Source organism: Periplaneta americana, chromosome 4, assembly GCF_040183065.1.
Source record: "Periplaneta americana isolate PAMFEO1 chromosome 4, P.americana_PAMFEO1_priV1, whole genome shotgun sequence".
Taxonomy (NCBI): domain Eukaryota; kingdom Metazoa; phylum Arthropoda; class Insecta; order Blattodea; family Blattidae; genus Periplaneta; species Periplaneta americana.
The window spans coordinates 176707418-176851596 of NC_091120.1; the positions used below are offsets into that span (position 1 = coordinate 176707418).

General features: G+C 35.1%; 5 protein-coding genes across 6 annotated transcripts; 4 read left to right on the top strand and 1 right to left on the bottom strand.

Moving 5' to 3' along the window:
• Positions 1–6112: 6112 nt before the first annotated feature.
• Positions 6113–44836, top strand: v (Tryptophan 2,3-dioxygenase vermilion). The gene is made up of 9 exons (XM_069824417.1): positions 6113–6297; positions 12149–12309; positions 16831–16898; positions 17039–17110; positions 33301–33438; positions 33555–33776; positions 36004–36253; positions 41160–41253; positions 44171–44836. The coding sequence occupies exons 1-9, from the start codon at positions 6272–6274 to the stop codon at positions 44364–44366; spliced, it is 1227 nt and encodes a 408-aa protein (XP_069680518.1). The 5' UTR covers positions 6113–6271; the 3' UTR covers positions 44367–44836.
• Positions 44837–51603: 6767 nt separating this feature from the next.
• On the bottom strand, positions 51604–66026 carry LOC138698467 (cathepsin O-like). The gene is made up of 7 exons (XM_069824411.1): positions 65828–66026; positions 64023–64273; positions 62631–62766; positions 58015–58163; positions 57289–57330; positions 55673–55941; positions 51604–52178 (listed from the first exon to the last, which is right to left on the bottom strand). Exons 1-7 carry the CDS (start codon positions 66017–66019, stop codon positions 52141–52143), a joined length of 1077 nt encoding a protein of 358 aa, XP_069680512.1. The 5' UTR covers positions 66020–66026; the 3' UTR covers positions 51604–52140.
• Positions 65980–73340, top strand: RpS3 (ribosomal protein S3). The gene is made up of 4 exons (XM_069824414.1): positions 65980–66138; positions 66533–66852; positions 68346–68533; positions 73103–73340. Exons 1-4 carry the CDS (start codon positions 66109–66111, stop codon positions 73291–73293), a joined length of 729 nt encoding a protein of 242 aa, XP_069680515.1. The 5' UTR covers positions 65980–66108; the 3' UTR covers positions 73294–73340.
• A 3229-nt stretch (positions 73341–76569) lies between these two features.
• On the top strand, positions 76570–98451 carry Kr-h2 (Krueppel homolog 2). 2 transcript variants are annotated; one of them, XM_069824413.1, is made up of 6 exons: positions 76570–76705; positions 76948–77140; positions 83244–83425; positions 91964–92031; positions 92116–92249; positions 95911–98451. In XM_069824413.1, the coding sequence occupies exons 2-6, from the start codon at positions 76980–76982 to the stop codon at positions 96131–96133; spliced, it is 768 nt and encodes a 255-aa protein (XP_069680514.1). In that variant the 5' UTR covers positions 76570–76705; positions 76948–76979; the 3' UTR covers positions 96134–98451. The 2 variants fall into 2 exon arrangements, with proteins under 2 accessions (XP_069680514.1, XP_069680513.1); XM_069824412.1 differs by having other exon boundaries at positions 76603–76760.
• A 16056-nt stretch (positions 98452–114507) lies between these two features.
• LOC138698470 (polyprenol dehydrogenase-like) lies at positions 114508–122000 on the top strand. Its single transcript, XM_069824415.1, has 6 exons — positions 114508–114895; positions 116497–116604; positions 118970–119143; positions 119347–119557; positions 119678–119879; positions 121525–122000. Exons 1-6 carry the CDS (start codon positions 114718–114720, stop codon positions 121720–121722), a joined length of 1071 nt encoding a protein of 356 aa, XP_069680516.1. The 5' UTR covers positions 114508–114717; the 3' UTR covers positions 121723–122000.
• Positions 122001–144179: the final 22179 nt, after the last annotated feature.

Sequence of the window (144179 nt, forward strand, 5' to 3'; positions counted from 1 at the left end):
TAAGAAGAAACTGCATAGCCTACTAAACGATACACTGGAAGGAATGATGAACGTGAGAAAAGTTCAGGGCAGAAGAAAATATCGGATGGTAGACAACATTAAGATATATGGATCGTATGCGCAGACTAAGAGGAAGGCAGAAAAAAGGAAAGATTAGATAATGCTGGATTTACAGTGAAGTTATGAATGAATGAAAAAAAAAATATATGGTTTATTTAACTACGCTCGCCACTGCCGAGGTTATATCAGCGTCGCCGGTGTGCCGGAATTTTGTCCCGCAGGAGTTCTTTTACATGCCAGTAAATCTACTGACATGAGCCTGTCGCATTTAAGCACACTTAAATGCCATCGGCCTGGGCCGGGATCGAACTCGCAACCTCGAGCTCAGAAGGCCAGCGTTATACCAACTGAATGAATGAATGAATTACTTAATTAATTAATGTTACTATTTCCACAGTTAGTTGCTGTTGGAACTTTGGAGTTGACGAAAATTGAAAGAGGAAGGAAGATTATTCGAAGATAGGTTGGAAACATGATTTTTTTCGTATTAGCAAAAAAAAAAAATGTATTATGCTTATTGTGTTGTGATATAATAATGGATTACAATAGGGATGGGAGATCATTCGAAAATAATCTGTAATTTGTTAATCTGTTATTTTAAAATTAATTTAACCCGAAGAACGTTAACTTATCAAAAATAGCCGGTTATTCTTTTTATGAAAGAAAACACTTTTACGAAGTATTTTTACAGTAGGACTTATACAAGCATATAACACGAAATTACCAACAAATTTTTCCTAGAACTCTCTATTAGTGACAGAGTTCTTTTGCGTGTCGTATATCTACGAAATTGAACCCGCAATTTTACTTCTCTCCCGGAGAAGCCATGCTAAGAATTTTATCGCCCTGTCAACGGGCATCATGATAGCTGCAAAGATGTTAAAATCAGAAGCAAGAGAAAGTGATGCTGTGATATATCAGTTCATTTCGAGTACTGTTATTACGATACCGAAATATAGGTAGAGAAATAAATAATCACGAAGTTGTTATATCGGATGGTGGCAATATTCCTACTTGATCTGTGTTACAGGTTTGCCCTTGACACATCGTAATACATTATGTGTGCATGAGTAGCTACAGGGAGCAAAAAACAGAAGAATCGAGGAATACGATACTGGCATGAAGCAGTGTTGCCAATACGGTGGTTTATCCACTAAACCTAGATTTTTTAACCCTCTGTCAGCTGCTAAAAATGTATTCAATGGTGGGCAGTGGGAAATGTAGTTATTTCATATTTATGACAGTGGAAATTTTAGTGCCTTTCATATAATTAAACTGATTTGTAAGGCAGACTGTATATAAAACACTAATTAAGCTATTAATGTTAATCGTGAGTGTTATGAGCTTTTAAAATGTATGTCTTGCAATACTAGATGGCTATCATTGTATTCTGTAATTGATCGCATAACAAATCAATGAATTGAAAACGAAACAGGGTTTTAATATACTTAGTAAGAAATTAGAGGACGTTATTTTTTTTTCCGTTGTTTCTCCGATCAAGCACCTACAGAAAATACTTCCTGAATATATGAAAATACTCAAAAATGTTGCCATACAAATTAGTCCTCACTATGTTTTTTAAAAAAATCAAGAATTTCTTAATTCAATTCATGGAGAAATTTAACATAACCCAAAAGGTTGCTAGGTATGTTGAATTACAGTGTCGCGCAATGCACTTAAGTGGAAAAATTTCAGCTGTCCCGGTGATTTTTTTGTACGGTACGAAATATTCACAAAATATATGAACCCCTTCAAATAATTGATGAGTTCACGCTATCAATGTTATATCTTTCAGACGTGGATTCAAATTAATATAATTGAAACAAAATTAGAAATTGACTGGGAATGAAGCTATTACAGTCAATTTTAAAATCAGGGCTGCATTTGTATGTTGTCATAATTTTGAATTGCCTTAGCACATATTAAAAAAATCTGTGCTGTATCAGAGATAGCACGTAGAATACGTCACGCTGTATCGGGAATGAAGTTAAAGTAAAGCTGTGTTGGTTTGAATATTTTATTTTTGTGTCGGTTTATAAATGAAGAGTATGGGTCTGTGATAAGAGAAGAAGTTAATGAAGGACGTGCAATATATTTTCTCTTCATATTAGGCGACACTCCAAAATTAATTCCAGCTCACAGCAAATGTTCCATTATGGTTCACTTAAAGTGTATCGTTCCAATCTTGTTGATAAATTCGCGAACGCGTAGCATGAATGAATTATCCAAATAAATGAGAACTCGTGTGATATTTGAATAAGAATATTTCGCGAATTAATAAATAAATAATAAAAGGAAAATAACATGAACTGTAGGTGTAATTAAATAACATATTCAATTTACTAAATTAATATTTCGTACTTAATTCACCGGCATGGTCTTGGCTTACTGTAATATGAAATTCATAGCAAAACATTTCTCAGTAGATAGTTGTCGCAATTATATTGAACGAAACATCGAAGCTAGACAAATATTTGTGGTTATAACATTTTATTCTGAATTAGTTCGCGGTAGTATAAGCAGTCATTTCATGTCTTGATATTTCTTGAATCTTGTAATGTCTTTCAACAGAGAATTCTAAATATTGATTGCAAATCATCGCTTTATTTATTTTCTGTATTTGTTGGTATTAAATTATTAATAGCATGACCGCCATGGCCTTCTAAATTGTCTATCTGGAAATAAACATAGACATTAGGTGTAACAAGATGCTAAACAAATGCGCATCAGATGCGACATGAATTTTTCGGCAATATTACAGTTCATATAGCCGGAAAACACAATAAAGTAAAAGAAAAGTTATTTATGTATTAAGAGAGGTAAGTAGTTTTTTACTAGTCGAGGACGAGTTAGCGCCCAAGTAATAGAGAACTGCAATTAAGTAGTCCAGAGTAACAAATACTACTTAACTCACGAATTGCATAGACTATAATGCTTTTTCCGCTTCCACATTTTACGTAATAAAAATATATTTCTTAATTTTGCAGCTCATGCATTATGTCCAGACACTCCCGTACTCTTCCTACAGAGCTGCGCACGAGCTCGGATGAGTCTACTTACGAATTATAGGAGATAGCATTTGCCTTGAACTACCTTCCCTTCTACTCCTACCCCCTCCAAAGAAACGTTGTTCCCCTACTGCGCATAGCGAGTGTCTTGACAAAATGTTTTTTTTTTCTATGTTACTGTTGAATGAAACATATTTTCACTTACTTCTCTAGAGAAGTCTACGGCACGAATCGGAGTCACGTGGTTATCTCGGTCTAGTCATGGCCATCGTGACAGTCTCCTAATATAAAATACATGTTCAAAGTTCCTAAAACAAAAACAAAAAACAAACGAATTTCTATATTAGACCTAAACTAATGTTGAATGTGTTCATTGTTTGCCATGTCGAGACTAAAGGCTGGTTCACAATAAACCTGGAACGGTAACGAGAATGAGAACGGAAATTTAAAAAATAAATGTATTTAAATGTGAGCATTCACAATTAACGAGAAGCTTGCCGGAGCCCGGGAACGATAACGGAGAGTTGGCCAAATTTTAACTTTGCATTTCTCGTTTCCGATCACAGTCTACTAGATTCATTCTATTATCATCATAAAACTGTATTTTGGTCTTCATATATTTTGTAACAAAGAGACCATTGCTTGTAACTAAAGCAGAAAATCAGAAGAATCACTTCTAATATTATATGTTACGTGTATAATTAAGTGACCAGAGTACCACTTGAATTGATTTCTTAAATATTCCGTGTCTTAAATTTCGAAGTTGCTTAGCCTGTGTTTATGTTGGCTGACTTGTACTCATGAGAGAATGCCATTGGTCAAATGTACACAAATAACATCAGATTGCGTAATATCGACTTTACATATCGTTATTGACATACATATCGATATGCATATCCGTTTCGTTCTCGGTTTATTGCGAATAAAAAATCTTCACGTTTCACGTTCTTCGCTTCCCATTCTCGTTCTGCCTCTCGTTCCCGGTTTATTGTGGACCAGCCTTTAGAATGTGACGTCGCGACGTAGCCTGCCTTAGCCTGACTTACGTCCCGTCGTCAATAGCAACGAACTTTATCACGCTAAAAATCATTTATTTCTAAAAACAAGCTAATAACAGCATACTTGCGGCAGTGGGAGTGGAAAAAAAATGCAGTTGATAGTTGGCTTTGATTGGTTAAAACTCATAGATTCTTACATTCCATTGTGCATTGATACATGAGCGAAATAGTCACTTTAATATTGCAGAAATCGCAATTACAAATCAAACAAGCGGTCACACTGGTCTGTAGCTGCTGCCGATGCCCAGATATTACTGAGAGAGGCTGTTAACAGAATAAGAAAAGTAACAAACAAAAATAAAAAATGAAAGTTAATAAGAAGAAAAATGATAATGGTGCATCAGTTTTCTTAATTTTATAAGGAATTTCGACGCCCTCGTGCCTGTACCGAGAGGAAGTGGCGTCATTGAGCGTGGTCACACAAGTTACACTAGTTTATGGCCTAACTAATAATAACAGTATTATTACAGTAAGCGTTCAAAATTCTGACTTTTTTTTTGCACTACGGATATCGGAACGGATGTCCATACTCGGTGCGGGGAAAGACGTATTCCACGTCAAAAATTAGGACAGTGGAAGCCTACAAGCCACCAATAGCAGGTGTTTAAACTTCAATTTCTATAGCTGTACCTGAAACTGAAGAAAAAGATGAAGAATCACTATGTTCTATTGTTGGTTAATTTTTAGTCATTATTTCTGCTATGATAAATTAAATTATCTTAGGTGTATTATTTAACACTGAAGTAAAATAATAATAATAATAATAATAATAATAATAATAATAATAATAATAATAATAATAATAATAATACTTACTTACTTACTTACTTACTTACTTACTTACTTACTTACTTACTTACTTACTGGCTTTTAAGGAACCCGGAGGTTCATTGCCGCCCTCACATAAGCCCACCATTGGTCCTTAGCCTGAGCAAGATTAATCCATTCTCTATCATCATATCCCACCTCTCTCAAATCCATTTTAATATTATCTTCCCATCTACGTCTCGGCCTCCCTAAAGGTCTTTTTTCCCTCCGGCCTCCCAACTAACACTCTATATGCATTTCTGGATTCGCCCATACGTGTTACATGCCCTGCCCATCTCAAACGTCTGGATTTAATGTTCCTAATTATGTCGGGTGAAGAATACAATGCGTACAGTTCTGTGTTGTGTAACTTCCTCCATTCTCCTGTAACTTCATCCCTCTGAGCCCCAAACATTTTTCTAAGCACCTTATTCTTAAACACCCTTAACCTATGTTCCTCACTCAAAGGGAGAGTCCAAGTTTCACAACCATAAAGAACAACCGGTAATATAACTGTTTTATAAATTCTAACTTTCAAATTTTTTGACAGCAGACTGGATGATAAAAGCTTCTCAACCGAATAATAACAGGCATTTCCCATATTTATTCTGTGTTTAATTTCCTCCCGAGTATCATTTATATTTGTTACTGTTGCTCCAAGATATTTGAACTTCTCCACCTCTTCAAAAGATAAATTTCCAATTTTTATATTTCCATTTCGTACAATATTCCCGTCACGAGACATAATCATATACTTTGTCTTTTCGGGATTGACTTCCAAACCTATCTCTTTACTTGCTTCCAGTGAATTCCCGTGTTTTCCCTAATCGTTTGTGGATTTTCTCCTAACATATTCACGTCATCCGCATAGATAAGCAGCTGATGTAACCCGTTCAATTCCAAGCCCTCTCTGTTATAATAATAATAATAATAATAATAATAATAATAATAATAATAATAATAACAATGATGATGATGATGATGATGATGATGATGATGATGATGATGATGATGATGATGATTTTATAGGAACGAATTTCTGGATAGAGGTTTTGTGTTATATTTGGTGAGATGTTTTTAAAGCGTTTAATGTTTTTATCGCAAATTGAAGTTGACAACACTGGCGCCAAGTCTGAAAAAAGGTGAGCTTACTCGAACTACAGTTGTATAACAGAAGTCGATGATGCAACTTAAAGTAGTTATCGACGCATGGCAAGTTATTGGCTGTTCAGACAGGAGGGCAGTTCAGTCAACACCACATTAGCCGTAGAGAGAGACGGACCTCGGGCGAGCCTCCGTACGTACACACGATCCCGCCAAGTATAAAGTTTCGCGGACATGAATTCCTGCGTTTTCAACAATGGGTAAGTTGATCTTCTCTGGAAGGACAGAAAACTGTATCTTTATGTAGAATATGGGGGATAGTGGGACTGCATATTATAAATAAATAAATCAATCAAACTCTTCTGAAGTTAAAGATGTTATAATATAGAAATATTTCTTCAATTTTAGTGGAAGTTATGTATTATTATTGTCTAACTCTAATCTCAGTTAATACATAATAATTAAATTTATAAATGAGTATTCGTACTATATAACATATTTCCTTATATCAGCTTTACTAAAATAACAATCATCTCTAATGAAAAATATAAACAAGTCTACAGAATTTAAGAGCCGGATAGAGTAAAGCAATAACTTCCACATCGAATTTAGTACAGTACTTACGTTTCTTAATATAGAGGACATAATTTTAAAGCGAGGTAAATAATTAAATTTGCTGCAATACAGAAATGACTCAAAAACTCTGTATATTAAGTACAGCTATCTTCTGACGCATATATGATAATATTCATCCGTTATTATTGCGTTTATTTGAAGCAGGGGTAAGTGATAAGCACAGGAACGCCATTTCATAGTGCTTTAGTAATAACATCTTTAGCAAGACTTCTGGCTTGTTGCATTCAAACAATTTATAAAATACGATAATTTGGTCCAGGGAGCATCCGTTCTTGGTGTAAAGATAATTCGTTTGGAGTGTTTCTTAATAGAAATTACGAAATGGCGTTCCTGTGCTTAACATTTAATGAAGCAGGCAGTGATTTGAAGTCTTTGTCACCCAAAGTTTTGCAACTGATTTAATCGATTAATCGAAGATGCTTCTAAATTGTTTTGTCCAAGTAAATCCATTTAATTCAATGAAGAGAAGCTATTTCTTGAATTTTTGCCGCAAATATTATATTATTGACTGATTCACAGCAAAGAATGCATGTGCCCTAGACCAATTAACAAAAAACAGATGCTTCCGAAGTGTTTGGTCTAAGGTAATTAATTTCAATACAATGGAGATGAGATAATCTTGTTGACTGATTCTCAATAAAGAATACATGCGGTCTAGAACAAAGAATCGAAAACGATTTTTCATAAGGTTTATTCCAGCACGGTTCAGAATCGATTTAATTATCTGTGGCTCAACAACACTTCTTTACTCTACCTCTTAAGACTTAATTCTTTGCCTGTTATCCATAGCATATTTCATTCCGTTCATTAAATACACTTAGCTAATTAACTGTATTTATTTATCCTATTTCCGTTACCCCAATTCATATACAGACACACGCAATCATAGGGATTTCCTCAAATCACCTGTCACTCTTTTTGCATTAAGAAAGTGAATCGCAGCACGAACTTTACAGCTGGTAAGACTCTCTGTCATTTAATTAACTTACCCCTTCTATGTGGAAATATTCTAAAATCATCAATGAAACAAACCATCGAAAAGCAATGAAACCACATACCTACAGTAAAATCTTGTTAATCCGGACTAATTGGAGGGATAAGTTGACCGGTTTAACGAAAGTCCGGATTAACTAAAATAACCTAAAATAACAGTATAAAGTGCATTATGACTTCGTTTATAGCAACAAAACACTTTGCATTCTCGTTTTGTATCTTACTTATACTTTAAACCTTTGTTTGTGTAATCGATAATAATATTTTTTTCAATCAATCAACTTCTTATTTATATTAAAAATATACATTAAGAAACTATTATATACAGAAAACAGAAATACAAATTAAGGAATTTACCCCCGTATGAGCAAACGCTCATAGCATAGTTTAATTACTTTAATGCAAACTTGATGGATTTTTTTTATTTTTAATACTACAGGTGTAATATTGCAATTTCATAGTTATAAAGTACTATAAAAGTAAGTCTTAAATCGAGGTCCTTTAATTTTTGCAAACTCATCGTTTTTTTACTGTCCGGATTAAGCGAAGTCCGTCTTATCGGAGTCCGGATTAACGAGGATTCACCGTAATATGTAATATAAAGTGAAAACTGGTAGCTAGATCTTGACATTATTGTTCATTACGACATTTTAAGGAAAACGCCAATTAGATTGTCATCAGGCTTTTAATTCAAATGCTACAACGAGGAATAAGATTGTGTATGGTCTTGAAGTTAAGGCATGAAAGTTTATTACGTTTTAACTAATGTTTCAGTGTAACAGATATAATCAATAAAGAAACAATAAAAAGAAAAAAAATTTAAGGGTAAGTTATGTAATAATAAATTCTGAGAATTAATTTATACTTTTTATATGATTGAATTTTCTGACTCCCTGCCCAAAAATGTGAAGTCTTGAGGTTGGTTTCTTCTAGCTTTTGTCATTCCCAGCACCTGCCTGAAGAAGTGCTTGGGAAATGATTTGCAATTTTTTACAACGTCACGCCTTCTCTGAATCGGACTTCTCTCTGCCCAATAATTGGAACCAAGTAATTGCTGTTTTCATTGAATACTACGCAAGACTCGTTAGCTCCTGAAGGCATACTACGCAGATGAAACCGGTTTGCATGTGGACCGAAGACTGAAATTCCTGTACACGTAACCTAACAAATAATAATTTTATCGTATTATGTTTTTTTACAGACTTCGCGTTCACCGTATGCTAACCTCACAAACTTACTTTCAATATCTTATCTAAAGAGCTCAAATTTTGGCTGTTGATAGACCCTGATATGTGTGTGAAATTCATTGACAGAAAGAGCAAATTTACAAACTTTTTTCTTCTCATTTGACAGACTTCACGTTCACCGTATGCTGAGGATATACAGGGTGTTTTCGGGCTGGTGTTACAAACTTTCAGGGTTGATGGCGAAGGGCACATGTATCAATATTTGAGATAAGGAACCCTGGTCCGGAAATGACTGAGTCGAAAGTTATAAGCAAAAATAGTTGTGTGGAAATGGAATTGTAATTTCGCACCACGTGCCCTCTTTCCCTTAACCTTTGGAACAGTCGTGGAAAGATGATATGGGCCGGATGTCTCCTACGTCGGCACTTGTCCCGAAACAATCTGTGAGCTTGTCTATTGTTCCCATTGGCTCATCTGTATTCGAAAATCAGGTCTGCTTATTCCGCTCTCGTGTACTCCTCCATTTCACTAGGACTGATCGACTGGACACTGCAACTTGTACACACACACTGCTGTCTACAGACGTGTATATCAGGACGGACCATGTCCGTTACACATTACGCCATCTGCATTGCTTTAGTGTAGTTTCCTGTCCCCACCCCTCAGACAGTGCACTGAACGGAATACTGTAGGCAGACAACGTAAACAACGTCAGATGAATACAGTACGGTATGTGTAAGATGTACAGATAAATAGACATAAATAAGGTGTACAGAGGAATAAAATTATATCATTTCCACACAACTACTTTTGCTTATAACTTTCGACTCAGTCATTTCCGGACCAGGGTTCCTTATCTCAAATTGATACATGTTTCCTTCCCCATCATCCATGAAAGTTTGTAACACTAGCCCGGAAACACCCTGTATAAGAAAGTCATCTTCTATCAGATTAAATTTTGGCTGCTGATAGACTCTGATAAATGTATAGAATTCATTAACAGACAGCAAGAGCAGATTTACAAACATTTATTCTTATCATTATACAGATATCGCGTTCATCGTATTCTGGGAGGGAGGCTCCCGCAATCCCTCCATAAGAAAGAAAACGTTAACCCTATTATCTTCTATTGTAGATGGTTTCTTGTCTTGTGCCCACAATAATGTTCTTTCCGCATGAAACAGGTAACAACATATTGATGGGTGTGCAGTTTAAATTAAAAATCCTGCCGACAATCGCACGATTTACTAGGAAACTCCCTGTTGATTGTTCAAAGTTATCGCGCCCGTTCGGTTAGCTCTAATAAAGTCTTTGGCTCTATGCATTTGCTTCCCTTTCGTCGTGTTGTGGCGGTTCCCCTCAAAGCATTTCCAAGAACCGACAAACCCGTTGTTATGAAATCGCAGCCAACTTATCATGTGCCGATTGACGATACAGAAGAGAAATGGCGATATTTATTTGAAGAATATAAGGAAAATGCACAGGAAATTATCTAAACAAAAGAGTATCCTCAAGAATGTGTAGGCCTAATCCAGCGAATGAAAAATGTTAGCATTAATTCTCTAGATTTCTAGATTGAATGTTATTCAATAATGCCAATTGAGAAAAGCGAAATACAGATTTTAAAATGTTAATTACTGCGCTTTTCTCTTGTTATTATAACAACAACAAATTCCACAATTTGCGAAATCTGGCCGAAATCCACGGCTGACCACTAGGATCCAGAATACAAAGCAGAGGTTAAATGAAAAATACAATATGATTGCGGAGAGAATACGGAACAATGATAAATTTAAAAATAAAGTAGAATTTGAGTTCGGAGAAACATGAGATGAAAATACATTGAAGAGTAATGAGATGAAGTGAAAAAAAAATACATACTATTATACAAGTGATGGATAAAATGGATAATGAATCTCTCAATACCATTAAACAAATTTTGTTAATGTCCTCATTAGAAAATTTAAGAGAAAGGAGAATGGTTTTGGTTAACTTAAATGAAGTTACCCTAGCGCCAAAAAGAAGTCCTTTCACTTCCCATGTATTAATATTCATTTTGTATCTCTCACTGAAGTGAGTGAGTTTTTATTATCTGCTGAAATCATATTTTAATTTAAACATTTTATAGTATAATTACAAATAACCTGATTAATACATTAATTAAATGGACAATTGTCATGAAGGAGTGTCAGTTTCTTTAGATACAATGGACATGGAATTACAAGATGAAGGTATAGATGTGGAAGTAGGATTTCGCACTTTATTTAGTACAGTGGATTCATGCTCATCGATTTACGTGGAAACAGTTGGAGACACTGACTAAACAAAAGAATGACCATGCGATAAATTGATAGTGATAAATCGAGCAGCAGAAATTATCGCGATGTATGACTGTGATTGGTTGGAATTCAAAATTTCATTACACTTCATTGGCCGAAAATGGAATGACGTCATATAAACGAAATAGTCATAGTTTTCCTTTACCTAAACGTGTTCTCGATCAACTTCAGTTTACTGAACTCACGTTCACCAGATATTATGCTAACAGGAAGAGGGATGAAAACATAATTACTGTTTTAATTATATGTGATTTAACAGAATTCTTCTTTCGTATAGAAAAGTTTTGTGAATATTTTGTCTTGTCTCTAAAAAATAAAAATAAAAAATCAGGTCCCCCACTCGAGTGGTGTCCGTCACCCTATTATGGGCGGTCCTGATCAATTGTTATTAAGTTGCACGTCGATTGCCACCACTATTCACAATGCAGAGTTTATCGGCTTAGTTTCCGAAATCGTTATGCTAGATGCGCACGCACGAGAATTTAATGAATATTCCAATCATCAACTGGGTTGCAGAGCAATCGTCGCATCTTGCTGAACTGAATGGAAATTAATGAATGTTATGGTTTATTTAACGACGCTCGCAACTGCAGAGGTTATATCAGCGTCGCCGGATGTGCCGGAATTTTGTTCTTTTACATGCCAGTAAATCTACTAACATGAGCCTGTCGCATTTAAGCACACTTAAATGCCATCGACCTGACCCGGGATCGAACCCGCAACCTTGGGCATAGAAGGCCAGCGCTATACCAACTCGTCAACCAGGTCGACAATGGAAATTAATTTTGTGTTGCCGTTAAACGAATCGCTGGTCAGAAAGAATTGAAATGCTATTGACAGAAATAATTCAATTTCCATTCAATTAAAATAAAATAAGAAGTTAGTGGGTGCGCAAACCGCCACGGGAAGGAATATAATTACTCGTACTAGCAGTTTATATCGCTTTGTCTTGACAGCCTGGACCCAGCACAGGAAGGCGAGCAGCTCGACAGTCAGGCAGGTATGATGTATGGAGAGTACCTACAATTGGACAAGATTCTGAACGCACAGCGCATGCTCAGTGCGCGCAGTAGCCAACCAGTTCATGATGAACACCTGTTCATTGTTACTCATCAAGGTAAGTAACTATACGCTGAATATGAACAGTGTCATCAAAAGTAGTTTAGGAGAAACCGCTCCTTAGATATCAGAAAATTTGAAGAATTTTTCCATGAAAATTCCTAACTCAATTTTATTTATTCAAGGATGAGCCTTATTTTTAGAGCCCGGATGTTAAGGCATTTATTTTGGTTAAAATAGGCAGGCATAAAGGCACTAAAATAGTAAAAATAGGTAGTGAAATATGCATTTGTTATTCATGGAAACAGACAAAAATTAGAGAAATACTTAATATACTATCCTATGCGGTACTCACTTTCCTTGGTTACATGTCACAGTAAGATGCTTTTTTTAAGTTGTCAACTGTCAGAGAGAACGTTTTTCATGGTGGAAAAGATCTTTCTAATTCTACTGAAGTGATTGGCGCAAACTTAAAACAACTTATTTCAGAAGACTGTCTCTACTTTCTTTCAGAGATCGGGAAAACCGACTGTATATTGTCTCAAAAAGAGGGGTGTAAGAAGGGATTAGAGACTTCAAAGTACGCGTGACTTGTGCGTACAAGCGACAACAGTAACGGGATCTGGAAACTTGCTTTTAATGCTTCCCTCATCCCCTTTCTTTCGCTGGTAAACCTCGAAGTGACCTGAGCACGAGGGTTATACTGTTCAGACATTTTTGTTAAGTGACAAAGATGGAATCGGTTGGGGAGAAAAGTTTACGACTTCTTGGAAACATATGTATTGTTGGAGAATAAGATTCTTAGCAAATATTTGTGTGAGGTGAATATATATTTTTAATTTGTACAACCGTTCTTTTTTGTTTTTTTATATAATTTGTTTGCGGTTTATTTTAAATGCATTAAAATATAAAAAATGTGCAATAACGACGTAAAAAAGCTAAAAAAAGGCATTTAACCTTAAAATATGCAACGGGGGCTAAAATAGGCAAAAAAAGGCAAAATAAAAATTGAGCCTGTCGTCCCCAAATGTGTGGCAACGTGTTTATCTCTAATAGATCGTTCATACAAGGCCTACACTAAGTTTAAAAAAGGAATTTTGCGTAACATCCGGGCTCTACTTATTATAATAACTTTTACTTTTTCTAGATCCAAACTTAATTCTATTCACAAAATGCTATAGTAACCAGAAATTAATTTTTCTTTTGTTCCTTACCTTCTGAAATGTATCAGAACTTGTTAACTGAATGCAATTAGTGTTCCTAAATATTGAAAATTCATAATGTTTTGTTTTTGTTTCAATTCACATTATGAAACGCCATTTTCAACACTGGCGCTATAGTCAAACTAATGCCAGCATGCTAATATATTAATTTGATTATAATTCAGAGACTAAGCTTTCACTTTTGACTCCTAGTTAAATTATGAGTCTTTTTTAATACGACATTCTTATAGTATAAGATATAGTATCGGATTAAAAAATCCGTGACTATACATTGTTCTTTTTTCATAAATTAATACATTATTCGCCTAACAGGAGATCAAAATCTCAAAGACACTGAAAACACGATACAATGAGGACAAGATACAAAAGGGTAATAATAAATACAATAGGCTACATAAATTAACACATAAAACATTTACACAAAATAAAAATACAGATACATTCCGCAATAATTAAAACACACAAACCTACACGCACGCGCGTGAACGCGCTCACACACACATACACACACACACACACACACACGCTCAAAACAATGATAAACTTCAGGGATTTATAGTCATTTTTAGAGCCCTGTATTTTACAAATTGATTTATCTTAAATTGTCCAATTTACCGCACTGTGGGATTGAAACTCTTGTCAAGGCATGAATAGAATTTCTGTGTAAGATTTTTCAAAATCACAGACAAATATTCAACTTCTAGGTCCTTGTGAATCAGTGTAGTCTTGGTATATCAATTAGAGCCATGAATAATCCTCAAAGCATTATTTTGGGCAACTTTTAAAGGCTTCAGCTTATTTTCTAAGACAAATGCCCATGCTGGAGCAGCATATGTTAAAACTGGAAGAATCAAGGATCTACAAAGCAACAATTTGCGATTTATAGATATTGCTTCAGATTTGGAGAGGGGGAAATGTTGTACTTTTCGACCCATGACTTTGCCTTTCGAATACTCGCAATGTTTCTGCCAGTCTAACTTTCTGTATAAGATTACACCTAGGTATTTGGTGTTGTTTCTGTAGGCTACTCCAACACATGATCATAAATACATAACTGAGGAACTCTTCTTAGCGACTGCTTTCGTCTTTTCAACATTAAGATATATTTTCCATTTTTTAAACTCATCTTCTATTAAGTTGAAATGTTCTTGTAATCGACTTGTAGTATACAACGGATTTACATGAGAAAATAATCCAGTATCGTCAGCATATTGAGTCACGTTAGTTTCAGGTGTTATGGATAGATTTGCTATGCAAATATTGTACAGAAGCGGACCAAGTACAGAGCCTTGTGGGACGCCGGATTTTATGTCATGGGTTTCGAGCAAAGATAATTTATTCTTTTGCATAATATGTTCTGCCTGATAAATAAGCAGCAGTAATTTTTACAATGATGTTTGGAAGTCCAATAATTGTCAGCTTATAAACCAATCCCATGTAAAAACAGAATCATAAGCTATGAGCCCTGAGATTATTTATTTTATTTTTTTTTAAAGACAAATCATTTCTTTCTTCAGCGTTGATGTTAAAGATGAGGCTGGTTAGATGTGATCATGAAGGTAAAAATATTTCATTGACGAATTTTGTTAAATAGTCTGCGCCTGTTAGACTATACTGCAAGGACTGATCTTTGAACATCCCGAAGGCTGAAAAATAGCGATTTGTTTACAGTCGGCCATGTCAGAATTAACACAATTATGGAATGTCGAGCGCTGATCTAGTGTAATGCCTGATTATGTAGTTGTTGACTTTCTTTGTACGATTTCATAGAAAATTTAAGTGAAAAATATTCCTGTGGACGCCTTCTTGAGAATATAATTGTGGCACTTCTACTTGCATTAATTGTTCGAGCCGACCGCCTGCAATCTACTTATCAACTACGTAACTACCTGACGAGTAACCAGGGGCGTAGCTCAGACGGTAGCGCGTTTGCCTGCTGTTCTGGAACTTCGCTCGAGAGTGGGTTCAGTTTCCCTTTAAGATGATTACTTGGTTTGTTTTTTTTCCGAGGTTTTACACAACTGTAAGTTTTACACAACTGTCAGATAATCCCATGGCGAGATCTCGGCCCCCCCCAATCTCATAAGAAACTATTTTACTGTCATAAATTGGCCACCGGCGTAGCTCAATTGACTAAGGCGCTTGTCTGCTGATCCGGAATTGTGCTCGGGCGTCGGTTCGATCTCCGCTTGGGCTAATTACCTACTTTAGTTTTTCCAAGGTTTTCCCCAATCGTAAGGCGAATGTCAGATAATCTGTGGCCTGTCCTCTGCCTCATCTCGCTTTCATCAATCCCATCGACTCTAAATAACCTAGTAGTTGATACAGCGTCGTTAAATAAATAACCGAGTAGAAAAACTATCATAAATTCCATCGGTTATAAATAACCTAATCCCGTAGTTGATACAGCATTGTTAAATAACCAACTAAAAATTAAGAAGCCCTACTGATGTTACTGATCTGCGTTCGTCATTAATCATGGATCCTATGGGATTGGATGGATCCCGTTCCCGACCCTACACCTTAAAAAATTATTGGATATTATTGGGGTTCGAACCCGAAAGCTCTTCGTTTAAAGTCAGGCAAGCTAATTGCTTCAGCAAGTATGCGATGTGTGAAAGATCATTAACTTATTGATTTTGGTTGACTTGTAAATTTATACATACTGAATGAACCGTAAGTATTGTCATTAATTTCAGGAGGTTATTCTTTGAGATATTTCAAACAAAAAAGTTTAATACAATTTTGCTCGTTTTTGTTTTCTTTTCGAGATAAAAATTGTTTTATATAAAACATTTTATAGCGTGTTTAGGGAAAGCCATTTATTTCATTCCTAATAGTCTATGCTCAGTCAATTTAAGAGAGCAGTGCATTATGGTAATAAATCATTATTGAAAGAATTTTAGCTATGTCCATTAAATGTATAGAAATTTGGTCCGAACAAATGTAACTTTTCTTTCTGCAAAGGAATTGTACAGTGTTATATTTGTTTGGATCAAATTTCTGCACATTTAAAGGACAAAACTGAAATTCTTTCAATAATTTTACACTGCTGTCTTAAATTAACTGAACATATTGGGAATTAAATCAATGGCTTTCCCAAAAAACACTATGAAATGTTTCATATAAAACAATTTTGATCACGAAAAGGAAGCAAAAATGAGCAAAATTGTATTAAACTTTTTTGTTTGAAAAATCTCAAAGAATAACCCCTTGAAACAAATGGCTTTACTTACCGTTCTCTCTGTGTATTAGTGCATATTCATGGTAGATAAATAATACAGGCCCTGTAAGTGGACGAGCTAAAAATTGGTCATATTATAAGAGTATAATGTTCATGCTTTGCTTGCTTTCAGCATATGAACTCTGGTTTAAGCAGATTCTATTTGAGCTAGATTCTGTAAGAGCAAAATTCAACACTGAGGTGAGAACTACATATAATTTGGAGTTCTATACATAATAACCTAATAAGTGATAATGTCAGTAGACATTATATAGGCCAAACCTTGAATGTTCATATATTTTAAGTATTGATTTGCTGTTTACATGCACATTTTGTTGCAGGATCTTGTTTTGGATGAATCTCAGTCACTGGAAATATTGAAACGCATGAATAGAATCGTCTTAATTTTGAAGGTAAAAAACTATCTTGTTATTCATTTGTTACTTGCGATTATTTATTTGTGTCGTTTACGATTATGTCCACACTGTTTCTCTCTGTTGCTAACTTTAATAGTTCAAGCTAGACTTACAGTAAAGTCCCATACAAGCTGGCTTTCCGTTTTGGAGATTACGCTGAATCGAGTGGAATTAGTATGCATGACCATGTTGAGGCTGAATTACCTAATAGGTTTCCGCTACTACATTTCTGCTAGTACTATATTACCTCTTCCGCTATACTGGAGAATTAGCACGGTCGCTTTGAACCGTGCCGTTACGTTTACCACCAAATTTAAGTAAATACACAATGTCACCAACATAAGAACATGACGTTGGTGTGTGGCGTAGTTGGCGGGAGGAATTTTTTCTTTCTCTGTCTACCTCCTTCGTTCTGAACATTATTGAGAGATAGCACCACTGTTAGCGACAATGTGTATTTGCGTAAATATTGCGAGTAAATTATGACGAGTGCCTTAGATGAGAGGCTCGGGACAGAAACAGTTTTGCTGTAGCGCATGCGCGAACCTCTCATGCAGTGGGAGCGTGATCCTTACTTGAATTTATTTTTGCGTGTACTTGCAGATTAAATGATTGAGATCCCTTCTTGCTCCGGTTACAGGCCTTGCATTTACGAAGGTTATGTTAGGTTAGCTTAGATTAGCTTAGCTTAGGTTAGGTTAGGTTAGGTTAGGTTAGGTTAGGTTAGGTTAGCTTTGGTTAGGTTAGATTAGCTTTGGTTAGGTTAGGTTAGTTTTGGTTAGGTTAGCTTAGCTTTGGTTAGGTTAGCTTAGCTTTGGTTAGGTTAGCTTAGCTTTGGTTAGGTTAGCTTAGCTTTGGTTAGGTTAGGTTAGGTTAGGTTAGGTTAGGTTAGGTTAGGTTAGCTTTGGTTAGGTTAGGTTAGGTTAGGTTAGCTTTGGTTAGGTTAGGTTAGCTTTGGTTAGGTTAGGTTAGCTTTGGTTAGGTTAGCTTGATTTCATTCGTCCATGTAGTAGTTAAAATTATATAATATGACAGTTTTTGATTCGTAATATTGTTAATAAATAATAGGCCTATAATGTAAGCGGTGAATAATTTCATGGTCCCTAATTTTTTTTTCGTAAAAGGCTAGGTATTTTTCTATAGGCCAGAAATAAAACAGCAACGCTGTCATAATTACGTACTTTACGCTTTGGCGAACATTAACCGGAAATTTACTTTCCGTCATTTTAATGGTATTCTGTGAAACACACCTTTTTTCCTGTTAATTTCCTTGTGATAACCTAGTTTATTATCTTATTACATCTTCATGTTCTCTTAATGAATTCAAAAAACCGCCGTTGTACTACATAAAACCTTGAACTTGACTAATGGAGTGAATTATTTAAGAATATAGTCGCGAATTTGACTACCACCATTTCGATTATATTTTGTTTGATGCGGCTCGGTACGGCCCGGTGACTAGTGGCCAGCGAGTAGAGTCGACTATCGATGTTGGTCTGCCGTGCGTATTATCCAGTTGTTCCACCTCTTCATTATTTCCAAAGGCCACGAACAAAACATAAGAAGAAGGCTTTGCTTCTCTACATTCTGCCAGTGGGCATTTGGGTCAATTTTGTGTGGTTATGAATTGCGATCCCGTACTCTAGACACATACGCTTTCATCACTCGACCACTGCGCTTGCTTTCAAGCATTCGATGTTTTTATAACAGGTTAGAATCTTGCGGCTCTTCTGCATGTTACAGGTTTGTTTTTCTAAAAAAACTACAACATTTTATGTTTGTATATTATTTTGTATACGTATGTTAAATAGTAATCCCCTCTATGTTTTAATGTCTTCTCGGCAGAGATACGTAATATTTAAACAGGAAACAAAATTCCGGCACACCGGCGACGCTGATATAATCTCTGCAGTTGCGAGCGTCGTCAATTTTTTTTTAATCCAATGCCACCAGGTTGTCTTTTCGACATTTCTGGTCTTCTCTCCTGGCCGTGGCTTAGTTGTAACCCACTTCTGAGGTTGGGGCGCCTGGAAGGCGGAGTAAGCGTCGTTAAATAAAACATAACATTTTTAAACAGGAAAGAGACACGAATAGCCTCTTCATGGTATGAAGCAGGCTTTGGGCCCGGAGCATGAGCAGTGTGGCATCCTTTGACCACAGTCTGGTATATACAGTCACGAAGGTTAAGTTGTGAGGGCGCTAGGAACAATAGACTGTGCCGGTACTATTTCGCATTGTCTTTAATGAGGCGATATTAGCGATCCTAATGGTTAGCAACTATCTATGGATGCATATTTACTACGTATTGAGCTTCGTGACTGTATATAGGCCTGCTAGACTGTGCTTTGACTTAGAAAATACTCAAGCCGCTCAACATTTCTGTCCTCACTGTACAGTACGTTACACTATGGACAGCTGACTGATGTTAGCAGTTTGGCCAACGTACAAACTTCACCCTCAACTCAATGTGAAGAAGTAAAAATGATTCAGGTAGCCTACTTGTAATATTGTTCAGTTGTACTTCTTTTTGTTGAATGAAGTTTTAATTGTTTAAATTAAGTTCAGTACAATTTGTTTCCCATAATGTATATTTTTGCGTATGAATTTTACATGCATTGTAGCATACATAGAAGGTTGTGGCTTTCGTTACAACACTAGTGTAGTTATTTATAATATTTCAACATACTTATCTAGGTTGGCAACTCTTAATTCAGTAAAATCAATTTTCAATCGTTCTCCTTCCACTCTTTCTAACACAGCTTCATTTCTTATTCTGGCTGTCCACTTCACACGTTCCATTCTTCTCCATATCCACAATTCAAATGCTTCTATTCGCTTCTTTTCACTTCGTCGTAATGTCCATGTTTCTGACCCATACAATGCCACACTCCATACAAAGCACTTCACTACAGACGTGTGCAAATTATTAGACTCAAACGATAATATATATGATTTAATTAACATTTATTCTACCAAACTCATTTATTACACACTGTTTGCAACAGTTAATATTTAGTATGAAACCCTTTGTTCTTTATCATCAATTTTATGCGGTTTGGCATGCTGTTCATGAGATTTTCACATTGTTTCTTAATGTCTTCATATCCCTGTGCCATATTTGGATAAAGTGCTTCTATGAGGTCCACCTTGTTGGTAATCGTCGTTTCTCTCTCTCTCTCTCTCTCTCTCTCTTTACGATAGATCAAAGATTTTCAATTGGATTTGCATCTGGGCTGTTACCCGGCCAGGAAGGAACTTCTACATTATTTTCATCCAGAAAATTAGTTACTGATCTGGCTTTGTGAAAGGATGCTCCATCCTGCATGAAGTCACATTCACTACCAGGAATCCAGTCCCTCATTTGTGAAAAAATTCGGGTTTCAAGGACTTTTTTGTACTGATCCTGTCGCATAGAGTCCTACAGAATTATTTTGTGGCCAGTAATTCATGATAATTATGAAAATGTAAAAAATGTTATGCTGAGTCTAATAATTTTCACACGTCTGTAGTCTCTTCCTTAGTCCTCTTTCCACAGGTCCGTAGAAAATGCTCCTTTCTCTATTAAAAGCCTCCTTTTGACTTCCTGGCTACGAGCTCATGTTACTGCATATACAGTAGTACACCCCAAGTTTTGAAGCTATCCACTTGCTCTACTGCCTCATTTAGAATTCTCAAATTTATTATTATCATTATTATTATTATTATTATTATTATTATTATTATTATTATTATTATTATTATTATTATTATTATTATTATTACTGAATTAATTACGATATTGGGTTTAGTAAATTTGGTAACATTTTATACACAAATCTTTCTCACATTATTTGAATGTGTCACTATGTTGTCTTTTATAATAGCTTCTACAGATCAAGCTCTTCGATTTTCAGTGTGAATCAACAGTGATAACAACTTCGATATATTTTCTTGTGCGTCTTGCATTGTGAAAATATTTACTTTGGTGTCATGAGCTTGCAAATTATAAGGCGTAAATTAGGACACATTTGCAAGATATTTGCATCGTTTCTTCGCATATATGACGCGTGCATTAGGCAACGCAAATTCTGTAGCATTATATCACAGGCCATTTCGTTACTATAGAGGGTCAACAATGTCACGATAAGACGTCAAAGCCGAGCCTGAAGGGCATTGTGTCATTCACATACGTCGAATAAGCGAATGCCCACAGCCACGCTTCGCTGTGATTGGACCGTTAGCGTGACCGACCCTTTTTATAGGGTCTGTGGCTCTCGGTTGCTATCTCCAGTCTAATTACGGAGCGTTATCTTGCTAGGATTTAAAGCATGTTGCGGAAAGAATGACGAAAAATAGGACGACACTCTTTCCATTGTTAACCTACAATTGTCAGTGAGAGAAACAACAAACGTAATTCGGGATTTGGGCGGAGAGGGCATAATTGTGTAGAAAAAAGGACCTTCCATTAAGAGTGTCACACTTTTAAAATGAAATAAATGAATGAAAATGAAATACAACCACACAGGCGTATACAAACTCAAATGTAACACCTGCAACAACTCCTACATAGGACAGACAGGCAGATCGTTTCAAACAAGTTACAAAGAACAGATCACAGCCATAACAAAATTATAAAACACCTCCACATATGCAGAACACATCACAAACGCTAACCACACCTTCAGAGACATCAACACAGACATGGAAATACTACACATCCAACCAAAGAGCCAGAAACTAAACATACTAGAACAATATGAAATATACAGACACACAAAAACACACCCCAATGAAATTCTCAACACACAACTCAATTTCAGAACACACACACTCTTTGACTCCACATTACACCACACGAACGCACCCTCACAGGAAACAAAACAAGAGCGCCAAGACCAACAACGACCAGTTCTGAGGATGACCCATAATATGTCGAAACATGTAAACTAGTTACGATAGAATTTAACACAAGAAAGTCACATAATACATATTCCGAGGATGAAATAAAATATTGTATAAACGAAAGAGGTTTATGTACTTAATATTAATTACTACTATTTTGAAGCACACTTAATGCCATTACGTATGGAAAAGAACGTCAGTTAAATGGCCGCCGCGGCTTCGTTGGGTTGAGACATCGTACCATGGAATCAACAGAGAGGTGCAGACGGCTGTCACACACTACTGCTTCCGATTCCAGGCGGCAGACTTCTACGACAAAGGGTTATGGACGTTGAACCCACTGTATGACAAATGTCCCATTTCCGGTGAAGAATATGTTGAAAAGTAGCTCAACAATACTTGTATTATTCCAATAAATCTTTCCATGAAATTGTGTTTTCTTTCTGTAAACGGCTCCAGCGAAACTTACTTTCTGGGGGGGGGGCTCGTAATTGCGCTCGCGTGGCCAAAATTTGTATAAGCACTTTTTTACATTAACATGGTTACTTACTTACTTACTTACTTACTTACTTACTTACTTACTTACTTACTTACTTACTTACTTACTTACTTACTTACTTACTTACTGGCTTTTAAGCAACCCGCAGATTCATTGCTGCCCTCACATAGGCCCGCCATCGGTCCCTATCCTGTGCAGGATTAATCCAGTCTATCATTATATCCCACATCCCTCAAATCCATTTTAATATTATCCTCCCATCTACGTCTCGGCCTCTTCAAAGGTCTTTTTCCCTCCGGTCTCCCAACTAACACTCTATATGCATTTCTGGATTCACCCATACGTGCTACATGCTCTACCCATCTCAAACGTCTAGATTTAATGTTCCTAATTATGTCTGGTGAAGAATACAATGCGTGCAGTTCTGCGTTGGAAGAAAAAAATAACTTTTCTATCTGCCCCCATGAGAATGTTGTGTTTACAACACAACCCCCGGCTTGGCTTCACTTCTTACGAAAACATAGCCTACTATATATGTTTATCTCTTGGAGTATCCACTGAACTTGCCTCTGATGTAATGGCAAGCATGATGAACAAGCAATCAACGACCATAACTGCAAGCAATCAACGACCATAACTGTAATTCGTTATTAATGTTTCACGCCTTAGATGTAGCCCACACACATTTTGCGTAGAAGCTTAGAAGGGTTCAATACACGATAACCTATCAAGTTCCATATTCATTTTTGTCAATGAGATTATTTCGTGAAATTGCCCTCAGTCACGCAGATGATCCCTGACTGACAAGATTCGTCTGATGAAACTTTCTTTACATAAGAAATAATTGACGCTAATATTGAATTTTAATCTTACATTACAACAACTGTCGTCTGGTAAACAAATGCGTCTAAATGTTCTCTAAACACTGGTATACGTATATTAAGAAATAAAGATCAAGTGTAATTAGTTAAAAGTTACCATTATTGCTTTAATTATCGTAACAGTATTCAATCACACAGAGATTTATCTATTATAGGCATGTAAATATACCCTACCTGCTAACTGAAATTCTTTTAACATGGAATAACGTTTATATATAAACCAGATCTAGGCATAAGATGTAATTCTCGAAACGCGTAAAGCTGTTTTCAAACTATCAAATTTTCGTCAAATTCAACGCTTCACAAGACTTTTCAAAACTTGTCAGTACTTTACAAGTTTTGTTGCCAAATCACTTACAGTACTTTAAAAGTCTTTTATTGTCTTGAAAGAATGCGTTCTAATTGATCAGGGATTTGACAATTCTTTGAAGGAATTGACCAATTGAATTGGAAAATATTATGGTGCCAAGAAATACAAAAGCATGGCATCCTCGCGGAGAAAATATGTTTGAGATGATTCAGTCGTATTACAGTATTTAGCACAGGTCTGTACGCCACGAGTTCTGTGGAATACCACAATAAAATGGAGAAAATAATGTATATGAGGAAATTGCAAGGCAGATATCTCGAGATAAATAAGTTCGTTTCAATAATACTACTAGCCTGGTTGAGTTTTACAAGATTAAACATTAGCAATGATATCCACGACTACACAGGCTGGCTGTGAAAATGATTTCTATGTTTGGCTCAACATTTATATTTGTGAGCAACTGTTTTCTATAATCAACTTTAATAAAGGCAGACATCGAACATCTGTAACTGATGTTTCATTATGATCAGTAGGCTACTGTTCCTTTCAGCTGCCAACAGCATAAAACCTCGTTCTGATGTACTGATAAATAAAAATATAACAAAATGATATTGTACATTTAAGTAGCTATAGAATTTCTATTACTTCTGTAAAATAAATATTTCTTTATTAATTAATAATAGTCCAAGATAGTTTTGCAAACACCGAACGGGAATTCATTTCATAAGCACTCGTAATAGTACCTTTTGTGTACATTTTGTACGAGATCCATTCCTTCTTCCAGTCCACCCTTATACAGAGTGCAGCTAATATTTGCATTCCGCTCGTGAGCTGTTAGCCGGCTCGGAGAGCGCAAACCTTGTGCAGGCCTGTCCTAAGACATTAGGCAAACGCTAATCATAAATATTTTGTTTTAAAACAATATGAAATCGTAATATTCTTGGTTTTATGGTAGCGTACAATTAAGTAGTACAAGCACAGTCTAGTATATAGCCTACAGTCACGAAGTTCAATACGTAGGGAATATGCATTCATAGATAGTTGCTAACCGCTAGGATCGCTACTATCGCCTCATTACAGACAATGAGAAACAGTACCGGCACAGTCTATTGATCCTAGTACTCTCAACAACTCAAGCTTCGTGACTGATACTAGACTGTGGTACAAGTATTGTTTTATATAGCGTAGTTATTCTCCAAGGGATTTACAAAATCATTTTGTAATATCCTATTTGGTACTTAGGCCTACATACGTTACAATGAACTTGAAGCACATCTTTCATAATCTTGTCAAATCTTTAGCAATATGAAACAGTCTTTCATAAACATTTTTGAAAATTGATCAATATTTAACATATTTTCTAGTAAAGTATTGAATTGGAAGAAAAACTGTATCGTGAACAAACAGCGTAACTTCGTTAAAGTGTCAATAATTCAGGAGCTATGGAAGTTAGACAACACAAACCTATCTGTAAACTAAAAAGTAAACAAATAGCTTCATATCTATGTAATTTATTTTATTCCATAATGAATATTTTACATATTTTTTCCTTAAAGGGGATTATTTCTGTGTTCGTCCATGGTCTGGAATTTAGGTTAAGTTTAGATTTAAGACCTCTCCTGGCACCACATTATCATAATCATCCTATCACACCATCGGGGTAATGTAACTCCGCCTTCCAGGCGCCCCAACTCAGAAGTGGGTTACAACTAAGCCACGGCCAGGAGAGAAGACCAGAAATGTCGAAAAGACAACCGGGTGGCATTGAATTAAGAAAAATATATATTTTACATATTGTTACAATCCTGAAAACATGCAACAATTTTTGCTCATTCCCCATTTTCAATCCCTTGACACGCACAAAGTACAAGAGTTGGATCTGTACATAATGCGAGTAAAGTACGTAAATAAACACTAGATTTCAGATTTTAGGTAGCTTTTATGGTTTAGGAATTTTGGTACGATCTGTTAATAAAGTTTTGTTATATTTAAGAACAGTCTTTGTTACGTAGTCCGCTTGTGATGCACTCTGGATAGTCTCTGATGAACCAAGAGGTGTAGGCTTGTCGCGGCATCTGTGAGCAATCTCGTAGATTCGAAATGAATAACGAATGTCAATTGGGATGAGGGTTTGGTGGGAGGTTTCACATATCAAACCTCGGCTACTGATTTTTTTCTTTAAATATCACGACTTTCGTCGTCGTCTGATATTTTCCTCAGGGCTGCAAGTGACAAATTCATATCATGAAATTGACTTTGTTATAAATTAAAACGAATTTTATTCTGGAAAGTAACAAATCGTTACTTTTTGACCATGTTATTCCGCTGACGGTTTGTGAACCGCATTTAGGACATCTCTACAATAAATCATGTTACGGTGCATGTTCACGTGTGCTGAAACACAACTCCCTTGCTGTAACTTTTTGTTCCGTCGCCCTCTTACGAGGCGTAAGCTTGTACGGTTTCATTCCCAGTCAATAATGGAAACACGAGACAAGGTCTGCTTGTGGTCGCTAGAGGCTATTGACATCGCGGCAGAGGCCTAGGGCCTTCTAGACAAATGGGAGAGTCTACCGAATTACGAAATCATTTCGCACCCCAGTGTTTACACGAATCTTAAAAGAAACAGTCTAACTAAAATTGTGCGTATTTTCTCATGATAGGCTATTGGCCAGAACTATTAAAATATTTACGATAAACTGTGTGAAACAATGTCTGTAATTTATGTCTAAACACACCAGAAATTGAATATATATTTAATGAAATTTCTTTTAATATCCTGTCTTTACACCCTACTGTCCACAAGTCCTGTTCATGTTTTAACTGAACTAATTCAATAAAGAAAAGTAAGAGAGAGAGAGCATTGCGGTTTTTCGGAGACTATTATACAGGGACATCATTTTATTTTTACTAACATTTTTAATATTAAGCTGTCTATACCTTTAGAGAACCGGAAACACCGTTCGCTAACCCCTTCCACGACTGGAGTTCGATGATACTGACGTAAAACACAAACACATCGCTTTACTAGGTATAGGAGGGAAGAAAAGTAGTTCATCCATTTACGTAAACTAGGAAATATCGCAATTTTGAGTTCGATAATTTTCATTAGGTTTTTATTTAATCAAAATGCAGTACTGCATTAAGAATAAGTGTTTTTACTCACGAACTGAGTTATCCATGCGAACGTATTCATTATGCAGTGTATATTATACTGTCTACAGCACATTAGCGTACAATATAGAGAATGAAGTTCAATTGAAAAATAATCATAATATGGATATTCAAACACATTTTTGAAAATGGTGGCCGTTCATTTCGATACAGGATTCAGTTCTTTTGTGCATATCATTGCACTATAGACTATTGCATCTAATTCTAATTGCCAGTTTCGTCCTTCGTACTAGTAACTCATGTGAAATAATTCTGTACCTACTCTATAAAAGAGTACCTTACGTACTGTAAATTCAATCTTCACTTCTGCCCGACCCGCAGAGATAAAATTACTCAGACATGCTATCTACTGTCTGTCCAAGTGGTTATGCCGCAGGATCGTAGAAAGGGGGGAAATCACGTGACAGTTAATTACTTAACGAGGCCCTTTTATTTAAGTTATTTTAAACAGTTGTATAATATTAACTTACGTAAACGTCCAATTCCTAACAGAAATTAATCTTTTCAGAAAAGAGCTAAGACAGCCCAGCTTTTACAGAGGGGCGTTCAGAAGCAGGAAATCGGGATGCGACGTAGGCAAACGAACAGTACCTGTGCGAAAATATGGTTCAATATTGAAAGCTCTTTCGTCACTGGAAAACGCGAACATATTTCTGGAACGTACTATACTCACTAACTCAGCGCTGTTTACTATATGCAGCCTTAATTCTGTCTGGAGGACAGTTGGAACTTCATTAGTAGAAGGGGTGGGAGTGAAGTACATTCAAAAACTCAGGTACAATAAAAATTGAAGTAAAAATAAAATGATGTCCCTGTACTTTTACTACGTTATACTACTTTTGACCAATAAAATGGTACGAAAGGACATCTTTCAACCAATCATGGCTGCTTATCGCACAATTTTATCACTTCCCTAGCATTTGTTTAATTTTATCGCTTCCCTATCATTTGTTTGTTTTTATCACTATCCTATCATTTGTTTCTTTGCCAACATTTCAAACTGCAAATTCTTTACGGCACGGTATTATAAAACATGCTTTACGATCGTAATTTGTTTCCCGCATAGACAGTCGACTGAAAATGGCGGCTCCGTTCAAACATTTTGGTGAATGTAACATTAGTGAAATAGAATTTTAGTAAGTTAATTAATATCTATTTTATTGTATTAGAGTACCTTATTTATTCTAATCTTTATATACTTCCTCCTGTTTTATCACCTTCCTACCATTTGTTTCTTTGCCAACATTTCAAACTGCAAATTCCTTACGGTACTATAAAACATGCTTTACGGTCATAATTTGTTTACAGCATAGACAGTGAACTGAAAATGGCGGCTCCGTTCAAACGTTTTGGTAAAGCTAACATTAGTGAAATAGGATTTCAGTAAGTCAATTAATATTTTATTGTTTTAGAGTACTTTATTTCTTCTAATCTTTATATACTTTCTTCTAATTGTGTAATAGTCAATTAAATCCCACTCGAGTTTTAATTTTCTCTAGATAAATCTAAATCTCTAGTGAGATTACTGTTGATAAATTTTCTGAACTCGAAAAGGTTGTGTTGGTCAAAGAGTAGCCCTACATATTATGTGATAAATTCATCAATGTGAACATGTAAACGAGTCCATAACTATGCACAAGGGAACTTCACATACTGTAGATATAATTATAGTCCCGTCGCTCTAATTTCCGGCAGCCAATCACGTTGCAGGTCGGCTACATTTAAACATGTGCGTTTTGTGATTCGCTTATGATGACGTTATGCATTTCCTAAGGCTAGATAAATACTTAATATAATCGCCCGCCATTCTGGCTCTTTCGTTGGCGTTCGCAGAAAGCACACGAGGACGTTATTTGCGGCTCAGTTATTTGCTAAATTACAATGCAGTTTGATTTATTATCATAGGAGCTACGACATGATAATGTTTAACGGTATGGCAAATAGATTCCTCGTCTGGTAGCTCGGCAACGAAAGAACAAAAATGGCGAACGATACTACCTACCTAGACTTTATAGAGCCTTCACGTCCTAAGACGTAAGCAAAGAGGAGGAGTCACGCCGGGAATAACAGCGTCGCGACTATAGAACTTATACATACATAGTGTTCTGCCCAAGGGCAGGTCTTTCATTGCAAATCCAGCATTCTCCAGTCTTTCCTTTTTCTGCTTTCCTCGTAGTCTCCGCATATGAGTCATATATATTAACGTCTTATGTCTTCTTCTGCTCCGAACTCTTCTCCCGTTCACCATTCCTTCCAGTGCAGTTTTTTCGGCAGGCAGTTTTTTCTCGGCCAGTGACCCAAACAACTCCTTTTTTTCTTCCTTTCAGCATGATTCTTTCTTCACCCACTCTTTCCAACACAGCTTCATTTCTTATCTTGTCTGTCCATTTCACACGCTCCATCCTTCTCCATATCCACATCTCAAACGCTCTTACACTTGCAGTATCAATTATAGCCATCTACAAACCATGGAATATAGGTCGAATTGCCTGCAGATTTGGTTCGGTTTAGAGTGTGCATTCTTGAGGTTTCGGTATTGTATGTCTCAATGGGTGTCAAAACATAACACCACTATCCCATTAATGTTGAAACACTAGTACAGAAATTTGTATCTCCCCTGTCCTCATTTACTTAAATTTGTTATTCGCAGTTCTTCTTCTATTAGATTACTGAAGCGGAGATTGGTTCCAATACGTCACTTCAAGTCTGAGTCAGGGTTAGTTACCAGTCTTGGGTCGTTAAACAGTGACAGAAATAAAGAGCTCTCACTATAGAAATAACTTCCCGTTACTATTAATAAAGTGTATTGTGCTGTACACTTGAAACAACACAATATTAAGCTTACCATATTACATTCCTTAAAAACGCTACTGTCCCTTCTTTTGGTCAAGGTGTCCGACATTCCTAAAATATGTGTTGGGACGAACAGATATGTCGTATTCTGTTACTTTATAAAAAGTGTTAATCATTTTAAATTTGTACTACATAAAATTTAAACAAGTTGTCGTGAAAAAAAAAACCAGGATATTATGCCGTTGGGTCCACACCTGTGGAGTAACGGTCAGCGCGTCTGGTCGCGAAACCAGGTGGCCCGGGTTCGAATCCCGGTCGGGGCAAGTTACCTGGTTGAGGTTTTTTCCGGGGTTTTCCCTCAACCCAATACGAGCAAATGCTGGGTAACTTTCGGTGCTGGACCCCGGACTCTTTTCACCGGCATTATCACCTTCATTTCATTCAGACGCTAAATAACCTAGATGTTGATACAGCGTCGTAAAATAACCCAAAAAAATTATGCCGTTGGGATATCCTAGCTAGTTATGTTATGAATTACTTTTAACGAAGATAAATAAAGGAAAAATTAATTCTAGAGTCTCCAAATTTCATCCATCTTGGACTTAAACTAGGATTCCCATTTTATTTTATTTGAAAACCGGGGCATTTTAAAAATATCTCACTAAAAACATGGAACATTTTGTAAACAAGCGGGACACACAAATAAGGGGGGAAAATTTCAACATTATTAGGTAATTAAAGTTTAATTATTAAAGTATTAAACTGAAGTACCTACTATTGAACTACTTGTATTTTATTTTCATCACAGCATAGTAATTTTACGCACTTTTCTTTACATACAGATATTTAATTATGTTGAACGTTCTGCTGAAGTATATCTTACAGTTATTTTTTCTGCTGAAGTAGATTCACAGTGAATATTATATTTACACGAACTGTGTATTTGTTCAAGAAGTTTGGGCTCTTTCAACATTATATTGAAACATTCAACACACACGTTAACTGTACTAAAATTGTTTTTTACCATTATTAATGCTTTTACAATTTGAATAGTGAGTTTGTTTCTTTCATCTGTCCACATTGCATTGAGTGAAACAATCGCTACGGCTGTATTTGAACCTGATAATGCTGAACAAAGGAACATCGGAATATTCATAACACTCATGTCTTCCTTCTTAAAATATTCAAACATTTCACATCACTTTTCACTTACAGTTTGATTTCTGGTATTTCAATCTTCAGATTTATTGTCACAATATTTTTGCACACATATAGAAACTTACCAAATAATTCATCTTCGTCGAGTTTAAAACTTGCTACATCAGTTTCAATATATTCATTCGGTAGGATACTCACAAATAAAGCCCTTTTTTGAGATATAGAAAAAGCGGGACATTTTCCTGTCCCGAAAAATGTTTTTGGAACGGTGGGACTTTCTGTAAAAAAAGGGACGAATGGGATCCCTAACTTAAACGAATGTGACAAAGTTATCAGCAGGAAACAGATTTATATGGAATAAAATGTATGAAATATGTAAATATATTATTTACTTATTTTTATCAAAATATGGAATGAAATATGGACTTAAAATGATAAAAATAAAATGACTATCTACGTTAAAACAAAGAATATAATGGACGTAACTTAACTTTCATTGTACTACACTATCTACCAAAAAGTAATTGGGCACTGTTTTTGTTCCTTTACAACCTCGTGGTACCACTTCTTGTTGCTATAACAGCAGCCACCCTGTCAGGCATGCTCTCCACTAGTTTGTGTAGGATATCCACTGGAATGCGTCGCCATTTCTCTTGCAATATGGCACTCAGTTGGACAATGGAAGTTGGCCCCATGTTTCAGCGGCTACTATGCAGTGGTATGCAGACAATAATGTTCAACGGTTGGACTGGCCTGCACAGTCCTGATCTCAATCCCATTGAGCACCTTTGGGACGAATTGGACCGGCGATTGAGGACTCGGGAGATGCGGCCAACTTCCATTTTCCAACTGAGTGCCATGTTGCAAGAGAAATGGCGACGCATTCCAGTGGATATCCTACACAAACTAGTGGAGAGCATGCCTGACAGGGTGGCTGCTGTTATAGCAACAAGAGGTGGTACCACGAGGTTCTAAAGGGGCAAAAACAGTGCCCAATTACTTTTTGGTAGATAGTGTATTTTGTTGTGTGAACTTCAGAATATAATTCACAATATAAAAGAATTCGTTTAGAATAGTGTTCATTTAACAAACCAATAACTACATTGCCAACAAGCCTACCTTCTTTGTCAGTAGTCTCATTGTTGGAAACCCACATTAGACCATTTTTAATTTCATCTTTTATCTTCTGTACTGTCTCATAGTAGACGTCTTCTAAAGTGTTGACTCATCCGGAATTGTAAGTTGAGTGTATTTCTCAAGGAATTTCCTGAAGTACTTATTCTTCAGTTTATAGAGAGGAATGTCAGCAGAAATGAGAGAACGGCACAGGTCGATGTTGAACTCGGACCTTACATTGTTGGTTCTGTTAAAAACAATTGTCTCTGTTTGGAATTTCGTTATTTGTTAGCCTGATGTTTACTGGTTTTAGTATGTTGTTGCACCAGGAGGAACTTTTGTATAGACGATACTGCACATTGACACAAATTACAAAATAATATTTTATTGTCAGTTGATAAATCAGCTTTAAATTCTGAAATGTAACTTCTTAATTTTAAAGTGGTTGAATGTGGTACTTTTGGCATATTTACCGTCTTTATAGAATGATTAACAGAACTGAACCAACGTGTATTCTGACTAGCATGTAGCTGTGGAGCTGCACAGCTGTTTTCTGTTACAAACTTCAAAAGGACTCAGACGGTTTTGGAGAGGACGCCCCTCCCCTCCTGTAAGCGGACGAGGACATACTTCATGACCTGAATGCCTATGGAATGAGATGATGAAGATGAATGATATAAAATCTAAATTATTTTTTTCTATAGGGAAGAGGAAGAGAAATGAACTGTGGCAACGAAAATTCCACCTCTGCATTTGCCTAAGTAATTATGGAAAACCACGGAAAAACCACAGTCAGGTTGGTCGGTTCGGGGATTTGAACCGCGGACCTCTCGCATTCGGGAACCCATGAGCCAACTCGCTCGGTTTCCATCGTTTAAGGCACCGGTGTAGCTTGGTCGGTTAAGGCTTGCCTCCCGATCCGGAGTTGCGCTCGCGAGCGGGTTCGATTCCCGCTTGGGCTGCTAACCTGGTTGGGTTTTTTCCGAGGTTTTTCCCAACCGTAAGGCAAATGTCAGGTAATCAATGGCGAAATCTCGGCATCATCTCGCTTCCACCAATTCCATCGACGCTAAATAACCTCGTGGACTGTACCCGAGCACGAGCATATGCTCATTTCGGGTATCTATTCATATGTATTCATTTCAAATGTAAATTGTAAATAAATTTGAAATTTGAAAAATTTGAATTTGAGTTGATACAACGTCGTTAAATAACCAAGTAAAAAGAAAATAAAAAATCCATCGTTTAAATTATGTGTTACTGGCTTGTGGAAGATTTTTGCCAGAGTTGCACATTTTATGTCGTACCTTGAGATATCTTTAAGTTTAAATTATGTAATCGAGGTTTTATAACTTACCTTTGTGTCCTCTTTTAGTTGTTGGTGGACCAGGTGATGATTTTAGAAACTATGACACCTTTGGATTTTATGGACTTTCGAAATTATTTATCCCCAGCATCGGGATTTCAAAGTCTGCAGTTCCGATTACTGGAGAACAAACTAGGTGTAAAGCAGGTAAGGAAATTCCCTTTTAACAGTTAAAAATTATTAACCCTCCTCTCTCGTACAAATTATAAAACCGAATTCTGTGTATAACATTGCATATCACACTCTTTGTTCTGGTTATTCAGGAGCATCGTGTGAAATACAACCAAAAGTATTCCAATGTCTTCGGCGATGACCAAGAAGCAATAAAAGCTATTGAGAAGTCAGAAATGGAACCAGCATTGGCACAGCTGGTGCAGCGATGGCTTGAGAGAACTCCAGGTCTGGAGGCAGATGGGTTCAACTTCTGGGGGAAGTACAGACAAGCCGTTGAAACACTGCTGTTGAAGCAGCGTCAGGCTGCAGAGGTGAGAACGGGGGCCCTTCACATTTTGTGTCTGAATTTATTGTAGTTAATGTCACATACAAATTGCGGGGCGATTTCTCAGGGCATGCTATGCTTGCTGGGCAAGCCCAATATTTTCGTAGAATGTGTGTTTCTCAAAATGGCGTTACGTACATTAAAATTTATTTTGATTTTTGGAATATTGTATAGATGTAATACCATCCGCAGATTGCACAACGCAAGTATCGCAACGCTTGCTCGTTTCTCGGAGCTACAGGGAAGACGTAGAAATAGCGAGAATATGATGCGCGCGCAAGTGCCTTCCTCCTTAGTCCGTCCTAGGCGCACATGCTTCTGTTATGTGTTGTTTGAAGCTCTGGTCCGAGGGCTACACCAACGACTATTTAACGTTACACAGACCGGTATTGACAGAGGGAATGTGCTGTGATTTGCGAGTGCAATGTAATTGTATGAGCGGAATGCATGTGTTAGCTGCTGCATGTATTATTAATTCTTAAACATTAATTTGAAGTATTGCAATGAGTTCGGAATTGTGTTACTGAAACCTTATTATTAAATCCATTTTCCCGAAGGACTATTCAAGAGAAGACAGACATTATAGAGAATATGTGCGCTCGTTCAGTGCAGCTCAATACAACAATATGCATTGGTTGGCAGGGTCGAAAACTAAATAAACTGTTTTGTTGGCCATGTTTGTTACTTTTTTTTTTTTTTTTGAAAGACATGTTGGTTCATAAAAGTGTGAATACAATTAATAATTTTATATAATAATAAATTTTCAGTCAAATACACTTTTCAATTTGTGAGGTCAGATAATCTGCTACATCACAATATTTAGTACGAAGTCACTAATATTTTCGACTTTAAAAAGTCATCTTCAGGTGCATGAGATGCAAACAATATTTAAAAATAGGTGATAAGTTGATCTAGCAATTAATAACATGGTAAGTAATGCACGTACTGGCATTTACAATTATATAAATTTCGTGCCTCTTGAGGTAAACTGTATATGGTAAAGCTGAACACTGATGCTAGATTCTCGTATGTATATAAGAGACAAGGAGAAGGCACGGCATGATATTAACCTTATACAATTAAAGGCTAAGTATTCTCATTAGATCGTACCATTAAAATTAAATTTGTACAGTTTGATATTAACTATGTTAAAATGTTAAATATAATGTATAAATTTAAAAGAGATGGAGAAGCTGTGATGCAAATGCTGTTGGTGGGAGAGCACGCAGTCTAATTCGTCGTGGTGAATGCCATAGTTGTATAGTTGTTCAGTTGTTTGCTTCCAGACAAGGGGGCGTGTTTTAGACTAAAACATGTAACGTCGGGTGAAACACGCCCCCTTGTCTGGATGCAAACAACTGAACAACTATACAACTATGGCATTCACCACGACGAATTAGACTGCGTGCTCTCCCACCAACAGCATTTGCATCACAGCTTCTCCATCTCTTTTAAATTTATACATTACATTTAACATTTTAACATAGTTAATATCAAACTGTACAAATTTAATTTTAATGATACGATCTAATGAGAATACTTAGCCTTTAATTGTATAAGATTAATATCATGCCGTGCCTTCTCCTTGTCTTATATACACACGAAAATCTAGCCTCAGTGTTCAGCTTTACCATGTACAGTTTACCTCAAGAGGCACGAAATTTATATAATTGTAAATGCCAGTACGTGCATTACTTACCATGTTATTAATTTCTAGATCAACTTATCACCTATTTTTAAATATTATTTTCATCTCATGCACCTGAAGATGACTTTTTAAAGTCGAAAATATTAGTGACTTCGTACTAAATATTGTGATGTAACAGATTATCTGACCTCACAAATTGAAAAGTGTATTTGACTGAAAATTTATTATTATATATAATTATTAACATGTTTGTTACGTTATATCGAACTTCTACATCTGATAAGCGAATATGATCCATGACTCATAATGATTTCATAATTATAAAATAAATTATTTATGTGGGTCTGATTATTTTTATTAATTATGAATTATTATATCCTCCCATCTTCCCCAATGAATAAAAGAGCAAGTCTAACTTTCGTGACTAGCATTCGCCCCTGTAGGCATACATTAGATATTCTTCATTTCATAATTAATTTCAATTTATGTATTCGCAGTAGGATCTCCGCAATGATAGCTACCCCTGACATAGTGACAATGACTAATCTTGCATTTACTTTCGCAGGCAGAACCTAATGAAACAGTTCGCCAACATAGATTTATGGATTATGAGAAGCGGAAAGAAATATTTGACTCCATTTTCGACCCGACAATTCATGCAGCGTTAGTATCACGTGGAGAGAGGAGATTCTCTCACAAAGCAATGCAGGGTGCTATAATGATCACATTTTACAGAGATGAGCCCAGGTTCAGCCAACCGCATCAATTGTTAATGCTGCTTATGGATATCGACTCTCTTATCACAAAATGGAGGTGTAAGTATATGTAGGCCTAATATTTACGGAAGTTCCCGCATTATTATGATACCGGTAGTTATTAAGTTATTATGACTATTACACCTTTACTACGTCATACTACTTTTGACCAATAAAATGGTACGGAATGACGTGTTTCAACCAATAATGGCTGCTTATCCTACAATTTTTATCACCTTCCTAGCATTTGTTTTTTTTAATAACTTCCGTAGCATTTGTTTCTTTGTTTGCCAAGATTGTACCACAGTCTAGTATAGTCATGTCAACTGATGCCCATACGGGCAAGCGCGCGCTTTAGAGCTCAGGAGAGCCTGAGCGCTTTACAGCAGAAAGGAAAGAGACAGACGAGAGAGGTAGATATATTGCTTGGTCGAGCTATATAAAGGGATGGCCAGTCCTGATTCAATGGATAAAGGAAAGAGAACTTATTAAAACTGTATCCATGTTAATTTTTAGATTTGTCTGAGAAGTATAAGTGCATTAAAGAATTTAAGTTTCAATTTTAATGCTCATTATTCACGAGTTTCCTTTTCATTCAAAAGCAGTATTTTCTCAACTTTTTACAGAAAGGTGAAATTTTCAGATAAGTATGATTATTTAGTAGCCTTACAGGTACTAAAACAATGTTTTCGTAAATTTAATATATCGTAAATATGTATTACTGAAGATACGTATTGAAAATTTTGAAAATATTCGCATGGAAAATGTTTGTAAGGAAATGAATTAATAAAGGAACTACTTTTACAGCATAAGCAAAGATATGTGGCCATGTGTTGTAAAAAGTCAGCTCTATAGCTTCAGCAAATTTCGAGAAAATAATTTAATATTGTGATGATAGAAAGTTGCTCACCAATATCACCTTAAAAGCGTAATGCGATAAGGGTTTTGTTATGTAATATTAGTTACAGTTGAAACACATACCTAGGTAACTTTGCTTTGTATTATAACATTGTTTTGATTAGTTTAATGATTACTTTTATAAGGTTAAAGATACCAACTTACCATGTCATACTTAATCTCTTTCTTGTGATACTACTTTCTTTATGAATGATGTTTCATTCACTTAATATAGTATAGTTTTATTACTATGAAATTTATGTGAATATTGCTTCTTAACTCTTTATTAAGTTATTAACTGCAACATTAAGAAATCAGTGTTAGTACTTTTTTTACGGACAATCTAGATAATATCAAACAGCAAATAGCCATATAAAATAACGACATAAAATTTCACGTTCCGTTTGAAGTTTGTACACCACTGTTTTCTTAATCCAACAGGCTGCTTATTCCTATACACAATCCTCCTCCTTCCATACGAGCGCTTGATGCCCGCGCACGATGTCAAGGTCAGAAAAATGTGCTTGCTTTGACGTCACTGGTCTAGTATATAGTCACGAGGGTACTAGGAACAATAGACTGTGCCGGTACTATTTCGCATTGTCTGTGATGAGGCGATAGTAGCGATGCTAGTGGTTAGCAGCTATCTACGGATGCATATTCCCTACGTATTGAGCTTCGTGACTGTATATAATAGACTGTGATTGTCCTTTCAATAATTAGGCTATATCTTTTAAAATGATTCATATCTATTTCATCATCCTTAATAAAACTTTTCTATCATTTATCTTGTTTATATTACTTAGATAGTCACGTATCAGAGATTGTTTAATTTATATTGATAGTTGAAGTGGAATGCAACTGTTTTAATAAAAATGAAACTGCATCAACAAATTTTATAGTCATGTTTGTAGGATTTCCGATAAGCTGAATTGTTAAAGGTTAAATATGTTAAGATTATGTGTTCGCGTAGGCTTCCGCGGCTGGTGTACATGGTGTGTGGATAAGCTTCAGGGCTTCTACCGCGTTGTCTTGGTGTTATTGGCTGACGTTTCGACCGCTGTGTTGTGGCCATCTTCAGAGCAGTTGTTGGATAAGGAAATCGAAAAATCGAAGGAGAATTGGGAGGAAAATTTAAAAGGTACGCAAAACGCGTCCTTGCAAGTGGGTTGGGGGCTGTACAAAACTAAATATGTGAGCTCCAAGCCTGTTGGCCACTAGTCTCACTCCGGGTTACGCTGCTCCCCTGAAGGAGCTCTAGAAAATGTTGAAGGGGAAGCCGAAATTGGACGTAACCTCTTAGGTACCACATACGCGAGGGGGGCTGACATTGATCAACTGATCACGGAACGGGGCGAGGAGGAGTTGGCTGGTGTTTGCCGTTAGAATGGCAAGACGCCGTCATCTGTTGTTCGATGACAAAGCATGTGAAGGCCGTCGGAAGAAGCGCCGTGAAATCTAATCTGCAATTTGAGAGGTCCCTGTCCTTTCAATTTGCGACTTATTAAGTGATCTCGTATATTTAATAGACTATTTATATTATCTGAACTAGGGCATACATCGTTTATAATAAGGGTGGAATATATATGGGGAAGGGCATATAGGTCCGTGGCCCATTTCTTATAGGGCTCATCCCGACATTTGTCTTACGCCTGAGGAAAACCACGGAATACCTTAGGCAAGATGAGTTGTCTCATGTATAAGAGACTAGCCAATTTGGCTATTATGTAGGAGGTGATTGTTGTCATGAGCCTTGTTGAATCGTCTCAATTTTGAGACAAGCCATTTGGCTATATGATGGCTCAATTACGAAGAGGGGGAGAGATGTAATTAGTTGATTAATTTAAAGTAATTAGGGAGATTAATGGGGATATGGGTGCAGGTCAGGAAATAGTCTGCCAGCACTTATATATATATAGTAGTCTCGATGGTGGGAGTACTTGCTGTGATATCGTAGGTTCTCCTTCTGGCATCTGATTGGGCCTACGTTGTCCAATCCGGTTGAAGTCTGTATGAAGGGGAGTATTCATATTAAATACTGGCCCTCATAAGGTCCGAAAGAGTGACCTTGATACCAATCCGGTTGGAGTCTGTGTGAAGGGGAGTGCAGACTATTTCCTTATCCAACAACTGCTCTGAAGATGGCCACAACACAGCGGTCGAAACGTCAGCCAATCACACCAAGACAACGCAGTAGAAGCCCTGAAGCTTATCCACACACCATGTTAAGATTATGTTTGCCGTCTTATTTAGCTTATCAAAATTAACATGTGATTTATTTATTCACATACATCACAACCTTTTTAACTTATTTTAATCATCATACGGCGATTGTTTACAACTACGGTATTTTATTCATAACAATTGTAAAGTGTTCATATCTTGTTATTAATGGATCTTACGATCTGATGATGGCATACCATGCCGAAAACGTTCATCTGTTATTACTTTCTATATGTTGTGATGTATGTGAATAAATAAATCACATGTTAATTTTGATAAGCTAAATACGACGGCAAACACAATCTTAACATATTTAACCTTTGAATCATCAAAGCTTCTTGACTAGTAATCGTCCATAGAGTTCAATGAAGATTATATAGTTGGCACAAACTGGTAACAAGAGAACAGCTAATCGTAACACACTACTACCATCTAGCGGAATATTTGTAATGATGAGATGGTACAATAATACATTTTCAAGACAGTTTAGTATCTGAGTAAGTCAATTAATGTTCTATTGTATTAGAGTACTTTATTTCTTCTAATCTTTATATTATACTTTCTTCTAATCGTGTAATAATCAATTAAATTCAACTCCAGTTTTGATTTTCTCTAGATAAATCAAAACCTCTAGTGAGATTACTGTTGATAAAAATACCAGTTGTGTAGGTCAATATAAAATACTGCATTATAAAAACTAATTATAAGATATCTAGTTAGACTATATATTTACTTTACGTCAACAGATATCGAGTCTTTTCTCGATTGATTTATTTATGGGTACTTCGTATGCACAGAGTGAATGAATAATTATTTTTACGCGTATTATTATTTAGTCGTGACGTAAATTCTAACCCAACGTAAGGCCGTTCTGCTACCGCTACCTCAGTTGGCACTTGGCAGGGCAACAACACGCTCATACAATAAGATTGTGCACAAATATGCCTTGGTTAAATCCGAAATCTCTCCGATTCGTCCGTCGGCCCCTTGGTGATATTCAACAGGAGTAGGCTACGTGCCGGCACCGGGTTTCTCATCTCCTTTCTTCATCTTAACCATCATCCTCACCTATTGCCTACACTACACTTACACTCATTCTAGTATACGACATAACCCTCCACAGATACACATCATGCATAGCGTGGCTCGACCAAGTAGTGTGCAACTTGAAAATGGGTCGCAGTCCTGCCATCTATCCACAATATGTGGAACCCGAATCACGCAAGTGAAGTGGATGGCATTAGATATACTCATATGACTGCGAACACTTCGTACTTTCAAGTCATTATACCTTCTAATACAGAAATGGATTATTAAGACTTGTTTTTTTATTAATTACATTATTTTAATTGACAGGCTTGAAGAACTGTATATTCCAAATGTTTCTTTTATTTTTATGGGAAGCATGCATGGGTTTTATTTACCGTCGAAAGTGAGATCTTTTAATGCCATAATATTTTCGTAAATGTAACTCTTCATTGGTAAATATACCAAAAAATCGTACACTCCGTTAGGCCTAATCTATCAAACGTACTCTGAAGCAAAACTTGAGTACGTAAAAATATCGTAGAATACTAAACCTAATCTAAAGAGAAATCATATAGGATAAATAAATTAAATCTATCCTCTGAAAAGCGAATTTAGCTTAAAACGAAATTCAGGTTATTAAAATTAGAGCATGACGGAAATATGGAAAAAGAAATATGTATTATAGATATATTTGTAATTTATTTCATACATAAACATTACGCGTGCAATTTTTGTCGTTCAAGTTTCTTAATAAAATTATTATTTATGAATCAAAATCTGAACTTCAGATACTTAAAGATATTATTATTTATTGCAGACAATCACGTGCTGATGGTGCAACGTATGATTGGCTCAGCACAGCTGGGAACTGGTGGATCCTCGGGATACCAATATTTACGATCCACGCTCAGGTAAAGCTTTTACCGAACCGATGAACCGATCTCGTTTTAATAACTGATTCAGTAAGCTAAAAATAATGATACAACTACATCCTACGTTTCGTTTATGGAAGTATTAAGGAAAGACAGAAATCTAATTTTAACACAGCCTACTTACACCTTAGAATAGAACTGTTAATGACCTTAGATCGAAACCTTCCATTAAACTGCGCACATTACTGGATCTCAACAAGATATAGACAGATATAATAAATAAGTTCATTCTTTTATAGGTTTCGCCGCAGCAATCCATTCTTTTATAGGTTTCGCCACAACTTTGCTTTACAGTCCGTGCGGCAACTCCGAATATCGCTGTAGGAAGTTTGCTGCACGGTACATCATGGCGAAATGCGTATTTGGTCTTTTACAACGTTTATTGTTGTTAAAATCTTCTAGTAACAGTAATTCCATATATTATCATGGTAGTCGAAACTACTGTATTTAACATGTTCGGTTCTGTTAAGATTAAATAATACTGCAGTATGAGCAGCAAGTATTAATTCTCCACATTTTGCAGATTGTTTTGTTTTTTTTTTTTTTTTTGCAACAATGTTTTACCACGTCCGACTTGATGCTCGCTTCGCTTCTCCTTTACCGAGCATCAAGCCGACCGTGGTTTTACAAAACAACTTTAAAAAAGAACGCTCGGCTACTATCTTAAAGTGTCATGGCAGATATATATATATATATATATTTTTTTTTTTTTTGTTTACTATCTGCTGTAAAAATCTGTAAGCTCAGTTGGAGAGGAGGTTTCGACATGAGTTCGTAAACAATACCCTTGTTAATACACATCCTGTATTTTATCGCCACATTAATTGAACAAATAGGAAATGTTTTAAATTTTTATTGTATATTTAATTAATTTTATTCTTTAAATTTTATGTAATTATGTATTCATTTAGTTATTTACTTATATACATATTTATTTACATATTTACTTTCATATACAGTCTTCTTATTTATTTATTTATTTATTTATTTATTTATTTATTTATTTATTTATTTATTTATTTATTTATTTATTTATTTATTTATTTATTTATTTATTTATTTATTTATTTAGTCTCGTTTGTTTCTTTGTTTTATTTATTTATTCATTCATTTATTTATTTAGTTTCGTTTGTTTCTTTGTTTGATTTATTGATTGATTTATTTATTTACTTATTACTATCTTCAAGTGTCATGGCAGATATATATATATATATATATATATATATATATATATTTTTTTTGTGTTTACTCTCTGCTGTGAAAATCTGTAAGATCAGTTGGAGAGGAGGTTTCGACATGAGTTCATAAACAATACCCTTGCTAGTACACATCCTGTATTTTATCGCCACATTAATTGAACAAATAAGAAATGTTTTAAATTTTGTATTGTATATTTAATTACTTTTGATGAAAGAGATGAAAGAGAGATGGAACGGAGAAAAATTCTCTCCGGCGCCGGGATTTGAACCCGGGTTTTCAGCTCTACGTGCTGATGCTTTATCCACTAAGCCACGCCGGATACAATCCCGACGCCGTTTAGAATCGTCTCAGATTAAGCTCCATCTCTTGGGTTCCCTCTGGTGGCCGCCCTCTGCACTACGTCATAGATATCTATGAACGCAGGACCGAAGTCCATACATGTGTAGAGGTGCACTCAGATGAGTGACTGATTGGCCGGGATCCGACGGTATGGGCGCCGTCTTAAATCACAAAGTGATTTATTACGCATATCATATTTTTTTTTTATTTTTTTTTTTTGATGTACCGAAGTACATATGATATTTTCCAAATAAATAAAATAAATAAAATAAAAATAAAAGTAAAAATAAAAATAAAATAAATAAATAAAAAATAAATATAAAATAAAAAAATAAATAAAATAAATATAAAATAAAAAATAAATAAATAAAAATAAATAAATAAAATAAATAAAATAAATAAAATAAATAAAATAAATTAATTACTTTTATTCTTTAAATTTTATGTAATTATGTATTCATTTAGTTATTTACTTATATACATATTTATTTACATATTTACTTACATATATAGTCTTATTATTTATTTATTTATTTAGTTTCGTTTGTTTCTTTGTTTGTTTTATTTATTTATTTATTCATTCATTTATTTATTTAGTTTCGTTTGTTTCTTTGTTTCATTGATTTATTTATTTATTTATTTATTTATTTATTTATTTATTTATTTATTTATTTATTTATTTATTTATTTATTTATTTATTTATTTATTTATTTATTCATTCATTCATTCGTTCGTTTTCTTTCGTTCATTTACTTATTTATATGTATGTATTTACTTATTAAAATAACTTTTCTATTACTGTATCTTTATATTATTATATTATTTAAAGATTTATCTAGAGCTAATTGATTTATTATACTGACGTCATGGTAAGGAATGGAACAAAAATCACATGAAATACTATATAAAGTTCTCTCATGAATGTGTTGAAAGAATTATAATGAGGAATTTCAATATTAATTATTCTACAGAAATAGTGCACGAGAATAAAAATTCAAAATGAAAAATTATTCCTGGTTACCACGCAAATCTACTGTTTCTATTTTGTAAACTTACTAGCCATGACTGCCCGGCCAGTCACCTTCATAAACTTAGTTTACACCATCACAACGATCTTTGTTATGTTATGAAGAGGAAACTGTGGGCATAGAACACATCAGATCCTGTCGAGCCTTGAAGACGTATCCAGATATAGTTATTAAATATTGAAAAACGAGGAAGACAATAACTTTGTTATTAAGTCCTCAGTATTACTTACCGTACATATATAGGCCTACGTAAATTCTGATGAAAAACTGTATGTTAATATCTATATATAACTTGTGTCTTCAATGTGCATTTCCCGTTCTGTTACAGTGACCGCTATAAAGTGTTTCTGGATTTATTTAATCTCTCAACCTTTCTAATTCCTCGAGGATACATACCGCCTCTAACAAAACACATGAAAACGAAGTTAGCGATGTCAAGAGACCTAATAGCAGCTTGGGAGGATCCGGAAGGAAATGATGATGGTGACAAACCTCTTGAGAGATCCGTAGAAGCATCCATATGACGTAACTGGACTTTTGGATTTAAAAAGATAATTTTACTCCCTTTCCATTACCAAAAGATAGTCTAAGTTTGAAATGAAATTGGTTTGCATGTATCGGAATACACATTAACAGACATCCAATTCATAACTTAATTGATTGATTTCCTGTCTGTTACAGTGGGAATATGAATAAGATGTAAAGAACATAATTTCAAAGGGACAAGACTTCTCTTGAATAACTTATCAATTTAGCAAATTCTGCTGTTAATTGTAATTTTCACAGTTTAATATTTCATGACAAGTTGTTTGTTTATATGGGCCTATAAGTGGAAAAGAGAACATCTCATAAAATACATCATTGTTTAAACGAATATGTTTTCTTCTCGAAAATAACTGGTTTGCAGCACAGTTTACGATTGCAATTATATTAAGAGTTCCAGCATGTCAAAATGGCTTCTTTCATATGCAAAATGGCAATAGACATAGACTCAACGAGTTTAAAAGAGAATACTTTCTAACTAGTTGCATAGACCTAACATTTTCTATGTTTTCATAGAGTATTCAAAACGATTTTAATACGTTTGGCGTGCTGAATACGATCCCCCCTATCCCTGTTTTCATGCAATTTTCGATACGTGTTCAAAAAGATTTGAATACAGTCTGAAGTTTCGAAAGTGGATATGTTGGTTAACATTGTTCTTGGTTCCATAGAATGTAACCAGTTGTTTTCAAGCATTGAACGTAAAAATCATCAGTGTTATCTTTTTAACGTAATGTTGGCTATGATACAAAGATAAATATTATTTTGTTTTCTAATATTTAGAATCCCATATACAGTTGCATAGATTTTCTTTTATCATAAAACAAAACTTTTAACTGAAGTTCATTTTGTTACCTTCATATTAAGAAAGTTTATTCATATTTCGATAATGTATAAATCTATAAACTTTTTATGTATTGAATGTGTCTGTAAGTCACGCATGTGTAAATTTATAAGTTCACTATTTTGAAAAAAGAGGTGGTGAAATGCTATATAAATATTAGCGAAACTTGGATTTCGTTGACTATTACACTTTTACTACGTCATATTACTTTTGACCAATAAAACGGTACGAAAGAACGTATTTCAACCAATCATGTCTGTTTATCGCAACAATTTTATCACTTCTCTAGCATTTGTTTATTTTTTATCACTTCCTTAGCATTTGTCTGTTTTTATCACTTCCCTAGCATTTGTTTCTTTGTTTGCCAACATTTCAAACTGCAAATTCTTTACGGTACTATAAAACATATTTTGGGTCGGCCTTGATAGCGTAGTTGATGTAGCGCTGGTCTTCTATGCTCGAGGTTGCGGGTTCGATTTCGGCCCAGATCGATGGCATTTAAGTGTGTCAGTAGATTCACTGGCATGTAACAGAACTCCTGCGGGACAAAATTCCGGAACACAGGCGACGCTGATATAACCTCTGCAGTTACGAGCGTTGTTAAATAAAACCCTAGATCACACATAGATTGCTCATTCCTATGTTAAAATCGGTTTGAACTTGGAAGAGAACAACCGCAAGGATCGCTACCCATCCGCCGTAAACGAACACGAGATGCCAATACAGTCGCTAATGCAATTCAAATGGGAGTTATGACGTGACTCCTTATGTAACAACTAGATGGCAGCATAGTAAACCTGACAAAAACTGTTACCATCAAAACCTATAACGCCGAGCAATCTGGGTATATAATTATGATCTGGGATAAAACATAATTTAAAAAAAAAAACATGCTTTGCAATCGTCATTTGTTTCTCGCATAGATAGTCGACTGAAAATGGCGGCTCCGTTCAAACGTTTTGTTGAAGCTAACTTTAGTGAAACAGAATTTTAGTAAGTCAATGAACACCGGTATCTATTTTATTGTATTAGAGTAGGTACTTTATTTCTTCTAATCTTTATATACTTTCTTTTGTTTCGATCACCTCTCTACTATTTGTTTCTTTGTTTTCCAACATTTCGAACTGCAAATTCTTTACGGTACTATAAAACATGCTTTGCGATCGTCATTTGTTTACCGCATAGATAGTCGACTGAAAATGGCGGCTCCGTTCAAACGTTTTGGTGAAGCTAACATTAGTGAAATAGAATTTTAGTAAGTCAATTAATATTTTTTTGTATTAGAGTATACTTAATTTCTTCTAATCTTTATATACTTCCTTCTAATCGTGTAATAGTTAATTAAATCCTACTCGAGTTTTGATTTTTCTAGATAAATCAAAACCTCTCGTGAGATTACTGTTGATAATTATATTTATGGTGCGCAGTAAAAAGGGAATACCAGTACTGGTTAAGTCACAAATTGCAAGTTTTGAGTAGAGCAAAAGCAAACATTGAACTGAGGTCTAAAATCATTATCACTATGACGAGCTGGAAATCTAGCTAAAGCTCTATAACATTATAAAAGAAGATAGGGTTATGTCCTTTATACCACTAGAAGAAGTACAGCATAGTTTTTGTATTCACAAAGAGGTCACAACTCAAAGCCAACCATTTCTGACTTATGCCCTTTTTCCGCGCACCATAAATATATTCGTGGGTGTCTAGTGGTTACCGGTTTCCATGTTTGCCATTGGATTCAAAGTGCGTATGTTCAAACTCGTTCAATAGCAAAAAGCTCTTAAAGTACTATAAAGATCTGCAGTGTAGTATGGCTTCGAAAGTGAAGAAAAGCTACGATATCGTGTTGTAAAAGAACCTTAACCGATCAAAGAGGCTTAGTAGTAAAGCAGTAAACTCGCGTTCGAGAGGTTCCGTGACTGGTCAGTATGACTGAGGTGTTTCATAATTTTCCTCAATCACAAAGGCAAATTTGTATATCATGTTTAATTGCTTCATAATAAAATTGAAATCAGTTAAAATTAACAATATCAACACAACCATAACAATAGTCCACAGGGCCTACTTATACAGAATGTCCCAGAAGAAATGTAAAATACTTCAGGATAATATAGTTCGGGTTAATCTACATTGATTTAACTTGATATGCCTATCTCCGAAGTCTAACAGTTGGGGAGAAGTTAAATAAAAGAAATGCTGAATTATTAGCTTCGTCAACAATTTTGTTGCGTGAACCGAATCATTTCATCAGATTATCTGAACTGACAACATATCATGGTGTTTCTCACAATATTTTCAAGATTAGTTTACATGACAAATGATCGATACACCAAGACATCAAAAGAATGTATTCCACTAAATTGTTTATTCTTTCATACGAGCACCTCTTTTAAACAATAAGTACTTTCCAGTTTACTAAATGCCACTATAAAGGCCCATTCACAATGAAAATTAAACATAAACATAACGTAAGCATAAAATCTTGTGTCCATGTTATTTAATGAAAGCATTCACAATGAATTACATAAGCATAAACTTAATCTTAATCATAAGACGTTAACATGAAAGTTTGCAAACTCCAAACTTTCATGCTTATGTTTATGTGATTTGGAAACAGTACACAAGCGGAAAGCGTGTTTTCACTTTTTGTTTAACATCTCATGGGCTTTGCCTACAGGCAATATTTTGATCTATTGGCCGTGATGATAGCTAGGCGCGCAACATGGAATCATATGACGAAAAGTTGATTATTTTACATCTCCGTTTCTTTGATTTCAAGTATTGAAAGCAATATACTGATGCCATTGTAGTTATTAGAAACATAAATTGAATAGCTACATCGTCAGTCATTGTGCAATTCTCCATTTTTATGTAATAGATTCTGTAGTTTTGTTGATTCGGTATGTTTGTTTCCACACACGTGTTATGTTTACGTTATGTTTAATTTTCATTGTGAATGGGCCTTGGCTACTTAAGCTTGTGGCATATGTTTATGTGCTTATGTTAATGTTTACGTTATGTTTAATTTTCATTGTGAATGGGCCTTATGCCAACACTGCCAAAACATGTGTAACTTTATACGTAATATATATAGTCTAATGAAATAGAGTCCGATATCTGAAGCATAGTGTGTTCTGCTCAAAGTATTTCTATTTTATTGTTACTGTTAGTTTTTATGCCATAGCTTTTCTTCAGGGATTTATTATTATTGTCTGAATTCCACTACTCACTTTATACTATGTTATTAATATTAGTCTGGTGTAAATTGGTCAAGTTTAAGAGTAGAACTGCAAGAAGTGCAGGAAATGACATTGCTGGGGTACGTTAAAATTGACCATTGCTTTAAAATTATGTTGTATCGGATATAGTAGTAAGACTTTTAAGAAATTTTCAATAATAAAAGTGGATTATTTGTTATATATTCTTTGTTTCTTTCCTAGTTCCCCAGTGAGGTTTGTGTTCCTTCTTCCCCTTCCATTTACAAATCCTGAAGAAGTCCTTTGGTTTAAATGTAGTTAATTTTTTTGATTAGATGCATAATTTATCCAGAAATCCATAGCATTGATTCCTATACAAATGTGTAATATTTCAGATTCAGGCGAACACGAGGATAGATGCTTACAAACTTATTTTGAATTCCTTAACTTTCACCATTGCTCCTCTCTTCATTGTGCAGCAGTCACACAAGGATCAGGGCCAAGCAGAGTACATACCTGCCATCTAGTAGTCAAACTATCAGATGGGATAAGGGCGCTGCATGGTCATTGCTACAAGTCTTCACAGATTCAGTTAATTGGCTTTTCTTTAATCAGAGTTCGCCACATATTGTGGCTTTCCAATTTTATGACCACATTCCAGATTCTACACCTTTGATATTCAAATTATATAATATATTACCATTGTTCCAATCAACAGACCAACTTAGTTAATACTCTAAATATTTTTCCAATTGAATGGTATATTTACAGTAAATAATGTTACTCACCAAGGTTCGCGCATTATTTTTTCGACTGGGCAGTATTAGAAATGGGATAAAGTGTTCTTTTTATGAAACAGTTTCGACTGTAACTGTTTAATGAACGAAGCTGTTCCAAAATAACAGTTCCATAAGAATATGTTTATAACGTCAGTGCCAACTGTTTCAACTTCTCATCTGCTTCGGGAACATGTTTCAAAGCCCTTGAATCGTCTTTAAATCAGCTGTTCAGTGTATTATGACAACGAAAGTCATTTTTCGTAGATCACTGTTAAAGAGTGCAGTAAATAACTACAATTCAAAATGAATCGATTTTAGTAAAAATAACGCATATAACCCTAGCAGAGTCTAATAGCGATAAGACATTAGCCAATATTTTCGCGGTATATTAATAATTAACATTATGTTTGGGCACCATGAACATATTCTCCATCAATGGGTGGCTGATAATAATAAAATTAATATCAGATTTATTAGGGAATTTGTTTCGTACAATTAAATTGCGCTATCCTCCATAGGCTGCTGTTGCACGAAGGCAATGTGCAACATCGATATTATATCTTCTTTCGATTGGAGGTGGATGATAGTGCTACACGTGGTCTTAGCAGACAGCAAAGTAACAGGGAAGCTGTTTAGAAATTGAACTGTTTATCTCTTGGAAACATGTGGGACGTTGAAGTGATCACTGGACCAGTGTAACACTCTTGGAACAGTTGGAACAGGTTATTTCACGAAACTATTTCGAATCAGTTTCAAAAAAACTGTTCCAGCTTATTTTTACCCATCTCTAGGCAGTATACATCAGTATTATTTTACCACAGTCTAGTATATACAGTCGCGAAGCTCAATACGTAGTAAATATGCAAACATTAGATAGTTGCTCACCACTAGGATCGCTAATATCGCCTCATTACAGGCAATGCAAAATAGAACCGTCACAGTCTATTGTTTCTAGCACCATCAAAACTCAAGCTTCGTGACTGTATATAGTAGACTGTGATTTTATTTTACTTTAAAACTTAACATTGAAAGAAGTATACTGTGGCAATACACAGTGGAAGTGAAATAACCCTGCAGATTTTCAGAGTGAAGAGCTCATGTTGTACGTAACAAAAAAGTATAACCACCATATCGGTGTAAAGTCCATAGTTTTCTCAGAAAAAAAAAAATTCTTTCCAAATGTTTAACACCCTCTTATTCGGCAACTGTTGCGAGTAGGATCGAGATTTTTGTCCATATTGATAGGAAAACTAATAAAAAATAATTTATCCCTCAAGCGTATTTCATTAGCATGGACGGTTTTCGTGTAAATGTAGCTTAAAAACCACCAATTTGAAGCCACTGACAGATGCGACCTGCTTACAATGTTGTGGCCAAAAAGGGATATGGGAGGTAGTTCACTAAGGCAGACAGACCTGAGTTCGTTGACTTCTTACATCTGTATTACGAGAAGAAATAGAAGTGTCTTAGCGGTGATGTTGTCAGACTGCTGAAACTTCCAACTCAGTTTTCTAATTAACCGTGCATTTAATCACAAAACGTAATATAGGTTTTTCTATTCATTTAAGTGTACCCTATCGTCCTTTTCAATCCGCAGGGTTATTTCACTTCCACCCTGTATAATGATAATAGGACCTCAGTAGATAAGAACGAGTGAGAATGCAAGACTAACAGCGCCCACAAAGCCGAAAACCCACATGACAGTATTGCCTGTCGTTGACTGCTTGCAAGCAAACGTTCCAAGACATCGGGACTTCGGGAGTGATCAGCTCTTGAACGTAAAGCAGCCTTCAATTGTCACAGTTGTTTATACCAGACTGAACTTTTATCTGTTTTGGCAACTGTCATATATGTATAAACAATCAAGTAGCCTATTTGAAACATCATCTCTACCTTTCAGTGTAGTACTTCGTTCCCCAATCTTTATTTAATTACTAGGCCCTTATTAAAAGACTAGGAATTTTTTTTTTTTTTTTTTGTATATTTGAGTTCAAGTATAAAATCTCAAGTAAAAAAAAATAGCATTATTTAACGCTATGTTTTATGTTTCTCAGAAATTCAAATTTATTTGATAATTTTTTTTTATTTATATAACCATAGGTAATATCTGATAGTAGAACCAGAACATTGTCTTTTTGTATCATTTAAACATCTCTAATGTTATTTCTTTCAATTATGTATGTTATTCAAAGTTACGAAATCTTTCCATGTCAACCAAATGCTACTTCGAGAATGATGAGCGAGACTCGAAGCGCACGAGAGTTACAAGACTAGACTCTAAAGACAAATGCAACGAACACGGTGAGCGAGAATGGCAGTTAGTTTTTTCATCTCTAGACCACAGACTAAGCAAATTATCCTTGTATTTGTGTAATCGGAATATATCGAATAAAAATAATTTTACTGTAACTGCAATATGTAAAATTTATTATTCAATATAAAGCTGTACAAACATAACAGGTACAAAGCTCTAAGTACAAAATATAGCACCTTTGATCACAAATCTTGTACACTTGTCAGAAAGTTAATATTTTACAAGTAATAGGTCATTTTATTCATTTTAGAAAAATATTCCCTGCATCAATTCCACGTGTGGAAGACTTAAGTTTATCTCATCTAATGACTTGCGAGACAGAATACGGAACAAACAATACTTAATAGCTAAGTAATTATACTTTACATTTAGCTATACACTTATACATACAAATTTGATTACATTTCCTAAGTAACTAATATATTTCACTTTTTGATCATTGTGGTTTTGTAAATTATGTACATTACACATTAAATTATAGGAACAGATCCAGTTATGCACAACAATAAACAATTGTAAAAACTACGTACTTACAACAAAATGTAAATAACATAGATTACGTACTCAAATACAACAATAAACATTCAATGACTCAATATTTTTTAAGTAATGTCATTTCACTCACTGGACATCAACTGTAGATACTTCTGTAGCCAACCCTGAAAAAAAAAGAAACATTTCGTGTATCATTAGTTAAACAATCCCAATAAGTTTTATAACTATATTTACTGTAAGTCTTACAGATATTTGCTTTACATCACGGAAAAATAAGATGAATAACCGAGCAAGATCTCTCAGTGGGAAGACACTGGACTCACATTCAGGAGGTCCTGGGTTCAAATCACGGGGTGAGCCAATCTGATCTCAATTATATTTTATCCAATAGAAGGTACTTGACTTGAAGTCAAGGCTCTCTCTCACTTAACGGAATCGAATTGAACAGTTTCTCTTCACAATGTATTTAAATGGAAGATAACAGAAACCAGCACATCGAATCAAACCAATAGAATTCATGAGCTAGAATATGTATTCCACTGCAGGAACAGAATTCCTTGTTTTGATATAAAAACAAATATTTTTGGTAGCGTAATTTCTTCATGGAAATTTATTGTTAAAATAATACGTACACATAAAATTACAATTTAATAATGTGAACGAAAAAAATATAAATTATGTTCAGAATTATCCTCTGTTGTATGGCAAAACATGAAAGTACTGCTGTATTAATAAAGCCTTGGGGCGAAATAAGTGAATTAACGGAAACATTGGGTAAAAATTACAATTCAAATAAACGTGCAAGAACGATTTTTTTTTCTCATCTCTCAGAAGATAGTCAAATAAAATCGAAAATTCTCCATGTGTATCCCTAGTAAAAAATATAATAATATTTTCACTTGGTGAGGTTATCAAAGACAAAGAATGCTAAAATTAAGATGACATTAAAAATGCCTTACAAGAAATTTGTTTACAATAAACTAAAATTTACAGTAGATAATATTTCACATAATGAAAATTTGCACTAAAATAAAAAATACAGATCAAAAATAGAATGAGAAAATTCAACTGTAATTTGAATTGAAGTACAAGTGTCACCGTAAAATCTGCAGAGAACCCTTCCTTAATTGTTGTTGTTGGGACTCCAAATTTACGACAGAATGACACGAATTGTTTTGTTATGGTCCCTCTAGCACCCACCATTAATCCGATGACTTCTATATCCCTGAGCTTATATGATGTTTTGTAATAAGGGATAATTGGTTCATAAACTGTCTTTTTCTCTAACCTCCTTGGGATGATTCTGATGCGTCTCGAATCTGATGGTCGGATCCAGAATACAACTTTTTGTCTCTCCAGGTTTAAATGTTATAATATCAATACGCCAATGACTTCCGGTATACGCTATTCCATGGACTTCTTCATAGATAGTGTAGCCATTGGACTTGAGGCATGTTCCTTTTCTTGTTTTGGATATTTATTCTTTTATCACCTCATCATATACCCAATTGTGCTATACATTTTAAATTGCAACATGCTTCGGTTTGCTTCGATTCCACTAGATGACAGTGGAGGCAGAAGCTTCCATTCGATTCTGCTAAGTGGGAATGGGCCTTTATTCACCCAAGCATCCTCATCTATGAGCTATAGGTTTTTCCTCTCAGTGCACCATGGGAAACTAACTACATAGCACCACATTATGATTATTATTATTATTACAATTCCAGTTGAACCTGTCGGGATTTGAACTCAGTTTACCAGCATGGAATGCTAATGCTCTAGCAGTTCTGCTAACCTTTGAATAATCGTGCTGTGTAATTAACGCCATTATGCTCTGAATTGCATTCATATTATAGTTAGTCCTTAAATTTTAGTTGTAAACAACAGTACAAAAGTAAATCATGAAAGGTCTATAAAAAAAAAAATGCTTAGAAGTTGACTATTTTCCTGCCATTCTTACTATAAAGTGTAGTAAACAAAAGCACGTGATAACTAATGTACTCCTCCACAAGATACCATTTTCTATTGGCCTTTACATTCACGTGCTACCAACATAAGCATTATTAAAAAAGAAGTTATGTACTTTCCAATGCACTGCACTTTTTACACGCTTGTCACAGACAGGGTTTTCCCTATGTCGTTTTTACCTGACATGGTTAATTTCCCTGTTTCTTGGAACTCTTTTCGAGTCTTACAAATTGCTGAAATGGAAACACCAATAAATTCATTTGTAATTCCGTAATAGGATCGTCAATCGTGACTTCATGGTATTTCTCAGCGAACTTATAATAGTAATATGCATTACAAGAGCGGTATGTTGATGTTTTCATGTTCGAGGAAAAGAATGAAAAAGCGAAACGTAGTTGAGCTTTTTTAATTTCCGAGAACATGAAAACAAACATACCGCTCGTGTATTGTACATTATTTTGTGCGAAGATCGTTTATTACATACCTGAAAGAGGAATTTCTAATTAGTTGCAATGAAATCTCCATCTTGGTTCCTGTTCAATAACGGCAACTTTTAAAAACTAAAATATCTAATCTTCAACATTGTTGCTATAAAATGTTTTCTGTGTTTACTATATTCCAGCAGCCGTGTTATATGTCTCTTTTTTTTTTTCCCCCAGTCTATAAATGCGAACTTAAAACAAACGGTAAGGTTATGTAATGATTTATTTTTCATTTTAATATTTTAACAATATTATTTATATAACATATTGCAGTAATAACATCGGCATCTGGAATCTTGTTGATTTTTTCACGGCTTCCTTAATGTTACTTGCATTACAAATGCAGTAACTTTTGTGGTGTTGTAGAGTTTACTTAATTTTTGCAAATATTTAAAAATAATAATTAACAGTGAAATTGCAGTGGTAAGTTTCCAATTTATAATTATTACTATGTTAAGCGTCTCTAAAAATAATATGTTAAAAGCCTAAAGCAATAAAATGAATATGGCGCTTAAGCGGTAAGAAGAGGGAAATTGTTATGTTTGTTACGTTGGGAATACTGAATGTGGTATTTCACACTTACCGCGTATTGGTTTTGTGCGGAAAGCAAGCAAATACACACGATCTCGCACAAAATATCGTTCAGTATAATTATCTTCTCATCACATGTTAAAGGCTTTCTTTGATGATGTTTCTCATAACACACAATACATCAATTTACAACTACCTGATTATATTTTTATACGAAACTAATGTTTCAGGGAATTATACGAATGCTTACTCATTGCAAGGTGATGATGGCGAGTTTGGATTACATTTTCTATGTTACAATTAGTGAACATTTTATCTGTTTTCCGTAAAGTGTTCAATATCTGGCTATTGAAATTCATCATAAATTTCACAATGTCGTAGAAACTTCAAACAACAAATCTGTGTTTTAATGGCAACTGAAAACAAATCAGAAATATAGACAGAATATTAACAGCAGGGCATTCACTGTTTGAAAACAGATACTAAAATCCAATTTTAACCATGAACCATATAGCATTAAATTACTTCCAGTAGCCAATGGGAAACTTTCATACTTGTTACTTTTCTTTACCTCATTGTTTTAGTAAGAATGGCAGGAGAATAGATGTATAAACAGAATTAAATAATTATTATACTGCTCTAATTTACACATATCTTAGTCATCACATAATACCCACCACACAGATTTTCTCCTACAGCAATGTAGAGATATCCATCGTCTCCGAATTCAGGACCCCATGAGTTTCGAACAATATAATAAGGCACTTCTGTATTTAACTCATAGCCGACAATCTGGACTGCATGATTGATATGCTGGGGGCTAGCATCACAATGAAACTGAATTATTCCTCCCAAATAATTCTGCCAGTTAAGTGCGTTAATAGCAACTGAAACTGGACCATGATGATACAAGTACGACAGGATCTCTTCTTCTGAACCCACCAAGCTGTCAAATGTAAGACAATATAAATAACAACTGCCTCTTAACAAGCATCACATGCAAAATTATAAATTTTATATCAGGAACATGGAATAAAGACAAACCATAAATACAGTCAAACTTCCATAACTCGATTTTTCGATACCTCGAAGTAATTTTAATTTCCCAGCAGAATTGTATATAATTTACATGTAATATGTTTTTATGTATCTCGAAGTTCTATTACTCGATCTTTTCGATATCTTGATGAATATTTCTCTTTTCAGTAGGAAATACTTATTCTTTAACTATATTTTAAAGTGAAAATGAAAGTTATGTACACATGTGTAAGTAAAATTGAAGGAATGTGATGAAATACAATTATTTTAACAAGCATTGTAGGGCCTACATAAGTATTTTTCTTCTTTTGAAAGTGTCTTCTCTTGAATCAACACATTAGTACTAATGCTATCCGTCAATCACTAGCAAAATGAGTACAACTGTGAGGACATAATGGCATGTCTTTTAACATTATTCTTCTCAAACTTTGTTATGGATTTACGTAAAGTTTAATTTTTTGGTCCTACGAATTTATCTGTTATGGTAACAATGGTTACACTGTGCTGTGGATTGAACTTTGGCATAGCTCAGTGATTAGAGCGCTTGGTACATAGAACCAAGGACCCAAGGTTCGATCCCCGGCACCAAAGCAAATTTTTCTTCTCTAATAACCTTTATTATGGATTGCTAAAATCATTGTCCTGAGCCACTGGCATGGCTCAGTTGGTTAAGGCACTTGCCTGCTGGTCTGAAGTTGCGCTCTGGCGCAGGTTCGATCCCCGCTTGTGCTGATTACCTGCTTGGGTTATTCCGAGGTTTTCCCCAATCGTAAGATGAATGCCAGGTAATCTATGGCAAATCCTCGGCCTCATCTCGCCAAGTACCATCTCGCTATCACCACTAAATAACCTAGTTGTTGATACAGCATCATTAAATAACTAACTTAAAAAAAAAATCATTGTCCTGAAAAGCAAAGCAAGAGTCTATGGATAACATCGACTTCTCTTTGTTGAAAGTTAAGCGGTAATACTTGTCATCAATAATAATAGGTCTATAATGATATTAGAAATTTTTTTCATACTTTCTATATCTCGAATTTTCAGTAACTCGAAATATTAGTACCAGTTGACGGAAGCATTTCGAGATATCGAAGTTCAACTGTATGTTCTACAGATATAAATGGCAACAGAACTATACCTACAAGAAAAAGCAACATTGATATTTCTTAAGAACGTCCTCATTAGACAATGAGATGAAGAACTGTGAATGATATCATGTTATGTTAATGAAATTAAATAATAAACTAATACTTACTATTGACATGTGAAATTTGTTATTTGAATACCCTGTTCCGTCCTGCAAGAAGTAGAAAAAAAGCAACCTCAATAAAAAATGTTACATGACTAAATGAATAAAAAAACTTGTTATCTATAGTAAACAAGTTGCAGTTACATGATTTTTAAGTGCTGTGCACCCTTTTACATTACACATTAATAGAATACCTGATTGGAAGAAAGTTGCATGTAGCAATTTGCCAACTTTTCAGGAAACAAAAATTAAGACATTTCACAATTGAAGACCTAACATTCTAAATGTGCTAAGGGCCAATTTTTCTAATTTCATTTTATTCAATCTAAGGGAGCAACATCCATATTAGAATATCATACTAAATTGTCTTTGTCGTAACTCAACTGTAAGTGACTCATTTGTATGCCAAAAGACTGTGTTGTTGTAGGCATCTCAACATGCATTTCGTAGTTCCCCCCCCCCCCATCAATATCTCAGAAAGTTGTTTTTGGCATATAGCATATTTAGAATGTTAGGTCCTCAATTGACGAACATATTATTTTTATTCCAGCTATAGTCATTAGTTACAGACTAGAAGCCTAAAACTTACTGAATAGCAATATTTGAAAACAAATTTTATTTTATAAACTAAAAATGCAATAAATGCTCTTCATTTATTGTTACGCAGTTTGTTGCATAGAACGTTCTTCTAGGCAGGTAATTAATTCTTGTGTGTATGCTAAAAAATCTTACCCTTTTAGCTTGCAAGTCTGAGTCGTCCATGTAAGAGGATATTTACCATCTGTTTCAATTCTAGTCTTATTGTCAATCAACCACTCAAGTAGACTGCATGTGTCTCCACCTTCACAGCCCAAATTACCATATCCAGCACAATCAATCAGCTGCAAGCAAACGACAATATGTTTACAGTCTATTACTGGTTACTGGATATACAGTACAGAATCTTGATAACTTTAATCAGAATAGTTATGTCTAATTCTTCTTGCTGAACAGTTTTCTGCGTACTTTTATCATCATCATTTTTTTACTTAGTTATTTAAAGACGCTGTATCAACTACTAGGTTATTTAGCGTCAATGGGATTGATAATAGTGAGATGGTATTTGACAAGATGAGGCCACAGATTATCTGACACTTGCCTTACAGTTGGAGAAAACTTAAAAAAAAAAAAAAAAAACAACCAGGTAATCATCTTAAGCGGGAATCGAACCCACGCCCGAGCGCAACTCCGAATCAGCAGGCAAGAACCTTAGCTGACTGAACTACCCTAGTAGCACTTTTATTATTATTATTATTAATTTTTTATACCTATAAGCCTAAATCTCTCTCTCCAGTTGTCAGATGCATGAAAGTTGCCAATTTACATTATATTAATTCAGATCCGTTTAATGTATAGTTTGTTGTTTGGCTATTCTTATATTAAGCACATTCATTTTTAACTTCATTTGTGTTGTTTTTAGCTTTTCTGTGTCATGTATTTTTTGTAATTATCTATTCAATTTGTCATTATTGTTTATTTGTATTTGTCTGTAATTTTAATAATTATTTGTATGCACTGTTTTTGATATCTATTCATTATGTCATTCATTATATTTAATTGCCATTATTTTAATTATCTCACTGTACTAGTTTTAATAATTATTTGTGCTATTTTGCTTTGTTGCATTTTGTCAATGATTGATGTGGACTATTATATTGTTTTATTTTCATCTCATTGCCATTTTCTGTCATTCATTCTCATCATCATTTGTTGTTTTGTTCTGTTCTGTATCGTGCTAAACTGTAATTGGCCTTGTGCTGTTGTTTTGCACATTAATATTATAAATGAATGAATGAATGAATAAATGAATGAATGAATAAATGAATAAATAAATAAATAAAATAAATTATTATTATTGGATATTTTTACATTTATGACATAGTTAAAAAAATGAACCAAAACACCGTTACAGAAATGACTACATTGAAAAGTTGCTAGCTTTTTATTGCTCATTCATGTTGAGGATATACAGTGTGTTAACTATATGTGGGAAACTTTTGGGGAATGGACAGAGGACCTAAAAATAAGCAAAATTTCAAGTAAACATATAGTTAAATGCGCTTTGTTTTTCAATTATAGGTACTTTTTATTTCATATGCTTCAGTTCTTACATTAGTGTATCACATTTATTAAATCAGTAAGCCTTGTAAAAAAAAAAAGGCAGAGATAATCTATTCTTTATTGCAACTTGACAACTGAAAACAAGAAATAGTGGAAGCTTTGAGATAGTTATGTTATTTGCTATTGAGGTTTGCTATTGTATTTGTGCTCAGAATGTTTCTAACCAGGAAATGGCAGATATGCACTCATGTATGGACGTGCTAATTGCAATGCAAATGAACTAGAGCTGAACAGTTTCCTAATAGATGTTCACCAAACAACATGACCTTCCAGAGAATACATGAATGTCTTGTGGAAACAGGTTCTTTTGAAAAAAGAATTTCAGATTGTGGAAGACCAATGAGCACCACAACACCTGATATAGAAGAACGAGTCCTTAATCATACTGGGGACAATAGCAGTAGCAGCATCAGAAGCATAGCAGAAACTGAGAATATGATTCATGTGACAGTGTGGAAAAAAAATAATAAAGCTGTAATATGCAAAACTGATTATATATTTACACACGAATTTTTTACTTGATTTTAGATCCTCTATCCATTTCCCAAAGGTTTCCCACATATCAGCACCCTGTAATGGACTACTGCACACATTGATCAGAATGGTGGACTTTATAGAGTTAGATGTAGATGTTTGGTGGAAGTACAATTTTCTTCAGATACGACAATGTCAATTAGGTAAGTTATCCATTAATATCCTGCCTTGGCAACAATCGAGGTATATTGTTCTATCCGCAAAGATACTCCTGTTGAAGTAGTTTGATTATTTTTGTTTTCCTAAATGTTAGTAGTTTTATATCTGTATAGTGAAAGCTGCTTTTGTAAGTTCGTGGCAACATTTTTGTTATTATTATTATATCACCACAGTCTACTATATACAGTCACGAGGCTTGAGTTTTGAGGGTGCTAGAAACAATAGACCGTGACTGTTCTATTTTGCATTGCCTGTAATGAGGTGATATTAGCGATCCTAGTGGTGAGCAACTATCTAATGTTTGCATATTTACTACGTATTGAGCTTCGCAACTGTATATACTAGACTGTGATATCACCATCATCTTCCTTTTCAGTTATAAGCTTTATGGGCTGTTACAGTCTTCTGCCATCTTTCTGGTGGTCATCCAAGTGATCTTTCTCCTCTGGGTGTGTAATGAAGAGTATTTTAGCTAGGCCGTGTCTCAAAGCTCAAGTCCATACTATACACTAGTGACTAGCAACTAGGTGACTTGTAAACTACACACTAGGGAGCTTTGGAAATGTATGCTTGAAACATGGCCTTCTTCATAGATTATTTTTCTAAAAACCATGACATCATGGTGCAGCACTGAATTAGAAGGCAGTGTCCTAATGCGGTTTCATTACGAATTATGTGGAAAAGATGAGGGCTTAATAATATTACAATAATGTTTAAAACATTGTACAGAAAGTACTAACAATGTCAGTGTTCATAGTTAACGTGTTATTCTACATCAGGCTCCGCCAGGTCGAGTCAAGATCGCGAGAGGGCATACAGGCCTGCTTACGGCTTCCACTGCGGGCAGTACACTTGTACACTGCAGTCTATCAGTGGTGGAACCTATCGACGTCGCTTGGGGGCACCGGTGCACTGCATTTTGCACCAGGAAAATTGATGTGCTAAAAACATTAATCTTAGCAATGTAATGGTTGTTGTTGTGCGAACAATTAATTTCATAAAGTCTAAAGGACTTAATCACATGGAGTTCAGGGCACTGCTTGATGATATTAACAGTGAGTATGGGGATTTATTCTACCATACCGAGCTAAGGTGGTTAAGTCGAGGAAAAGTTCTGGAGCGTTTTCTCGCACTTAGAAATGAAATTGCCTTATTTATGGATGTACATGGGAAACTTGATAGAGGCCTTGAAAGAATATAAGGGTATAAGAATAATGCAACAATTGTGCCAAGGCTTCGAACGTAGATTTCAGGATACGAGAGAACTTGAACAACAATTTAAGATATTTTCAACACCTTTTTCAGAGAGTGTCCTGGATATTCCTGCTGGACCACAATTAGAAATACTTGATTTACAAAGTGATATTGAGCTAACTTAAAGGATAAGTATCAAAACAGAAAAAGTATTAAACATTTCTGAACTTGTTTTCCACGAGAAAGGTTTCCTAAACTGCACAATCTTGTGCATGTTCGGGACAACCTACGTATGCGAAACACTGTTTTCTTTAATGAAGTTTACAAAGTCACGTCACAGAAGCCAATTAAGTGATGAACACTTGAAAGCATGTTTGCGATTGGCTGGTACTAAAACAAAACCTCCGCGAATTGAAAAGTTGCTTACTAAAAAAAAAAAAAAAAAAAAAAACTGCAAAAATCGCCGCGGATCTCTGATGTATAAGAAAAAGTACTATTATTAGAGAATTGTATTTGAATAATAACGTTTGTACTGTTGTTTTATTTTGTTAATTGAATTGTATAGCAATGAGAAGAAGACAAACGGTGAACAGTTTTATTTCGTAGTATATTGAGCTGTATAAAAGTGTATGTTTTGTTTTGTTTCATTATTGTGCAAACATGCAAAAATTTATTTCGTATATAGAGTTAACTGTACCAAATTATGTAGAGTAATGTTTTGAACAGTGAAAGTGTACTTCAGTTAAAAGTTGAAATTAATTTATATTCTTATCACAAATTTAGTTCACATACAAGTTCTTAGTTCCGCCACTGTGGAAGCAGCTACCCTTGCTCTCAGCCGTACGTCAGGGCTTGAGGGTTTGTACGTACGCACGAGAGTGTAGTCACTTGACGTTCCCTGTTCTACATTATATTTACATTATTTCACTTCCAAATCATTTTCAGATTTCATAACCCCAATTGCTGATGAGGTATCCATGTTTGTTTAGCGAACAAGTCAACAATCAAGCAAGTATTTTCGTTTACTAGCTACTACGGACTTGATTGCTATACACTATGTAGCTTTGGATCATAACTTCTGACTTCACATCCGACTATTTAGTCAACAATCTAGTTCACTTCAGCTGAAAATGTAGCTTTGAGACACAGCCTTACTGTTATTAAGCTTATCTAACTTTTTACAGGAAACAAAATCTCTCTAAAAACATTCCATTTATCAAAAATGAAAAATTTACTTTATTTTGTATATTGCCAGATTCAATGTATTATGACCAGAAAGGAAAGAACATTTGAACAATTACCTCTTGGACACTAAGTGTTTGCAACGTTCCTTTACGTATTGCATACATAGATTCAATTGTTTCTACAGTACTGAAAGCCCAGCATGCTCCACATGTTTTCTGATTTCGAACTTTCGTTATAACGTTCTTCTTTCTCCTGCAATTGAAATGTTAAAACATTTATTATATCAATAGAAATTCTCAAAGAAAATTACAATACATAATATAAATTTCAGTCTGTATTAAGATTACACAGATCTGATTAATGATATTTATCATTACGAATTTACAAACAAAATTAAATCATTATACTGTCTTGTGTAGGTTTGATAGAGATTTTGATAGAAATCCGTCATGTTCATATATCAAATTTAATGGACAAATTATAAGGCCATACTATTAAGTGTCATACATAAATACTGTTACAGAAGGTGGAACATAATTTCAATTTTCGTCTTGCAATCAGCCCTAGTCAATAAAATAATCCTGCAAGACTTCACATTTCCACAGTTATGAAGTTGCGGTACATTTGTTTCTCTGCATAAGTAAATGGACATGACGCAACCCTCTTAACTCTTATTTTTATAAGTTAATTTGTAATTCTTGTAATACAGATCTCTATTGAGAATTTATGACATATGTACATCACCGTGTAAACTGCAGCCTTTGAGATAGTGTAAATGAATATACTTATTATGATATATGTAGGTAGTCTAGTTAAAATTTTGTTGGGGTACCGGTGCATTGCACCAGAATACAATGCATATAGAAAATATTTTCATAGCACAATAAAAATTATTACTCTGAGTTTTGGAGTACTCTTCTTTCTCCTTCTGCTTATTTTAAGGACGGAGCCCAATGGCCCATTTCATCCCCTAACCTGAAAGAATTGAGTCTCAACCAGCACGAGATTTAACTTCTAGAAGCATTCATGGTCAAGTTATCTGTATGACACGGTGTTTGCTTATGACAACACAGAACAAACATAAAACACATATTCAGTCCCTAAAGATGAAAGATAAATCCTTACTTCTTTCCGGAAATTAAACCCCAATCCACTGATTTGCAATTGGAAATGCTGTCACTCAATCACCATGGAGGATTCTCTTCTGGTATGAAAGCTTATCTTTAAACAACTAGACCTATTAAGTACCCCTATTACAATTATTATTACCACAGTCTAGTATATAGTCACGAAGCTTGAGTTGTTGAGGGTACTAGGAACAATAGACTGTGCTGGTACTATTTTGCATTGTCTGTAATGAGGCGATAGTAGCGATCCTAGTGGTTAGCAACTACCGATGGCTGCATATTCCCTACGTATTGAGCTTCGTGACTGTATATACTAGACTGTGATGTTACTGCATTAAAGTAACTAATAAAAAACGATACGATAATATTAAATAAAATTACCAATCAACGCTCGAAGGAAGATGATCTGCCAGTGCCCTCTTGTAAATGCTGTTAACATGTTTAGGCCTATATGCATGAGTATTCTGATTACCCTTCAGTCTTGACAAATTCATATGCATTGGAAGAGAAGGCTGCAAATGAAGCTCTGCAAACTCTTCTGGTGATAAGTCTGAATATCTTGTTACTCCGTAAAGCGCACTTTGATTTGTAGGCCTGTTTTTATTCATTTCTTCAATTAACTTTAGCGACTCCTGCCAAAAAGACACAGTAAATAATTTTTTTTAGTTCTGCCTTATAGAAGTGTATAAGTAGTTTTATACTGATGTAAACGAATTTAATTTATTACGATAAAAATCCAAAATTACGTGCAAACGTAGTAAATAAAGTTTATAACTGTATTTACTTTGGTTATTGAATGTTCTCTTCAAGACTTATACGGTGTTCGATACGGTGCGAAATATTCCATTGATATAGAAACATCTAACGTTTCGGTGTTATATATTTATCAGCTTGTCTGTTAGTGAATCATGGGCAAGCGATCTAAGAGATAGATTCTCCTAATCCTGAAGAAACGTTTAATGTTCCTAAATCTATAACACGAAAAAAAAATGCACCATATTTTCTCATTTCACCAAGGAACTGCTCTAGTTTAATAGTGTGTAGAATATTCTACGCATCCTGTTGGGAAACAACATAGCTACAACCCAATCCTTATTTGCCGTACCGTAGATTATTATTATTATTATTATTATTATTATTATTATTATTATTATTATTATTATTATTTTGTAGGGTTATATGGGATCTACCTCCCATTTTATAGAATGATGAACATTCAAAAAGAAACTTTATACGACAGTGTAAACGTACCTAAAGAAATAGCTATAGGCCTAATAGCTATAGGCCTATCATAGTAGGATTTACATTGTAAGGGTAATTATTTTCTTGAAATGATAGCTTGCGTAGCATATACAGTGAACTAGAGGCACAGCATGTAGCCTATATTTTATTAGGCTTCACATATGTGGATGTTAATGGAAAGGTGAGAAAAATCTTTTATTCATTTTTTATTTATTTATAAGCCAAAAAAATAAATAGGCCCAAAGTTTATATCACACATCAAGCTAGAGGCAGTCACGCTTTATAAACCAATAAGAACAAAGATTGGAATTGGTGAAGTGATTGACAAATCAAAAGTGAGCACAGTAGAAGACCTGAACACGGCACAATAATTTCAGTTCGCCTGGACCAGAAGTCGAACTTGAAACGTCAAAGTACCTGTGATGGCTACTTCGAACATAAAATACTTTAATGCTCGAAGGATGACTATGTCTTATAGCGTTTTAATACAATATCTTTACAAAGAATGAGACTAGACTGGAAGCTTGGGCAACATCGTGAGAAGAAAGATATAGAATAATGCTTTAAATAAAGAAATACAGGAATAACAATAAAACGATTCCTTCATTTAAATGAAAAACTGATTGTATAATATGTGAAGGAATTTTCAAATGTATTGCATACAGTACGATCGACTGGTCGATCTATAGTTTTATAGTTCACCTGTCAAAATATTTAACGGAATCAACTTCACACGATATTTTGACGTATTGCGAACACATGTTCGTTTTTAGAGTGCTACTTTGGACGTTACAAATTCCCATACCTTGAAATAATTATACAGCCTAGAATACTCAGTTTCATTTGTTGCATACAATTTATTATATTTTTGTAAGATATTTTGACGTATTGCGAACACATGTTCGTTTTTAGAGTGCTACTTTGGACGTTACAAATTCCCATACCTTGAAATAATTATACCGCCTAGAATACTCAGTTTCATTTGTTGCATACAATTTATTATATTTTTGTAAGAAGTCCTTGAACATTTCTTCTATATTAAGTTCATCACTTTTATGTACTCTTATAGGAATTCCAAAAAAACACAACCCTACAATACAAACTCCCCACACAACTCTTCTCCACACCACCGCCATGACGAATGTTCACAGACCTCTTCTTCCGGCCTTTAGTGGAGTGTAAATTTTTCATACGTTTGTAGGTCTTTCGTGTGCATGCAGGCATCATGGCTAACCCCATAAGCAAGAAAAGGAAGGTTTGTAGAATAAATATGTAATGAAATATATAAAACTACTGTATATAACTCTTCATTAATATTAGAAAAATATGTTTAGTATTTGTATCAGTAAATAATTTCATATTTCCACTTCTGTGAAATGTAGATGGTATGGATTTAAGATCATGGTGCTTGATGTATCTTTCTAGTGCAACGTGTTGATGTTGAAAAGGTTATGTAGATTTGAATAATTAGAACGAATAATAAAAGTGTTATAAACTGTCTTATGTATAATGTGGTTAGTAAGTGATACAGTAACACAATGTAAGCTTATGTAGAATTGCTTGCGTTACAACAGAAAGCAATCCTTTCAAAGGATGTCTTAATCGGCCTTAAATAGGGATGATGCTAATTATCCTTTCTGTTTATACAGTTCGTTGGCGATGGTGTATTTAAAGCTGAGTTAAACGAGTTCTTAACTCGTGAATTGGCAGAAGATGGTTACTCGGGAGTGGAAGTTCGGGTAACCCCAACTCGTACCGAAATTATCATTATGGCGACTCGTACACAGAATGTACTGGGGGAAAAGGGCCGTCGTATTAGAGAATTGACATCAGTAGTTCAGAAGAGATTCAGCTTCCCAGAACACTCCGTTGAACTGTATGCCGAGAAGGTAGCGACGAGAGGTCTGTGTGCTATTGCTCAGGCCGAATCCTTACGTTACAAGCTAATTGGCGGCCTTGCTGTCAGGAGGTGAGTATGGATTTAATGCATTGTAACACAATGATACGGTATAGTAATTGTCATTAATTTCTTTGAGTTGAGACTACTTGTTTTACAAGTGAATGTAAATTCCATGAATGCATCTTCGAGCTTAGACCATTTTTCGTGAAGATATCGTTACCTTGTTGGAATTAATTGCATGAACTTAGGAGATTCTCAAGCTTATCTTCCTTCTGTTTTAATAAAAACTTTTCTGAAATCTGTAAATACATGTTCACATACTGACTGTCAGGGACAGACTACAGACTGATGTATCTAATTTCGTGGGGACAGGGATTCACAACCATGCAATTTTAACGTGATGATCTCGGGAAATTTCAGTATACGGATTCCTCGCTGACAATTATATCTTAAAATACTAAAGAGAGCAGATTTGTCTGCGTTTGTCGAATGAACATTATCATGCTTACGAAAAGGCACTTTTCAGTGCCAATAATTTATTTTGTGTGCACAAGGTTGGAATTTTGAAGTAAGAGGAATCCATGTTCTGAAATTTATCCGCCAGTTTTGAAAATGTCAATACGAAAAAATGAAATAGTTTCGCAGAACAAGGGAAAATTTCAGACGTAAATTTTTTGGCCGCCCAGTTCCGTGTAGAAAAACAATAGGTACTAAATTTAGTGAATAGGTTTATTGAAACAGCCTTTGAATGATGTGATATGTATTATGTATTGAATGTTATTAAACGTAGCCTACCTAGTCCGTAAGTTTTAATCTGGCGAAGCGCCATCAGTTCGCGAATGCAAGCAGCAGAAATGGCGGGAAAATTCACTGGGACTCTTTGTAAATATATATTCGCAACTCTCGATAAATGGTATTGTACCAGAAGCCTAAACTAACCTGACCTAATCTCTCACTGATTCGACCTTACGAATACCCGCATTTTCTCTGTGATTAATAAGGTAATGCACGGAATTGAGATGTATGTGCTACCCCTCCCTGCCAGCCACCACTTTCACAGCAATTTTCGTGTGATATTGGTATCGGCACTCAATTTTTTTTTTTCGTATACAGTTTGTATGGCTCAACTAAAACCCAAGGATATAAATACATTTGTACTTCAACGTGGTAATGCAGTAGTACGGAAATATCCTTTCCAAAAATAACTAATTGCAGCACTTTTTTTCGTTCACATTAGTGATGTGCCAATTTACAAAATCACCGATATATGAGAAATTAATGGTGGATCCATACCTTCGTATAAAAACATATTTCTGTAGAACACCGCAGAAGAGTAAGATTTTACGTGATTTTTTTTTTTATTATCTTCACATATGTCCCTATTTATTAGAGTTCTGTCATTAACTTCATTTCCTCCTTTATTTTTTAATTTGTAATACAATATTTGTAAAATGTAGATTCATGTTTGAAGTACTGTAGTATGAAGGTAAAAGTGGAATTAACATGTTATTCAATATTTATAGTGTTGTATGATTATATAAGTGTTTATGTGTTCTTTACAGAGCATGTTATGGTGTTCTGCGTTTCATCATGGAGAGTGGAGCTAAGGGGTGTGAGGTTGTGGTCTCTGGGAAGCTTAGAGGACAGAGAGCCAAGTCCATGAAGTTCGTGGATGGGCTGATGATTCACAGTGGGGAACCAACAAATGATTATGTAGACACTGCTACACGCCACGTTCTACTTAGACAGGGTAATGACACTGAATTTTGAGACATTTCTTCCGGTTTTATAATATATAAAGATAATACACAATAGTGAAATTTACTTGCCTAATAACGGTTATAATTAGGGAGTGGATGTTGATAACCTAAAAATCTACTTAAAATGCTCATTAAAATACCCTTAAAATAATGAAAAAATGACGTAAAATTAAAAGAAAATGACATTTAAATATTATTCACTGTATTCGCACCACAACTTCTTAAAAATTAATCACCTTGTTTCAATAACTGCCCTGCAAATGTGGGAGAGAGGAGGCAACTTCCCAGAATTTGACTAAGATAAAGGAAAAGAGCATGCAACAGAATGAAAGTTTTAAGGGAAAATTATAGATTTTAATGAGGGTTTACAGTGTGTTTCAATCGGGTGGTCCATGACAGTGCTTCATTCTGTCTCCTCTTCTTTCCATTCTTCATTTTTGTTACCAGACCTCCCAGATGGGGAGGTAAATAAAAAACAGATTGTAGGCACAGCGTGTATTCTTGCAATATTTGTGTTAAGAATACTGTCTTATGTAGTACATCCCTTCTGAACCAATTTGGGGACACAACGTTCTATTGTCCAGGAAACAGTGAAAGTTTTCCCCCCTTTCAAACATACATAAATTCTAAGACACCCTCGTACCAACAAAAGAACAGTAGCTTTGACGCCCTCACTTAAACTATTCTGTTGTCAAGCATTTTATATTACTAATGTTGTGTGAGGTGAAGCCTTCAGTGGAATGAGAGATGGATTTTAGAATTTGTTTCAAACTATAAAACTGAAACTTCATTGTTATTCACTTATTCAGTAGTTAATTACTAGCAGGGCCTACTACTCATCTATTTGCTTAGAAAAAGATTTAACAGGCCTATATGTAAAAAAAAAAAAAAAAAAAAAAAAAAAAAAAAAAAAAAAAAAAAAAAAAGGAAGTAAAACGTATTCAAAATGATCTAAAATTCGTCAGTATATTAAAAATTACCAAAAAATGCCGAAAAAATGTAAAAAGGACCTATTAGTTCAAAAACGACAAAAAATGGAAAATTAATTTTTTACGTTGATATTAACATAAAAAGGATTTCTATATTAATAGGCATTGTCCTAATGTGAAAAATAAGATGACTTTTCATCAGCATCTGCTCCCTAGTTATAATAATTCAACAATTTTGTGTGCATGCATATGAGAGGGAAGAGACAGACATTGGTATCTTCTCTATTTATTTAAAACAGAATTTGAAAATATGTTGTTGTTTTCTAATGCCAGGCGTTTGACAATAAAGTCATTTGACCTCTTGCACTCCAATATTTTTCAAAGATATAAAATATATAACAGTATGTAATGGTACTTTGTTTACATTAGCTAGATAATAATTCAGATAGGACCCAAAACTATTCTTGAAGTTGTGGGGAAAATAAAAATTCCCTTTATAATTTTAGTGCCAAAACATCGCATCTGGATGCCAGTTGATGTGCGAAAAAGTCAGTCATTTGAATGTCCACTGCTGTGGGGTAACAATTAGCATGTCTGTCCATGAAACTAGCTGGCCCGGGTTCAAATCCTGGTTGGAGTTTTCCCTCAACCAATTGAAGCAGAATTGCTGGGTAACTTTCGGCATTGGATCTCGGACCCATTTCGCCATCATTAATTCACATATCATCGTCCATACCATAGCCTAGATTGTTCATGGTGCAGCGTGCTGTACTTGTACAAGAGTGCAGCTGTTCGGCTACCCAATCATTCTCAGAATAGGAGTGGTAAGCACAATAAGCCTCAAGCTGCAATGTAAGCCTTTGGGTCTTTCCTCCATACAAGAGAAAGAAAAGAAATCATTTAAATAGAAATGTTTTGAATGACTTCAAATCTGATCTGGTTTCTACTAATTTAGCAGCTTCATGGTCAATCTTTTAGTGGCACCTGGAAGTCAGTGTTCATCTCCATTATAGAGTGGTAGGCAGAAGTGATTACTATTCTGGTATTCATTCCAGTAAATTAATGTTGGTATTATACATATAAAGTTAGATTGATGATAGGGGGTTCATTGTAGTTCTTTTCTACCATGTTGGTGTCCTTATAAACTACAATGCGTGTTTAATTTCGTTTATCATTGACTGCATTTTCAAAGCATGCTTGTATACTTAGTGAGAAAGGACCACATTACTGATTTTTTGGTAACAGTAAACGCGAAAATATTTCAAATGCCATTTTTAGTGGTATTCCACTGTTTAAATTCTTACGTGTATCATAATTAAACCAAGTAAGGCCAAGTAATTTTTTTGGTTTATGCGAAATATGTCGGTTTCTGCAAAATGAGATCTCTTTATCATGAAAATTACGAAAAAAACCCTTCCATCAATGTAAGGAGGTGGCAGACCATAAACAGGAAATGGAGGAGTGTACTTTACGTACAGACTATTAGAAAACTGAATGCTGTAGCTGAATCAATAAGATGGCACCAAGCAGAAAATCATGTACTCATGGTAATGCGGTCCTAAGGATTTCAAAAGTCATCCTGTAATATAAGGAGATTGCACAGTAAGTCTCAAACTCTTTGAGCCTCCTCCAAGAAAAAAAAAATATATATATATATATATATATATATATATACTCTGTGTTTCAGACCACCCGTATCAGCCTTTTTTCTCGAAACCTATATGATATTGGTTGTTCATAAACAAATTTTGATAACGAAAATCTATGTAACGAATCAATTTTACTCATATGAAATTTTGATGTTATTCTCATTTCTTATCTCCGACGATTTTTTTTTTAACTTTCTGTAGTTACCTTTCTTTGGAGGTGTCCCTCAACAGTCTGTCTAGAATCCAATAGATTATGTCGAACTATTGATAGAAATGTTTGTTACAAAAGGAAGTGAGAGAAAACTGTAAAATATTCGTATTTGTAGGAATATAACATCATGACTGTACCAACGTTGCCCTAAGAATGTAATAACTTGGTGCCAATACAAAGTGAATACAGTAAAATAAGGGCATTTGGAATGGAATTCATGCATAAAGTACTAGGCGCTACAAAACTGAATAAAATAGTGCATGTATTCAAAATAAATGCGTTCCGAGAAATGGATGCAAAATTTACCTGGAATGAAAAACAGCAGGTTAATTGGAGTAGTTTACTTTTAAGACAGAAAAATTAATTCATGTCAGAGCAGACCCTTGAAGCTATAGGAAGGCCTTTGAAGATGAAACAGTGTAAATGCGTGCTTCCTAGAGTGCAGATTAAAAAATAACAAGAAGCGTTTGGTTTTGTATTTCAATTTCTTATGTATGTACTATGGGAAATGAGTGTTATTATTCGGTTGAGAAGCTTTTGTCATCTAGTCTTCTGTCAAAAAATCTGAAAGTTAGAATTTATAAAACAGTTATATTACCGGTTGTTCTGTATGGTTGTGAAACTTGGACTCTCACTTTGAGAGAGGAATAGAGATTAAGGGTGTTTGAGAATAAGGTTCTTAGGAAAATATTTGGGGTTAGTAGGGTTGAAGTTACAGGAGAATGGAGAAAGTTACACAACGCAGAGCTGCATGCATTGTATTCTTCACCTGACATAATTAGGAACATAAAATCCAGACATTTGAGATGGGCAGGACATGTAGCACGTATGGCCGAATCCAGAAATGCATATAGAGTGTTAGTTGGGAGGCCAGAGGGAAAAATACCTTTGGGGAGGCCGAGACGTAGGTGGGAAGATAATATTAAAATGGATCTGAGGGAGGTGGGATATGATGGTAGAGACTGGATTAATCTTGCTCAGGATAGGGACCGATGGCGGGCTTATGTGAGGGCGGCAATGAACCTCCGGGTTCCTTAAAAGCCAGTAAGTAAGTATGTACAAAAGTATACTTTAAAATTTGTGATGTAAATTATATTATGGCAAAAAAAAAAAATATGGTGATAGTACTATTTCCTGTAACAAACCGGAAGTAGCACTACCTGTGGTCATCTTCGAAATTTCAAATGAGAACATGGGTCATTAAAGATACCATTGGAAACTATTTTTAAAAAGAAACAACTTTTACTGAAACTTTCCATCTCTAACTTTTATTGTTTACTCACAAAGCAACAAAAATGGTATCTTCTGAGAAATGCTGTATGTTGTTTGTGTACGTACACTCTTCATAGTAAGTGTTCAAAATATACGCCACCCTGTGCTAAACAATGTTTTTCTTGGGTTCCTTCTAGTGGCCTACCCTCATGCACTGCGTCATAGATGTATGACAGTGGGACAATGTCCACATGTGTGCAGAGGTGCACTCGTTATGAGTGACTAACTTAATCTGAGAGGATTCGATCTGACATTGGGATGGGAATCCGGTGTGGCTTAGTGGATAGAGTGTCAGCATGTAGAGCTGAAAACCCAGGTTCAAATCCTGGTGCCGGAGAGAATTTTTCTCCATTCCACTCATCTTTCATCATATGATGATGCAGAATATCTGTATGGAAATATATGTACTTCGGTACATCATAACAATAAATGAGTTATGTTTGGTTTGTGAATTATGTCTGCATTTTTCTATACTACTGTCATTGTTAATTGTTTCAGGAGTGTTGGGAATCAAGGTCAAGATTATGTTGCCATGGGATCCCAATGGCAAGACTGGCCCTAAGAAGCCTCTTCCAGATAATGTATCAGTCGTTGAACCAAAGGAAGAGATCTTGCCGACAGTGCCCATGAGTGATGTAAAGGCATCTAAACCTGATGCCCCTCCCATTGCTGTTGCTGCCCCAATGTGAATGCATCGTGTATATAAGAGCATGGCATTTAATAAATAAAAGCTATATTCAAGACTTTTTATTCACGAGTTTCCAGTATCCCAGCTTAACCTTTTCATTGCCTGTAATCCTTTCACCGCAATACCTGATTGTGTCTTGTGCGTGATGAACGTGTGAATGCTGGACTTGAATGTGATTCTGCATTTTATGATGAAACAAATTATGAATTCTAGCAGGTTAGTGATATGAAATATAGCATATACTGTACAGTATTGGTTAAAATAAGACATCTCCCCAATAAATTAATATTTTGATTTTTCTCAAAAGTAATTTCATCATCTGATTGAGGTTCTGGGTGACACATGTATTATCAGGCTGTACATTTCACTTGACGATACCTGTCCGAGGAAGAACAATTGTTTGTATGCATCTGAAGTCTGATTAGTGGAATATGTAGCTAATCAGTGATGTATGCATTGGAGGGGGAAAGGAACTGGCCACTCTACTATATTATCTCCTGGCCTAGTTGCCTCATGAGTGATGCCTCATTGGTGTTATTTATGAGGTTCAAACCTGTCTTCGACAGTTGACTAAACATCATCCATTCTTCTGTCCCCAATTATGACAGTCAAATGTGAGATATCAGCCTCCAGTTTTCTGATTATTTCACATATTCTCGTCCATTACTTCCGTTTCCATCCATTATTCTCCTCTTCATTCCACATCCTGTTCCACCAGATCTTTCCATTTTCTTCTACAGTAGTGTGCAAATTAATCCGAACAACGTAATTACTTATGCAAAAGCACTCAAACGGGATAAAAAAAAGGATCTAAGACACCTCAGTAATCTATGTGGCCTCCCTTGTTCCTAATAACAGCTCTGAGATGATTTGGCATGGATTCCACTAATTTCCCACAAATATTCATTTCTTCATTGCGAAACCATACACCAATGAGGGCAGAAATCATCTTCTCCTTTGTAGAACAATCCATTTTTTGCATTCTTGCAAATTGACCACAAGTTCTCAATGGGGTTGATGTCGGGTGAGTTGTCTGGCCAGGGGAGTACCTGAATATTCTTCTTGTTGAAGAATTCTGTAGTTTTTCGAGACGTATGGCATGGTGCCAGGTCTTGTTGGAACACACCTCTGCCATCCGGAAATGATTTTTGCAGCTGGGGTACGATTCTGGTTTCCAATAAGTGAATATATTTGTCAGAATTCATCATTCCCTTGATAGGTATTAATGCTCCAGGCCCTTCATGTGTAAAATAACCCCAAAACATTACTTTAGGGGGGTATTTGGGTGCTTGTTGGAGATGAGCTGCTGTTACTTTTTTCGGATCCTTTCCGTACGTAAAAAACACGGTGGCCGTGGACCTCGAAATGAGACTCATCGGAAAAAAGTACATTCTTCCAGTCATTCACTGTCCAGTGTTGATGTAATTTTGCCCACATTAAGCGTTTTTTGCACATAACAGGGGTTAGCAGTTGCTTCTTAATAGGCTTACGAGCCCTTCATCCAGCTTCCAAAAGCCTACGCCGCACTGTTGTGACGTGAATATTCTCCCCAGTGGTAGCCATTAACTTGCAGGTTAAGTCGACAGCAGTTAGTCTAGGATTTAATTTACTTTTCCTGACAAACGATCATCTGCAGGTGAAGTCTTCCTTTTCCGGCCACAGTTTCCTTTTTTCTGGGGTGTGATGGATCCAATCTCCCTGTATCGTTTTATGATCGAATTAACAGTAGCCAAACCGATGTGACATTCTGCAGCAATTTGCCTCTGTGTCATAGAAGAATGCTCTGCTAATGTTATAATTTTAGACCGTTTTCGTGGAGTTGTATCCATTTGTGAAGACTACAGAATGTACACAGGATTGCAGTATTAAGTCTTCAACACAACTGAAATGCTTATAAGTACAAAACAACAGGCAAAAGTCACATATTATAAAAAAAAAATAATGACAGACCTTCAACAATGGAATTACACGTATTACAGATGTCAATTAAAGCGGTATGAGCAGCTGTGAGGCCAACAATGACAGAAAATGTAAAAATACGTCGTGTTCGGATTAGTTTGCACGCTACTGTAGATCGTCTAAGAAGTTTGATCACAAACTTCTAATGTCATTGTCTTTTGTGGTAATCTTCCATCACTCATCCTCATAACATGTCCGAACTATCTTATAGTATAACTCTTTTATCTTAGAGTTATTCCCAAAATGTTCGTTATTCCTTCATTCTTTCTTTATTCTATTTCTTCTCTTTTTTGTGCTGTGCTGCAAAGAAATTATCTCTGTTGCCTGAATTTTGCTTCGATCTTTCCTTGTCTTTGTCCATATGTCTGAAGCATTTGCAATCTCAAAAGTAAGTTATTGCAAAAAAAAGAATACCCAAATATTTAGTTTTCTGTACATACGCTATTCTAAATTTATGGAACATTAGTAGTGGTGGTGGCATTGATCGACATTTAGTGGAGGTAATAGCATTTGACTTTTGTTTATTTTAATCCTCCAGTTTTGCCCACTTATCTATTAACTGAAGATGTTGCATTAGAACTCTATTCAAACCTAGGCTATAGGCATTTTTTATTTTATCAAATTCTGATATTTTATTGTTATTGCCGTTATTTCTATTTTGAAGTATAAGTCAACAATGTAAAATTGACTTCATTTAGAAGTTGGCAACATATTTTATATCGATTGTAACAACAATACATATCAATATCATACCATTCAACCAATAAGGAAGTTGTTCCCTATACTGCATCTGTTATCTTGTTTTATTGTTCTTTTCTTCGTTTACCTCTGGTGATAAAGCTTTTCATATTAATTCACTAAAATATCGAGAAAAGCAGTGCTGATCTAACGTTCTGTTCCTACTTCACTTATTAGATTACATTCAAACAGAATCTGGGTTAATGTATTGCTTGAAGGTGGAAATGGTATTTCTCTTTCTCTGCATTTCTCTTTAAAATAATGGTGCTTGATCATAGGCCGACATTGTTAAAAATGTTCAGACCGAATTTGTTATAATTTTAACAAGTTACCCACAAAAGAAATAAACGTTTATAATTATTTAATTGTTTGTAGTGACATTAATAAATAAAAGAACAAAATTAATTTAGGAAAATAAAAACAATAATTATGGTAAAACCATAAGATGCGATCCAGCAGCCAGTGGGTAAAAATCAATAAAATCTAAAACTTTCACAATTTCAGTTCGAATTTCGCGGTTGTCAACAATGAGCTTCGAACTGCAGAGCGCGTTAGTTTCGTCATATGTTTCATAGAACTTCCTGTAGGTGGGACAGTGCATGTTCATTTTAGTGCCATCTATTGATTGCAGTTTGTATCTCAAAAATGAAATTCAGAATTCATTAAAGACATTGGCGAAGGTGAAGGAAGACCGAAGAGTTGGATAAGTTAAACACGTAAGGTGGTGTGAAAGTATTACCTTCTGTCGAAAATATTTGCATGACGGTTGAGGTAATAAGATATTTATAGCTGTTCAAAGAATACAGTTGTGATGAACAATGTACGCTGAAATTACATCATATTCTGAATGATTGAAATAATGTAACCTACATACTAGATTTTCTGGGTTATATTTGTGTCAATTCATTCGATAACATTTGTGTTCATTTTTGTGCAAATAAGATCTCTCAAATTTCAGAACTGTCATTTAAAGGACATTGAACCAACAACATGAGTGACCAGAGTGAACCACAAAGTTCGGAACAGCCTCAGCCAAAAGGCTGGGAAGCTCTAAAACAACATGTAATCGATCATAAAGTTGAGGTAGCCCTTTGGGCTACAAGAGTTTTCACAATCCTTTTCACATTTGGATATTTCATACCTCTTCTAGGGTAAGTGCTCATATTACTTCGTAATATTTATATTATGTCATTGTATTACTGACACATGCATTGGCACGTCAATAAACGGTATTGCAGTTGCAATGTTGAATAAACTGATGCTTTAGAGAGCGTTAAACTTCTGAAAATATTAATAAAAATACGTGCAATTTATAATAAAAACAATTAAATGTAGGCCTATGTCAGAAATATTACATCAATGACAACCCCCTTGTTTTCTCAATGTTGACCTTAAAACTTAATAGATGTAGAACCTATCTATATGCATATTGAATGATATACTCTGAGAGTAAATAAATGTAATGATGTTTTTTTTAAATGACAGACTTGTATTATGGTATTTGTGAAACCTGTTGCTCGTGATACTAAGCATCTAGTTAGCCTTGACAGTTGCCTGTCCTTGTTTAACAACATGATTATGTAATCCTTAATTATGTTTTTTCAGAACTGTGAGTATATTGGATTCAATTAAATTATTTGAATAATGTAAAACGTTGGAAAATATGATTACAGTACGATTATAATGAAAGATTTAAAGATAGTTGTTTGTTTTTAGCTGTTTATTAGCAAATTAAGGTTAAATATAGGCTATACTACATAGCCTGTCTTATGAGAAAACTTAACTAAAGAATCTAACTATATGTTTATTACTCACAGGTAAATGCTAGGCAAATTGGTAGACCAATTAGGGGGAAGAAAAAATAATTTTATGAAGACAACACGAAAATTTGTTAACAAGAGAATACCGGTGACTTTTTTGCATAGAAATCGTATATTCAGTTTTGTATGTAAAATTGTAGTGTACTTTGTAAATTTGTAGTGTTTTTTGTAACGCAGTTTTACTCCTGGTTGAGTGTTAGAGAAGGCTGTATGGCCTTAACTCTGCCAGGTTAAATAAATCATTATTATTACTTCTGGAGGGTGTGAGTTGAGAGGTAGTTGCGTATGCAGTTTCCAATTTAGTAGTGAACAGAAATTTACGAAAAATAAATTAGGTATAATATGGTACAAAGTCACCAGCATACTCAGTCGGCTGAGGTGCTTGCCTGCCGATCCAGGGTTGCGCTCGGGCGTGAGTTCGATTCCCGATCGGACTAATTACCTGATTGGGATTTTTCCGAGGTTTTCCCCAACCGTAAGTCGAATGTCAGGTAATCTATGGCGAATCCTAGGCCTCATTTCACTAAATACCATCTCACTATCACCAATTTCATCAACGCTAAATAACTCAGTAGTTTATACAGCGTCGTTAAATAGCCAAGTAAAAAAAAATACGGTACAATTAGAGATTATAAACAAAATTTGGGTTAAATTTGACACTTTTATACTCAATACTCGTCAGAATTTATAAATGAAGCACATAAAATCAAATTGATTCTATATTAATTGTTTTACAAATAACTTAGGCTATTTGATTTGTTTTATTTATTTGGTTTCAAGTCTAAGATTTAATTTTAGATCACTCATACCAGTTGGAGCTGGCATTGCATTCATTGATTGTTCCTTTTGTCCACACCTGTGGAGATAACGGTCAGCGCGTCTGGCTGCGAAACCAGGTGGCCCGGGTTCGAATCCCGGTCGGGGCAAGTTACCTGGTTGAGGTTTTTTCCGGGGTTTTCCCTCAACCCAATACGAGCAAATGCTGGGTAACTTTCGGTGCTGAACCCTGGACTCATTTCACCGGCATTATCATCTTCATATCATTCAGACGCTAAATAACCTAGATGTTGATACAGCATCGTAAAATAACCCAATAAAATAAAAAAATAAAACAACCCCTTGATTGTTAGCAATGTAAGAACATTCACTAAATCATTCTCACTATGTAGCTGAACTGCAGAAAATTATTTGTATTTTTCCTTGCCCTGCATTTTCGGTCTCATTCCAGATTACTCTTTTTCGTTTTTGGCTCAATTATTGGTGGTTCATTTGCACACTTTCTTTGAAGTCACATTTTCGTTCTCTCAGCCTCCGACTTCTACATATTTATTATCAGAAACTTCTCACCACTGTAATTTTATTCACTCATTTCGACTGCGTAAGAAATGTTACAACACTGCACAGAAGTTGCACTGCCTTGCATCAGCCTCACTCTCATTAATTTATGCATTAATTTGCGTATATTAGTGGAAAACTGCAAACATTAATAATTTTATTTATGCGATAAAATAACAACGCACGCAATCCTGTAGCAACAATACGCAAAGCCTTCCTAAAACGTCCTTCACAGAATTTTGTTTCACAGTGTTTGACTCATACTCTCCCTAAAGAAGTTTCACTTGATAAAGGTTTGTCATAAAATACTGTAGATAACATTTTAACGTGAAATGGGTTTATGAGAACTTAAGATATGTCAATTTGGGAATAGCTGGATCATTCGACTGGCGAAGAGGGAAGGTAGAGAATGAAATATAAATTTTTCTTGGTTGAGTGCAAGAACGGCGCATAGGCCTATAAATCGATGGCTGAGAACCAGACTGCTCTAAATCCAACTTTTTGTAAGAAAGAAATCTGTGTTTCATTGTGTTCCAGTTCATGCCTGTATATATGAATCGAACAAAATTGTAAATACTCCTCTCCATAAGTTTGCTATGAAGCTATTCCAAGTTGTTTCATGAAGATTTGAATGTCATCAGCTTAAAATAGCTATCCTGAAAAAAAAAAAAAAAAAATAGCAAAATGGACTTTGATCAGTCTGGTTCTGAAAAAAAAAAATAGCAAAATGGACTTGGAACAGTCTGGTTCTGGGCCATTGAAATGTCAATTCAGTGTTATCCAGATTAGCGTTAATTTGTATCCGTATCTTTTATAATGCTTTATGATATGTTTAAGGGTGTACTCTTTCTAATGATACTATTAAAACTTAAAAAAGAGTATTAACGTATTATTAATAGTCGAAAGAATGGATCGCACTAAGTGGCCTAGACAAATTCTTGGCTATGTACCAAGAGGAAGGAGAAATTTGGGAAGACCACGAAAACACTGGCATGAGACCATAACAGATCCACTAGGGACTAACACGTGAAGGACATTATTATTATTATTATTATTATTATTATTATTATTATTATTATTATTATTATTATTATTATTATTATTATTATTATTTTATAATGAAGATTTTACAAGCCTTGAGGCTTTTTGCTGCTAAATGAACAATATTTTACCACTAATTCTGCCCTGACAAATCACTCTCCAGTCACTCACTTCTGGAATTTCGTTGTCCTTTTCCAAATTGTACATAGGCTTATATCTGAAGTGTGGTCTTCCTGATGGCCATGTCCTCTTGGAAGTCCATTTAGCACGTCATTAATTTTCTAATAAGTGGCTTTGTTGGCATGTTCTATTCATTTTAACCTTCTTGCTGTGAGGTTCTTTATAAAGAGTGTAAATTTCATTAGTTGCAATTCTCCAAATGTAATTATTAGCTAATTAAGACCTTGTTTTGCACCAAAAATTTTCCTCAAGATTCTACTTTCAATTTAATTTCTTGTTTGGTGAATGTCCAATTTTCACTTTCATATGTTAGTGTTGGTAAGATAATGGACTTGTAAACATGTAATTTTGTTTTCTAGAATGTATTTAATTCTTAAAATACTGAGTAATGCAAAATAGCAGCTTGAATCTTTGTACTCGTATTAACATATTCGTATTTATTTCGTTAATGAAAGCATCTTGGAAAACTTATATGCAACACATAAATATCGGTAATACTCTTCATGTTGATGACTGCCATCTCCGCATTGTTAGGAACCTTGTAAGTGAAAAAGTTTCTGCTCTGTCAAAATTGAATATCACCACTATTGATGCTATCAACTAGTGCTGCTTATGATTAGGTTTTCTCTGGAGCGATTGTTTGTGCGCTTTCAATCGGAGACCTCCGGTTACCTCCGATTGATGCTGCGTAGGTTGTATATGTGCTGTGGCGCAGACATACACTTTCCGCTGAGCATTCCTTTAATCGGATCAGGTAGTGATTCGAGTCTGCTGACGTCCGCGTATCTTTTAAAATAAGTTCTAATTTGTTGTTGTTTAATCTCTCTTTTATGTTAATATATCTCTCTTTCTTCGGCTCTTTTTTTTGTGTTGCTTAAGGTGCTACATTAGCTGACAGATTTTTTTCTAGTTTTGAAATTCATAATATATGTGGAAAGCCGTATTAGTTTTATGTCATTGATCAAATTAACAACATTCAATCTAACTGCAAAATTAACGCAGAAGTAAAGCTTTTCAGTAGCTAAAGTAAACATTTATACTTTAATTCTCCTTGGAACTCTCGTTTAATCGCAAACAGGATTTGTCAGTTATTATTCTAATTGGTGTAGTTAACGTAAAATATATTAAGGGAGCTTCAGAATGAAACAAAAGAAACGTGGGCTATCCATGGGATAAAGTTTACTGTCCAACATAATTTATTCAGATTCTTCACCGGACAGGATTGTGATTATTGTGTTAAAGGGTGTCAGTATTTGAACTGCCTCTTCTAAAACGCGCCACTCTTGCTCTGTAATAAAAATATAAGTGGATATCAACTTAAGGATAATTGTAATTATATTATTACCAGATATTTCTTTAGTTTCATTCAGAAATATTTTAATCCAAACAGTAAAATATAACTCAAGTTGTCTAAACAGTAAAATATAACTCAAGTTGTCTTGTAAATATTTCATTTGTTTTTTATTGCCTCGAAAGTTACGTTTTAGAGAAATTTCAAGACTTTTTCATAGACTGTGAGCGTTTGGGAACAATAGCACTAAAACAATTTAAAAATAAATCGTATCAAATGTTTTGCGTAATTGTTTTCATCAAGTTCGCGATTGTGCAATCACTTCAAATGGTCTAATAAATTCGAAGTTCCACCACCCTTAGAGTAAATTCGCCCACAAAGTTTACAGTGTGCGACTTTATTATTACCTTCAACTAAATTAAAGAATTTCCATGCGACGGATATCCGATTTGGTGCCATTTTATTCCACTCACAACTATCGTCAGTCCGTGCGCGCCGGTCGTCCTTGAGCTCAAGGCGCTTCTCTCCGAACCCCCGCACCCCTCCGTATGTCCCCTGTTCCACCTACGGTAGTATTGGAGATCACCGGTGGAGAGCTTTATTCATAATCTCCGATTTCTCCGCGGTAGTAGTCATTCCGATGAGCAGCACTGCTATCAACTGGTCAGGTCGTAAAATTCGTAAACACTTAAGAAATGACGCATTCCACACTTGGACAAACCATACCTTGCGTGGTAAAGGGGTTGTCGTATATAGTGATCTCCCCAAGGCTAACTCATGGGTAAGCAATCGAAAGGGCCTATCTTCCTCAGAATGGACCAATGCTTTAAAAATGTCAAGCAATATTTCTGCGGTTCGCGCAATACTGGGCACAACTCTAAGCACAACCCGCTGCCGTCATCCAGACTGTAGCGAGCTTGAAACACTTGGACACGTGCTTGGACAATGGCCTAAAAGCGAGCTGCTGATCAATGCTAGACATCATCGTGTATGACATGCTTTGGCGACATTGTTAAAAACTTTAAATTGGGAGATTCATGTGGAAGTACATTGTGTATCATCAGATAGTTCTTTCAGATGGGCAGACATTATTGCTATTAACGGACGCTTGAAATGGGCTCTTGTTCTTGACCCTACTATCCGTTTCGAAAGGAACCTAAATCAGGCCACCGAAGTTGATATTGAGAAAAAGTCTATATATGAACCTTGTCTGCCTTATCTTTCTCAAAAGTACAACGACCCTCTTAAACAGTGGTCTGTCATTGGTTTGCTGTTTGGCAGTAGAGGTTCTATTACAAAATTCACATGGAATTATCTTAAGGAACTTCACATTCCTTTTGATTATGTAATGTCTATTCTTATAAATATTATCGAGGATTCTCTTCAAATATTACATCATCATCTCTATTTCAATTAATCCATTTATATATTTGCCTTCAACAATTAACTTTCTTTTTTCTTTAATGTTTCAAATATCACATTATATTATACATGTTTATTGTATTCAGGACTCTTGTGGTCACTCAAATTCTTTGAGCTGATGTCTTTAATGAATAAATAAAATAAAATACATATTTATGTTTTCAGAAATCCTTACAATGCTTACTACAAGGCATTGATGTCAAATGCAGCTACAAGTGCACTCCGCCTGCATCAGCGTATTCCAAGAGTGACGTTGAGCCGGGAGTTCCTCTCACTTCTACTTCTGGAAGACAGTTGCCATTATCTCTTTTACTCTCTTATCTTTCTCTACGTAACACCTGTGACTTGTATCCTTTTTGCGCCCTCACTGTTATGAGGCTATATATTATTATAACAAAGTTACTTCTCTATTTTAGTTCTTTATTTATTTAGTTATTTAACGATGCTGTATCAACTACAGTACTACGTTATTTAGGGTCGATGAGGTTGGTGATAGATGGTAATTGGCGGGATTAGGCCGAGGATTTGTTATAGATTAGCTGACCATCTTTACCAAGCAACAACACAAAGCAAATCAGCAGTGAAATTTTAAGATCAATGAAACGTATTGCAGACATCTCCACATATATACAGCTCACTATCTGAAGAAGGCAAGTCCAGTGCAAATTACTACATTCCATCAACAATGGAAACATATTGTAAATTTTTGATACTGAACAACAATGTAATTTTATTATCTCAACAATAACTCTTCACTTTCTACAATTTAATTTCACTCCCTTCAACAATGGGATTTGCCCTCCGCACAGCAACACAGCGTTCGTTATTGCACTCCACTGACGACAATGACAATTTACTTGGACTATTACGAACAACAATGAACTGTTAATCTTAACTAATATTCACAAAGCACTATTTACAACACAGAACTGTCAGTTGTCAGTTCACAGCTCGTTTGTATTGGCTAGTTCTTCTAGCTCAGTCACTCGCGTTCACAGAATCTCGAACCCCAGACCTTCAGAGACGATCCGCTGAACTTCGAACTCAGGTCCCTCAACTGCGGTCCACTGCACTCGAACTCCGGGCTTCAGGCTCCACAGTTACGGACGCACACTCAAGTCGAACTCCGGTACACAAGACTGGCTGGCTTGCTCTGTTCACTGACTGTAACAACGCTGGCTTACTGACTGGCTGAATCAAACTGCTCAAGTTCACTCGCGTTTCTTCTTTTATAACTAAACCATAGTTACGCGAAATTTCTACGGTTGTCCAGAGATAGCTCTCTCGAATTATCTGGATATCTCCACTTCGCTGCCGCAGTCGCTCTTTCCCCTTTCTGCCTCGGAACAGTGTGTCGCAACCTCCTCTCACGCCGCGCGCCGTCCCCAGTGCTCCGTGGAGCCCATGGCGACTCACGCGCGACCTGCTCTCTTGCGGGACGCTGGTCGTGAGTTCGAATCTCACGTCGCTGTCACAATATTTCATCTCGCACATATTTCATATCAAGCTTCAACACAACATAGGCTTAACTAGAGAATTTCATTAGGAGATGCCTCTCGTGCAGAAACTTTTGTGACTAACTATAGGCTGACCACATTTGTTTATGGTCCAACTGGGGACATCGGCAATCTCAAGAAAAACCACAAACCCTTATCTAGTCACTATCCGTTGAAATGTTGCAGAAATTAAATGTAACAGTAGATACAATTATAGAACTTTGCACACTAAATTTGTAGAGTATCTTAACTTTCTGAATTAAATGAATAAACACACGTAACTCCTATACATAAGTATGGCCACTAAGAATTCAATTTCACTACTGACACTTGTATCGAAGTCTTTCACATGATATTGTACACACTGAATTCTAACACACACATTTTACAAGTATCGGTCTGAAGAATATATCTTTTTTAAGGATATGTTCATTCCCATACAGCTCATACTAAGTTCTTCACATGAGAAATAAAAATTTGTTTTCACTTGCAACAAAGCTGTTTCAATTTTCATTCATGACTTTTCATCAATCCAGATTGAGTTCATTGTAAAAGTCTTTCAGCTGACGAATTACTGACTGAAAGACACATGATTAATGACACTATTTTGAGAAGATTTTCAAATGGAATAGAATTTTTTTTTTAAATGTTGAAAAACATCACTCCAATTTTCACCTGTTGGTTTGTCACAAAACTTTTCATTTTTTGAACTACTAAAGTTAAAAATTGACACTGCGGCAGTTCTAATGCTTCTGCGCAACACGAATAAAGACAAAGATAGTATATCGTATGTTCTCAGAGAGTGCAGAATATCTCATACTGTGCTTGCTGGTTCTTCTGTCTCATACTGTGAACCATGAGAAATGTGCATGAATCACAGCAGTTTCATCACGATACTTAAATATTCATGTGTAAAATATCATTGAAACAAAATCAAAATTTATGGGGACAAAAAGGAGACATTTGCTTCCAGGGGACAGTAACTCAAAACCGGGGACTATTCCCAGAAATTGGGGACGTCTGGTCAGCCTAACTACACCTGGGCTACAAATGTCCAGTACAGTAACATATTGTATATTGTATTTGTTCATTTTTATATCTAGCATACCGGTAGTAAGCAAAAAGAAGTTACAGTTAAATGCCAGTATAACGAACTTGAGGGGGTACTGTAATTATTTTCGTTATAGTGAAATTTCGTTACACCGAAAATTGATTAAGTTTATAGTCCTGTCGCTCTAATTTCCGGCAGCCAATCATGTTGCAGGTCGGCTACATTTAAACGTATGTGATTTGCTGATGAAGACATTATGCATTTCGTAAGGCTCGATAAATACTTAATATAATCGCCCGCCATTTTGGCTCTTTCGTTTGCATTCACAGAAAGCACACAAGGACGTTATTTGCCACTCAATTATTTGCTGAATTACAGTGCATTTGATTTATTATCATAGGAACTGCAACATGATAATGTTTAACGGTGTGGCAAATAGATCCCTCGTGGTCTGGTAGCTCGGCAACGAAAGAACAAAAATGGCGAACGATACTACATACCTAGACTTTATAGAGCCTTGACTTCCTAAGACGTAAGCAAAGAGGAGGAGTCACGCCAGGAATAACAGCGTCACGACTATACCTATAAATTTTGTCCCATATTACGGAATAAGAGATACTGTACCTGAGTTAGGTTATACTGTATATCCATATTATATTGCAACTTCAATAAAAATTCGACAACTGAATAATTATTCTTGGATATTTTACAATATTTTTCATGCATCATGGCCTTGTTAGGACCACGAAGATGCAACATCAATAGGAGCATCACGATCTTCATCTGCTTCTTTACTTCTTCCCTCAACAACATTTAGAAACAAACTGCCTTTGAAAGTTAGATTTTATTAAACTGCTTCATTTAAATATAAATTCAAACCACAACAATCGCGTCTATAAAAGTGCATTCAGAAAACTCACTGAAACTAAGGGTGATCAATGCCTAGCGATAACTCATTTATTTATTTTATTTAAGTAATTTTTACCTGCTTATTAGGCTTAATTTCGTTAAAATAACTTTTTTTTTGTAGCGGGATAAATTATTATTATGTTACACTGAATAGTTTGTTACTTAGCGTTCTTAAAACTGAACATTTTTAACATGTAAATTAATTATAAAATGGCTGGGACTATAGTCGCGACGCTGTTATTCCCAGCGTGACTCCTCCTCTTTGCTTACATCTTAGGAAGTGAAGGCTCTATAAAGTCTAGGTAGGTAGTATCGTTCGCCATTTTTGTTCTTTCGTTGTTGAGCTACCATATGAGGAATCTATTTTCCACACTGTTAAACATTATCATGTCGTAGCTCCTATGATAATAAATCAAACGCCCTGTAATTCAGCAAATAATTGAGCGGCAAATAACGTCTTTGTGTGCTTTCTGCGAACGCCAACGAAAGAGCCAAAATGGCGGGTGATTATATTAAGTATTTATCGAGCCTTAAGAAATGAATAACATCTTCATCAGCGAATCACAAGACGCACATGTTTAAATGTAGCCGACCTGCAACGCAATTGGCTGCCGGAAATTAGAGCGACAGGATTATAAAAAATTATTTCGTTATTCGTAATAGCGACATTTCATTGTATATTAGTACCAGGCCTATATAGTAGCATTCAAAGAAAATATACCTAAACATTTGTTGTTAGAGTTCATTTATTATTGTCTGGGTTATTTGAAACATGGCATCACTAGTGCTTTTTTATTTTGTTACAAGGTCCTTTCTCTTAGACTGCCTCCATGGTCTGTTGGTCAGCATGCTGGCTTGCAGATCCAGAGGTCCTGGGTTCGATTCCCAGGCTCGGCTCTCGGTGAATTTTTCTTGAAAAAGAAAAATTACGTGGGTGTCTAGAGTCTGGAAAGTTGTATGATTATGAGTGTGATTGTGAGTGTGGGGGTTAATATTAATTAACCAATCATCAAAATATAAAATACGTCAGGACTGTCGCTGGGCTATAACTTGAACACACGTTTCAGTGTCACATTGTTGAAAAGTAACTCAGTCTGTTAGCACAACCATAAAGCATATAATAGATGCTATAGAGTTACCAACAACGAAAGAAAAATAAAAAAGGTCCTTTCTCAGAATTTATGAATATTAAAATGAACAGGGATCAGTTTTAGGTTCTTTATTGTTTCTAGTTTATATTAATTTATCTATATTACTGGTATATTATTTTACGATGCTTTATCAACTGCCATGGTTATCTAGCTTCTGAATTAAATGAAGGTGATAATGCCAGCGAAATGAGTCTGGGGTCCAGCACCGAAAGTTACCCAGTATTTGCTCTTGATGGGTTGGGGGGAAAACCCGAGAAAAACCTTAACCAGATAACTTGTCCCAACCAGGATTTGAACCCATGCACACTCGTTTTATAGTGAGGCATGCTAACCATTACTCCACAGCAGTGGACTTTCACGTAATCTTATTTGCAGATGATATAAGAGTGATTATCTCAAGGAATGAATACTATCACTTGATAAACACTTCTAACACAGTATTAAATCTAATGGATGTTTGGCTTAGTGCAAACAAACTAGAACTTGATAAAACCAGTGTAATCAAAATCAGATAATAGTAGCCTACTCAGTTTTCTTAGAGTACATATAGATTAAATGGAAATTATGTCAGAGAATCTACAAGCACAAAGTTCCTTGGTGTGTAGTTAGATAATCACTTGAATTGGAAACACACATAGAATATATATTACTCCCAACTTGAGTTCTGCCTGTTGTACATTAACGGTCTTACTAATAAACCGTGTGTAGTTTTTATACGAGATTTATGCAGAATTGGGACAGAAAACTTTACTAATAAATAATGCATAAGCGATAGATGTATAAACAGCGTGTAACAATACATGGGAATTGCTTTGCAGTAGTTATATACACGAAAGCCCTTTGTTGAAGCGTTGTATAGAGAGAAAAAAAAATGGCTGCCCTGTAACAGCTATTTATATCGATTGTCATTTTATAATGATAGTTGCCTGGTAACAACAGAAGAACAAACCAAAGAGCACAGAATAATTAGAATAATATTGCTGTAACTTAGGGTTGCCAGGTCTCCCATATCTTACCCATATTTTCGCCAGTCTCTCGTCTCATGTATTTGATAATAGTTTCTCCCGTAATTTATTTATTTATCTATTTAAATGGTAAATATGAATAGTGCTATGATGCTATGAAAGTTATTCTAATTACTGGTACCGGTACATATTTTAAATGTAATCTACAATGACAAATTTTCATTAATTTTCAACTTGTTTTGTTAAAGGAAATTTCAATTTTAAAAGTTTCTGAATGAAAATTGGTGTGCTTTGCAACAAAAGGGTAAAAGAGTGATTCTTAATAAAGAGTTTCCCCCAGCAAACAGCTGGATAAGAAATCACAAAGGTCTAACCCTCTCGGAATGGATAGATGCCTTTAAAATGGTAGGCTTTGTTGCTCTGGTCTGAGCTGTACCGGGTAGAAGTCGGGATGGTACCCGCTGTAGGTGCTGTCTCAGCGAGATTGAAACTCTTTCCCATATCCTTGGCTTCTGCACCTATAATGAGGCCCTTCGCAACATCTGTCACCATGCTGTCCGTTCTATGCTGGCCGAGGCATTGAAAGAAGTAGGGTTTACAGTCCATCAAGAGGTGCAGGGACTAGCCACACAAGGAAGTGTTCAGCGAATTGATATCATTGCCATTAAGAACAACTCGGCATACATTCTTGATCCCACCATCAGATTTGAGACACATGCAGATCAACCGCATGAGGTGGAGAGTGAAAAGAAACGGATCTATGAACCAACAATCCCGTTCTATAAAGATAAATATAGCCTGTCCCACATTGATGTAATAGGTCTGATGGTGGGAGCACGAGGTACCATACCCTCCTTCTTTGCCAACAAATGTAAAAACCTGGGGCTAACACACAGCAATGTGATGGAAATAGCCATTAGTGCCCTCAAAGGATCGGTTCAGATATTGAGAAATCACTTGTATGGGTGTGATAATGGAAATTTGAAGTTATCTTAACCGATGGCTGTTGATTGGTTTAGATATCAATGCCAAGAAATCGGTACTATTATTTTTCTTGTGGTATATGGCATTCAAATCATTCTAACCTACCTGATGATAAATTTTTTTTCCCCTTGAGTGTAAATGAGCACAAACACTACTTAGGTGTAAATTTTTCTGATATTTTGTATATTCGATTCCTTAACCGTTTCAAATGTATATCATTTTACCTTTTAGGTGTATTTCCAAATTATGTAATACGCTTTGCCAAATCTGGCAACCTTTTCATAAGGGAAGCTAAATTTATTATTATTATTATTATTATTATTATTATTATTATTATTATAGTGCTATGAGATTAATTTTAAATTACTTTTGCGTACAGTTATACTGTATATAACATGCTCCTAAAGGTAAGACATGTCAATAATGTCTTAAGGGACAATTTTGGCATTGTTGCATTGTCCTGTATGTAACACCTGTTTGCAAATTGAATGTCAGTATACAACTTGGCCTGCTGATGTTTTTTTAAAGGGTTGTTTCCATGTTAGAAGGAAGAGTTTGACCTACTCTATGATCCACTCTCTCTTCTTAGAATTCCAATTCTTAGCTTGTCAAATACTTTTGTCACAGTAACTGAAAACAGTATTTGTCACTAATGACATTAACGCCTACCTGCGAATTTCTCAACAACATTCTGGATTTAATGTAACTAGAACATGACTTCTTAGAAAATTTACACTGTTGCTAAATGTCTCTATAAATGAGTTGTTTATGAAAAATTTGTCGTTATAAAAATAATGAATCACATTTGTTTAATACAGATAAAAACCATACTTCATAATGATTCTCACTGTAGGTGAGGTGTCACAGTAACCATGTTTGCTATAACAAAGTTCAACTGTATTATATATTTTTATATAACTTTTTACTTGTTCCACATCTCAAAGCTACATTGCTGATATAAGATCTATGGAATACAATAATAAATTGAAATGAAAATCTAACGGTTAAACAGTGAACACAACATTGGCTGGAAGGACAAACCATAGAAAACTTAGACAAATTTTGAAACAACCTAACATTAAAATGTATAACAATATTATCTAGATATACATATTTTCTGCATAATCTAAATTTAACACAAGAAATACTGAAATCAGAAGTAAACACTGAAATAATGAAACAATTGTCTTTAGAGACAATTAATATTAGGTACCCTCCACAAAACTGGCTTCATTTTTATACACCGATGGATCCTTGATCTCCAGAGAACAAGGTGCCGGTGCAGATGTTACGTGCTGTATCTTCTCACTTTATAGATCTCTTGGATATGGAACAACAAGTTTTGGTGGAGAAATCATTGCAATAAGTGAAAGTCTCAGGAATCTTCTCTGCCACATCAATAAATTTAAAAATGCAGTTATATTGTCAGACTCCAAAGCAGCTATTCTATCAATAGTCTCTAGACACACACCTTCATCTCAAATAGCAGAAATAAATAAAATGCTCTCTCAACTAATAACACTCAATAAAAGAATTGTATTCCAATGGATACCATCCCATTGTGGAATCCTGGAAAACGAGAATGGGGATGCTTTAGCAAAGAAGGGCAGCACTGCTATTTACAGACCTGTTACTAAATCTACGTATTACTCTGTGAAAAGATTTATTAAATCTACATACTTAGACTTCAAGAAACAAAATTTGATAACACAATCTCAAGGGAAAAAATGGAACTCTCTGTATCATAATCCACAGTTGATTCCCGATTTACCATGCTGCATTTAGATTGGCAACAGGCCATGACTGTTTGGCCAAACATCTGCATAGAATTGGAATATATCAGTCTTCTAACTCAACTCAAATCAAGAAATGGATTCAGAACATCTCAAAATCTGTGCATCAGTGGTTAACCATGACAATATCTTTGAAAAATATTGGAGTGCAAGAGGTCAAATGACTTTATTGTCAAATGCCTGGCATTAGAAAACAACAACAACAACATTTTCTGCATATGCTAGAAGTGGACATCTTGTCACAAAACCATACCTACATAGCTTTGAATTATCAGTCATTACTATGTAAAAGTTGCTGAACAGAGAACGAAACAATAGACACATTCTCATCAAATGCGAAAACACAAACCATTGATTGCGGGAAAAAATAAAAAGAAACAGTCACTGCAAAAAGTTCTCGAAGTAAGTGAATTTGAGATATATTTTAAAAGTTTTCGTAATTTTAACTTGTACAACCTTCGTTTCACATAAGTAATTTTAATGATTGTTCTCATGAAGGTGAACATGTGTGCATCTTTCCTTAACCTTGCTTCCAGTGGTCTTGTTGCCGGTGTTTCTGTTTGCAGTGTTGCATTCAGCAAGTTACTCTCTGACACTTTTGGACGTATGTATGAATTTTTTCTGCAGTGATATACATAATGTAATTCTTCTGCACTTCATGGTTCTAATTACTTTCGTTTCATTTCAGACTCTGGGCCAAAATTCGTGGTGGGGAGCCAGATTACTGATATCACTGGTTGAATTCCAGTCTCGCAATATTCTTCGCCTTGTGGCCTTTACCGAAATATTTCTCATGCCCTTCACAATTGTGCTGATATTTCTGTAAGTGCTTTAAACCTATGGATTTATTATCTACCAGCTCAAATTGTTGTGATTTCATTTCTTAATTTTATTTTTATTTATTTAATGATTTGATAGCATGTGGATGAAAGAATTAGAAGTAGCATATATACCTCTCTTCATTGTGCCTACAATGCAACATTGATTAATTATCTGTTTGGAAGCATACTGTTATATATATGCGAAGTATTATTAATGATATACTTGCTATTTTTCTAAACACGAGAAGGAAATACAGTGAAACCTGTTCAAGACGGAAGTGATATGGTCCTAATTTTTTTTCCGTTGTGGACAGGTTTCTGTATTATTCAGGTGTTACATTAAAGTGGAATATTTTATCAGTTGTATACATGAAAAACAAAATGGCATGCCACAAACTACAAGGAGTACAAAATATTCCATTTAACACTACTCACATTAAATCAGCCTTCTGTCTCTTATTCCGTTGGTGAATCATTCTTGATTAAAATAGTATCGTAACTCACTCATTAATCATTAAACACTACTAAAGTTTAATAATCTCATTCAATTTAATATCCAAAACTATACTATAATACTGTGTTGTATATGACTGCACATTATTAATTAATTGGACTAGGAGCCATCCATTAGAAGCTTTGAATTCTGCTTTATGTAATTTCTTTCCCAGTACAATGGCTTGCTTTGCAGAATAGATTTAGAGATTGACATGTTCTTTGAAAGGTCATGAAGAACCCACTCCCACAACTGTTTATTTATTTCTACATAAACAGTTGTTTTCTGGTTTCTTTTATGGCAGCAATATTGGCTGCAAGCCACTCACTCATTATGATCTTTATCTTTAAAGTGTCACACCTGAGTTTTCCACAATTGAACTTCAACATTATTTCACATATACTTCGTTTCTAATTTTCCTTTACCTCGATAACTTTTACTTCATCACTTAATATTAATGCTACATTTTACGAAACTTTTTTTACCAGGAAATCACTACACTTGTCTAGCTACGACAGTGTACGGGTGTTGAAGCATTGAAAATCTTTGAAGGGACTCGTCTGCCTAGTCAACAGAGTAATAAAATTTATGACCGATAGGCCAACACACCCTCGTACCCTCTAAAATTTTCCAAAGAAAGCTTGTTTTTATCTCAGTGACCTACATATTTCGAATATTCCTTGAAATTACACACTGTTTCAAAATATAGTTACAAAATATAGCATGCTCCAAAAATTATTTTCGTTTTGAATAGTAGTAGGCAGTTTCCGTTTCCGCATTGGACAGTTTCCGTTTTATTCAGGAAAAATTGCACATAATACATATGAATTTCGCTGGGACCAATAAATTGTTCTGAAATAGACAGGATTCCGGTTTATTCAGGTTCCGATTTGAACAGGTTTCGCTGTACAATATTTGAAGCAGTTGGAAAACTTAATTCAGGCTGTCAGGAAAAAAAATGTGATTAATAGGCATGGGTGATACTTGAGGCATGATAACAAGGAGGTTGTGTAATGGTATGTCACCACTCGAAATACCCAAACAAAGAGATTGAAATGGTAATCGGTCACTCAGTTTCTGTTACTGCTTGCTCCTCGTGCTTTATTATAATACTGTGTTCATGCTGTGCTGTGTTAAATTGCGTGTAATTAACATCCTGCGACATACGAGTTGGAACAAAATGTAGCTATGATGCCAAAAGAATAAATTATAGAAGAATGTTTGCATACCTAGAAATGCACTTTATTTGCAAACAGTGTACACATTTTTCCAACTTTAATGCCAACAGATGTTTATTTTTTTTAATTACATCCAGTAAATGCCCTCCTTCATACACTTCACAAGTTTGTAGTCAACTCAGGAAACTATCCATCACATGTGGCAGCATGTTGCACGGAATGGCTGCAGTTTCATCATGGATGAAGCCTGTAACTCCTTGTGAGTGGAATAGACCTTTCCCTTGAGTTAGCCCCAAAGAAAGAAATCTGGAACTTTTAAGTCCGGGGATCTGGAGGGCCACTGGATGTCACCAAAGCGAGAAATGAGTCGACGTGGAAACAGCTGTCACAATCTTTTCATGCTGATATTGGCTGTGTGGGCAGTAGCCCCGTCTTGCTGGAACCATGTTTCAAGATGTCCTATCCTTCTTAATTCAGGTACCAGGAAGGTGTTGAGCATTTGAAGATATTGTTCAGAGTTAACAGCTAATGTTTCTGCCCTGGGGATCCTTGAAAAAGTATGGGCCAATAATTCCAAATCTGGCTATACCACACCGCACTATAACTTTAGGGCTGTGCAGTGGAGTTTCATGAAGCAACTGAAGGTTGGTGTCTGATCAGTACCGGAAATTTTGCTTCTTGATAATCTGGTTAAATGGACATAAGCAAATTAGGCAGAATATTGTTGTTCTCAGCAATGATTTCTTGAAGTTGTGCACAGAATGCTATTCTCATCTCCCAGTCAATTGGATGTAACTCATGAACAACTTTCAGCTTATAACGATTGAATTTCAAATCTGCTTTCAATTTCCAGTGAAGCAATCGCTGGCTGATTTGCACTGTCAGCAAATATCAACGGGCTGAGCACTGTGGACTTTGCTGCATTTCTGCTCAAAACATGATTAACATTCTCAGGTGTTCGGACTGTTCTTGGCCTGCCTGACGATTTCTTGTTTTCTATATTCCCTCCAAGACTGGACCCATCACACAATCTTCTGTCTGTCAGGAACATGATAATGATGATGTCCTTGGCGAAAGAAATGCTAAACTGCAATTACACTATTTAAACCTATAAAACCTTCCACAGCCTAAATGCGTATTTGTATGGACTACTGATTTATTGCAAATGAAATGGCAGACGTCATGGAATAAACAAACAATTCCAAAGTCGCCGTTGCTATGTACTATTATGCAGCGTTGTATTATGTAAATATACCAAATATACCATACATTTTGCTCCACCCTGTATGTCCAGGAACAGTGCAAGCTATAATAGTCACCAGTAATTCAGATGTAAAACATCACAAGGTCATAAGTGGAAAGAAAACCTTTAAAAACACTTCGTTACTGGCACTCTATAATGTAAGTATATTCTTGTAAAACTTCCGTATGTATTCAATGCTTTATATTAGGTTGTTATCTTAAAATAGTTATCTGTTATGTCACATCATCTGTCATTGCCCCAGACGTATCTATGCATGCCTCATTTTCCAGTGCGAACATACAGTAAAACCAATCAGCAGTTGGGGCACAGAAGAATTTTGTGGTATGTCTATTCATATATGCGAAGTTTTCTTGTATGGGATGAGGATTATAACTCTTGTATTTGTTTACATTATGGGTGACAATTATTTTGCATTGACCATAGCAGTTGATTGGTGAATTTTCTACTGAGTCCTCTGATTCAGGGACATCATTCTTATGCATTGTAAATGACACAAGCCTTCAAACTGTACTTGCCTTCTAAAAGAAGTCATATTAGAAATTTTTAAGATGTAGTCTATATATGCTGTAAGGCATTCCCTCAGCAGAGTTTGAACTCACGAACCTTGGTTCTAAATCACAAGACCACTGGGAACAGCTTCAATATTGACTACCTTTTTAATTAAAAAATAAATATTGAGTGTTGATGTGTGTGCCATGTTGACATTGTCATTTGTTACAACTTTCAGAGGAAGAGCTGGTTTGCTGACTCCATTCATCTACTATCATTTCCTGACGTTGCGGTACTCATCCCGACGCAATCCATATACTCGCAACATGTTCTCCGAACTTCGCATGCTCTTGGAAGGCACTGCCAGTAAGCCAGGAACACCTTCATTTCTTCGAAACATCCTACTGTCTATTGTTGCCTTTGCATCACGATTGGCCCCAATGCAGCAGGCCCGACAATAGTGCAGCATATCATGATTATGATAATAAAAAGAGACTATATAAATTAATTAAAAACGATTAATTTTGGTGGAGGCCTTCACATTTCATGCCCGTAATGTTGGGATGGGAATCTATGATTTTTTTAAAAGAAGGAATTGGTTAAGAAGATGAACAGCTTGAATGGGAGAACTTATATAATAAAAAAAACTTTCTTATGAAATTATAGGTTTATGCAAAAGTAAGGCTGCATTTTTCTTGCACCTTTGAGGACAGTTGAAATCATCTCGGGTTTACACATTTCAAATAAATGTGTTCACAGAGGAATGGTATGGTTTCAAAACCGTGTGTTTGCTGTATTTTTTATGCCAAATGACGTCTGAAGTGTAACTGTCCAAGTTTGGTGTACATCACTCCAATTACCTAAATGTGCGCATCTCTGGTCATCTGACACACATCTAAATGGTAGCCGTATTTCCAGCATTCCCAATTGAGCACGGCCAGTGTAATAGTCTCCACAGCATGATTGATCCATTCCAGATGAATCCAGAGGGAATGGACATTTGAGGGTACGTACATTCTGGCTTTCTCATCCTACAGAAATAAATCACATGGTGTTAGGTCCGGGGAATGTGGTGGCCACCAGTGCTGTGGCGGAACACAATTGAGGTGGCGTCATGATGGAAATGGGGGAGCCCTAGCCTGTAGGAAAATGTAGTCATCATAATCACTATTCCCCAGTTATGGACGTTGTACGTATTGACTTTTTCATTCAGATGTAAAGTGACTTCGTCGATGAAAATAGACATTCGAGAAAACTGCCTTCCCCTGCATTCCCTCAACAAACAGTTCTCTTTATCTGGTCTTCTGCTTTCAGTGCTTACAGTAATGGCAACTTGAACACATTATTATTATTAACTGCTTAATCAACACTTTTTCTGCAGTCATTTTTGGTATTTCTAACTTTCTACTTACTCTAGCCAGTGATTTCTTTGGACTCTGTTGAAAAGTCTCCTCCATTCTATGAACATTGGCATTGGACACATTTGGATGGCCTGTACTCTCGTCTTCACACAGGCTTCCCATTTCCACAAACTTTGAATGTTGTTCTCAATGTGATATATCCTTCTGAAGACGTAAATGTAATTCCCGTTGCACTGTTGTGACATATTTAGAAACCTCATTTCTCAGAATGCAAATGATTTTTCGTGCCTAGTCGCCATTTTTAAGTCTGAATCAAATAACGAGAAACAATAACAGCACAGCCAATTAGATATAAAATGAAACTTGGACAGATGAGCTTGCATTCCATTTTGCCATAGCAAAGAAACCACACCATTCTTTTGTGAACATTGTGTATGTATATTGTATATCTCGCTGATGCAAAGTGACTTATGCAACGTTTTTGAAAGAATGGGTTGTTCACACAAGCAGTGTATTCAGGATTCCCATTCCGTTGTTTTGTAATTATTTTAACGTTTGCCTCCAAGATGACAACTGAATCCCTTCCTTATCCCTTTCATACTTTGACCTGTTCTCGATTTATTTCTTTATAACTCAGAGCCTTTACTCGTGGTGACATTAATGCTACAGAAAATTAAAGATAGTAATCTGTAATGTGTGAATGGCCAAAATTTTGAAGGAATTTAGGGATCAATTTCCAGGATAGATTTTCCACTTTTTTAATATTGGAAGTCGTACTTTTTATGTTAATTTACACGGTTGTTGACAGTACTGGTTATAATTTACTGTCGTTTTGTGCTCATAAAAGTGGTGTTATTACAAAAGGTGTAATTTTTATTCTTGAGTTATGAGTTGTAATAGCACTAATGGCATGTTAACTACTCACAAACAGTGTTTACATATGTCGGTGATGAACTACTTAGCTCGTGATGTACCAATCTTCTTTGGTAACCAGAGTTGGCCATATAATATATGACTGTGTACAACATACAAATAACTTTTTGTTTTCTAATATCACTGAATGTCATTGGCAATGAATTTGTGCTGCGCATATTACGTAATGTGATGAAAGCAATTAATATGTGGCTGTTCAGGACCAATATAAAGATTGTTTAATGTATTTAGTTTTCAAATGTTGTAACGGAGCACTCGATGTGCAGTTTGTCTTGAATGATGTCTGAATTCAACTCAGCATGCATTTTGTTTGATAAAGCATTTATAACAAATTGTTGGTCAGGTTCACGTAATTATAAGAATTGGTAATTTTGTTTAATTAAACACTCAGTTTTTGCATTTTATATTGTTAAATGTTCAGTTTTGTTGTAGTGAAAGTTTGAATTTTTGTCAATAAAGCATACAAAATTTCAAGTATAAATATATTTTTGTTGTAACACGTTCATTTGAAGAATTTCAAACCAGATATGACTGATCCACATGAAATACTTTCTGAGATCTCCCAGCTAGGTCCAATGGACCCGTCGACCAACAGCAGGTGTGGTCCTCCAGACATTCTGGGGATTGTGTGTGAATGAAGTAACCACCAAAACGTTAAAATATAGTGTTCACTTAAATCGGCTACAACTTGCCATTTAACTCCAATATGAAATGAGTACCATTAAGATAAAATTATCCGGAGGTAAAATAGTCCCCCAATCGGATCTCCGGGCAGGGACTACTTTAATGGTACAGAATCAACTCAACATCTTACAATGGAATGCTGGCAGTATAACAGTTAATTCCCGATTTACCACGAAAATCGTCTGTAGCTGCATTTAGATTGGCAACAGGCCATGATTGTTTGGCCAAACACCTGCATAGAATTGGAATATATCAGTCCCCTAACTGCCCATTGTGCAACTCAAACCAAGAAATGGATTCGGAACACCTCAAAATCTGTGCTTCAGTGACTAGTCATGATAATATCTTTGAAAAATATTTGAGTGCAAGAGGTCAAATGACTTTATTGTCAAACGCCTGGCATTAGAAAACAACAATAACTTTCAGAGACACTGAAGGTAAACTGTTAAATCCATAATTATGGTACCAAACTTAATTTTACAGTTGCAGGCTTCAGCATTTAAGCAACCAGTCATGCATGTTACCATAAGCTAGATTAAGATAAGGATGTGTGATTGAGATGAGACACTTAATTTTTGTAATATTGTGGGATAGTCACGTCTGGCTTTAAATCCCTCCATATTTGTATTTTATTTTTGTAATATTGTGGGATAGTCACGTCTGGCTTTAAATCCCTCCATTATTTGTATTTTATTTGTATACATTATGAGCATTTTGGTGCTGAAACATTGCAATTGAATTATTATTAAAGGAATTCATTTTTATCATCAACATCCAGCCAGAACAGGTCACATTGTCACACAATTGTACCTACATCGATTTCACATTTCTGATAATCCTACTTATCCATGGTGTAATAATCATGATGAAGATCTGGAACACATTCTTCTATACCACAGATGGGCATCGTGCCTCACTGACCTTCACAGAGCTTATCACTCTGAGTGACATCATCTTCACAGTCCCCATTCCTCCCTCACGTAGCTCCTAGGCGTGGGCAGGTTCTATATCAGTTTCATAAGCAATATCAGTGGTGGCATAATGGCATTATCAAAGCAGTGTGTACGTGTTAGAAAACGATTATTTAATGAGAAATGGGAGGAAGAGTTTTTTTTGCTGTTTAGAAGGTGAGAACATACGATGTATGTTATGCTCGAAAATCCTATTAGGCATTAATAAATTTAATATACAACGACATTACTCCTTATGTCATAAAGAACATGCTGAATTAGAAGGTAAGACAAATTAAATGTTATTTTTCGTACTATTCCGAAGAAAATTTATGATCTTAACATTTGCATAATATACTAAATACGACATTATACCTTAAACACGCTGCATTAAAAGGTACGAGGAATTAAATGTTGTTTGTACGTATTATTTCCTAAAGAAATTTATAAAAATAAATATCAAATGTGCGTAGAAAACGAAATATGATTTTCTGAAATTATTTAAGTCGAGAACGTGGAAATCTATTAAGTAATCTTGAGAAATGCCAGAATATTCAAGAAAATAAACGTAGACAACATGATGGAATATTATTGGCTAGTTACGCAATTTCTTGCCTGTAGTTTAAATCAATTCAATGATGGAGAAATAGTAAAGAGGTTTATGATTAACGCTGCCGAATTAATTTGCCAAATTGAATAAAAGTTTTCGAGTATCTCATGTTAACCAAGCGCTTTCCTAATAATTGGCCACAGACCGCCTTAGCGATTACGATAAGGTGACGCAGGTCACAGCAGTTTATATTTCCCATCCTACTCTGCAGTCTCCTCTCTTAGTAAACAAACTATTTCAAATCGAGTGCCTCACGTAACCGAAAGTTGTGCTCATGTATGTTCTATACTGTCCATCCATAAACCACAAAAGAAGTAAATTAAAATCATCAGTACCAGTTGCAGAAGACAGCCCTGCAGTATATATTGACTACACCCAAACTCTGGCTACTAGCAACAGGCATCTATAATGAACACCGATCAAAATACCCCTCATTTCTCGAGAAAAACAACAACTGAATAGACTACAGAGGACTTTAATGGACTTTATGTTGTCAGCAAACAGCTGGATACATTAAGAAGATTGATCAACATCCAACACTTGCAGTTGGGCTGTGTGATCTGTTTTGGCCTTAGTCATCCAGAAGTTTCTTCATAGGACGTGATTGATTTCTTCTGCCCTGTGGTCTATATTTGAGAATTAATTATGAAATTCTGTCTCTGTTCATTCTTCGTACATGTTGGATCTAATATGGGTTCAATTTTAGTTTCTTGTGAATGTCCTGCCAGGTGGCCATGTGGTTGGACCCCCTCACCCGATCCATCACCCTGGGAAATGTTGATCTAGATAATGTCTAACATCCAAAGATCAAGTCGACCTGGTTGGCAAGTTGGTATAGCGCTGGCCTTCTATGCCCAAGGTTGCAGGTTCAATCCCGGGCCAGGTCGATGGCATTAAATGCGACAGGCTCATGTCAGTAGATTTACTGGCATGTAAAAGAACTCCTGTGGGACAAAATTCCGGCACATCCGGCGATGCTGATATAACCTCTGCAGTTGCGAGCGTCGTTAAATAAAACATAACATTTAACATTCCAAAGATCAATGGGGAGATGCACCATCCTGCTGGAATATGATGTTGGGAATATCCCCAATCTGTCGAATTACAAATTGTTCTACCATGTCAAGGTATGTAAAAGGGTCCCACCACTTTGTCAATTAGACTGCAAAATGGTATTTGTCGAATACAGGGGGGAGAGCCATTAATCCTTCCCATTGAAGGCTTTAAGGAACCAACCTGGACAAATGCCCAATGTCCCATCCCTACCTTCCCGTGGTGCAGCTGTTAGTAAGTATAATTTTACAAACTGAACTAAAGGGAGGGGCTACTCATCAATTAGCACTGGTTAGCTTGATGAGTGAATGACTGAATTTGATATAATTTTTCTGTATTCAATACCACTAATTCCCTCTTTACCCTTTCCTATCCAGTCCTCTGACTGAACTCTTACTTTCTTCGACCCCGACAGTATTAGAGCATTCGAGGCCTAGGGGTTCATTTCCCTTTCCTTCCTCCTCTTTCTACTTTTCTGTTCCTAGTGCTGACCTGCTATGGCACTAAAATTGTCCTCCAGTGGCTTAAGGAGGGAAAGCTGGTGATCAACAAGATCTCCCAACTAGGTCCAGTGGACCCATCAACCAACAGCAGATGTGGTCCTCCAGACATTCTGGGGGTTGTGTGTGAATGAAGTAGCCACCAAAACGTTAAAATAAGGTGTTCACTTAAATCGGCTACAACTTGCCATTTTCACTCCAATATCTTTGGAAAATATTGGAGTGCAAGAGGTCAAATGACTTTATTGTCAAATGCCTGGCATTAGAAAACAACAACAACTTTGTCTATCATCACGTCAAACCAGACATTAACCTTTGGGCTATCTCGTTTCATTTCAGTGGTGGTATGAGGATTCTCTGAGCCCCTTATTCTGCAGTTACGTTTATTAACTTTTCAAGAAATATGAAAAGTTTATTCATCACTGAAACAGATTCGGAAAAGATATTCGGGATCTGCGTTAATGTATAAAGGCAGAAACGTTTGCGAAGAATGCCATTTTTTTTTTTGTTTTTCTGTTTACTAAGCCTCCTAGCAATGCTGAAGTCCACAATTAGTACAACTTAAACTTTTGACAGTTGCAAGTTGGCTTTCCTGTGACAAAGAAGATATAAATATGTGGTTTTCATTTGTATATATAATTTATAGACACGGTGTATAATGTACAGCTCGATTCAATGATTGCTTGTTTGGCTAATGAGCGAGCTGTGTTTTGCATCATAAGAAAGAAATTTAATCACAAACGTGCACAGAAGGTAAAGAAGAGAAGAGAAAAATGAAAATAGAGTCTATGCTCGTAGCTGAGGGACCTCGCAAAAATTTTGACAGTGTTGATGTTATTACCGTTCTCTGTTTCATAAGATAATGTCACAGTCTACTATATACAGTCGCGAAGCTCAATATGTAGTAAAAATGCAAACATGGGTAGTTGCCCACCACTAGGATCGCTACTATCACCTAATCATCACAGATCTCTCCTAGCAATGACAAAATATGTTACACTTTCGTTGTCGTGTTCTTTTGGAAAAATTAACACCTTCCTTCCATTATTGAAATATTAAATGGATAAAGTTAATTTATTATTTTAATGAAGTATATTAAATTCTACCATAAACTCGAAGATACCTGCAAGAAATTGGTTAATATTATTTTTGTTTGTGCAAAACGAACTGAAATTTATTATAATCGCTTCACTCATTCAAGATTATAGCGATAATGAACTATGAAACCAATAAATATTAATTTGCATTTCCCTTTACAACAATAATATAATAACAATAATAATGGAAATATGAATTAATGGGAGTAACTTACGTGTACCGGTACTTGTAGTGTAGGCTTACATAGTTAACAAAGTGGGATGAGGTTAAGCAATAATAATAATCACACCAGAATTGGAAATAAAACGTGATCAATAAGTTTTATTGTAACAGACTTACTTTTTCTACGTCTCTAGTAAAGTAACAAATAAAAATAACAACAAAATTAACAGCTGTAATTAAAAACATATCCTTTGAAAAAAAAAAGTAGGCCTAAGTTGTCTGAAAATGTACAATTATTCAAGGAATCGGCTGATACAGACGTAGAATTAGTGCAAAGCTTTTGTTTCTCAGCTGCAGGTAATAACAGAACAGGTTTATTTGAAACATCAAATAAAGTTGGAACTGCATTCCAGATTAATTTAATTTTGTTTTCATTCATAAATTGTGTATTTTCGAAATGAAGAGAGCAAAACTTTATATTATTATAAAGATATGCTTCATTCTTTGTCATTAGATCTTCCCTCCTGCTGTTTATTAACCACTTTTTGCATCTAGAAGTAAAATAAGAAATAGATGTTAGGATTTTTCTTCATGAGCATCAATGCGAAATACGCAACGGCCTAGCACTCAATAGAAATACGACTCAGTCCACTCTAAATCCAAAGTCGACCGTGGACAGTCTATTGTTTCTAGTTGCTAACCGCTTGGAGCGCTTTATCGCGAGATTTGCAAAAAATCACCTCAAGCTTCACGACTGTATATAGTAGACTGTGATAATGTACTGTACACCTGAGGTGATTGAAAGTATTTATGTGAAGAAAATATGTCATCATGACATTGTTTAGTCGACAGACGTCGTGGTTAGTAACGGGACGTGTGGAAGATAGAGTGTACCGCAACATGATAAGAAGGAAGTGTTAGATGTTATGACTAAGGCCTGACCTGTGTACCCAGCCCACCAGTAGTGATGAGGAACTCGCTCTTGGTCTATCTACTTTTTGCAAGAGCCAATCCCTGAATGAAGCTGTATAATGTTTGTGTATAAACTTAGAATTGGAAAATAAAATACACAGGAAGAGAAATAACTTGCTAAAAAATAATATTTTGAGGATTTAGTTTTGTCAACAACATTCAAACACCTTTTTTTTAGAAGTAATATTTTTTACTTAACCCTTGAGAGCTCGTGCACGGTCTTTTCGACCGGGTGTGGTAAACGTTTAGCTTCTGCTTCAAGGTCACTTGAGTTCTGCCGCTCACCCCTTCAGTACCTTTCATTCGACTCTTCCAGAATAAGATGTGATTGTTGTCATGCACTTTGCTATTGGTCAATTTGATTTGAAACTGTTGTTATACAGACCTGGTCGTTTCAACCGTGTGCGAGTCATTACGCAACTTCGTATTGTTTCACTTGGTGTATAAGTATAATGTAGTTTTTTCTTGTATTTATAACTTTTCACATATACGTATGTTTTTGTCAGTGTAATACTTTATTTTCACTACTGATCCCCGTACATTGCCGTGTAGAAATATGGATGAAGAGGGAGAAAGGATAAGGAACCTTATTGATAGTGTAGAAAAGGAAATGGCCCAGGAAGAAGAAACAAGAAGGGAAGCTGGTGCAGCCAGAAGACAATTGTTCCGTGAAGAAGAAATTATCAGACCAATTGATAGCATTGAATCGGACGTTGAAGAAGAAGATATGGTTGAAGAAATCTATCATAACACAGACTCTGCTCAATCAGCAGATGAGGAAGTAGACCTTGTTCTAGGTCCAATTTATACAGGGAAAGATGGAGTAACAACATGGGAAATGCACTGTCCACCACGTAACAGACGTGTTGGCGAACGTGATATAGTAAGGTTTATACCTGGTGTAAAACAGGTAGCAAGGAGCACATCGACTCCATTCCAGTGTTGGAAGTTATTTTTTACTGACACTATCATTGATGAAATTGTTAGACATACAAATGAAAAAATTGAAAAAATGCGTCCAAATTACAGCCGCCCAAGAGATGCACACAATACAACGAGAACTGAAATGGAACCTTTTATAGAACTTCTTTATATGGCTGGAGTTTTGAGAGCATCTCATCTGATCCTGTTCGACCTTTGGTCTGCTGATGGGACAGGTGTTCCTTATTTCAGAACTTGTATGAACCGGATACGATTCAAGTTCCTGGTGACAGTTTTAAGATTTGATGATACAAATACTCGACAAGAGCGCAGAAGTGTTGATGAGCTTGCTCCTATTCGATCTCTCTTTGAGCAAATTGTTCAAAAATGCTCCGAGAATTTTACTGTTAGCGAATACGTCACTATCGACAAGATGTTGGAATCTTTTAGGGGAAGGTGCAGTTTCAAACAATTCATAAAAACAAAACCGGCAAGATATGGAATAAAGGTATTCTCTCTGGCATGTGCAAAAACCTTTTATACACTGAATATGGAAGTCTACACTGGTAAGCAGCCTGAAGGGCCCTACCAAGTTGATAACTCTGCTAAATGTGTTGTGAACAGGATGGTGCAGCCAATCAGTGGATCTAGGAGAAACGTCACCACTGACAACTGGTTCATTTTAGTGCCGCTTGCTGATGAACTTCTAACAACTCACAAGTTAACATTAGTTGGAAGGCTGAGAAAAAATAAGAGGGAGGTGCCCACTTTATTTTTGCAAAGTCGTTCAATGGAAAATAGCAGTGTTTTCGAGTTCACCAAGGACAAGACCCTTCTGTCCTACTGTCCGAAAAAGAAGAAGGTGGTGTTGCTGTTATCCACCATGCATCATACCGATAAAATTGATCCAGACTCTGAAGAATCTAGAAAACCTTACATGTTGACGTTTTATAATTCAACGACAGGAGGGGTGGACATGGTGGACGAATACAAGGCTAGGTATTCAGTTGCAAGAACCAGTAACCGCTGGCCTCTAACTCTGTTCTTTACACTACTGAACATAGCAGGCATCAATAGTTTCATTATACTGAAACACAATATTCACCAATTTGACATGTTTCGAAGAAAATTCCTACAAACACTCAGCAAGGAGTTGTCTAGAAATTATCTACTTGAAAGACTGCAACTAGAAAATCTGCCGCGTCAACTGAAGAAAAACATCAGAGAAATTACTGGAACTGCTGAAGAAAGAAATCCACCTCCATCTGGAGAAGATGAGGGTCCAGGAAGGTGCTATCTCTGCGATTGGAAGAAAAATCGTAAGTCTAAGACGAGGTGTAATGTATGCCGCCACTTCATCTGCAAAGAACATACACAGTCAACTTGCACTTTTTGTGCTAATCCTGAAGAAAGTGCCGATGGTGATAGTGATGAAGATATGTAATACGTGCGAGGTCATGTGACTAAGTGAGTTCATCTTCTAATATCATTTTCTTCCGTGTTTGTTGAATTTAGGCCTATTTCACACCGATAATGACTATAATGAATAGGACAAGTGGAAATACCGTCATATTTTTGTGCTACTCCTATACCAGGTCATGACGTTGATGAAAATATTTAACATATAATGTGATTAATATATTTTTCACAGTATAAACAACACTCAAGATTACTTGGATATTGGCATGTTCATCTTCTTTTTAATACATAATAACAGTGATGTTAATGAATAAAATACAGTTAAATAATGTTTTTGTAACTTTCGTGCTGACAGATATTAGCAAAAATATAGATTCCACTTCATTTCCACGCACGGTCGAATCGACCGTGCGCGGGCCATGCCGTAAAGTTTACAGGCGCGAGCTGACGATATGTTGTTTAAAATTATGCCATAAAACTAAGTTTATTGGACATATTCACGGAATTCTCGTGGAAATGGTTCCACTAGCTTTTTTTTTTTCATTTGGCTTCTGTGCAAGAATGCTATCATCAGCCATGTGAAGTAATATTTTTTTTTTTATTTCACAGTGATTTCTAAAGACAATTATTGCATAAAATGGATGTAATATTATAACTTTGGAATATTTCTGTGATATAAGTACAGTCACATATATAAATATTAGTGAGTAATAGTGATTGTTGTTGTGTTTAGGTGAACGAATAATACAATATGGAACCATAAGAATGGTATCATGGCATTGTCACGGATTCAATATTTAACCACTTGATGTTGCAATCAAAAGCTCATCTCTTCAACAAATAAAGTAACAAAGTAGTGGAATGGATAGGTAGTACCTATAAAGCTGGCTTTACAATGGACGTAACATTGTTAATAACACGTGTTGTTGTGTTAGTCACAAATTTTAAATATAGGCCTACAAAATATTAGTAACTTTGTTATCAGGATTTGTTGAAAACATTTATTACCAGATTTTTAAAAGTTACTAGCTATGTTCACATTTTATTAGCTTTTGTTAATATTTGTTGTTAAGATTTATTACTCTTTCCACTAACACGCTGATAACTTTAGAATAACTCTTCTCGGGTTCTCAGCCAGGTGAGTTGGAGATTAGCCAGGTGAGTTGGAGATTCAGGGACGAAGAAGATGGCAGAGCTAGCCGTCGAAAGCTTGGAAGCTAATCTCCAACTCACCTGGCTGAGAACCCGAGAAGAGTTATTCTATATCAAACGCCGGGAAAGCCTCAAGTCATACGCTGATAACTTTGTTAATAAAAGAAATTTTCTGATAACTCTGGAGGCAGTCTAGATCAAAGGTTGTTGATAACATGTTAGTAACTTGTTTAATAGTTTCTTCTGCTTCACTTCATGGTATGGGCAATTGCCCGTTCCGACTTCAAAGGTCACTCCATCTTTTCATCGGTCGTCCCTGATCTCTTCGTCCTTTTGGTTTATAATTTATTGCTTTCTTAGGAAGTCTCTAGTCGTCCATTCTCTCTATATGTAATTTCCAATCTTGTCTGTAATTGTCTATTTTATCAATAAGTGGGTATACTCCTAGTTCCTGCCTAATATCTTAATTTCTAATTCTATCTAATCTCGTGCATCCTTTTACTTTCTGCAAGAATCCCATCTCTGCTGCTTGTATTTTACTAACTTCAGGTTTTGTTGTAACCCAACTTTCACTTCCATATAAAAGAGTAGGGACTGACTGTTTAATAGTTTTTTTTTATGCTCGACCATTCCGAAATGTAGTAATTATACACCTGGTAGCAATCCTTTAATGCATGTCATTAAAGTACACCTACACATTAAAGTACAGATGTTCAGCCAATGACAAGTCAGCTTACAGGTGTTCAGCCAATGACAAGTCAGCTTTGTACTGTTATAAAATCGCAAGTATCGATTATTCTCGGATATGCAATCGAAAGATAATTAGCGAAAAGTCACGGAGGCTGGAAATCCAATACTGTCGCAGAAGGTTATGTTCTGTTACTATAATAATTAGAGTTAATCGTAAATAATATCCAAATAAATTCAATTTGTCATCTCGTTTTTCAATTCTAAATCAATTTTCAGGTCATATCAGAGTAATGTTCATCTTATTCTGTGCCAAGGTCAATGAAATTCGGCCTCGGAAAAATCAATACTTTCGCGTCTGCGCACATCTCACAATTCAGGTCAGTTCGCACATAACCATAATTTTTAGTACTTTCAAGTTAGAAATATGATCGAGCATAAAAAGTCGTATGAAACTTGCCTATAATGGTAATTAAGACACTCGTTTGCGCTCGTTTCATAAACAATCATACTTGCGTCTTAATTACTACCATTTAGGCTCGTTGCATAATGTACTATTTTAATTTCTGAAGATATGTTATAATATATTTGTTAATTAAGTAATTAACAAATGTTAACATTTATTTGTTTAATTTTTTCTGAAAATTTGTTATTCACATTTTTGTTAATTACATTCTTATTTAACATTTTATTTAATTTACCATGACAGTCAAAAAGATTTTAGTAGGTGTATTTTTTTGTGGGTTATTTTACGATGCTGTATCAACATCTCAGGTTATTTAGCATCTGAACGAAATGAAGGTGAAATGACTCTGGGGTCCAGCACCAATAGTTACCCAGCATTTTCTCATATTGGATTAAGAGAAAACCTCGGGAAAAACCTGAACCAGGTAACTTGCCCCAACTGGGATTTGAACCCGGGCCACCTGGTTCGCAGTCAACACGCTATTACTCCAGAGGTATAGCCTACCATATTTGTTATTGATATTTTTGTTGAAAACAATATTTTGATATTTTTTTCCAGTATGAAGCCAGCCTTACAGGATACAAATATTAGTTTAGAATTTCTTCTTCAACGAATGCAGCAAAAACAGTACAAGAAAAGACAAAAATATGGAATACCGAATGATCCATCACCTATATTCAACAGTCTGCAACTCCGTCTCAAGTTATTGACATACCTCAAAGACACTGGTCTTTGGAATTCAATATAAATTCAGTAATATTATATAACATTACTGTAAAAGTTAAAATGTTATACAATGTTAATAAGTAACGATATGACCCAGATGTCAAAACAACTATAAAGAAATTTAAAAAATATACTATAAACCTGGAGAGGAAAGAATCAAAGTCGACTGGAATTTTCATAGGAGAATCACATTGCTTCCTACAGTATGCCTAGCATACATACTGAAGTGTAAGGGAATTTGTTGTCGGGCATTGCATGCATACAGTTCATCTCAGTCTGTTGTGAGTTACTGAAGAGATTACTCATTCGTGTCTAATGTAGTGCAAGCTATTGTGTCGTTTTTTAATTGTTGGAGAACACTGAAGCGATTAAGGTGCATCTACACAGTTCAATTTTTCTTTCAACTTTATGCACGCAAGAGTAAACAAAACAAATTCAATTGTGCATGCCTTTTTCCACTAAAAATGAGAGTGCATGCAGAAATTGATAGCTACCCATCTCCAGTGGGTATCTTGTGCGTTATTTCGTTCAGCAGTAGCATGTAGCAGATTGTTCTAAGTAACTGTGAGTGTTGGTGAACCTTTTAAGCCGAAAATGGTGGCAAGTACGATTTGCTTTATTGAAGATTATCACAAAAGCAAGTGCCTGTGGAGTGTTCAACCACAATATTGAGAATCAAATGGATCTAAGTATTGGATTGATGTTTAATATTTATTAATATATAGGGTGTCTCACCTAACAGTGTGATCTCAAATATTTTTGAAATGGAATGAAATATTGAAAATTTAACTGCAGAGGAATATACCCACGTCAGGGGCTGTGAAAATTATAATATAAATTTCAATAAACCGAGATAACAGAAATTTCAACACAAACTTTTAAGCAAATCTAGTCTTTCAGGTAAGCCTCCCTGTAAAGCAGATTTGAATAATTTCAAGGGAAAAATTGTTCCGGGGCCGGGTATCGATCCCAGGACCTCTGGTTGAACGTACCAGCGCTCTACCAACTGAGCTACCCGGAAACTTCACCCGACACCGTCTCAAATTTTCCCTTTATATCCACACAACTCGCGTGGGCTGACGAAGCGCCAGAGACCCACATCGAGTGCACACAAACTCTGTGTGACTTGGAATTGTGGTTTTCTGTTAACGTACACAGTGACGTATATATTATGCAAATCTAGTCTTTCAGGTAAGGCTCCCTGTAAAGCAGATTTGAATAATTTCAAAGGAAAAATTGTTCTGGGGCCGGGTAAGATTATACAAACTTTTAACTTTTTCTACGAAAATAGAAACTAGAGGTAAATTTTTTATTATAATACTGTTGGACTTTACTATTATTATTATAAACCTCAAGGTTTTATAATGTCTTATTTATGGTCATCATAGATCACGGTCATATCATCTGGAAAAAGTAGGGAGTCAGGGGTCAGAAGTGTATCAATATCGTGGAACATGGATATTCTAGGAACAGATAATTTCATTTCAACAACAATAATTAATATAAAACCAGAACGAATCCTGTTATTTGTATGAGCAGTAGCTATTACAGCTTTATTATTATTATTATTATTATTATTATTATTATTATTATTATTATTATTATTATTATGTGTGATATGTGGTTAGTATGGTTTATACATTTATCTTTTGAAGAGGTGGAGAAGTTCAAATATCTTGGAGCAACAGTAACAAATGTAAATGATACTCGGGAGGAAATTAAAGACAGAATAAATATGGGAAATGCCTGTTATTATTCGGTTGAGAAGCTTTTATTATCCAGTCTGCTCTCAAAAAATCTGAAAGTTAGAATTTATAAAACAGTTATATTACCGGTTGTTCTTTATGGTTGTGAAACTTGGACTTTCACTTTGAGAGAGGAACATAGGTTAAGGCTCTTTGAGAATAAGGTTCTTAGGAAAATATTTGGGGCTAAGAGGGATGAAGTTACAGGAGAATGGAGAAAGTTGCACAACACAGAACTGCACGCATTGTATTCTTCACCTGACATAATTAGGAACATTAAATCCAGACGTTTGAGATGGGCAGGGCATGTAGCACATATGGGCGAATCCAGAAATGCATATAGAGTTAGTTGGGAGGCCGGAGGGAAAAAGACCTTCAGGGAGTCCGAGACGTAGATGGGAAGATAATATTAAAATGGATTTGAGGGAGGTGGGATATGATGATAGAGAATGGATTAATCTATCTCAGGATAGGGACCAATGGCGGGCTTACGTGTGAATGGCAATGAACCTCCAGGTTCCTTAAAAGTCAGTAAATAAGTAAGTATGGTTTATACATTGAGCTGCACAATGCACATCTTTCTATACAGGATGATTCACGACTAAAGATCTGTGGTTTAGGGATCGGTTCTATAAGCCATTTTGAGCAGAAAATGTCATGAACATGAGTCCGATAATAATCAACCTTGAGGAATTACAGCTGATTGAATCCTACGAAAGTAGCTGTGGTTCTGAGCAGAACTAAGAATTGTCCTCTTAAAATACACAGAAATATTAATTTAAAATACTGTACTAATCATGAAATAAACATAACGCATTTTGAAAGCAGATTTTCAAGTATTCCTCCTTCCACTTCAATGCACTTGGCCACACGGATGTGAATGGCATGCAACGTTTCTTACATTGGTATAGCTGTCCCTGATGAGAGCAGCTGATAGTCACCAGATCTACCATTCTCTTCTCCCCAGTCCTTCAAGTCACAGCGCAACCCTCTGTTTAGTTTACGTTTCATTCCAATATTTGTATTGCGATGCAAGCAACTCCAAAGCCTGATTCACAATATGACGTTTGGATTTTTATAGATTTCGTATTTTATCTCTGCCTCTGTGCAACGTCACATTTGCGGGGGATATAAGGAGATGGGAGGAAAGTTGTAATACTTTTCAATACACTGATGCCCACATTGTAAGATAAGCCACTTGAAATTTAACAGCCACTGTCTGGCAGAGATATAATATTGGAGATCTGTACAAATAGCTTTCAAACTAGTGATAATCGGACCCATGTTTGTATGATATTTTATGCTCAAAATGGCCTGCAGAACTGATGCCTAAAGTACTGGTCATTAAACGTGAATCACTCTGTATATGATGTGGCAGAGAACTTCCTCTCCCAGTCATACAAATTTCGGTGGTACCGAAAATATAAATGTAATTCTTTAATTTTAAAATAATATGAACACATTGTAGGAATTTTTCTGATGAATGAATTCCTACAATCAGGTTCTCATTCTCCTTTAAGAAATAGAAGAAGTCGAGAACTTGTGCATGGGTTTGATCCCTGCTCGGGCTGATTACCTGGTGGATTTTTCTGAGGTTTTCCCCAACTGTTAGGTGAATGTCAGCTAATTGTGGCGAATCCTCGGGGCCTCATCTCAACAAATATCATCTCGCTATCACCAATCCCATCGACGCTAAATAACCTTGTAGTTGATACAGCATTGTTACATAACCAAGTAAAAAAGAAGAAGCCTAAAAATCTTTATTTGAAATTAATTTTGGTAATTAACGAATGCCTGCAATGTGTCAACCTTCAATTTTGTTTTCTCGATGTCTGTATTTTCTTCATTCTGGCAAGAACTCTTTCTACAGAAGCATAGGTTTCAGGCAGGGATAAGCCAAATTCTAAATAAATTATGCTTTATTTAACGACGCTCGCAACTGCCGAGGTCATATCAGTGTCGCCGGTATGCCGGAATTTTGTCACGCAGCAGTTCTTTTGCATGCCAGTAAATCTGCTGACATGAGCCTGTCGCAATTAAGCACACTTAAATGCTATCGGCCTGGGCGGGAACGAACCCGCAACCTCGGGGACAGAAGGCCAGCACTATACATACTGCGCCACCCAGAGCGACGCCAAATTCTATATTTAGCAATATTTCCGAATAACAGTTCTTGATAGAAGTGCTGAACATTTCTACCCATCTCATATGCCCTTCTTTCTCCTTTTTTATTCAATGGAGTGGCTGTATGCACTAGCAAATTGCTTCACATAAACAAATTCACTGAACATGGCATTGTCATCAATGTTGGATCGCCAAAAAGTTTTGTAATGATATCTATGAGAGTGATTCAAACAGATAACCTTATTTCACAGGCAGATATTATACTGATAGTAATAGGGCATTCGTACTCATTACTCTTCTACATAGTCACGTATGTCCAACACTTGATCCAACTGTAGACTAAGACATTGATGCCAGCATAGAAGAAATATGCGCCAAGTCCCTGAAGACATGTTATGACGGCTTGCTGAATGCCCGTAATGATGTTGAATCGCTTACTACCCAAGTGCTTCTTCAATGGTCCGAAGAAATGGAAATCACTGAATATCAGGTCGGGGCTGTAGGGAGGATGGCATTTCCACATCTGACCACGTTTTCGTGCGCACAGCCATCTTACAACTGATAATGCGAACGTTTGACGCAACATATGCGCCATCTAATGGCTGCATGACAAAACTGTGGTCTGCTGCTGCGGTCCTAGGAACATTCGAACAAGAGAGGAATATGTCACCCTTGTTAGGGTAATTTACTTTCTGAATCACTCACTCTCTTATTTGTAGGCCTACATATCAATATACACTAATTATATTTTGAGACATCAGAAAGATTATGCTGGGACGGAATGTTTAAAAAACGGGACTGTCCCGTTCGAAATTCGAAACGGGATGTCACATCACATTATAGAATGTAGGTAATCATTTGTATCGGAATAAACCACGATGTTTGAGAGTACCTGAAGATAACAGGAGTAATTAAATACTACAGTAAGTCGTAACTGCAATATTATTCATTGTTGTCAATGCTATAGTTTATTTAGTTCGCGTTTACATTAAGTTCGCGATTTTCTTATCATTCAGTTTCGTGTCCATTTCAGAGAATCCATGTCAAAGAGCGGTCGACCGATAAGTAGGGTAACAATATGGCGTCAGAAATACCTGAGAGGATAAAAAGAAGAGAAATACTGTAGGCTATATACTATTAGGCACGGTCGACTTAGGCCATGAGAAATACTATTTTAAACATATTGAATTTATTTGTACGTACGACGTCTTTTGGTTGTGATTATGAATTCATCGAACTACAATTTAAAACAAGAATATGAATTTGGAATATCTTTGTGCTTGTAGTCTTTGAACTTATTTTTGTTTTCACCGCTGTACCAGTCTACTTATACGCGATACGCGAAAACATGATTGTACGTCAGAAGTGAAAGTTGTGAAAGAGCTAACAAATGGCTTGGAAAGGAAAGCACCATTGCACTTCAGAATTGCTGGTCTTATTGCGTTGGCACCAGCGGTGAACGTGTGTTTTGAACTGCCCAAGATGTATTTATTTTTAAGCATATTTGTAATTTTATTTGCGGTTTCCTTCCTTATCGCCACTTTACGCAAACTAACCTTAAAACAGTTGTTGACAGAAGCTGGCTATCAATGTTATTACTATTTTTTAGGTGGAAAAGCAATCGTGGAAGATCATGTGTACGTCGAGTATAATAAGACACGTATGTATAACTTAGTAATGCTTTTGATCATTTTCTACTTATTAAATTTTAGCCATATTACGAAGTGAGTTATTATTTCATACATAGTCGTAAGAAAAATGTTACCGTTTCAGAACTAGGTCATTTTACATTTTTGGATGAGACTCACATCGGCAATTCTCCAGAAAAGCTACACTGAAGGAGGCATAATTTTCTTTTGCTTTATTATTGACTTCTGTGAGATATATACTTACTTATTGGCTTTTAAGGAACCCGGAGGTTCATTGCCGCCCTCACATAAGCCCGCCATTGGTCCCTATCCTGAGCAAGATTAATCCATTCTCTATCATCATATCCCACCTCCCTAAAATCCATTTTAATATTATCTTCCCATCTACGTCTCGGCCTCCCTAAAGGTCTTTTTCCCTCCGGCCTCCCAACTAACACTCTGTATGCATTTCTGGATTCGCCCATACGTGCTACATGTCCTACCCATCTCAAACGTCTGGATTTAATGTTCCTAATTATGTCAGGTGAAGAATACAATGCGTGCAGTTCTGTGTTGTGTAACTTTTTCCATTCTCCTGTAACTTCATCCCTCTTAGCCCCAAATATTTTCCTAAGCACCTTATTCTCAAAGACCCTTAACCTATGTTCCTCTCTCAAAGTGAGAGTCCAAGTTTCACAACCATACAGAATAACCGGTAAAATAACTGTTTTATAAATTCTAACTTTCAGATTTTTCGACAGCAGACTGGATGACAAAAGCTTCTCAACCGAATAATAACAGGCATTTCCCATATTTATTCTGTGTTTAATTTCCTCCCGAGTATCATTTATATTTGTTACTGTTGCTCCAAGATATTTGAACTTCTCCACCTCTTCAAAAGATAAATTTTCAATTTTTATATTTCCATTTCGTACAATATTCTCGTCACGAGACATAATCATATACTTTGTCTTTTCGGGATTTACTTCCAAACCTATCTCTTTACTTGCTTCCAGTAAAATTCCCGTGTTTTCCCTAATTGTTTGTGGATTTTCTCCTAATATATTCACGTCATCCGCATAGACAAGCAGCTGATGTAACCCGTTCAATTCCAAACCCTCTCTGTTATCCTGGACTTTCCTAATGGCATATATACTATATAATGATAATTTATTTGTCTATGGTGATAATCACATGGTTTTAATTTACAGCCACAAAAACTTTCTACATAAAAATCATTTGGGTATACCATCGTTTGATACTTACTTGTATAGTCTAATGTAGTATTGTAGCCCTGCACCCCCACTCCCACTTGTTATTATAATTACCAACATAAGTTGTCATATTCAAATATATTATGCGAACACCAATTTATATTGTACCGATACATTTTTACATATTTTATTAAATTCCCTTCCTACTTTCTCTTCATGGACTCACATCATTAAAGAGACGCGACATAATTCAACAACAATAAAAAAGACTGTCGTTAAATAACTGATTAAGAAATATTTCCCTTGTGAGATACCTATGATAGAGAATGCTTTCGGTTTCATCTTTCTAATGTCCGCCTTTTGTATTTTATTTAAAATATGTGTATAATTATAATTTTGCTTGCATTATGTGGTTCCAGATTTGTTACCGAGGAGAGGTGAAGTAGCTGTTGTTACTGGCGGCGCTCGAGGAATTGGAGTGGAAATTGTGAAGAAGTTCTTGCAATGTGACATGCATGTAATAATTGGTATGTTCACAAATTGCTACTACAGTATAATAATTTGAACTCTAGTCTGTCATATTGCATTAGAAAATCTGATATATATAAATATATATATATATATATATATATATATATATATATATATATATATATATAGACACACACACACACACACACACACACACATCAGTATTTTTTAAAACAACTTTAGTCATGAAAACCAAACTTGTGGGAAACTTAAAACAAAGTCTTGTTTAAACAAAATTGAAGTGTTTTAGCTCTCTGGAGATCGAAACTATAAGTTCAACTATAAATATTGCGAAATAACGAAAAACTGTAGGCTAAATCACAAAAATTGTAACTGACATGTTAACAATTACGGATTCTAAAAGACGGAGCATACAGAGAGGTCTATATACATCATTTATCGAATAGAAACCCATGGTCTGGGAAGTAATACTAAGTCATTAGAAAGGTATGAATGTTAGGAAGTATATTATGAACAACATACCAATGAAGCAATAATACTGCATTGAGCAAAGTAGGCAGACAGATTAAACATCAACCTAACAATTAATGTTGAATAGTACAGTACATTATAGTAAAAGGTTTTCGAAATGGCGACCACCATTTTCAATACAGGCATTGCATCTTCTAAAGAGATTTTCCAAATATCTCAGGCATCTCCCGAATCACTTGAGATGCTGCAAGTATTCTGGTCACTGGCCAGGGTGTTGGATTGGAAGAGGAGGTCTGATTACATGGCCAGCCACTCTCCAGACTTGACCCCTCTCGATTACTTCTTTTGGGGCCATCTCTAGAGCCTCGTTTACTGTGTGAGACACTGGTAGACGACCCAGAAACATTAGTGGCCTTTTGCTGTCTCTCTTCCCCCTCACCACAAACTGTGATGTTGCACAGAGGTAGAGATGTAATAAAAGATCTAATTACAGTTAGGTTTCCACGGATGTCTGAATTCCTACTTTCAGATTGATTTCTAGGATGTTAATCTTCGTCTGCAGTATCACTGTTATTTCCCAAATATTTGGAGCATATTTGACATCCGATGCCTCCTCTGGATGGAAAAGTTAAAAATGGGTTCAGTTTTTAGCTCTTTGTGAATGTCTTCTTTGTGTTTGATCCTACTGTGTGGGCCTATATTTAGCTGTTTCCTTTCGAAATTTCATTTTCGTTGCTGGAAGAGTTACAAACTGAATGTGTGAAATATTTGCATCAGTTTGATAGAGTAAACTATACACTTGCATACAATGATGAATGCCATTGACAGTTTTAATTTGTAAGTAATTTTCTTCTGTGGAGTGAAGACAAAAATGTTGATTAAGACTTGGTTAGTTAAGCAATTGCCGGATTATCCGATTGTCTTTCTCTCTCTCCTCTTTTTTTTTTTTTTTTTTTGCTACAGAACTAATGAAGTAATACTACTGTACGTTATATTAGTACCAGTACATATTTCTTTTTCCAGAGAGTATTATTACAAGCCTTGACACTTACACAATATGATCTACTGTTCGAGTCACCGTACTGTACCGCTTCTACTGTATATAAAATATATTCCATGAATGACAAAGGAAACGTGTTCTGCTAAATACCGAAAAAAATGCAAATAATTTAGTTGTTTGGGGAAAGAAAAACTGTGGCTTATCTCGCATCAGAATACGAGATTGATGTTACAATCATGCGAGAATTAATAAAAATCAACAATAAAGTGTATAAAGTACGTAAATTTACAACACGAGACCTGTACTATTCCTATCTTCCCGCTGCCATCCATTACAAGGAATTTCCTTACCCCTTAAAAACTCGTCATTGACAACCAGACTTAAATGAGAGAAATACTACCTAGCATGTTAAACACAAGATCAGGAAGGAAATTTTAAAAGTGAAAGCATTATCCACTTAATTTACGAAAATATTTTGTGGTATGGATTATCCGATTTTTTCGATTAACCATTCAGCCCACCCCCTTCATTAACACGGATAATATAGGTTTTACTGTATACATTTAACTCAAGCAAAATAAAGTATAAACTGACAGTTCACAAAGAAATAAAAATTCTGGAAATTTTACTAACCACGCTAGCCAAATGCATGTAAATTGAAGAAAAGTACTGTTCTGTGCACCACATTTTCAAGTCTCAAGCCATCAGTGATATTCTGTGATGTCCTCCTCTCCTCTCTCTGATGAAGAACTGTTGTGGGAGTCATAGGAAGTAGATAGTATAAATAGATTACAGATTTTTATTGTAACGTGTATTTTTTTGGTTGGCAAAAAAAAATGTTTACTTAACTTGTAAAATGAGGGTAGAACTTCTTAACTTTTGATGCAAGCATTGACTTCTCCATTAATATTCTTACTTTTTATTTTCAGGATGTCGCAATGTTGAAGCAGGTGAAAAGCTTGAAAAGAAAATACGTGCTTGTGGAATAACAAGTGGAGAAATATCTTGTTTCATGCTTGATGTTGCATCTTTCAATTCAATAAAGAAATTTTCAGAGCTAGTCCTTGAACACGTTCCTAGAGTTGATCTGCTGATAAATAATGGTGTGTATTGGTAACGAATTTTCCATGATTTTGCTTATTGAATTTAGAAAGTTTCGGTGGCATTTACCAATGTCATACATTTAAAAATGATAATAAATTGAATTATTCTTATAAGATTATGAACTTTCTTTTGGATGTGAATTTCAGTTATAATTCTAAGGATTTAAATTTTATATTGTAACGACTTATACTTACTCTTTCAGCGGGAATTATGTTCGTGCCATTTGCAAAGACTGAAGATGGCTTTGAGTCTCACTTTGCTGTGAATTACTTGGGACATTGTTTATTGACTCATTTATTGCTACCTCGTATGGTAGAAACAGCCAAAGACAAAGGCACTAATGGCCGAATTGTGAACGTATCATCCTGTGCCCATTTAGCAGGTTCAATTGACTTTGAAGATTTATCCATGAGGTAGGCTATATATGTTGGATTATATGTACTCAATAATTGCATTTCAATACAATGAATTTAATGAATTATGTAAAAAGAAAACTTGTGTAATCTGTATTTCTAAATTTATTTTGTTTGCAGTACTCACTACATTCCAAGTGCAAGTTATGCACAATCAAAACTAGCACAAATTCTCTTCACCAAATCTCTGGATTCGAAACTGAAGTCTCAGAATATGCCAGTACAGGTCCATGCTGTCCATCCGGGAATTGTGAACACAGATCTGTTTGATGGGACATTGCTGAAGGTTATTGCTCCATGGGTACTCTCTTTGATGTTTAAGGTACTTTTTTAAGATTTTTCATGCAAGTATCTTCCTTTTTTCCTTATTTTTGTCCTTACCTTTTCCTGTATTACTTCATCATGGTCCTCCTCTTCTTATCACCCTTTTTCTAATGACAGACTGATGATGATTATTTATCCCTTACACTTTCTATTTATCCATTAAAATAGATGAGGAAGAGTCAGTAAGTTACAAATTGATGTAGCAGTTTCTTTTTTTTTAAAGAAGGGCCTGAAACTATCACCAATAGATAACGGTATTATTGATGTAGGCACAAGCGAAACAAAGAAGCAGCAATTGTAAGATAGCAGCACCTCTGCACGAGTGTACTACTAACAACTTGATCCGAGCATTGATGCATGGTTTGTCTTGGGCTGGTATTGATGCATTACTAACGCATAAGACATCATTGTATTCATCATCATACACAATCTCGCTCTCGCGCTTGTGGAATACCCTACCCAGTGACATCAGAGACTGTCGGAATTTAGTAGCGTTCAAAAGCAAGCTTATTAAGCATTTTCTTACTGCGTAGAGTAGGTTTAATTTGTACTTAATCAATAAAAGAAATGCTTCTCTTTTCTTAACATTTATAATAAACTGTCTAGCTTTTATTAATCAGTTAATCTTTTAGTACTTTGATTTTTATTGTATCTGTAAATTTAATATTAATTGTAATTATAATTGTAATTGTATTCTTAATATTGTAGTTGTAATCCCCTGGTAGAGGGGAAGAGAAGGCCTGATGCCCTTATCTTTACCAGGTTAAATAAATAAATAAAAATAAAGGCTCATTACCTATTACTATCTGGACTAACGTATCGTCCTCTTTATCTTGTCTACTCAGATAAAGTCTCCAACCTATTGCACATTTGCCTCCGTGACAGTCTTCTTTGACTCACTGACTTCGTGTCAGATACTTGTCCAAACTTCAGGGAACTTCTGCACTCAATTGTAGACAGCTTGACATGACAGGCAATGCTCACCATACACTGGGAGCTTTTCTTTATGAATATTCTTTGCTGTCAGACCTTTTGTCCAGAAAAACCGCACAATAGAACACTGCTTAATAATAGCCTTGATCATATATACCCAGATAGGTCGGCCTTATAAGCTTTGAGGTTAACAACTTTTGTCAGGTTTACTATGCTACCATCTAGTTGTTACATAAGGAGTCATGTCATAATTCCCATTTGAATTGCATTAGCGACTGTACTGCCATCTTGTGTTCGTTTACGGCGGACGGGTGGCGATCCTGGCAGTTGTTCTCTTCAAAGTGCTGCTGATTTTAACATAGTGATGAGTTATCTGTTACATAGGCTATATGAGCTAGGGTAATAGTATACTTGTACAGAATGCTGCCATGTACAGAATGCTGCCATCTAGCAACTGCTGTTTCTTTGTTTTGCTTGTGCATACATTACTTTGACACCTGAATAATACTGCCATCTAGCAGTGCTACCTTTGTGTGCTTCATTAAAATTTAGGCCACTACTTCGATTTATAAACAGTGAAAACCGCGTCACTCCTATCCAGACCTCATCTGGTCTCTCTGTAGTACAGTATTTTATTTCTTTGTATATAGTTTAGGCTGTATACATCCATGTAATGATAAGTTTATAATATTATCTACTTTTTTTGACAGACTCCAGAACAAGGTGCAATAACCATTGTTCATGCTTGTCTGTCTCCCCAACTGGAGGGCCTTGGAGGATCATACATCAGCAATTGTCGTGAGACTTCAGTCAGCCCATCAGCAAATGACCAGAAGATCCAGGCTAAACTATGGGAAGTAATGCTTTCCCTTATTGGTGTAGAGAAATTTGGGGATTTGTTGGTGTAAATTGTGTGTTTGGTATTTCCTTAGTTGTGTTTTGTTACAAGTTTTAAGTAGTTTTAAATTCAGTACTAAAAGTTTCTTTTAATTAAATGTATTAGTGCACTAATCTCTATGGCATAATGATAAAAAGCATATTTTTATAATTGTTGATTCAGAACGTCTTTCTACTCAGATATCTTGAAATTGATCATAGTTGAAATAATTGTGATGTAGAATTTCATATACATTTCTTGGAAGATAAATTTTCATTGAAATCTGTACTTTATTGCTTTACTTCAGACATAACACAAAACATATATACTTAATGTACAAACATACATGCACACACATTATTTCAATTTGTTGTAGTGGTTAGAAATGTATTAAATTAAATTCAAACATAGAAATGTGTTCGTGTATTACATGTAGCATGACATTCTTATATTGATGAACATGAACAAGCCCTAAATGTTAAGATTCAAAACAATTTTGATATATTCTTGACAATAGAAAAATATAATTATTGAAACAGGCTGTGGCAATAACACTGTATAAAGGTAAGCGTTCACTACATCGTACCGCACACATCGGACGAATTGCACGGATCGGAAAAAGACAATCTTTGCTGTAATTGTTATGTAACCGCGTTCACTACATTGTATCGGACGCATCGCCTTTCAGCAAATCTGTCCACGTTTCTCGGATGGGCAACTTTTCCGATGCGTGCGATCATGGCCTTCTTTAATAAATCAATTTTAATTGGTCAACTGTTACTATTATGTTGTGCCATGTTCAGTGTCGCGCCAAAATGGCAGACGGAAAACTTATTTCGTGTGTAGAAAATTGCGAAGAATTATATAATTTTTGGCGTTCCCGTTACAGCAATCAAGTTGTTTCTTACATATATATATTATGTAACCAATATTTTTTTTTGTTTCTTCCTCTTCAATTAAGACGCATGAAGCAACTACAAATTCTTATTCGCTAACAGACGTAATTAATAGACCTAACCTCAACTCCTCTGCTTTCAGTAATGTCAATATCGTACGACGTCATGTTTTAAACAGCTGATAGGGGAATCTGATGAGGCGATGAGGTGAAGCCGTTACAGTGAACGCACTGCACTTAAAATATCCGTTGTGTGCGATTCGTACGAGGAGTGCGGTTCGATGTAGTGAACGCTTACCTTTATACTTCAACTTTTTAGTGTTAATATCATTAATTTCTTTTTTCTTTAAAAAATTTTGTTTTTGGAATGTTCTCATCATAGAAATTTTATTTCCATTTATCAAAGTTAAAGTTGATCTCGTAAACTTCATTATTATGGTATTTCAGTACAGTATTTGAAGTGGTTCTAGTTATAGGAAATATTAGACTGGTGACTTAAGTGGGGAGGGACACCATTGGTGTGCAAAAATTTAGTGAAATTCATTTTTTTTTTATATCTCAGCTACTGTAAAAGCTAAATGAACAAAACTTTTCATGCTTAATATACATACATTACACTTTATAAAACACTATTCAGAATATTAAAATAGCTAATAACTACCTGTAAAAATAATATCGAATTTACATAATTTTTTTACAACTGAAGCATTTACATAATAAAATATACAATTAATTGAATATCTGCATGATTCTTTTACTAGAATGTGTTAAAGACCTACATCAACAACATAGTCTAGGATCTTTTGCCTATTCCTTCAAGAAATATTTTTTTTTTCTTAATTGTTACCTTCAATATGAAATTGTCTAAAATTTTTTATTAAGAAAATAATATTTTCTGAAGAAATAGATAAAAGATCCTAGACTATGTTGTTGATGTAGGTCTTTAAAACATTCCAGTAAAAGAATCATACAGACATTGAATTAATTGTATATTTTATTATGTAAATGCTTTATGGTTGTAAAAAAAATTATGCAACTTTGGTATTATTTTACAGGTAATTAGTTATTTTAATATTCTGAATAGTGTTTTATAAAGTGTAATGTATGTATATTAAGCATGAAAGATTTTGTTCATTTAGCTTTTATAGTAGCTGAGATAAAAAAAAAATGAATTTCACTAAATTTTTGCACACCAAAGGTGTACCTTCCCCCTAAACCAAATGTTATTTAGAGCAAAGCAGGAATTGCCAGGCCACTGGCATTCAGACTTCTTACAGCTGTCTTTCAAATGTTATGAAACAGGTTTGAACCCCACTTCTGGAAGTTAGTATTATTCTGAGAGTTTATTCTATGTGTAGACATTTCCGTACACAATAGCACAAAAGCTTTATACACAAAATATATATTTATATATTGACTTATATTAATTAGATGAGATATATTATATTTTTGATATGAATTTAATTAAAGTGTATGTCTGATATAGTTTTAAGACTGCGTAAGTCCATGTTTGGTTACATGGTTAGTTTAAATAGTCAAGATTTACAGAGCTATTTGTTGTAAGGACGATCTTACTTACTTTAAGTGAACTGAAGTTGTTGAAAGGGACAGAATTGATGTCATCAAATGGTAATAGCAAGGAAGTGGAATTATCTTGTAATCTCCACCTTGAATAGTATTAATATTAAGTGATTCAATAAATATTCAGGTTAAGTAATTTGAATAAAGTGACAACATTTTGTTACTGAACTTGCTTGACTTCACTTAAGTTGAATTCTATCTTCATTAATATTTAACTTGTATTTCGATAGAGTGGTATTCACAGTACAATTCCTATGCAAAGGGTCAGAAATCCTGTATTTCGTTGCGTAATTTGCTCACTTTTTTTTTAACCCTTTTTGGCCACAGAAAGATTGAGGTGCGTAAAATAAGCGGATTTTTGTTTTTAGTGGAGGGCTTTATCTAGGTATTATTCTAGTATGTTTGACACTACGGTAAGTTGTGACAATATTTTATGCCAATTTTGTAAAAATAAGTTTTCATACGGTAATGATAATAAATGTATTGTAATAGGCCTACTATAATCTATTCAGCAATCTGTAATTAACGAGATCATAGTAGGTAATCAATCATTGCCTGACCACCTGTATTTTTGTTATTATCAGTTGATTGTAGGTTAAAACACAGCTTATTTTGTGTAATTTTCTAAATTTAATCATTAAGGATGATTTATGTTCTCTCTTGAAGGTATACACCATTTTAAAATAATTTAATACACAAACACAACTATTACATGAAATGCTCAATAAGTTTTTCTAGCTTTATTCTCTTCAGCTCTAATCAATAATAACAACAATCCAGGTTGCCAGGTGACGATAGAAAACAAAAGCTGCGAAAACAAATTAATGAGGTGTATAAACAACTGAATGATCTTTCATATTTAAGTATAAAAATATAGGGGTGACATTTCGATGTGGGGGTGAAATCTAAAATGCAATTAAGCCTGGTTTCAGACTTCCCCCGCAGTAACTTAATTGGCGTGGTTTTTTGCTTAAATTGAATTCAATTTAAATAATTATTTAGATTGAGAAGTTTTGATATGAAAGCCCTGTATATGACACATATAGGCTAATATTAAGTCAACAGTAATCACACAAGGAGCACACTCATTTGAGTGGCTTGTTGGTCGAGACTCCACAATATATATATGCACTATTGGGCAAGCGAATTTTCCTCCATTAATAACCAATTGTTGATAGTTGATCGATGTATCCTTGATGTAACTTCATGTTGTAATATCAGCTGCTTAACTAAATATTAAACACACTAAAATCTATACTCATGAAAAACAAAACTTATGCCATGCTATATATTGGTGCATAAAATACATTGAGATGCAAATTACGCGAGGAAATACGGTATTTTCACAGTGATTTCTGTGATGAGTAGACGTCTGATTTATATGCAATTGCATGTTTTGTTTGCTCTCACACATGATATGCAAGTGGGCCCTAAGTACATTTGACATTCTTCTAAATTCGTATGCGAAGTTTTATAGTGTATAGGCCTATTTCTGCATATTTTGGCTATTGTAACGTATTACAGGAATACAGGCTTAAACATACATTTTTAAAGATAAATATGAACATATCATACATATTTTAATACTTTGCTTTTCGGTAACATCCAGTTTGTGAGAAGAAAAAAAAAACATAGGATGGCTATAGCACCACCACTCTGCCATGCATTGTCTGGATCAGCTCAGAAGCGAGCTCACTACAAAATGGTGTACCCTAATTTGTCAATAATTAATTATCATTGTTTTTGTTAGATAAGAAAAAAAGGAAGATTTGCCAATAGGTTAGGTATATGATATTCTTAGTTGAGAAAATTCCTTGCATATAAAATAGAAGGACCAAGTGTTCAGGGAAGAAATTATGGAATTGCGAAATGGTTTTAAAAGAGGCTGAAGTAGTGAACCTGAATCTATGGCGGTTTTATTGTTTTTCTGTTAATATGTGTTTAGTGAAAGTACCTGGTTAGCCGTGAAACCCTACTTTTTCCCAGAGGTTGTGTTGTTGTGCTGGATGTGTAAGGTCAAAACTTTTATACTTTTCGGTATGGAGGTTATAAGCTCTGAAATGTATGTGTGTTAGAAATATTGTAAGGTCATTCATTGTAAAATGATGTGAGGTGTAGAGTTACCTTAAGCATTTATTGGGTATTACACTGAATATTTTTAGCTAGAATAATATTTTGGTTATCTTATGCATTTATTGAGTATTAGACTGAATGGGTGCTATGCATAGACATTTTGCTAGCCCGCACTACAAGCGTGCTAAATTAGCTCTGGCTATCGACCGATTACTTGTACAGGATTCATATCATACCACTTACACTGGTTTATGAATACGAAAAACGTTAGTTCGCTGATCATCCACCGGAAGCCCGTGCTAAGAATGTCTATGAATATGGCTCAAATGTCTTTAGCATTTGTATACTAGAATAATATTTGGTTACCTTATGCATTTATTGGGTATTAGACTGACACTCTTTAGCATTGGTACACTAAATTAATATTTTGGTTACTTTATGCATTTGTTGGGTATTACATTTACTGTATTTAGCATTTATATACTGGAATAATATTATTAGATTTGTGTTGTTATTGTTTCTTTTAGTGATTAAATTTTTGTATTAAAATAGTCTAAGTATTGTAATTTGTATTTCAACCTTTCCAACACATCCAATATGTGTGTGTGTATCTAATGCCTACCCACTTCACTTGTGTGATTCGGTTTCCACATACTGCAGATAGGTAGCAGGACTGTGACCCAGTGTCAAGTTGCACATCACTTTGGTGGGCCATTGTTATGCATGATATTACAATTAAATATCACTTTTAAAAGGACCTCAGTGTATAATTATGTACACAATTTCCACCGTCCTTTCTCTCAGCTGCAATTAAATACATTGTACCTTCTCATTTTTATGGAGGTTGTATGGAGCAATTAAAAAGTAGCATTGGAACTATCTGGTGTGTATTGAAGTAAATATGTATTGTACTTAAGTTAATTTAAGGAAATTATTTGTTATCAAGGACAATCATACTACTATCACTACGTAGGATGATGCAGCACTCAAGCTATTATTTTAACTAGCTGCAAGCGTCTTTATTTGTACAATTATATGCCTGTAATTTCCAAATTATTTGCCCGACCTAGAGTCTAATTAGGTACCGGTATTTGTGAAAGCCAAGGTTTTACGTATTTTGTACACTGCATATCTCGATCCTTCTATAGTCCCGTCGCTCTAATTTCCGGCAGCCAATTGCGTTGCAGGTCGGCTACATTTAAACGCGTGCATCTTGTGATTCGCTGATTCATTTCTTAAGGCTCGATAAATACTTAATATAATCGCCCGCCATTTTAGCTCTATCGTTGGCGTTCGCAGAAAGCACACGAAGACGTTATTTGCTGCTCAATTATTTGCTGAATTACATTGCGTTTGATTTATTATCATAGGAGCTACGACATGATAATGTTTAATGGTGTGGCAAATAGATTCCCCGTATGGTAGCTCGGCAACGTAAGAACAAAAATGGCTAACGATACTACCTACCTAGACTTTATAGACTTTCTAAGACGTAAGCAAAGAGGCGGAGTCACGCGGGAAATAACAGCATTGGGACTATATAATATTTAATGGCACATGATTCGGTATGCAATTTTTTTAATGTTATAATTAGGGGCAGATGTTGATGAAAAATCATCTTATTTTTCACATTAGGACAATTCCTATTAATATAGAAATCTTTTCTGTGTTAATATCAACGTAAAAAATTAATTTCTTATATTGCATTTTTTGCATTTTTCGACATTTTTAATTAATAGGTCATTTTTATTTTATTTTTTTCAGCATATATTGGTCATTTTTAATACTTTGAAGAACTTTTAGATCATTTGGAATGTATATTACTTTCTTCTTTACCGATAGGTCTGTTAAATCTTTTTCTAAGCAAATAAGTCAGTAGTAATTACCTACTGAATAAGTGAATAACAGTGAAGTTTGAGTTTATAGTTTGAAACAAACTGTAAAGACCATCCCTCATTTGACTGAAGGCTTCACCTCACACAATGGAATTAATATAAAATGCTTGACAGCAGCTTAGTTTAAGTGAGGGCTTTGACCACTACTGTTCTTTTGTCGGTACGAGGATGTCTTTAGAATTTGTTTGTTTGGAAGGGGAGAAACTTATACTGTGTCCTGGACAGGATGTTGTGTCCCCATGGAAGGGAAGTGACAACACAAAGATTGCAAGAATGCACGCTGCACCCACAATTTGCTTTGTCATTCACACTCCCCCATCTGGAAGATCTGATAACAAAAGTGAAGAACGTAAGGAGGAGGAGATGGAGAATAAAGGCACTGACATGGACCACTACCGATTGAAACACATTGTAAACCCTCACTAAAATCTACAGTTTTCCTTTAAAACCTTCATTTTTTTGCATGTCCTTTTCCTTTATCTTAGCCAAATTCCAGGACGTTGTCTCCTTTCTCCGAGATTTGCAGGGCCGTTATTGAAACAAGGTGACTAATTTTTAAGAACTTGTGGTGCGAGTACAGTGAATAATATTTAAATGTCATTTTCTTTTAATATGTCATTTTTCCATTAGTTTACAGGCATTTTAATGATCATTTGAAGTAGATTTTTAGGTCAACATCCGCCCCCTAGTTATAATATTACAAGGGTACCATCAACTGGGGTAACATTGGCCCAATTTATTTACCATTCTAAAAGTAAGCTTTTGTAATTTATGTATTTGTTAATTTATTTTAATTAAATATTTTAGAAGGGGTTCTGTGTGAAGTAATAATGGCTACTAAAGCATAACAAAAATATTTCTTTATGTTTATTTGAATTCATAATTTTTTAAATATTGGGCCAATGAGTAACATGGAGTAACTCTGCCCCAACTTTCCAACTTGCATAGTACACTATATTTAGGATCATCTTGGACCGCTGTAACTCCAAAATGAGGGCTGGTTTACCCAACTAATATGTTAAAATGCACTGAAATCTCACTTGACAGTTTAATTAAGAACAGTCCATATTTTATTAGGAAAGGACGCAAATTGAAGATCATTCTGGAAATTATGTATTTTATATTATAATATTCATTGAAAATCTCTTTCTCAGTGGTTGCACAATTCTTTTTAATTTAATTTTAATTATGGTTTATTTAACGATGCTCGCAACTGCAGAGGTTATATCAGCGTCGCTGGTGTGCTGGAAGTTTGTCCCGCATGAGTTCTTATACATGCCAGTAAATCTACTGACATGAGCCTGTCTCCTTTAAACACACTTAAATGCCATCGACTTCGACTGGGATCGAACCCGCAACCTCGAGCACAGAAGGTCAGCGCTCTCTTATTAATATTACTGTATAATCTGACTGTGAAGTTAGGATGACGTTTTAGAAAAAGTTGTAACAAGGTGTATTGTTTTTTTAAATTAGTCACTGTGCGTCCTGTTTTGTCAAGATAGCTTTTATTGTCATTGGTAGATCTTGTTCGCCCATTGCAAATTCAAATTCTGCCATATTTTCCAAATGTTTTGAAAATACATTCTCTTTTTCATTTGTGAATATTGTTGGCCAGCCTGGTTTTGCATTGAGATTTTCTTTGAGTTTATTTTTTATGGTGCTACACGGAATACCATAATATGCAGCTGGTGATCTCTGTGTTTTCGCACTATCCCTGATGTCATCTAAGCATTGGTTTAGTTTCTCCTCTGATTAATTTGAATATGGCTTAGTTCCTGGCGCATCTGTGTGTGTTCAGTTTTTATTTTTCAAAATATAATCAATATGGAAAATAATGTATTAAATTTCAAATTTAAATTATTTTGTCAACCATACCTACCAACTTTCTTGGTCTAGATTGACAAATCGAACTGAAACCCTGACCGAGTTACTACGTGAGCGCTGGCTGTCTTGGGGAGGAGCAAGTGAGAAAGCATGGGGGTAAGGGAGAGAGCACTATGCACTATGTACTTGCAGGTCCACTCACAGTTTGTCAAACCTGCTAACAAAAGGATTAAAAGGTTGACTAGTTGCCTGCAATGCTAGCATAATGGAACCTTCCTAGCAGACAGTCGAGGCAAAAATGAAGAATCCGTTATTGTGGTAATACCGGGGAGTGGTTCTTCTATTGGTCGCGATGCCCACACACACCCTCTCAGATATTTACGTGGTGATTGGTGACTGAATGACGAGGAGCGAGGGAGAGAGAAGAAAGAAAGAGAGAGATTCCAGAAGTTGGTGTGTTTTACGGGGTTTCACTTGAAGTTGTCAAACTGTACATGCCAAATTTTTACTGCTTAAAATACCATTTCACCATTTAATAATAATAATCCGTGGCACCACAGCCCTTGAAGGGTCCAGATCGACCAGCCGCCTGCTGGCCTCACTTTCACATACCGAAGCAGAAGTGGACGATCATCCAACCAGAATGGAGGTATTATGGTTTCACTATATAAAAGTTTTCAAAATATTTTTCACATTACAAAACAGTTGATTCACTTAAAATAGTGCTGCTGTCTATAGGTAAGTTCTGAAAGCAATTGGTTAAACTGTTGTACTCGCTGAAGCTGCCGTTTACTTCAAAGAACTGGGTCATAATGTTACCAGCATTCTTATATAAAATTATGAAAAAATGAATTTGGGACATACTTAAACATGTGACGACATCCTTATTGGTGACAAATAGTGTGGGTACTAATATTGTATCATGGTACTAATAACCTTGGACAAATAGTTTCGGTACGAATTTCTTGGAAAGAATAGTCCTGTCCTGAAAGATTGCATGCTGTCTGGAGGCAAATGTGGACTTTATTTTTTTTTTTTTTTAATGGTGGATACCTGTTGGAGAAAAAATGGGAGTGTAAGGGTACAGTACATCAGTTACTCAAAGATTTCAAAAAGGCGTATGACTCGGTTAAGAGAGAAGTTTTATATAATATTCTTATTGAATTTGGTATTCCCAAGAAACTAGTTCGATTAATTAAAATGTGTCTTAGTGAAACGTATAGCAGAGTCTGTATAGGCCAGTTTCTATCTGATGCTTTTCCAATTCACTGCGGGCTAAAGCAGGGAGATGCACTATCACCTTTACCTTTTAACTTTGCTCTAGAATATGCCATTAGGAAAGTTCAGGATAACACAGAGGGTTTGGAATTGAATGGGTTACGTCAGCTTCTTGTCTCTGCGGATGACGTGAATATGTTAGGAGAAAATTCACATATGATTAGGAAAAACGCGGAAATTCTACTTGAAGCAAGTAAAGCGATAGGGTTAGAAGTAAATCCCGAAAAGACTAAGTATATGATTATGTCTCGTGACCAGAATATTGTACAAAATGGGACTATAAAAATTGGAGATTTATCCTTCAAAGAGGTGGAAAAATTCAAATATCTTGGAGCAACAGTAACAAATATAAATGACACTCGGGAGGAAATTAAACGCAGAATAAATATGGGAAATGCCTGCTATTATTCGGTTGAGAAGCTTTTGTCATCTAGTCTTCTGTCAAAAAATCTGAAAGTTAGAATTTATAAAACAGTTATATTACCGGTTGTTCTGTATGGTTGCGAAACTTGGACTCTCACTTTGAGAGAGGAACAGAGATTAAGGGTGTTTGAGAATAAGGTTCTTAGGAAAATATTTGGGGCTAAGAGGGATGAAGTTACAGGAGAATGGAGAAAGTTACACAACGCAGAGCTGCATGCATTGTATTCTTCACCTGATGTAATTAGGAACATTAAATCCAGACGTTTGAGATAGGCAGGACATGTAGCACGTATGGGCGAATCCAGAAATGCATATAGAGTGTTAATTGGGAGGCCGAGACGTAGATGGGAAGATAAAATGGATTTTAGGGAAGTGGGATATGATGGTAGAGACTGGATTAATCTTGCTCAGGATAGGACCAATGGTGGGCTTATGTGAGGGCGGCAATGAACCTCCGGGTTCCTTAAAAGCCAGTAAGTAAGTAAGTAATGGTGGATACTTGACTATTCGCCATTCATCCATATGAAGTCAGTTATGTAGATCAATTTACAGACAGAATCGTTACCCAGACTATACTATAGGAGGCTGGTCAATGTTACACCCATGATGAAATGAGATGATGGAGATTTGTTGGAATGCCATGGGGAACTGAAGCTCCTGGAGAAATCTTCATCTGGGCATTTGGTTTACATGTTCAACCCAATTCTTTTTTTTTTTATTGGTTATTTTGCGGTGCTTTATCAACTGCCGTGGTTATCTAGAATCTGAATGATATGAAGCTGATAATATTGACGAAATGAGTCCAGGGTCCAGCGCTGAAAGTTACCCAGCATTTGCTCTTAATGGGTTGAGGGAAAACCCCGGAAAAAACCTCAGCCAGGTAACTTGTCCCAACCAGGATTTGAACCCAGGCCTGTTCGTTTCATGTTCAATTCATTTTGTACATTGCTTTTTTTTTTTTTTTTTTTTTTTTTTTTTTTTTTTTTTTTTTTTTTTTTTTGTGGAATTTACTTTCAATTCCTGAATAATTTCATTGTCTGGTTTAAAATGCAGCCAATTGTATTCTGTTGATGTTCACATAAATTTTGGAGAAACTTTAGATCATTTTCCACTGACATCCGCCATGTTGTCTTTTCTGACTATACCATGTCAGTTTCAAATTAATGTAGGCCGTGGAAAAAATTCCTATACTTCATGTATCATTATTTGTTATCAGATTATTCGAATGAGAACAAGCTCTAAAAACCTTAACAAACCAAACATACAATTGTGTACAAAAACGGCATAACTGCAGTAGTGCGAAATGGCCACTATGCAAAAAGGATTCCCTGTTTACTTCTATGTGTTTCCAATGTGTGGACAGCATGCATAGAGACGAAAGACGGTCATCTCGAATGGCGTTCCTTAGCCATCTTTTCACCCCCGAAGGGTGCTAAAACATATAAGTACAAGGAATGCATATAAGTAGTTTCTGATGAATGCTGTAACCATAACAAACGAAAATAATACTAATGATTACACATAACTTCTCTGAATGACCGTTCCACTGTAGGCTACATGTAGTGCTGGGTAAAGTGATGGACAATGTCAAAGCTTGCTCAATGGATGGAAAAAAAATTAAAAACGCGTGAAAAATAAAAAATCTCAGTGGTAGTAATACTCCCTGCAAGCGCCCTTGAGTGTATGGTTCCTTTGTAAGAGAGGTTTTTTTTTTTGTACAACTGGCAAGTGTACAGTAGTGGCAAAAAAAAAAAACCGGACCGACTCTTGTAGCTGATTTCAGAGTCACAGATTCAAATTTTGCTAGTCACAAAACACACCCATCTTGTATAATTAATTATAACAATGAAATTTATTGCATTTGTTCGATTCTTACCGTGTTTTGTTTCCTTCAGTGCTTCAAACTTACAGACGAAAAATCTTTGAGAGTTTTATTTTCATCTGGCATCAATATTACATTTCTACTTCTATTTGGCAAAGATAACTGCGTATTTTTACATTAAATAGCAGTACATACCTCTGGCTTCACTATCCATATTGAAATTGCCACAGTTTGACACAATACACAGCACAGGATTCTTTTGTATCAGCTACAAGGGTCGGTCCGGTTTTTTTGCCACTACTGTACATAACACAGTGTTATTTTATTATTTTCCTCCAGTGGCATGCGGAAATTTAATTCCAAGGCATATATCTTAATTAATTAAATGATAGCAGGCAAATTCGTCCATCATCTTGAATGGCTTGAGTAATGTTAGTGACTCAGGAACTATTGGAGGTAGCACATAGGACTAATATGGGTAGTCTGTAAATGGCACGGGCTTGCCTTATTGCCCTCTACAGTCCAATCCTAGTATTCTTCCTAATTAAGATGAGAAGGATAAAAAATAACAGTTCAATATATGTTCAATAAAACTTTAATGAACAAAATTGTTACATTTCAAATAAATATAAATAAAGTCAATTTAGGATACTTATGTTATTCAAATTATATAACTCTTAACACATGGAAGTTAAAACTTCAATATTTGTGATTTAAGTTTAAAAAATCCAGACTAGTTATGATACTGCAGCAAAATCCATAAATATGTAAGTAATAGTGTGCCTGTAACATTGTGATTATAGGTTACTTATTCTTAAAGTTAATATACCGGCATCCCATTCTGTAGTAGGAATTAGTGATGTTTCTTATGAAACTTCACAAACCGTAAATCTCTATTGCAGGAAGTTCATATTCCTGTCCTTTGTGTAATACATCAGGTAAGGAAGGAAGTACTTGTTAAAAATATTTCGTCATTATATTTTATTCAATTTGTAATTTCAGCACAAAACTCGGAGACATCAGAATATAGTGGTATTGTTATTCAACTGATACATCGTATACTGTAAGTTACAGTTTCTGGAATTGAAATATAGTCAGTTTAAATTAAGGAAGTATTTTTCATTCTATGTTTGCTTTATGCATGGTTATTTTTAAGGGGAGCAAGGAGCATTAAATTCGTGTACTACGATACACATATTTATTAAAAGTTAAATTAAGTTTCAAGGAAACTGATTTCATACGCTTCACATTCTTTAAATATTAAATAAATCTGAATGAAGATATGTTAAGTTCGTGTACTTCATCTTTTTTTTATAACATTTTTAAAATTTAATCCTGCCTCTGAATGGGAAGGTTCTAGGCAAAATTTACAGGCCATTTCTTGCCTATGTCAAAATGTGGTGTAAATGCGTGTAGATTTGTCCCATCTTCCATCTGTAATCCTCCAATAAAGTTCAAATTAAAAGCAAAATTACGTACATTAAATACACAAATGATTTCGTTAATACAAGACTTGAGTTTAGGATTTCTGCTTCAAATGCACGGTATATTTTCTGAGTACGGTATTTCTTAAAACAAATTTATTTGTATACGGGATAACTTACGAAGTTACACTAAATTTTATCTGTGTACAGGACAATTCACGAAGTTCACCCACACTTATGGAAAACATTTTTAATTTGGAGAACAGAACTTAATGAAGGTGGCAACTCTCTTTCTTTATATTTCAATCAATTGAAATTTTTTTATGAGAATAGATTGGACAAATTTCCAATATTAAATATTAGAACTGACTGACATAAGATGTTTCATTTTCCATTGCCCCACAAACTAAAAAAACAAAAATAAGAGGGATGAAGCTAAAATTTAAATAAAATTTAACAAATCTAAGCTTGAAATTCGTCATTTGTGCAGTGATAAGATCAAGGTATGCTAAGGAGATCTTTGCACTCCCGTGTGCCACACCACTGACGATGTCTGCCGCAGGAGCAGACGAAACGTATGGTAGCGACAGCACCAACAGACTATGACCCTTTAGCCCGGATAACATTGATCCAATCTTCATTGTTCGCAACATAGCTCTGCTGGCACTTTGCAATGTCAGACTTCGTTAATTAGTTGTGTGAACTGTATGAAGAAAAACGTATTTTCAACCACTATTAGATACACAGCACAATAACGCATTTTCCTCGTTGAAACATATCTAATGAAGAAGAAGTCATATGAGCTGTATTTATGTTTCAGACAATGTTTCTTCTCATCCATAAAGGAACCTACTTCTCGCCACTTATTTAATAATTACCGATGTTTCAGTTATGTAGCTTCTTAAGGGGAGAATGTAGGTATCGGTAGGTCCCTATCTCCGCCATGTTAAATTGGTGCACTTTATGTACCTTTTTATCTGCATGTATTTAAGGTAGAATCATGCAATTTTGCACACTAGTAGACAAGAATGTTTTTAATCATCCTTGGATTTTTCAGATTTTAATGTTAGAAATATTGAGATTTTTCACCAAACATAATCTACATTGTCCCCTTAAAAATGTCGCCAAACTTACATAAACGCAATTCATACAATACAAATTCTTCGCTAGATAACATTTAAATGAGGAAAATGCTTTTCTTTATTGTCTAACAAACCATTGTCAAAAATATGTCTTTCTCAATACACTTTAGATAACTCTGTAACAGTGATAGTAGAAACAATTTATTAACAAGAAAACCCCACACATTGTGCTCTGCACCCAGCTTACAAGAAAGAGACCAGAAAAACCCAATGTGCTACCTGTCCTAAAGCAACCTTGTGGCTTGGTAAGAATGGTGGTAACTTAGGTTTGATTCACTCTATATAATAGTATCACTATTTAGAGGAAGTTCTGACATTGTAATTTTACTATTTGTACAAATCGTTGTTGGAAAAGTAACTTCAACTTGCATTGTAAACAAAGTACCACATACTCTATCTGCAGATTTTTCATTACTCGCTTCTTTTGTCAGAGTTTAACTCTGGCTGTTCTCACTCTAATAATATCTAAAAGAATAAAACCATGAAATTAACCTTTTATTCAAATGTAAGTTATATAATGTTCAATAGTTAGGAGTTAAGTTACATGAATTTGAACATCAATACAACAGAAAGTATTACAAGTGAGTGTATTTTTTAATCTGATACCTACTGAATGACTCTTTGTTTTGTGCTTATTTTTCTTCCATATTAGCAAGAATTTAATGGTGATTTACAATTTTCCTTACCATGGATTATACTTGTTACACCTGAGTAAAATATATATATAAAAAAAAAAAACACACACTATCCTTAGCATACAAAAAACATCACATTGGGTCTATAATCTATGAGAATATATTGCACTACATTCTGATGTTGTTAATTTAGACTTTCTTACATTCATTACTTATTACTAGACCGTTCTTTGTAATTCTCATTAAAAATTCATAAACATGCAGCAATTAGATAAACGATTTCAGTACTTTAAATTAGCTTATATGCAGGTACTCCCCGACTACCCTACAATTGAGATAGACAAAAAACAGAAGTCAAGAGGACAAATCTTGTCTATACTTATTAGAGTACTCCATAAGCTACATCAAACTAAGCAATTACCAGTACACCTGAAATATTTCATATTGAGAACTAAAACCTTGTATCTCACTCTATACCAAAAAATGTAAATTTTTACATTAGATCATTATCTAGGCACAAATACAGATAAAAATGTTGTATTATCATTTGACTGTATAGTTGCATTTGTTGGGTTATTATTATTATTATTATTATTATTATTATTATTATTATTATTATTATTGAAATCATAAGAACTATTCAACAAATTTAATTTCCAATTGAATCAAGGAAATTAATTTAATAAATACAAAATTCAATATATGGTAACTGTTGTTACATTTTTTCTTAATCTCAGTTTTTGTGAAAGTTATTCTAAAGAATAAAGAGAGTGGTGAATGTATTTTATTTCTTTGTATTTGAGATGGGCAGGGCATTTAGCACATATGGGTGAATCCAGAGGTCAATATGATGCTAGGGACTGGATTAATCTTGCACAGGATAGGGACCAATGGTGGGCTTATGTGAGGGAGGCAATGAATCTCCGGATTTTCTAAAAACCATTTGTAAGTAAGTAAGCATATCTAAAGATGTTCATTCTTTGTAGATGAACTGCTAAGCAGTCATGCCTGGTGATAAGTCGAAAAATGGCAAAGATTCTTTTCTTGGTTTATTTTTATACTAGCCGTACCCATGCGCTCTGCTGCACCCGTTAGAAATAAATATAAAGTAATGCCAATGACATAATTAAAATAGGACATCTGATCCAGGGAATATTCGTGTTTGATAGAAGGATAAATCGTTTATTATGTTAATTTAAATTGTATTTAAGAAATTAAAATGCGATCATTTTGATCCAGAGACCACTCATTTGGTCATAAAAATTATTTTAAGAAATACAGGAAACGAATGTACAGAATAGCCTATCAAGTTTTCTGTGCATAAGAAGCTATTTTAATCTTACATGTCCTCGATTCACTCAGAAGTTACTGTAATAACATTATAGCATTATAGATCTAGATTCATTTTCCAGGCTAAGAGGCCGTGGTCTATTGGTAGGTTTTATACCAGACGTTTCGTCTGCAACTGCGGCAGACATCTTCAGTGGAGTGGTATCCGAGGTCGCAAGACTCTTCTCGGCGTACCTGAGGCCTCAGGTACGCCGAGAAGAGTCTTGCGACCTCGGATACCACTCCACTGAAGATGTCTGCCGCAGTTGCAGACGAAATGTCTGGTATAAAACCTACCAATAGACCACGGCATCTCAGCCCGGAAAATGAATCTAGATCTATAGACTCCGGCCGTGAAAGCCTACACTGCAAGATTATAGCATTATGACAACCTAGAGAAACTACACTTTCCAATGGTGAATTAATAATTAATTATACAAATCGGTTAATTTAGCTTCCGATATTACTTCATACAAACACAGAAACATTCTCTGTAGGCTATCTTTCATAGCTTTCGATTGTTGTTGTCCAAGGCCCCTTATAGACGAAGTCATTTGTTCTTTATTTCATTACACCGCCTTAGATGGCGTTGTTATTGTAATTTTGAAACTCATTTATCTCATTAAATATCAGTCCTATCAAAATGTTGCATAGAATAAAACTTATCGGAAATTATTTTTAAAGAAACTTTTGTTATGTAATATTTTTCATGAAAATTAATAATAAGGGAGATATTTCGATTTATTTAATTCAAGCCTCCTTATAACCCCCCTTTTAAATAAAATATTTTGAATGCCATATAGCCTAAATTCTAAGTTAGAACGAACTTAATTTATATTCCAATTTTCATATAAATCTGTTCAGCCATTATCGCGTGAAAAGGTAACAAACATCCAGACAGACAGACATACAAACAAAAATTCCAAAAAAGCGATTTTCGGTTTCAGGGTGGTTAATTATATATTTTAGGAACAATTATTTTTGGAAAATCGAAAATTACCAGAAAAATTTCGGCTACAGATTTATTATTAGTATAGATTCTTCCCATTGTCTTGGATTCCATTCCAAATGTTTTCCCTTGTAATCTGGTAAGTTTCATGCCTTATTTTTACGACTTAAGGTATATTTAAACAGAAAACAAAGTAGTGTATACAGGATTTAATAGCAGTGCTTACCAAAAACTTGAAATAGCAAACTGGATAAATCTCGTGAAATATTAGACAAGTACAAGGAAATACCTGTACTATGTTATAAGCTATTGCCTACTCAGATTCCCGAAAAGGGTATAAGTTTAGGATACAAGGTTTTAATTTTCAACAGACAACATATTCTTAGATCCTGAGGCAGTTCTGATTAATCATATGCACATGAACTGTTTCCTGAGAAAAAAAAACAGATTGCAGTGTTAAAAAGGTATATAAACATAAGAAAACAACGTGTAAACCCATTTTGAACTCTATGAAGGCTTGTGATTGTCATTCTCTGATTGTATTTTGAAGACCTTCAGTCTCGATTTTGTTTATCTGTAGATACAATACATGTAAGAACCTATCCAATTTAATCTTCTTCAAAATACAAACTGAACATGAAAATGTATCAAAAGTCAATAAGGTTCAATGTGTATTTTAATTATTTAGCTTTATTGTATTGTGCCTTACTTTCGAAAAAATACAGTTCTGGAAAAGGCCACTTCACTCATGTTACCAGAAGAGCCTTTGGGCAATCACACTAAATATTTGTAAACAAATGCATTTAATTTGCTCCATTTCTCTCTTGAAACATTTTTAACGTTTAGGTCTAAAGACGAATGTTACACAAAATTAATGTTTTATTTTATAATTAATTTTATATCTCATATGATAATTAAAGTTATTCACATGCTTGAGACCATATAACATATAGCAATCTTTTCTCTTTTACTGAATTTTTATAAGCTGAACAATTTGATTAAGATATGAAATTTTCTTCATCGCACATGCATACAGTAGAACCTCTATTATCCGTGGTAATGAAGGGGGTGGACTGAACGGTTAAGTGAAAAAATCGGCTAATCAGTACCATAAAATTTTTTCGTAAATTAAGTGAATAATACTTGCATTTCTTAATTTCCTCCGTGTTCTTGTGTTTAACACGATAGATAGTGAATCAAAAGTTCATCATTCAAGTCTGGTTGTCAACGACGGGTTTTTAAGGAGCAAGGATGGGTTTGTAATGGCTGTCAGCGGAAACATAAGAATAATACAGGTCTCGTGCTGTAGATTTACATACTTTATTGTTGATTTTTATTAAATCGTGCACAGTTGTAACACCAATCTCGTACCCTGATGCGAGATGAGCCACAGTTTCTCTTTCCCCGAACCACTCAATTATTTCAGTTTTTTCGGTACTTAGCACAACACGTTTTCTTTTGATACTCATGGAATATATTTTATATAGAAATTTTACAGTATGGCAACTCTAACAGCAGATCATACTGTGTAAGTGTCAAGGTTTGTAATAACATACTCTAGAAACTGGATTAATCTTGCACAGGATAGGGACCGATGGCGGGCTTATGTGAGGGCGGCAATGAACCTTCGGGTTCCTTAAAAGCCATTTGTAAGTAAGTAAGAAAAATACGTACTGGTACTAATATAACATAGTAGTACTTCATACATTCATACATATGAAGAAGACAGATTATAAATGTGTCTGCAAAAAAAAAAAAAAAAAAAAAAAGAGAGAGAGAGAAATAGTCGGATAATCTAGCAATCGGTTAATAGGGTGACGGATAATCGGGGTTCTACTGTATTTAATTTCCAAGCTCATTTTATTTTGTGGCATAATACCTCGAAAAGATGGATCAACTATTTTAATGTACTGTTACTGTCAGTTATATTTTTGCATGTAACATTGGTCGAGTTTAATCAGTTTATTAATTGCAATTAACTTTTAAAGATAGTGTTTTTAAATTTTGTGCAATGCAAAATTATTTGTAATTAAATGACGTAAGGTAGTAAACAATTAAAAATCTTATCGGTCACAAAAATGCAATGAACTGAGTTTGGATTTTTATGACCTAAGCACTAAAATGTTATAAAATAACAAGAATTATTATTAAAACTTCAAGTAGTTTCCTAGTACCCGGTACTCGTTACATAGGTTGTTTTTGTGTTTACACAGTGGAACCCTTCTGAAAATAATTTTAATAGTTTGTTACTAGATGTGATTCTAGTCAGTTTGCAATATATTTTTGGTCCAGGGAAAATATACATCTTTTATGATTATACAACAATGGCTGACTTAATAGCTTATGTAACGAGTACCAGGTACTAGGAAACTTCCAAACTTCAAATTTACATTAAAAATAAGAAGAAAAACTTGAAAATTCTCAATTATTCACTGTAGTGGTAAGGACATTATGCATGTAATCTCTCACATGTTAGAAACTTAATTTTATAAAAGTTAACACAAATAATAACATAAAATAAGTGATTAATTATATTCGTCCATTCTAATTAAGAATTAATTTAAATTTCTTTTTCTTTCTTCCAATACATGTAATTCTCTTGGCAACATTAACACATTTGTTTGCCTTGAACACTGATTATATCAGCGATACATAAATAACTGACAGTAGCCAATGGTGCAATGTAAGAAAAATAACCTAAAAATTAACATTAATTCCCAGAGTATGACTACAAAATGACGCAGATAGGAACGAATTAGTTGGAAATGCAAAATTACCAAAGATAACCAATAAACTATACGTTGAACAGAACAGAATTTAAGTACATAATGGACATTTCTTGTGATGTATCAGTAAGTAGATGACATGTCATCAAAATTCATGTTCTATTAATGAACTTTTCGATTTATTACCTCACTTTAAACAACAAATCTAATACAAATAAAAATAACAATCAAGCTTTTGAATATTTTTATATACAATGTATGTCATAATGAAATTTAATATTTTAATTTTTTTAATAAAAACGAGTGCGTCTAATTTATTAACGAAGATTAATTTTGGATAAGGAAAATTTCATGCCTAGACCAGTGTGAAGTATAGGCCTACTTCAGATTGTTGAGCACTATCAGATAAGTAAGAACTTAAAAAAAAAAAATATTAAATTGCCCTACCTGAACGAAATTCTCGTTTAAAAGTAATTTGAATTAAATTTTATTTTAAGAGGAATAGCACATTAATAACTAAAAATTCTTAGTTTCTACATGAGTATTTAGTTTTCTGGATTTACAATTTTTTTAATCTAGTCATTCTAGACTAAGTTTCTACTACATGCTATAACTGTCCTCGAAATAATCTTGCTCGCTAAGAACGCACATTCTTCGCCTCTTGCATATGTTTGTACAATGGAATATAATTCCAATACATTCATCTTTTTTTTTTTTTGTGACCGGTTCCATGTGACCATATTAAACAGTTTGATACCTTTGGCAATTAGTGATGTAGCTGTATTAAGTTTATTTCAATCAGATTGTGCATTTCTATCACTTTTAGTCCTTTCAAAAGAAGATGTAACATAATTGCACCAGTCAATATATAAAAAAATTAATTGAAATACGAAATTATACATTAATAAGTAACAGTGGATCTTTTAATAGCCTTGTTGAAAGAAATTTCACAACTCTTTGGAGAAATAAAATACCTCCATCTTCATAGTAGAAGTTAAATTGAGATAATGTGAACACAATTTACAGTGCTAAGAAATAAAACTGGTTATATGGGTCTGAATAATTGGGCATACACTCATGTTATATGTGTCTCTGAAAATCTTTAAAAGCCACACTACTCTAGTTATATGATTTTGATGTTAAACTGGGATAATGTAAATGCAGTTCTATAATATGTTTAAAAAAAAAACTGTTAATTTTATAATCTAAGAAGTTAGAAATGGGTATATTTGATACATTTTTTTAAAATACTAACTTCAAAGTCACACTACTCTAGTTATCTTGTGACTATGTATATTATATATATATATATATATATATATATATATATATATATATATTTTTTTTCTATAGAGTTTGGAACAATAATCACTAAATTCTGATTTAGACTGTTACTTCGCATTTCACACATCATCTCCTATTATGGTTCTCTTCTTCTACTTTGAAATGGAGAATTTTATGTTCTTCTGACGTAAGTTGGTACAAGAATCCAAGTGAACAAAGTAATATTGCTGTAAAAATCTAGAATAGTTACATCCACTTTTATTTACCGAATTTAATTCGACACTAGGCAGTTATTATTATAAAATAAAAAGTAAATAAATGAAGCTACTTTTCAAAAGCACCTATAAACTTTTGATTGATTATGAACACACAAAATTATTGCATATTTACAGCTCTCATATTGTCAGGATGGACCAGTAAAGAAAGGTGCATAATGTCAGTGTGATTTATGTTAGGAATGGGCAAATTATTTTATCTCTTAAATTTTTATGGATAAGGGAAATTTTTGTGTATGAGAATTAAAGGTACCAAACTCTGGTAGGATCTGTGTTCGAGAATTTTCACTATCACAAATGAAGAGTAATTAAGTTCTAAAATTACTGCTTTGCTCCTTAATGAAGAGAGAAAAGTATGTAAGGAGATTTTAAAATCAGTATCCATATATCTGCAATGCAAATTTTTATTCTGATTTTGTAAAACTCAAAAACACATATGATATACTGCATATAAAGCAAGATAATCTGCCCATTTCTAATATAGGTGCATTTGTGAACATTCATGATACAATAGTACTACAATGATAACCTTGATGTTTTCCAAGGAAGTAAAGATATGCAATGTATGTTCTCTGTATTTGGGAATGGGTTATATCCCAGAAACAGAGACCATACATTGGACACAGTTTGCAAATGCAACACTCAAAAAATGATGTGTAATTCACATTATATTAAGTACAAAAATACATTCCAGGGATATACAAACACTTTTAAATTTCAAAATTTAAATAAGGGGTGACCAGAGGCCAAGTTTAAAAAATGTGCCTACAAACACCAATCTAGCTGAAAGAATTTTCAGAACATCCACAGAATTCTATTTTTAATAGTCAATTTTGGCTTTCAATATACAGCACAGAATTTTAAGATTTTGCCTTGAAACAGTGTTCGTTATATTTACAGATGTGTTAATGACATGAATAAGTACATCAATTT

Bases quoted from the DNA above. Each gene is read 5' to 3' on its own strand.
- v (XM_069824417.1), top strand. From the start codon at position 6,272: ATGAATTCCTGCGTTTTCAACAATGG. The intron at 16,899-17,038 runs GTGAGAACTACA...ATTTTGTTGCAG, and splicing joins GAGCAAAATTCAACACTGAG to GATCTTGTTTTGGATGAATC. The intron at 36,254-41,159 runs GTAAGTATATGT...TATTTATTGCAG, and splicing joins TCTTATCACAAAATGGAGGT to ACAATCACGTGCTGATGGTG.
- LOC138698467 (XM_069824411.1), bottom strand. From the start codon at position 66,019: ATGGCGGTGGTGTGGAGAAGAGTTGTGTGGGGAGTTTGTATTGTAGGG. The intron at 64,274-65,827 runs GTATGGGAATTT...TCTTTTTGGCAG, and splicing joins GGCGGTATAATTATTTCAAG to GAGTCGCTAAAGTTAATTGA. The intron at 62,767-64,022 runs GTAATTTTATTT...TTTCAATTGCAG, and splicing joins CTTCCTTCGAGCGTTGATTG to GAGAAAGAAGAACGTTATAA.
- RpS3 (XM_069824414.1), top strand. From the start codon at position 66,109: ATGGCTAACCCCATAAGCAAGAAAAGGAAG. The intron at 66,139-66,532 runs GTTTGTAGAATA...CTGTTTATACAG, and splicing joins CCATAAGCAAGAAAAGGAAG to TTCGTTGGCGATGGTGTATT. The intron at 68,534-73,102 runs GTAATGACACTG...TAATTGTTTCAG, and splicing joins CCACGTTCTACTTAGACAGG to GAGTGTTGGGAATCAAGGTC.
- Kr-h2 (XM_069824413.1), top strand. From the start codon at position 76,980: ATGAGTGACCAGAGTGAACCACAAAGTTCGGAACAGCCTCAGCCAAAA. The intron at 77,141-83,243 runs GTAAGTGCTCAT...TTATGTTTTCAG, and splicing joins TATTTCATACCTCTTCTAGG to AAATCCTTACAATGCTTACT. The intron at 92,032-92,115 runs GTATGTATGAAT...GTTTCATTTCAG, and splicing joins ACTCTCTGACACTTTTGGAC to ACTCTGGGCCAAAATTCGTG.
- LOC138698470 (XM_069824415.1), top strand. From the start codon at position 114,718: ATGTATTTATTTTTAAGCATATTTGTAATTTTATTTGCGGTTTCCTTC. The intron at 114,896-116,496 runs GTATGTATAACT...ATGTGGTTCCAG, and splicing joins CGTCGAGTATAATAAGACAC to ATTTGTTACCGAGGAGAGGT. The intron at 116,605-118,969 runs GTATGTTCACAA...TTTTATTTTCAG, and splicing joins TGACATGCATGTAATAATTG to GATGTCGCAATGTTGAAGCA.